This window comes from Sander lucioperca, chromosome 21 (assembly GCF_008315115.2).
Source record: "Sander lucioperca isolate FBNREF2018 chromosome 21, SLUC_FBN_1.2, whole genome shotgun sequence".
NCBI classification, from domain to species: Eukaryota; Metazoa; Chordata; class Actinopteri; order Perciformes; family Percidae; genus Sander; species Sander lucioperca.
Window position 1 is genome coordinate 8,139,600 of NC_050193.1, and position 142,831 is coordinate 8,282,430.

Here is a 142,831-nt window from a genome sequence, read left to right on the forward strand (position 1 = left end):
CACAGATGGAGGTCGACCTCGCATCATTGTAACACCAGCCACTTCTAGTCCAGACTTTGCTGGTGTGAGTTTCCAGAAGACGGTGATCGTGATGGCAAGACAGCAAGGAAAAGTGGTGGTTCGTCACGTCTACAACTTCCACCAAAGCACAGAGGAGGCCGGGGATTTCCTGGTGGATGCTGACCTGCAGCGCCGTGCATCAGAGTACCTGATTGACAGCTCCCTCTATCTGCACATTGTAATAAAACCTCTCTACCATACCCTCATTGTTGCCAGGAAGTAAATGCAGTAACCATTAGTTATCCACCCACACAATCACATGCACAAATTCCAAAGTAAACTCATATACCAGCACGTGTTTATGCGTCATGTCTGTGACATCTCCATTGTTGATTAGTTTCTGCATTTTGTTGTCTTCCAACTATTCAGCAAGGAAGTGTTTGTACAATAAAGGACTCACAATTAAAAGAAAACAACAACAAACACTTCACTGTGCTGCATTTGTTCAGGTATTCTATAGGGTAGGTATTATAGTCCAGCAGTTTGTTCCTTAAACATATATTGAATCTATGTTATGGTTAATGTTGTTTGCATATAGAAGATATAGAAGTTTTGCTTTAAAATAAAATGTTATTGTTATTCATTGTATGCATTTCACTATTCAACAGTAAAATATAGATTTTTAGTTCATGGCACTTATATTCTGTGACATATACTTATATAGGTATACTTGTTTGTTGTATACATACCAAATGTGTAACTTAAAGTGCAATCCCATTGCCAGTGTTCCTTTGTATACTGTAGTTGACTTGCAAGATAGTGAATCATTTGGTAAACTGTTTTATTTTTCTTAGTTATTGTTACCCATGCATTTTATCTTGCTTTTAAATAAACTACACCAGTATGTGATTTTCATCCTGAAACAAAAAAATATTAATAAAAGACAATAACATAAAATGTGTTGGCCCTTATTGGATTTTCAAAAATTAACTATTTTTTGAAGTAAAATGAATGAATTATCCTTCTGTAGTTAAATATGTTTTATTAGTTACAGTAATTGTTGGAAAATAATCGCGCTTTATTTACAGAAAAGCCCTCACACAATTCAAACTACACATCCCATGATGCTTAGCACGAGGTAGGAAATACGCCATTACGTCGTTGGAACCTTCAGCTGTCAAGACTTTGGCCACCCTAAAAGTGCAGGTTTTGTTAGCAAACTAACTCGAACTGTACAACCCGCGCCGACGTTATTTAAAGTTGTGCATTCATCTGCTAATCGATCTTTGAACGCGCAAGCTGGTGATTGAAGCACTAAAATTGCACGAAGACGAACCGTTTAGTTTTAATCGCTGCTAGTTTTTGCACAAGCCAGCGATCCTGAGCGGGTGTAAGGCTAGATGCAGGGAGGGAGGGAGTAAAAAAAGGCAAAAGTCTTTGTGCTTCCCTTCCCCCTCATCAAAGCAAAGGGGAAATGTCTCTGTCTAAAGGAGGTAAGTGGATTTTTCCACTCTTTTTTTCAAAACAACCGTGCATATATTTTAAATATCAAGGTGCAGTTTGCGTGGAAGAAATTAAGCTAGCTATGTTTGAGAAATGTAACCTTGCCAGGTGGAAAGCTGCATGTGTGAGAGGAGGAAAAAGAAGCTAGCCAGCATGTCTTTCCAGCTTTCTATGATTATGCTAAGTCTCTAGACATAGTGGTGTCTGAAAGTATTCTTCATAGACTAACTGATGTGTGCTAAATTTTATATATATATATACATAGATATATATATATATATTTTTAGTATTAATAATTTAGCTAAATGCTACACTCACGTCTTCCGTTTAAGTTCCCGTGTTGTGGTTTGTTAAAACACCATTTTCACGACAATAAAGGACATCTGGCAAGCTGTTATGAACCAACTTGCCCCTCAGCTGTAGATCTCCGCGCTGGGATTAGTTTCTCTTTTTCGGTAAAGTGAAGCACGTTGGGACCACAGGTGTTTGTATTTTTCGGCCTCCTGACTCACGACTGATCGATTGTGTTGAGTACTTTTGGTTTGACCAGTGTGTTAGCGCAAACATATTTGGGGCGCTGCGTCCATGTAAATGCAATTTTTTTTTTTCCTCCGGTGGTGGAAATTCCTTTATTTTTAAAACAGGCGGCGATGCCAAGGAACCATGGCGCTATCGCACACTTGGCTTCCGCCAGTCAGCGAGGCTGTGTAATCATTGTGTACTGTTGAATAAAATACACACCTTGGAAAAATCAAGGTCCTGACTTTGCGTCACACATACACACACACACGCAGAGCATGATGATGATGTCAATTTACATTTCAAGTGCACCACTTGTGCTGTTACACAATCATACTAGCGTTACCATGGTCGGGAGTACACACTGTTTTGAGAGGGCTGTGTAGATTGGCTGGGTCCTACTCAGGCAATCACAGCCTTTGGCCTACCATGGCATGTTTTGACTTGCAGCACCAATACCTAGTGCAGCCTCTCTTTGTTGACAGTTCACTGGCTGCAAGCAGATTCTCCATAGCTGCTACACAGGTTTTTTGCTGTAATTATTGTCTGCACCAAAGCAGGCCTGATGTGTCTTTGTGAAAGTGTTTTTTCTTTCTCCTTTTTTTCTGGCTACTACAAGGAGTTGTGCCTTCCGTGATCAAGGAAGGAGTGGGTCTAAGTGCATTGCAGGGCTGTTCATGGTATTGCTGAGGCATGTTTGGAGATTGGGTTCTCCATAAAAGCACTGATAGGATGGTGTGGAAGATTATGTGCTTGAGTCATCCTTTTCTGTATATGGACCCACTCTGTGGCTGAAGCTTCATGATGGTGACTCGCCACACAGCTATTGACACTTTGATCCAATGCACAATCCAGAAATTCTTGTTAACATTGCGTATGTATTACTGCACTCTTGATAGTTTCCACTGAACACCCTTTGGTTTTCGAAGAGTTACTGCATTTCCTGTAAAAGGGCACCAGTTCACTGCTACTGTCTGTAGTAGCTGATACTGATAACTCCAACACAGCAAACATATTGATTTGATTAAGACACAATGATCAATAAAATGACAAATACTTAAGCTTAATAAACCTCTACCCATGTGAGAAAAAAATGTGCAGTGTGGGGATTGTTTAAAAAAAAAAAAAGCAGAATGCAACTTGTGCTATATTTAGATATAAAACAAGGTTTCAGTGCACAAAATGTTCAATTTCATGATATACCACTGACTATGGACGAGCACTGGAAAATGGTATCTGTGTATATGTATTTTTTCCTGTGCTAGCCCAATATACTTTGACTGCAGCTGAGGTTGTATCAGGCTCAGTTCCAGGACCAGGCAGGTCTTGCAGCAGAAAGCTGTTGTGAAGTTGGCCCTCACAGGGACACCAAGCAGGCCAAGTGAAGTGACATCATATTTCCCAAAGGGTCCTGACAGTTGTTGTGTTTTAAGCAGATGTGTGCAGTCTGACTGGCTGTGAGTCATATCCCACCAAACACTCCCAGCTACAGGTTCACTGCACACACCATACACTGTTACCTGAGAGGAGCTAGTATTTCAAATCCATTTTCACAGTAAATATGTCAATTAAATCTGAGCAGTAACTCAGACTCAATTGAAACAAAGAAATGCATGTGTGTAGTACAATTTTGGTAGTTTCCTAGATATCTCGAACATCTTGGCCTGTCAGATGATGTTCTACTGCCAAGTTCGTGTGCTACACTAATTTTGGTCCATGAACAAAAGGCTCTTATTTGTCAGGTCATCGGAAGGCTTTGAGTGCTCGTACTTTATCCCACACAGAGGAAACACAAAATCTATTTTTGACTGAGCATGTGTGAGTAAATCACACTTCAGTCTCTCCCTACCACATGAGACTACCATAGTCTGTCCAGACACTGTTGGCCTATTTTAGGGCTGTAGCACAAAATGGACCTGTCTGACGTTTCAGTGGTAGGCCTTAGCATCTAAAATCTTTGCAACTTCACTTCACTTCCCTTCCAGCTTAATCTAGCAAGGAGGGGTTTACCCAATCATACTTCCTCCCCTCTGGAGTATTGTGACTCATTCAATAGCAAACACAACTGTACAGTAATAATGAGAGCTGTTGAATGTGTTCCAAAGTGAAGGTGCTTGTGCATTAAACCAGTTTCTCTGAACTGGGGTAGAATAATTGCACAGCCCAACCCGAGCCTGCCAGCAGCAGGACAAGAACAGGAAATAACCAGCCAGGTCTGAACTGTTTCTCATCATATCCCAGTGGGTTCAATTGTGGCCAAGTCCTCCAAGCACACACAGATAAAGGTCAAGAAAAGTGTTCTGTTTTTCCTGTCGACCTTGCAACAAGAGCGAACATGTTGAACACGAGTGTCCGTGTCAAGAAAAGTTGAGGTTGTTTTTCCTGTTTTGCTGCTAGTAGGCCCAGTAGCTGTGTCATTCTGGCAGGGACTCGCAGCCCCTTATGGGAAGTTCCAGAGGCTGCTGGTAAACCGTGTTTATGAATGGACTGCTGTCACTGGTTTAACACAGAAAGGTCCAAGAGCTGCACTGTTTACAGCACCATACTCCAATACATAAAAAGATGAAACTAAACTTGAGATTAAAAAAAAAAAAGAGACTAAACGGAAACCCATTGATAGTTGATTTGGTAGCAGTAAAAACAAAAAAATAAATCTTCCCCTGCACTCCCTCCCTTCTATTTGAGTCATCATACCAATGTCGATTAGTCATTCAGTCCACCTTCTCCCTATTGCAGGGCCTCAGCTTTGAGTACACCTAATCTCCAGATAGATAACTGATCATTTGCTGCAGTTTGTGTCAGAGACAACTGCAAATTGATGGTAACCATGAAAAAAACTCATGTATGTATGTATGTATGTATGTATGTATGTATGTATGCCCTTAGTTCATCTACAAAACACTGTGGTAATGGTTTTCTAATTTCTTGTCTCTAAGGGAAGAAGAAGAACCCTGGGCTGAAGCTGGCCAAAGAAGTGTTTGCACAGCCCACACCAGCAGCAGCAGCGTAAGGTTCCTTTTTACAATTGGGTAGTGACAGCAGCCATACCATCGTAAGAAGGTCTCAAAATTAGAGCTAGAATGCAAAAATGGCTTGGACAACATATCGGACCGGCATTAGCTTATTGCAGCTACAGTATATCTGTAGCAGCGTATAGGTCAGCCAATAAGAGAAATACAGTACAGAAATGCCAAAGGTGTGTTTGTGGCATTTCAGAATTGCATTTATTGGTTTTAGCATGGACTGGAGTCAATGTTTGCTTCAACGGAATCTAATAAATTGCTCTTATAAACATGCACAATTTCTCTGACCACACGCTGTTGCTCTCCCTGCAGGCCTCCTCGAGATCTTGACTCGAAAGCTTGCGTCACAATTGGAGATCAGGTAAAGTTGGCTCTGTATCCCTCTGAAAACACGCTCTTATGTTTTTGTTTTGCTTTTCTGAACACGTACATTAATGTAACTTCTGCCTCCTCTCTCCAGAACTTTGTGGTGAAGGCCGATGACTTGGAGCAGATTGAAGAGCTGGGCAGGGGAGCGTACGGGGTGGTGGACAAGATGAAACATGTGCCCAGTGGTGTAATCATGGCTGTCAAGGTGGGCTGGGAAGCTGCTACTCAGGTTACCTGATCTGTAAATGCACGATGCTTTTTTTAAAATAGTACCATGACTCATAGATGTATTCAACATATGAGCTCAACTTGTAAACATTTGGATGAGATGTATTGGATCTATGACATGTTATATTGAGGTGGGTTTAGGACACAAGACACCATTTGATTTAAGCTATATATCTGCCCGCTGATGACACTGGCAGTCCAATCTGTGATGTCTGTCTTCCCAGAGGATTCGTGCCACCGTCAACACTCTGGAGCAGAAGAGGCTTCTGATGGACTTGGACATTTCGATGAGGACAGTGGACTGCTTCTTCACTGTGACCTTCTATGGCGCCCTCTTCAGAGAGGTAAATTAAATATGACATGTATGAACTCCTACATGTGGTATGTTGAGTGTGTGATCTTATTCTTATTTTTGGGTGGTATCTTTTTATTTTTATTTTTTTTCAGGGTGACGTTTGGATCTGTATGGAGCTGATGGACACATCTCTGGATAAGTTCTACAAGAAGGTCATTGAGAAAGGCAAAAACATCCCTGAGGACATCTTGGGCAAGATCACTGTAGCAGTAAGTCCTGTCCCATATTTTACACTATAAGTGTCACTAACAGGGTTCATACGTTTTGAAAAAAACTGGAAAAGTTATGGAATTTGAAAAATGCTAATTCCAGGCCTGGAAAGGTTTTGGAAACATAAAAAGACGCAGAAAGTTTTGGAAAAGTCATGGAATTTTTTTTAACACAGCATAATAATATGTGATTAATAAATGTATTTTCACGTTGTCTTAACCTCAACGTTCTATTCGGGGTGCGATATTACGAATCTCACTATAAACCACATAAATTGTCCTTCATTTTATTGTTAAACCTCTGAGGGTAAACTTTAACACAGATTTTTATTCTTATTGTATAATGTCCACTGACATTTTCAGGAATACATAGTCATGGAAATTTGCCAAAAAGTCATGGAAAAGTATTGGTTAAATGCGTATGAACCCTGCACTAAGATCAAGTGCGTTTACATGTAGCCTACCTTAGAGGAATAGTCAAGCATTTTGGAAAAGTAGGCATATTTACTTTGTGTCTTATAGCAAAACAATTATTTGTGGTTTTACGGGGAGTTAATGTGCTGCAATTGTTTCTTGGTGAACAGCCAGACGCAGTTGCTTTCTGCAGTCTTGTCATCCCTGTGAGGTTGCCAGGCAACCAGCAGAGATGTTCATAAGTCATTTTTTGGAAGTCCAAGTCAAGTCTCAAGTCTTTGAGGGGCAAGTTCAAGTCAAGTCTTTTGCCACGAGTCCAAATCAAGTCTCAAGTCTCTGGCCATCTGATCTGTCCCTAACAATGTATTGTTAAATCTTATGATTTCAAAGCATGTCCTGTAGCTACCATCCATACAGTACAGTATCAAAATCAGCTGTAGGATAACTTTATGGGGTCAATCTGCAATCTGAAGAAACACAAATTAAGAACTGTTTCATAACTGTATTTTTCAACATTTTGGTATGGGAAATTATTTCGCTTGCCACTAATAAAATCTGCATAAAACTGACGTGTAGTGTTCTGTGGGGGAAACAGCTAAAGTAATAATAAACGTTTCTATCATGGTTTTTTTTTTCTGAAATAAAATGTGGGCACTGCAGCCAAGAGTGGATGTGAACTTGTGATGGAAAAAATATCACGTATGCTTTAATGGAACTAGCTTCATTTTGTTATATCCAGAACTTGCATTGGGTCTCCAATTTAGGACATTGTATAGTCTAATCTTCTGCTACTTAACACATCCCTCTAGCCCTCGGACCTGGTGGAATATTAACCTAAGTCTGTCACATCATATGGATACAACTATAAAGATACAATTTGCCTGTTCCCAGCATTAGCACAACACTTTGCGATGGTTAGCTTGTTACCTGTGACGATATATGCTAAATGTAACGTCTCTTTCACATTAGCAAGTGACTGACCTGGCTGGATGCGTTTTGAGATGCCTGATGAAATTCAACGTTGTTGATCCGGCATCATTTATCTTGGTGCCACACACCTCGCATGTAGCTGTTCGCTTACTGCCACTGTTTACGAAGTTATTGAAAGCAAAACTAATGACAAAAGGCACAACTCCGGGAGTACTTGGTGTCGCCATCCTCAATGCATTTTTTGATATGTGAGTGCACATAGACATAGCGCATGTGTTACGTTGCACATTATGACAAAGGGCAGGGGACATGCAGCTCGTCATACGTTTCCCCAACGTATATATGCACTAGTAAAAGAAAATAGAAATGCATGAATGAATTTAGATTTTAAAAGCAATAATTGCATGAAAACAGGTTGATGAGTCTCAAAGCTCGAGTCCGAGTCAAGTCTGAAGTCTTTTGGGTCGAGTCGCAAGTCAAGTCTTAAGTCACTGTTTGTGCGACTCGAGTCCGAGTCTCAGACTCGAGTCCCCATCTCTGGCAACCAGCGATATAGCCGAAAATGCTCTGAAGTGTTGGACAGAGCAATAAACTATTGCTCCCCAGGAAATGGTCACATTGCGCGACACCTCCCAAAACCACTAATTGTAATTTTTACATTTCTGTTGAACAAATCATTTGCCTTTTTTTCCCCTTCTTTTTTAACTTCTTGGAAATAGCTCTGTGGGCTGAGGCTGCATCCCATAGTTATTTGGTTGTGTTGCTTCATAAAATATGTGCGACTCCAGGGAAATTACCTCACCACACCCAACAATGAGCAGATAATAAAACAAATATTTAATCTCTGTGATATTTTCTAAATATTGTTTTAGTAAGGTGCATGTAAAATACTCATAACTGAGAAATCATCTACATCTAAAGTTCTTGAAAATATTTCCTAAAGAATTCAATCTTTTTCCTTCATTTTCTCTGTTCACTCCACAGATTGTCAAGGCATTAGAGCATCTGCACAGTAACCTGTCAGTGATACACAGAGGTAATCAGATCATCAGTGTATAATCAGTGTATAGTTTTTGGTTTCCTGGTGATGTTTCTCGTTGTTGGTTTGCTATGTTCTCTTTCATCATTTTTCACAACAATGTCCCTCTCCAGATGTGAAGCCCTCCAATGTTCTGATCAACACTCAGGGCCAAGTGAAAATGTGCGACTTTGGCATCAGTGGCCACCTGGTGGACTCTGTGGCTAAAACAATGGATGCAGGCTGCAAGCCCTACATGGCGGTAAGTGGGGACTGGGGAAGAGACTTCTGGTACCGGCTAGCTGAGATTTAAATAAGGATTCTATAGAAATTGACTGGTGTCTGTGGTCTTGGAGCTCCGCATTAGTTGAAGTTAAACCAGAAATCCACAGGCCAGGAGCTCCATAACCATTTTGAAATCTAGACCATAGACTGATAGTAATCAGGCCTCTACTGTCCTAACCCTTAAGCTACAATCAAACATTTCACATCAAACATTTGCCTCAAATGTATGCCCACAAAACCAGTGCGTTATTTTAAACCCTCTTGAAAAACACCCAATCACACTTATTCTCATCTTTACATGCCTCTTTAATTATTTGATTGTTCTTTTTAATTCATGTCTGACATTGAAATAGCTTCCATTAGTTTGTATTTATTATTCTAATTCCTTCTTTTTTGTCTATGTTTAGACAATACATTTTGAAATAGTTCAGCAAACCTTGTATCTAAAAAGTACAGTTTAATTATTGTTCAAATGATTTTCAGATAGTGGTGGTACTTAATCTGTTGCTAATAATTTCCATTTCAGCCTGAGCGGATCAACCCCGACCTCAACCAGAAAGGCTACAGTGTCAAGTCAGACATCTGGAGTCTTGGTATCACGATGGTGAGTCGGCTTGGATATCAGAATGTGGCTCTTCATCTCATTTGTGATACGTTTTAGGGAAATTAATCCATGTTATTGCTGCCCTTTGCACGTCCACTAGCTCTCACTGTTCTTTTATTTAGTTTAAGTGTGGATAGAAACATGGCTGAAGTGCACAATAAAAACAAATGCAGAAGTATTTCCCAGCAGTAAGAAAGTTGAACTACTTTCCATTCTGCCCACTCTCAGTTCAGGCTCTGATGAGTACCTTGTTTTTTTTTTCTTTACATTCATAATGCTCCAATAATATACAACTTCATGTTATTTTGCACTCCCAACAAAAGTATATTTTGTCACCATGATTATTATGATGTGATAATTACATTTACTAAACCAATGTCAAAGGAGATCCCATTAGAGGTAACTCATATTTCCAAACGGCACTAATGCCGAGTCATGGTGACCGTTGACAGTTTGGATACCTGTGCCATATGGAAGCCAGATCAGAAGTAGTCCATGTTGTCCTCAGTTATTATATAACATTGCTTACAGATTGAAATAATTTACATATAATAGGATATAATAGTACAAACATTCAAACATATTGTTGAACTTTTAACAGGAGAGTAAAACATTTTGTAATTGAAAAAGTCAATAGTTTGAGTTGCAGTTGATCAGTATTACTCACCTAGCTTTAGCAAGCATTGCACTGAGCTGTGACCACAATAATAACATGGCGTCATGTAATTTAGCTCAAACATGTACAGTCCTTGTTAAATCAGCTTTTCTCTGTCCTAGATTGAGCTGGCCATTTTGAAATTCCCCTACGACTCATGGGGCACCCCGTTCCAGCAGCTCAAACAGGTGGTGGACGAGCCATCTCCACAGTTGCCCGCCGACCGTTTCTCCCCAGAGTTTGTAGACTTCATCTCCCAGTGGTGAGTCTCGCGCCCGATGACAAACGTGTAGTGTTATTTCCTCAACGTTATGCTCCCCATTCACCATTCTGTAAAAACAAAAGTGGCACTGAGGCCCAGCAGGGGTCACTGTTTGCTTTTTGTTTACTAAAGGGGTGGCATCAGTACAGTAAATGTGGAGCTGATATTTTTAGGTGTTTTATATAAAGTTATAATACATTTATATTTTGGTATTTGCTGTTTTTCTTACTTTTGCATTTATCTCTTTGTTTTTACAGCTTAAGAAAGAAGCCAAATGAGCGACCAGCTTATACAGAATTAATGGTTAGTAGTTTTAAGATTATTTTTCTCTATTTACCCCAAAACAACAACAACAATAACACAAATGACAAATATTATTATGCTACTATGTCCATTGCCACTATCTACATCCCTGCTGTAATGATCAGTGTGCTCTGGTTCTTGCTTTTGTCCACAAGAGGCCAGACTTACCCAGTGAACCCACTTAGACTATGATGTGTGTATTTAAAAAAATAAATAAATAACAACATCCTTAGATTATTTTTTGCCATTTAAGAACAAATTCCCAATTGTTTTTTGCTTCTTTTGATGCAGCAACATCCGTTTTTCACCGTGCATGACTCCAAAGACACAGACGTGGCCAGTTTTGTCAAGGTCATCCTGGATGAGTGATGGGCTCCCTCCTGGCCCCAGCCCATCAGGGTAGGCGGGACCTCTCGGCAAACGAACCAATGGCCTACCTTTTTTTTTTTAAACTCACTGGAATGACAGACTCTCATGCACCCACACACAACAGGGGGATGACCCAAAGAGCCCACCAGCACTGGAGTGGGACAGTGGTGGTAATATGAACTTGTACGGTCAAAAACCAACTGGAGAGGTTTAATTCGCTCCTCAAAGCTTCCTGTGTGTGCAATTATTCAACATGACAAATATGAACTGAACCAGATTTGTGTTTTTTTTTTGTCTTGTTCTTTTTTGTTTTTGCCCCACTGCCCCTTTCTATCTCTCTCTTCAGAATGGACAGAGCCACCCATCATTTCTTTGTGACACATTGTATGAATACTTTGAATTTCATCTGCAAAACCAACAGTTAATGTTTATGTTGTTGTGTATTGAAAGCTGAATTTGCATATGAGTTTGTATGTTTTCTCATTATACAGAGTTTTGATACTGTATATCGTCGACAGGTGTGAATTTTACCGAACTAGGGCCTTATTTGTCAGTTGGCATCAGGTGATCATTTTGACCTGGTTCTGCCCTGAGGTGATTGGTCAGTGCAGGGGCTGCAGTTGTCACGGGCTGGGCCGCGGGAGGCTCCAGGGCTGAGACAAAACATGTAAGAAATGTCAAAGGTCACATTCTGGACCAGAGAGTTGCAAGTCATTTCTAGATCTCTTGGCGGCGTGAGGCAGGAATGTAAAACGTACCATATCACCTGATCCGATAGTGATCCGAGCTGACGATCTTCATGCAGTGACCCCTTTGTACTCGTCGTCTTCTTTCTTGGGTATTAATGAGTCGGCTTCAGCGCTGCCATTGTTAACTTTCTGAAAGTATTCAGGGGTTGCCTTTTAAAGCTCGCAGCTTTCTCTCTTTCTGTGTGCCATTTTGCGAATCGTTCTCATGAATTACTGCATTAATTGTGTTTTTTTTCTTTTCTTTTTGGACGTGTTCTGGCCTGCATTTTGATTTTATTTCAGCAGCATTTAAACTCATCCCTTAGCCTACAGTTTCTAATTCTGGAGTCAACATAGTCTTTTCATATGAGGCACTTATGTTTGTTTGTTTTTTCCAGAGACCTTATTATGCATTACACAGGCAGTATGTTAGGGAAATAATTTATGTGTTGAAGATGTAAATACTCTCCTTTTTTTAATGTAACATGGCACTGTCCTAACTTGGCAGTGCAGATGAGTGGTAGTTGTTGGTAGTAGTTAGTTTTAATGCAGTGTGACACGCATACACAAACACTTGTACTCACAGGGCCAGCTGACTATCGTACACCTATTTTGGACTGATGTGCTGTCAGGCTCCACTGCTCAGGTTTCTGCGCCCTCCTTCATGCGGAGACGGCCCCATTTATTATTCCCCAGGTCGTACTCTCCTTGAGTGCCGGACCGAGAGCCTGTTTTCGGTCCATGGTGGGCATCCATTATTTCTTCTCTCTGAACATACTATGCAGAGCCCCTTCACCTTGGATACTCAGAAAGAGGCCCTTGCCATGTGGCAGTTTCCCCACTCCCAAGTGTTCAGACTGTGATGGTGATTGTGATGATGACGATAGTGTTCAGTTCATGGCTAGCACTCATCGTCTCTGGTTTACACTGTAGTGCAACCTTTATCAAAAGTCAGTGAATTAGGAGTATTTATGATTGTGAAAAATAAGGGAAAGCTTGCAACATCACAAAGAAGCTGCTATTTTTTCCCCCTTTTTTGTTTTTAGTCAGCCTTCTTTGGATGGCCATTCCCTTGGTGTGTATAAGTGAGTTTTACGCGGATCACAATGAGAATGGAACACTTGCTCTACCTCTTACTCCTTCACTCTATTTGCCACCTTTTCATTGGGTGGGACTGACAAACTTGAACTGTGGAAAGACAAAAAAATAAAGGCTTTATTGTTCAGTATGTCCGTTTATAGATTTATTTTTGTGATTAATGCTGGTTTAGCAATTTAAAAAAGTAGTTCCTGTTCATGTGGGTAATGCAGAGATTACGCCATCTAAGTTTAAAGGATAAGGCTGGCTATATTCTATATTTTTCTTATTGCCATTAAAAGACCATAACCAACAATGAAATATATATATATATATATATATATATATATATATATATATATATATATATATATATATATATATATATATATATATATATATATATATATATATATATAATAAATATATAATATAATATAATAAAAATTTCTAATCTTTAACTCACAATCATTGTGACAAAAGTGTAAAAATGTGTCCGAGTCATATAAATGCAGCGTTTTAACATCTGAAAAGCCTTCAAAGTCATGAAGCCACTTCTTGAACATCTTGGATTGTATTTCATCTCACTGGTACCTGAAGCAACATACCCCCACTAACACAAATGCAGGGCTGTTTTCATTCCAAATATGCCATCCAGTCCTGTTTGAGTTACGTGTACTAAAAACTATAGCACCCAGCTGTTTTAGGAAGTTAAAGGTGCAGTAGGTAAGACTAAAGTTCTGTCATATTTGCTGAAACTGACCCTATGTTCGAGTAGAACTACATGAAGCAGGTAATTTAAAAAAAATCTGGCTCCTCTGGCACCACCTACAGCCTGTAGTGTGATTTGCAAAACTCCACAGCTCCCTGTTCAGATGCTCCAATCATGGCCGGGGGGGGTGTCTAACTGTGTGTCAATCACTGTTCATGCACACGCATTCATTCTAGGAGACCGTTTTGGGCTTTAGCAGAAAGGGGGGAGGGACTAAGAAGTTGTTGATGTTCAAATTTTTCCTGGATCTTCCCAATCCTACCTACAGCACCTTTAACAAAACCTGGTTGGGCAAGGCTCTATACAGGTATAGCCTGTGTGAAGTTTTGTTATCTAGAAATAAGAATATCACTACATTCATTTTAAGTAATTTGATCTTGTTTTTTTCATCCTGTAGCTCGACATCCTGACTTATTTGATGAAATCTTATTAAGTGCAGCCAAGCCAGCCATCAAGACAGCCCAATTTGATTGTTTGAAGCAAAATAAAGCTCATATCTAAAATATTTTCTGTTTAATTTTGAAGGGACTTATTTTGAGTGCCTGCCTTGTCCTTTTAAATTGGTCTCTTTTCTACATGCGTGTTGCTTGGTTGACCCACTTAATTCATACTTCCATGTCACTAACCGTTCCACTTAAGACTCTCATTCCTGCAACCGCCACTTTAATCGAGACGAGAGATACTCGAGCTGACTGATCCAGCTGATAAAAGGAAGCCAAGTCTTTGGGTTTCTACTCACAGCAGTCTCCAACTCTCACTTTTCTCCTGTCTTGTCAGCAAGACCATGTTTTTCATCCTCTCACATGTGATACTGTAAAGAACGTATCCTATAATGAAAGTGTAATTGAAGCAATTGAGATGGAAATGGTACACCTGGCGTCTGTACTTGAGTATGGGAAGTTAAGCCCTCTTGTTGGATGGATACATAACCTTTACCCTCTGCAGTTATATAGCATGAACTCGGTTTTCAAATCCAATTATTACAATTAATTAGCTTTTTACATCACAGTATGCCTGTTGTCAGCACCTCTTATGTAAGTACACAGAAGTGAACACACTTCTTGGCAAGTTGTGGTTCTTCAGGATATGTGATGAATAGAAAGAAGAAGCTCATTTTGATGGCTCTTTCTGAGTGCTTTTTTGCTGTGAATGTTAACAACGGAGGTTAACAAAAGCTCACATTGAGCAGACTACTCTGCTCTGAGTGTGTCTGTCAAAGACCCATGACTTCATGCCAGGATGAGAAAACTCAATGCCATAGACTGCAGGCAGTGGTCCAATGTTGTGCAGATGAGTGGTTTGCCAGCCAAACTAAAGACACTCTTTTTAGGAAAAAAGGCCTTTGATGATGAGGGATTGCATAATGCTGCTCAAAAGATCGGCGTGTGAGGGGAAAAATAGGCAACATCCAGTTGAATTATTGTCCCGGCTCATTTCAATGGGGACTGTGATGCAGAAGTGAATCACAACCTCTCTGTAATGCAAATTGGCATTTTAAGAACTCAGCAGGGTAGCAGTGAAAGTGAATGGTTGGGTAATTGTGGCTTGTTTTGTACATAATAACAAATTAATGTTCTAAATGCAAGACATTAGAAAAGTTGTGGAATGTAGCTATTTACTCAAGTACTATGCTTAAGTGTGAATTAGCGATACTTTAACTTAAGGTGCTTTTACTTTACTTAACTATTTCCATTTTATGCTACTTTATACATTCCACTCCGCACAATTCAAAGGGAAATATTGTACTTTTTACTGCAATACAATTATCTGATGGCTTACTTTACTTTAAACTCTACTTACACATTAATAATAATCCAGTGATATATAACATAATATCCACAGTAGCATTTTTTTTGCATTATGATTACTTTTGATACTTTAATACTGCTTAAGAAAACGCATGTAGTTGCAGAACATATGATACAGAACAATGAGAACTAGTTTTCTCAATACTAGTTTTCTCAATACCCTCTTCTTGAAAATAGGCAAATCTTATGGAAGATGTTAGACTTGCTATACATTTTTGAGTTCTAGTTATGTATTCCATATTTTTAACAGCCAAAAAGTGAAATCCCAGTGGACAGTCATGTATCCCAAGAGTGTAGTGCAATACCAGAAGGACAGCTGTTTCTAGTCTGTTTCCAGCTGTAAACAGGTGCATAAGAGACGGAGAGATGATACTGTGGCTAGTTATCACGCACTTTTGACGTTTAGCAGCTCCCACGATTTAGGTAGCTAGTGACGCAAGCCAGGGCTTTGCTTCTTCCTTTCTGCTCAGCCTTTCCTGTGTTTTTTTTCTTAAGCAGGTCTGATCTAACAAAGAAGTGCAAGTGATTAAATGTATGCCTATTTTTTGCTCAGTGAAGTTTGGGAACTCTGTTTGCTATTGCCCCAAGGGACCTACAGATGGACAGATGAGTGCCAGACAAGACATGTTAAGTATGTGCACTCCATTTTGGAGTTATTTCGTTAATCTTCTGCCAGATCTCACGATCTCCTGACCTGCTTGGGTCCTGGAGATGAAAATCCAGTGTGGCAGTGTTTGCACACCACCAAACATCTCATTAGAGTGCCACACAATGTTCCATACAATCATCCCAATGATGACTGTGATGCGCCAATTATAATAATCATGTATTGTGAGTTTTAAATGGACAAGTTGTGGGCGGACTTGGGACATCATCCCCCATCGACCACCAATGAATCTGTATCCCCTGCCCCTCTGTCTCTCCATTCTTTGCCAAGGAAAACGTGGCCCTCACCGTGCCCTTAGATGGCAGACCTACAAGCATTGTATAAGTTTCTCTTCTAAAGGCATTACACAGGGTGGCCTGTTGTGGAAAGTTAGAATGAGTTCCCTTTTTCTGAAGAGGGTAAAAGAGCCTTTATGGAACAAGATCTTTTTAGGCCCTGGGCTTACACTGCACAACTTTATGCAACATGCTCTACTATAGATGGGCTCCTATTGCACCGTTAAGTCTGGGAGGGGTGGAGGGAGGGAGGGAGGGGGAGTGAGTGTTGACATGGACTCGGACAGACATGACAGGTTTAGTTATTAGCCTTGAGTAGCCTCTTTACAGTCAAAAGGGTGTCTGATCTCTACACATACATGCAAACATGCACATATTGTATAACCTACACTAGATCAAATGTTATGTCAGAACTCTTTTCAGAGCATTTGTCCTTAAGCAGCCATCATGTCGTTTTTGCAAATGGGGTTAGGATAAAATATGTGTTAATAAAATCAGGCCTACTTTGTTTAAATATATACTGCACCTCAAAATGAGTATGCCTAACTTGGCTCGACAATGATCACCAAAAATGTTTAATTATATTTTTGTCATTGGAGAGCGCATCATTAACATTTGTATTTCAAATTGGATTCAGGGAGCCAGCCTTTATATAACCATGCAATTGGCAACATTTTCGTTAGGGAATGTAGAGGAAGGTGTGTTTTGTTTCCAGTGTTGGAAAGTAACTAAGTATTTACTCAAGTGCTGGACTTAAGTACAATTTTGAGGGACTGTGCTTTACTTGAGTATTTCCAATAAATGCTGCTTTTACATCTACTCCACTACATTTTGGAAGCCAATATTGTATTACATTTATTTCTTCATTAGTTACTTTGCAGATTCTGATTATTAATACACAGTATTCATCAACTAATAAATTATGACATCTTATTATGGATTAAACTGACAGTATATAACAAAATATATAAATTAGCCCCACCTTTACCAGCTGCAACATTAGTGATACATACACATTGATGCATCACCCATTGTAATCCAGTGATATTATGTATGCTTCTGAAATAGGCCAATATGCATAATGGGTACTTTTACTTTTGGTACTTTAAGAATATTTTGATGATAGTACTTTTACTTAAGTAAGACTTTGAATGCAGGACCTTTACTTGTAACAGAGTAAATTTACACTGTGGTATTGCAACTTTTACTTAAGTAAAATATCGGAGTACTTCTTCCACCTGGTTTGTTTCTACTGCAAGACATCTTGATATCACCACCATCTCGCTATTTGGTAACATTTTTATTACTGCAATAGATTCTCCAGATTCTAAATAGAAAATGTGGCTGAAATTGGAATAAAATGAAATGAATGAGATAAAAGAGGACATGGGTGTTCAGTCCCCTCAGTAATTTAGGTGATTGTTTGAAGGGTAAGTGCTGCAACCAGTTAACATAATGCACAGGTTTAAATATAAGTATGTTTTAATACAATGCTGTAATGCTGATGCTAGTGTAACTTAAAGTGTACTTCTGCAATGTTGGACGTAAACTTCCTTCTATCAAAAGCCTTCAGGGCAGCGCTGTACTCTCTGGATTCAAAGGATTCAGTGACTCGAGTCCATTAATAAAACTCTGTTGCAGAAAAGAAAATGTCTCAGAGGGTAAGATAATTACATTTTGGTGACATCTTTGGGACTAAATACTGACTCGGGAAAGGCTACTGCTGCATTCTTTTCAAGCCTCAAGGCTTCTTAGTTGGCAACGAGGATTACAGTTATGATACAGCTCATACATTGCATCAGATACGACATCATGGTGCTGTGTATCAAATATGAGGCCAAAGCTGGATTAAGCATTGGATGGAAGCAGTAAAGGGCATCTTGGATAATGAGTAGCACCTGCTTGAGAGAGATTCCTTAACCTTGGTAGCTTGAGAGGATTGTGTGCTTCAAATTGTTATCCCCAAACTCTAACTGCCTTCTCAAAGTAGTCTAAACTCACTGGAAATACAGCACTCTAGTATTACACCCTTACAATCCAATACAGCAGTTTCACTTTACTGGTTTGTGCTGAAACAATCCCTCTGTAGACGATAGTTCTTCCCTCTTGTGCTGAAGGTGATACCTGAACAGATTTGATTGTTGAGCCTGGATTAAAATCATGTCCTAACTTTAACCCCTAAGCACCGGTGGCAAAGCATCCATCACAAATCCCAATGCCGAAGCAATGCCTGAGAGGAGATATATCTGCCTTGTGTGTGTTTCATATGTGCAGACTGATGAAGCGTGTGTGTGTGTGTGAATAAGCAGATGTTGCCATATTAAAGCATATATTTGCGATCAGCGCTTCTCATAAAAAGCAGATGATAACATATTTAACCAAACGTGAGAGATGTTCTACGTACTCTTTCATGACACAGATGCAACTCTGTTAAATGGGCACACTTTCTAAAATCATTTTTCAGCTTTATTTATTGTGCCAGTTTATGGCTTCAGTAAATTAACTGACTCCCAAGATCCAAAACAGGTGTGCGTCTGGCAGCGCCTGCACTGCTTAGCATTTAACAAACCCTCCTGACTCCTGATTATGTTTAGTCAAGTGATCAAGTGATGACTCCTCATGGGAAATAAACACACTTAAGCCACAGTATGAAACATTTATAGAGACCATAAATAGGCTATATATCAGCAATAGCCAGTAAGATTGCTGCTATGAAGGATTACGTTACTACAGGTTGGACAAGGAGGATGTGTGTTGTTTACTGCATGATTCGGAAAAGTTGGACTATTTTAAAACCCGCAAAAACCAAAGAAGGTGAAATGTAATATCACTGCCAGAGAAGAAGTGCAGTGGGCCGATGTCAACAAGTGGAACAGCTGCAGCGAGGCAGGGCACCCTCTCCTGTCAAACCACAGCTGAAGGCAGAGCCCTTACCATCCAAATCTAATCAAACTCAAATAACATCATTGATGAGTATTTACTCAGTTAGTTTGTTCTCACTGGAATTTGATACACACCTGTTTTGTGCCCCATGGTTGTTTTCAGATAGATCTAAAGAAGGAGATAAGGATTTCTTTCTTTTTTTGACCTCACATCTCCCATCTGCCTGATTACATAAATGTGCTTCTGTGTTTCGATTGATGACCTCCATCATTACTGACAAGCATCTATTGATCTACCAGTTTTGTGGTGGTTGGCAGCTGGGCAAATGAGCAGAGAGACTGCTCACACCACTCAGACTACTACTCCAACTACGAAAATATTCTAAACAAAATGAACGAATGCGCAAGAGTTTTTGGAGCCTGCAGCAAGACTGTGGCCTGCACATAGACAGCTTTTTTTTAACTTTTGAACCACACTAGCGATGTGGCTCTTGGGATGGGAATGTCAGTCTGTCAGTTCACTATAGCTCAGACTGAAATATCTCAACAACTGTTAGATGGATTGCCATGAAATGTGGTAAAGACATGTTTGCCTCATGATGAAATTCAATAACCTATGTGAACCTCTAACTAGGTCTAGTGCCATCTCAGTCCAAATGTTTTAATTTGTCTGATAGCCTACTTTGGTTTGAAGGGGCACTTCACTCCAAAAGCGTACTCATATAGGCTACGGGAGTCTGACGCTCGTGACAGCGCAATATGTAAACATTGGCGTCCTCCTCAGCTGAGCTGTAACATTAGCTAACTCAGGTGAGCTACCAGTAGGGGTTAGCTACAGTTACAACTCGTCCATGAGTGGCCTACGCTTCCTTCTGCGCAGTGATACAGTTGGCGGGTGTAGTTAGGTTGAAAGAAAAATAGTTCCTACATGAAACTGCTCACAATCAGGTCTGTGGGTTCTGAAAAGAGACATTACTGTTGAGTTTTCGAGTGCCATCTAACCATTATATTTGAGAGAAGGCAGACATCTCTACGGCCGATATCTCCAACACTGGGCAACCCACACCAAAATAATCTAGACTGATTAATAGCAATACAGGTAGGAGGAAAAAATATGTTTTTTTGATTTTGGGATGAACTGTCCCTTTAAGCCAAAATACTTTAACTAAGATGATGACAATGGAAAACAACATGCTAAACAGCTGTCTAAGCTGTACGTTTTAGGGCTAGCAAATGTTAGTATGCTAATATGCTGAAACTAAAATTATGACCATGGCAAACGTTATATCTTAAACTAAAGCATATTAGCATTGTCATCTTGAGTGGTTAGCATTTAGCTCAAAGCACTACTGTGCCTATAAGGCGCCTCACAGAGCTACTAGCATGTGTACTATAGCTGTTTATCTAATTATCGTGTTATCACTTGCTAGGAGTCACCTAACAAGGAGATATGTGAGACTCTTTTAACATTCCAGTAAAATAGACTCTTACTGACCTGTTCAGTAGCCTATTTGCCTGTGTTCAGCAACTGTGATACTTTGAATTTCTACAACAAAACAAAAACCAATCAAGCAGATTCATTTAGAGATCTTCAGCAAAGGTCAAAACATACAGGTGCTCAGATTTCTGGAAATGTTTTTCAGCCAGATTATATTTTAATTGATCTGCTTTTATTGACGGCAGTTGTCATATTCAGTTGAACAAATCTCTCTCCAGGACAGATTACATTAAGTGTACACAGTAATTCTTCAGCCTCTGCACACCTGTTACTGTTGACACTGGAGTGAGGTCATCAAATAAGTGTTTTTCTTTGTTGCCATCACATTGCTCCTGGTTTCTCATGGTCAGGAGTGAAACTGGTAGCAGAAGACAGGAGAAGCACAGAGCGGTGACCCCCTAACCTGGCCAGCTCATGAGTTCAGAGCCCAGCTGGTCCAATGGAAACATGCTCGTCCCCAGTGAGAGTGAGTGTAGAGAGATGCTTCTCATCAAGGCTGCATCGCTGCAAGTCTGTGCATGTCAATGCAAAACAACCAGGACTTAAAAAGCTTCAGACCACTGGGGCTTAGTTATATACAGGCCTAAACCTCTTCTAGTCTTCTGAATGTCATGAAGCCTGATCTGATCATGAAGCTATCACTTTATAGTTCCTCTGGGGATTGTGTCTTTTTATACAGCCACCCTTACAATACTTTATGTTTGTATCATATTGTAGCAAGAGATGCTGAAAGATGCAGTCAGGTCAGATGATCTATTTTGTATTCAACAGAATGGAACAGTTTAAATCTTTTAAAGATGCCTAAGTGTGCCTAAGTTGGACTATAGAGTATCACAGTGACGGAGGCAGGTGTGCAGTATGTTGAGGATTAAGTTCCACGTTGTAGTAGTGAAAGGTCTATTTTTCCAATCAGGTGATTCACTTGCAGGAACAATGCCAACCAGCCGGTCTTGCACCAAGTCTTACAAGATCCACTGGCTAGTGATTAGTGTCCATATCCCACAACATGCCCCCATTCACCTTTTTTCGATTAGCGATGGAAAGTAATTGTCGCTCATGAATGGGATGATGTATTGTCCCTAAAATAGATTTGGCAAAGAATTTGACCTTTTCCAGATTATTTCCAAGTCTGCCAATATCTAAATGACAAACAATCCTGGCTTCTGGGAAAGGGATGATGTCGTATGCTGTGTCTCCTTTTTAAAGTAATCTTTTAAGTTGGCAAAACAGTGCAGAGCATCACATGCACAACATGCTCACAGAGCCACAGCATGGCGAGAGCATGATTTAAACTAAAACTTTGGCCTGACACTTGTGTAATTCTTCCTGTCTTGATATCAGCAGCTTGACTTTTACTCAGCAGGTCCTCGTGCTGCTCATCCGGTGTTGTAAGTGACGAGGAAAGTCAAGAGATATACACAACATTCATTACCTGAGCCCACAGTTGTAACACTGAGCCCTCTTTCTGTCACAAGGACATCCTAAAGTGGCATGCCACTCTTCTCCTGTTACCTGTTCCTATCAGTGTACATGGAAAACATTCACTGTTTTCAGTGCTCTACTAGAGTACAGATGGCTTCTATTACACTTGTGGTTCTTGTACGTTGCATTAATTAGACCACACTGGAGAACCGGTACTTTCTTTTGCATCACATCAGGAGTATGTGTTTGCTGTTCCAGAAGTGCATGTGTCAGTGTTGTAAATTACACTTCTTTAAAAATAGTTACTATATTAGGCTCTGATTTATCCGTATATTGCAGAGCCATCGCATTGCATTTAAGATGACAAGATTGATAATAATAATAATGTGGAGTGACATAAAACCGTGTGTTTGATTTTGATCGTTGCCCTTGGAGGAAAAATGGCTCATCATGTTAACCTGTGTCCATTTCTCTCTCTCTCTCTCTCTCTATCTATCTCTCTCTCTCTCTCTCTCTCTCTCTCTCTCTCTCTCAGAGGTCATCTCCTGCAGAGCTTCTGCTGTATTGTTTTCCTTGTGGCAGACCTGCTTAAGCCAAGCATAAGCCTCCTCTGTAATCTCAGGACAAGAGAGAAAATTGTGTTGTGACGTAAGGAATAATCTTCTAGTTGGGAGAAATTGCATTCTGAGCAGACTGAAGAAATTGCTGGTTATTTTTAGAATAAAGTAGCTGCTTGCTTATTAACAGTTTAAAAATAAACTTCTTTTTTTTTAAACTCTTTTTTTAATAGAATAATGCTTTTTATGTTTTCTCAATACGAGACATTTATCCTTGTCAGTGTCCTGTTCATGGGGGTTTGAAGGTCACAGATACAGCACAGGATGTGATGTTCACTGCACCACACTGGGAACATCATAGAGCCCATCCCTGCCTGTACATTTTGGGTCTCAGGTAGCTCGACACCATGGGAAACTTAGCATCAGTATCCCGCAGACGGATGGCAGAAAGGCCACTGTCGCTGTAAACAACCACCCGTGAGGGCTGAAGCTGAGGAGATAATCTCACGTACACGTAGAAATGGGAAAAGATTATATCAACCATCTGCTTCATCTGGCGGAGATTTGATTGGCTTGCCGCAGCAGAGCAGAGCAGTAGGAATGATTAGTCCTCCCTGGTGTCCCATTCCTCTGCATGCCCGGCTCAATGTCACCACTGATTGGATCCTTTAATCTTGTTCTGTGTGAATTAAATCTAAATTGGGGAGGACGATGATCACATTCACTTTGCCTTGTCCCCCGATTATGTGTGTGTGTGTGTGTGTGTGTGTGTGTGTGTGTGTGTGTTTCTGTAATTCCTACTTCCTCTCCCATAATTAACAGTTACAGTATGAGACAGCTATCCTCACTCTTGACAGGGATCTGTATCTTTGACACCATTTCTACCTGACGTTAGCAGACGTCCAGGGTGATTTAAATGCAAAAGCAGCTACCAAGCTGCATCAAACATCCATGCACACAAACCAATATTTTCTCTGCAGTAAGAATGCACAGTGTGTTAAACCCCCATGCACAAATTGACCCTAGAAACCTATATATGTTTAACAAGAAAGGACATATATGGTTAACTAGGTGGCTACAATCAAATGCAAAATTAGTATTAATGGTTATATACCAAAACGTTGGACAAAAAGAAGCACTCCGCCTGCCTGGTCAATCAAGTCAAGTCGATTGTATTTACATAAAGCCAAATCACAACAGCAGGTATCTCATGCCACTTTCCATTGAGAGCAGGGGTCTTCAATGTTATTTAAGCCAAGGACCCCTTAACTGAAAGAGAGATGGATCAGGGACCCCCTACTACATATATTGTATAGATTTAAGTTGCATATTAAACTGGGCCTTCAATAACTTGTAGGGTGGCCTAAAGCCTTTATACATACATATTTTGCATAGAATCCTAAGCTATTCAAATAGCCTAATAATTGTTGGCATGATTTTATAAATCATGTTTTTTAATGTTAAACATACATGTGGCACACATCTGTGAATGGCCTTAGTGACTACCTTGACTATAGGCCAGTAAGCAGTGGGGATTTGTATTTGCTAATAATATGTTGGATTCATGTTAAGACTTTTTAAAAACAATTTAACAATAATTTGGAGGCCCACCTGCATTGACTCTGAGGACCCCCTAGAGGTCCTGGACCCCCTGTTGAAGACCCCTGATATAGAGCAAGTCTAGACCATACTCTTTAATCTACAGACATCAGGATTTTCAGAATTTGACTGTGACCTGCAGATGAAAATCTGCTCCCAGTTAACTCTGATACAGTACATCAAATGACCACATTTAAATATTATATTGATTCATTACAAGTAAATAAAAGCAAATAAAAGCTGTCACAGTTACAGTTAAAGGGGGTAACATATATTAAGGAGCATGAAGGCTGTGCATTTCCCATGTGCTTGCCAAAATGAGCCCTAAAAATAATCAAACATCTCATACTATGATAATCCTCATCTATTTTTGGACACTGAACAAACAAGAGTTTGATTTCAAGTTACTCTCTCTCTCTCTCTCTCTCTCTCTCTCTGTCTCTCTCTTTCTTTCTCTCCTACAGAGGGATCCGCACTGGAGATGACGTCGCAGGTTACCCAGATATTGTTATAGTAACCCTGGCTGAGGGCCTTTCTTGGCTCTTTTAGCTGCTTCGTCCTGAGGGGGCTGATGTGCCACACATTCAGTGGAAACATGTCAGCTCCATTAACAAAAACAGTTTTATGACATTAAATGAGGAATTTGGTTTTTTGAACACAGAGCCAGCAGGAGAGCAGGTTATAAAAACAGGCTTGTGATCAAAAAATGAATCCCCAGTGGAAGGATGGGATTACGTAGGTAGGAAATCATCACATCAGGTGTGAATGTGTGTAACTGTATGAATGTGAAGAGCATGCATACTCAAGTGCCTAAATATATATTCTTTTAAAGATGGTAATCTTAAAAAAAAAAAAATTGATTATGTTACAGCCAACATATGGCTATTTGGCCGACATCAACAGACATACTGTAAATAAGCAATGCACTGTCTGGGATCTGTTGGTGGTCCTTAGTATAATAACATAGTGGATGGCTGGCAAGACCAGTTTGGTGGTAACCTTTGGCACTGAAGGGCTGGACACAGCTCAGAGGTATCCGTCTCTCCTCAGCTGTCCTTATAAAAATGCCCCTCTCAAGTATCCCCTGTCTTTGAAATTCTCCATCCTTGAAATTGCCCATGTTTTGGAAAGACTTTTTTATATTTCATTGTTACTTTCCAGACTTCACTCATTGAGTTTTGTTAATTTGAGGGGAGACTTGGCAAAGACCCGGGCAGGATAACGGACGGAACAATAATAAAATAACAAATCTCAGAAAGAAGTGGAAGAATGAAAGAGAAATGTTTAAGAAGGGAGAGACAGAAAAATGTTACTGAGTTTTAGTGGATTCACATTGCCTGCAGGGCCTTGTTATGATGTAGGCAGCCATTATAAATGGAAGTCAGGGAGGCTTTGTGTTTACTGTTGTGGCTCACTCACTGATGTGCCTCTATTATAGGCAGTAAAGTGCAACACCAAACAGAGCCAAGTCCTTTCAGTACAAGGTGCCGCTGGTCAAGAGCCAACAATGAGCATATAGTAGGTATCACTTTTGTTTCCTGGCTCTGGATGTAATTGTCAAGGTCAGAGGAGCCCGAGCCAGAAGGATAAAGGTCAGCGGCATGAATAGATGAGTTACAGATACAGCGGTGTGATTGCAAAACTATAAATGTATTCTACCCCAATAACAATGTGCAGAAACAACACATTCTCACTCCCAACTCGTCAACATACTGACGCTTGGTCAGGACCCATGGGCATCACGTTTTAACGCTTTGGGTATCACTTTTGCGTCGTTTTTCAACGTGCTTAGTCAGGACCCCTTGGCATCACTTTTTGGCGCTCTAGGCCGAGACCCCTTCATGTCACTTTTTGACACTCTGGGCCAGGGCCCCTTGACGTTATTTTTCAATGTACAGGTCAAATCCACTTGGGCGCCCGGATAGCTCAGTTGGTAGAGCAGGCGTGGCCCTTTGCTGCATGTCATTCCCCCCTCTCTCTCCCCTTTCGTGTCTTTAGCTGTCAAATAAGGGCCTAAGAATGCCCAAAAAATAATCTTAAAAAAAAAGGGTTAAAAAAATTTAGGGTTAGCAAAATGTATGTTTAAGTGACACACAGGACACGAAACCCGGTCTCCTGGGTGAAAATCCTGTGTTGTGTGCATCGCTATTTGAGGCTCAGGCCCACTGACCAAGCATCAGTATGTTGAAGAGTTGGGAGTTAGAACAGCTTGATGATCACTACAGGGGTTTCGCTGCCACTAACCAGGAACCCCCTTCACACAAACAGGTTCAAGCAAATGTGTCAGCTGTTGGCTGTTTAGTGAAACACATTTTGTGATCTGATACTCCAGCCCTGTTTAAAGTTGTACTGTAAAACATTATGCGTCCAAAAAAAGACCTTTTAATTAGGATTCATCACTTAATTTTAAAACTTAAAAACAAAGGGAAGTTTCACATGCAAGAAAAAAAAGCATTTTTTATTTGCCAAAACTCATCAAACACTCAAAAATGCACATGCGGTATTGGAATAGACACCAACCACATACTGTATACATGACCTTTGTGTACTAGTTGGCTGATATGTCTCATGAGATGGATAGCAACATGATCACCCTTGAAGCTGCAGTAAACGACAGGTGAGTATTAGCGTTTTGCCCCCTGCCAGTCCTCATCTGACATCATTGACTGACTGACTGGCTGGCTGCATGAGACAGCAGGTCTCCGCTGCACCGTCAGACCCATCAGAGGCTTTATGCAATTGCCTTACCTAATTTAATCCCATTGCACTCAAGGAAGATGTGTTATGGTGATTTTATATTATATATTCCTTTCATCTGCAACTTAGTCTGCACTTTGCCAATGTACGACCTAGTGTATGGCATAGTTTTGCGGGCTGCCATTCTTTAAAATCTGGGGCGAGTGAATAAAAGAATTGTGGTTGCTAATGACGGTCGCTTAGCTATTTAAAATTGGCAGGCTTGTGCGGGATGTCATGTGTCAGGCTTGTGACGATTCTCTCTCCCATCAGTGGTCTGCAGTGTTTTAACTGTACCTTTTAGTATTGGCTCAGCTCACTTGGAACCTCGACCGAGGTGGTACCAAATGCTTAAAAAAAAATGCTAAAGAAGTGACCTGACTGTATCAGATCACAGGCTTCAGGAGACCATTAATTACGACCTGGTCATGGAGAGAACATGTTGCAAGAGTTATATGCTTGTCATATCCAAGGTCAAGCACATCCCTCAGACTTGCCTTTGTTTCATCCTCTGAGAAAAGTTTGCAGGTTTGTCCCACTTCCAGATTCATTGAGGCTATAAATCATTTTGACTGAATGGTTACAGTTTGTGAACGTCATTGCTACTACAGCTTTCCTTTAATGTCAAGATTATCACGCCGCTTTCTCGTAAGTATAAAACAATGGCGAGGCAGAGTGTAACAGAGACGTCACATCAGTCAGATTGCTGGAAACAAAGTCTGTAATGATGGAATAAACCTGCTTATGCTGTAGTTCAGTCATGTACTGAAGTTTAATTACATCGTTTTAGTCCAGCTGCCTTTGATTTACTTCTACTTGATATCTTATGACCTAGATGACAGTGGGACAGGGGTATACACTCTCAATTCTGACAGATATAGTTTTCTGACCTCAGCGGCACACACAAGACATGAATTTAGGCCAAACACATACAGTTACAGCTATTTATAATGTTGCAGGCTGTGGATGTGCCCCACATAAGATTAAAGTCAGATATATTTCTGATATAAGACCCTTTCTAAATATGTTCAGGAAAGACTTTGTCCAGACTACACACACTTCCTCTTCAGTGATAAATATGCCTGTGATTTTAACACTCTCTAAAATTATGTGTATAAACTGTCTCTAAGTGACAGTCACTGAGATAAACCAGGGGTGTTTCTAAGCTTTTACAAGGGGTAACAAGAGGACACATGCTACATTACCACTGGTCATATCTTTAGGTTTTATCGGTTCATGTCGAGGTCTGGAGCATGGAATATGTCCACTTGCCTATACATGTTTTTCCATCCAGAATGCTGAAACTGTGACCTTAATATTAGCATAAAACTCTGCTTTGCTGATGAATTGATTATGTTTATATTTATCCATCTGATCTGAAGGTCAAGCTGATCAGCCTGTTGGTAATATGCCGGTTCAGAGGAATTCGCCAGAAAGACGTCATCAGCATCATCGACAGGAGCTCTCTGGTCAACAGCTGGCTGTCAATTTCTTTTACACAGTGCACCCGGCACAGACTGACCAGCTCGTTCAGTTAAACAACACCTCAGAGGCTTCAGGAGTTTAGGTGTGACGTTGCTGAGATTTTTTTTAAAGTATAGGTGGAACTAAATGCTAACTTTTTCATGTAACATACCTCACTGCAAAAAAGAAAATCTTCAGCTTTAACAATTAGGCAATGACAGACGGTGACAATTAATTGAAATTTCTTTTATTAAACAGAAAAGAGAGAGTCGGAGCTTTGTGGCAGTTTCATGGCTAATGTGGAAAAAACCCTTAGGCAGCACACACTTCCTATGTAGAACCAAATCAAATCGGCTCACTGCCTCCCTGCGGATGTGTCTGATCAATAGATCCCTCGACTACGTCTCATGCTGGCAGAATGCAGCTGCAGATGGAAACTGACTGAATTTGCTGACAGATGTGTCATATTGCAAACCCACCCACTCACCTCTGAAACAACCATATCGATCAGATATGTTGTTTAACAGTGTTTTGTGCATTAGAGGAGCTTGTGGGTGATCACACAATGCTGGTGTATTATGCAATATGTGGTTTTGAAGATAGATCACCTTTAAGTTATCATTTCTATTGAAAATCCCAAAAAAAGTGAGCATATTTGGATTTATAAACATCAGGATGGATGATGTTTGACTTTTGTTCATTTGTGGCTTTGAGGAATATGAATTCTACAGTATATACTCCTGCTAATTCTACACATTGCCACCATTCCTCAAGACACCTAGTGGTCCACAGTTTACTGAAAGAGATTGGGAGAAAAAAATGACTTCCAGTGCAGCCGACTGATATAGCATTGGGTCTCTGTGGGCTTTCACAGAACTAGAGTGAGTCAGTTTGGTGAATAATAGTAAGTGATGGTGTGAGCTCTGACAGCTAGCAGCCTGGAATTTGGGCCGCAGCTCCAAATTAGAGGAGCACAGCTAAAACAGTCGAGCCGGCCTCCAGATGTCACACATTTTGGGTCAAAATGCAAATCCTTGGAAAATTCTTGCACAGTAGACTGCGGATGCTTCGCTTAGCTTATGTAAACATAGAAGGATGGCTTATAATTGTTAATAAGTTAAAAGCTCATACGCACACAGTATCGTCCGCTGAAACTGATATGTTGTTTACAATCAATGCAACTTCATAATGTTTTTGTTATCACATTTTTATTGAAAAAGGACAAACTGTTTTCACCAATTGCAATATCAATATACAGTATTTGCATTATAATTTACAAAAGATAAAAAAAATCTGTACAGTCTCTGGTTTGTGCAGGAAGGTGGGAAGATGACCCTGGTAGAAAAATAAAGACCTAAGACAGGAGAAGTGTCAATGTGAAAACAGATCAAATGTTTAAATGTTTTTAAAAATGAGTTTAAATAATATTTACTAGAAGCAGTACAGTGTTCTGGCTTCCACTGATCCAAGCATGAATGTGTCACAATTACAGTTAAAAAAAACATTAAAGCTCAATCTTGTATAAGACTGAAGTCAAGTGTGCTACATTGTGTGACTGAAATATCAAATGAAATGAAATATCCTTTCAGAAATAACAAATTCTCTGGTGAGGAAAAAAGTGCACTAAAGCTTTGGAAAACACACTGACAGAATCATGCTTGTCTATATCTATAAATAACATCATAGCCTGCATTTGCAATCTTCAAAATGGATACTTCAAAAGACAAATAATACATTTTGGCTCGTGGGTTTCCCTCTAAACATACAATATGTAACTTAGCAGCACTTATCATCAACATTCATAACCTTGGCTCAGGGTTGAGCTTCCTGTCACGTTCTACCACTGACCATTTAGAACATGAATACCTGTAAGGAGTGGCAGTATAGTGCACAGGGAATCCCCTCTCAATGACTCTTCCTCCTGTAACATCTATTGCAGTGTGTGCCTCCACCAGAACTGAGACTTTTGTTAAGGCACACGTTGCAAAAGATGCTATACGTAGACAATGATGGGCCTGTGGAGCACAATGTACTTGTGCTCGTAATCTGTGCGAGGCAAGCCACACCAAGACCACCACACTGAAGAGGACAGTAAATATACTTCGCTAAGAGACCAGCTCATTAACAAACAGTAGCCTTTGTGCAGGTTGTTAATCTGGTCAAAATGTTTTTAGTAGTCTTTAAAACAAGATTCTTGAAGTTCAAACGACGTCAGCATTTCAAAACAAATCTCTTTTTTTAAATGTAATATAAATAAATACTTATTTTAGCCATTTACAACCTTATGGGATGTTCAGGCCTAAAATAATACCTATTATTCCCAGGATGTTCAATTCAAAATGTGCAAACTGGGAGTATGCACTTAAATAAATTAGAAGCTGTATTTTTCTAGGAAACAATATTTTTTTCAGAACCCAATTGGCTATTCTACTAAATAAGCAGGGCAGACTGCACAGTGTTTAAGTGAAGGCATCCAACTCATTTTATCTCTCTAACTCCAGAATGTCTGGATTGTCTGGATTCCCATGGTGTCTTGTGCGTGAGCGTCTGCAGAGAGAACTTCATACTCAAATAACATTTTTTCACAAACTGTCATGCATTATAAACAACAGGACCAAATGCAATAGTTTTAACATACACTGAAGTAGTTTGTAACCCTTCTTTTATCCCTGCAGTCATATTTGTGATTCTGCTGTCAAAGGCCTTGATTCTAAAGGCAAAGAATCCACATTGCATTCAGACTCTGACACCACATCTGTGTTTGTGTCCTCGAATGCACCGGCCTCAACACCCCTCACCTCCCTGTTTTCCTCCTCCTCAAACTCATCCTCCATCTCGACTTTTTCGAGAGCCACCTCATTCTCGTAGCAAAAGGAGTTCCTCGAGCTGGCTGCGCTGGATTTCTTCTCGGCTAGTTCCCTGGCACTACAGTTGGGTGTGCTGGGTACCTCATACGTGTTTTCAAAGCGAGAGTAGTCCACTTTGTAGTAGTTCTTTTCTTCAAAGAGCACCGGCTCAAAGCGGTAGCCCCAGAGGATCTCGCTGGCCACGTAGGAGCTCCGACACTGAGTGGTCATGGCTGTAGCCTCCACCATGCCCTCCAGAATCACCACGATCTCAAACTCTGACGTCTCCAACTCCTGTTTGCTCATCTCATAGAATGGGCTGTCCTCATCAATCTCATGCACAATGGTGATTGGAGACACCAGGAAGATTCTGTCAATGCCACTATCAAAGCCTACGTCAATGTCTACCTGATCTAGAGGTATGAACTCTCCCTCGGCGGTGGTGCGAGACTTGAGTAGCTGGGCCCTGACATGGGCCTCCACCAGGTGACTCTTCCTCAGGTTCCCCACACGCCACATCAGGCAAAGTTTACCATCCCTCATGGCCACTGTAGCATAATGGCTAAACACCAGGGTCTCATTCCTCTTTTTGGGCTTGGCCATCTTGGCCATGACAGCACCAATAATGAAAGCATCAATGATGCAGCCCACAATGCTTTGGAAGACAACCACAAAGACGGCAACAGGGCACTCCTCCGTCACATAGCGATAACCATAGCCAATAGTGGTTTGGGTCTCCACTGAAAACAAGAAGGCAGCGGTGAAGCTGTCTACATTGGAAACACACATCTGAGTCTCATTCTCTAAGTCTCCGTAACAGAGGGCCACTACCCAGAAGACAAAGCCAAAAAACAACCATGACAGCAGGAAGGAAAGGCAGAATACGAGCAGCATCCAGCGCCAGCGGATGTCCACGCAGGTGGTGAAGATATCTGCCAGGTACCGCTGGCCTTTCTCACTCATATTGATAAACTGCACATTGCAGTGGCCATCCTTCCTGACGAAGCGGCTCTGATGTTTGCGCTCTGTGTGCACCTTGTTGACATTGCCGTTTCCGTAGCCATTTGGAACGGCAATAGTGGCCAGCTTCATGCCGTCTTCTTCAGAGGACACAATGCTGTAACGGTGGCTTCGCACACTCCCCATTACTTCCGCCTGGGAGGGCTGGGCCAATTCTGCTTTGGAAAACAGTCTAAGTTTTTGGTAGAAGCGTTGGAGAAACAGTTTTGAATGATCCTGGGGACAAACTCAAGCAGAAAATGTGGACAACAGGATTGGATCCTGCAGGGAACAGGGGAGAGCAGGCCCGTGCTTCTGCTGGCGTGCTGTGCACTTTTGGTGAGGACAGGTCACACCTATCTGACGGCTGCTTTGGACCTCATCAGTGAAGTGGGCTGTGGAAATTACACAGAGAGAGAAAAACTGTTTTAAAGTAATTGAAAGGATCCAGAGCAAAGATCAGTGTATGTGGTTACCTGCTGTCTAAATAATGCAGAGTACACTCAAAGTTAGCGGCACTATTCTTGCATACACAGACAATATATAAACAGTGTATGCAATGCAGTCAGAAAGCACAGGGAATGCATTGTACATGCATTATAAGTAATAGATTAACCCTTGTGTTATCCTCCCGGATAAAACTCACGGAAATCAACCCTTTTTTAAGTCCCTTTTTCCGACACTCCACTCTTTTTTACAAGTTTCTGTTGCTTTTTTCAAAGCTTTTGTTTCTGTTTTCTGCACCTTTTTTTTCTTAACCACCGGATTCACCATTAACACCAACTTATTGGTTTTACACTTATTTTTGGAATTCATGACCAATAAACCTCATTTATATGAAATTATACATATTTTTTCAATTAAAAAAAGCTGAAATTATGAATTATTTTGACTAATAGTTAAAATTAGAGGAACTTATGTTGAGAGAATCACAGATTGGTATGTGTCAAACTTTAGTCAGGATACCGTTTTGAAACAATTTCATTTTTTCCCTCCAAATGCTATAAAATTGAATAAAACACCCAAAATTAAAGTAGTGAATTTATCTTTAATTATACTCGAAGAGCGTTTCTATGGAACCATCCGTGTCATTTTTAAGCAATCCGCTTGAAAGAAACCCAAATTTCTGATATAGAAACTTTGAAAACTGGTCAAATTATACCCGAGGACAACAGGAGGGTTAAACACTATTATTCAAGCACTTAGATAGCTGATAATGTGGGAAAGGATGTTTACCCTGCTTAATGTAAATATTACTGTAATTAGGCAGATCAGTCCAGGGATCTGAGTCAAATTACAGAGAAAGTTCATGGTAATCCAGTGAGCCACTGGAACAAAGTAGCAGCTCTGTGCAGATGTGTATTTAAACTTTGCACAGACAGAAGTGAGAAAGCAATGCATAAAGTTTTGTGCCATGCATTTGCACAGTACAGCACGATCACGATAATTATTACATCTAATGGTATTTAATCTCAGTAAGTGCAGTTTCAAATAACACATGCACACGCATAGCCAAAACAAATTCACAACTACAGTTTGCACCACTACATCATGGAACAAGATTCAATGAACCTTGCAGCATTTCAGAGAGGATGGGTCTCTTTCTCTGAAACCAACAGTAACCTTGCATCATATGTAATAGAGCAATGAGGACAACTAAATTAGAAAAGCTATTGACTTGGTGTGTGTGGCCTGAGAGGTCCATTAAAATGCAACACCACAGGCTACAAAAGGCCATGGTCAGCCAGACATGCTGTGCTAGTGCCAAAAATAAATCCCCAACTCCACTTTTGAAGATGTAAAGATCCATAAAGTCTAGGGGAGTATTCTAAATAAAATGTATTTCATTTAATGTTTAAAAAAACAGCACAAATGTCAAAAAGGAAACTTTTTATTGACTTGGGCCATTTTTTGTTTAATTACATTATCTAATTGTGTGTGTGTGTGTGTGTGTGTGTGTGTGTGTGTGTGTGTGTGTGTGTGTGTGTGTGTGTGTGTGTGTGTGTGTGTGTGTGTATACGTGTGTGTTAAACTGCTCTGAAAGTGATCAAGTCATGTGGGATAAGATGTGCAGGACGGGTTCCTAAATTCTTCTGCGTCATCTTTGTTTTTCTCAACTAATGATGTCACTGCTGCTGGGTCGACTAGAAATAGCAACCTGTCACGCACACTATTCGGAATATGGGGCTCCATTTGTTTACAACTCAAATGATGCCAAATCTTTATGTTGAATGGATTTCAGTGATTTTATATAATTCTGAAAATGCTGTACATTTTTTTTTACATTTTCTTAGTAGGAAAGACTTGCAGCAGGAAACTTATTATTATTATTATTATTATTATTATTATTATTATTAAGTATAATATCCAGTTTACCTTGTGAAAATGCTGGCCATTCAGTCACTTTTTTGTTTAAGTGGGGTCTCTTTTATTCTATTGCGGCAATGAATCAAGGCAAACACCAGACAGCACAAAAGCCTAAAATGTACATAGTTCAGACTACATCATTAGACAGATGTAAACATCAGAAAGAGGGCATTTGTGTAACAGTGAATACATTTTTGACACAGGTCGTAGACCCCCAGTGCGAATCAAATTCTAACTTTTGTGGTTTTGATGCACTGACACTTAGCTCATCACACACTGAGTTCCCTCTCTCCTCCTCTCATTGCAAACAGGTTCTTTGTCACTGAGCTTTTAACTGCTCAATATATACCACAGTCATTACTGCAGGTTGGTACTGGTGACAGACCACAGCTTCAAAAGGCTGCACAACCTGTGATTGTTTGCTTTGCATGTGTTTTCAATTAGAGCCAACAGCTGAGGCAGATGGAAACTGGTTACATAAAGCTGATGACACCAATCAATAACTATGGCCAATCATTCAGTATCTTTTGTTTTAAGCTTTTACAACACCTATCCTTTTTTATAGTAGAAGCCTTTAATAAGCAGTAGTCTAATTTCACATAGTTGTAATAAAGTCAGATTTATAATTTTTACTCAACAGAACAGGTTTAGTATAGTTTTATAAAATTCAGCTCATGCACAGACATCATGTGCTACAGAGTTTAGTTCAAATTAAAGATAGGGGGCCATACAGACCATCCAGTCTACATCCTGCAATCTCCAAGGGCAGAAAAAGCAGCGTAATTATGTGAATAACCTAATAATAATTATAATAATAATAATAATCCGGAATTCATTTATTATTTTTAATATTGTACAGGACTTCAGTTTTAGCATTTTGCAGTGAGACTATACAGTATATACACTATTTTGCAGAGTGTAGCTATATGTCTCACTCCACATCACTCTTGTAATAGCGTATTACACCTACCTGTTGGTCCTTGCCGTGCAAATCTGCCGTTTCCTTGTTGCAATAAGTCCCATATGCGCCACATATGCACACTGCGTCTCTTTTATTTTTGATGCTCTGTTATTATGTTCGCCTAGCTTCCCGTCTTGCTCTGCAAATTCTGCCATAACCCTCTCCAACAATACTGAAGAAGATGTTTGTCGTTGCAAAGACAGACTTTAATAACACGTGTGTCTGTCTCCGCCCCTGTGTCAGCGGCAGCCAATAGAAAGCTGCAGCGCCTGTTTGGGCTGAGCCATAGAGCCCACACGAGAGTTTACATCTGTCTGTGATAAGAGTGTTAGAGAGAGGAGTCAAACACCCTTTTCTCAAAGGGAGGTTGAAAACATTACGTTGTAACAGGGAACAAGCGTCAGTGTCACATTTAGTGCAAAGCATCTCCAGAGTCGCTGAAAAACTGCATGTGATTTGTAAAATTTGTTTTAAGTAAAATTGGAGTTTATGTCATGTGTTTGTCCTTTTCTGTCAACGAATCAAGCAAATATACTGAGAGTAGTGTGGAGTAGGGCCTACTTTTATTGTGATCTGTGACTTTTCTAAATAATCACCAGTGCTGGAGTGGTATTGAGTGCTCTCAGTGAACACAAGGTGGCGGTGTAAAGCTACAAAGAGGATAAATTCACACAAGTGCTGGCATCACATAATGTGTTTTACAAGGGAAACCTTTATTAACTGTTAGTGTATTATTATTATTATTATTCATCTAAAGCATAAAAAACGGTTACTATAACACTATAAGTCACATATAAACCTATTTACAAGATCATCTCATCACATTGTCCATCATAAGTCCACCCTACAAACAGGTTTGCTGCATCACCTCTTCAGTGACATCAGGATTCACTTTGCAAGTGTGTCCTTTTCTCTTATTTGAAGCAAAGAGAGGACCGCGGGACTGACTGCCCTCTACAGGGCGACCCCTCCTGTCAAACTGCTCTGCACTGAGTAGGGGCACCGGCACCCACGTGGTCTCGTTGAACAGAGCGTAGTCCACCTTGTAGTGCCTCTTGTCCAGTTTCAGCATGTCCTGGAAGCGCTGGCCCCAGCGGATGTCTGCTGGTGTGTAGGAGGTTCGAGTCTGGTGGAGCATACCTGTAGAGTCACCGGTGTAGGTGAAAGACACCACCAGCTCAAAGTCGTCCCCCAGCAGGTCATCAGGGCCGAGGCTGTAGAGGGGACTGCCAGGCTCCAGCTTGTGGCTAATGGTGACTGGTGTGGCGAGCATAATGTCTCGATTCTGGATGTGCAGGTCCTGGTATGACATCACAATAGACCCCAGTGGCTGTTTCACATAGCGGACTAACATGGACCTGGCAACACCCTCCAGGATGTGATTGCCCCTGAAATCCCCAAGTCGCCAAGACAGACACAGAACCCCGTCTCGCATGTTGACCACTGTACAGCTGCTAAAACCAACTGTCTGAGATCTCTTACGAGCAGATGCCATTTTAGCAACAACAATACCAATGATGATGGTGTCAAGGAGGCAGCTAAATACATCTTGAACCGTCACCAAAATAATGGCCACGATACAGTTCTCAGTCATCCCCCTGAAGCCGTAGCCAATAGTCGCCTGGGTCTCCATTGAGAACATAAAGGCTCCAGTAAAGCCACGCACATTGTCTACGCATGTTGTGTGTTTTGCATCGTCTACGTCCCCATGTACATAAGCAATGAGCCAATAACAGAGACCAAAAAAGAGCCAAGAGAGAATGTAAGAGAGGGAAAAGATAAGGAGCATCACCCTCCAGCGGATCTCCACAAGAGTGGTGAAGATGTCCATCAGGTATAGGCTCCATTGTCCAGGGGCCTTCTGGAAAACCACAGGGAAGCTGCCATCTTTCTGCATGTAGCGTAGCCGCCTGGCCTCATTTTTCCTGCCCAGTGTGTGGACTGTAGTGTAGCAGGTATCAATGATGACCTGCTCGCCCCTCTCAGTGCTCATTATGACCAGTGCTGCCTTTTAGTCTCCTGTAGGAAGACAGAGATGAGATGGAAAATGCATGTTAGGATGACAGTTGTATTACAATGGGCAGGAGGCACAGCATTTTACTCATTACATGTGACTAAAATGTAAAAAGGCTCTCAGACTTGTTTGTTGAGCTGAATCCTTCATGTTTGAGCAAGCAGCCTAGGTCACTCAGGGCTATCAGCAGCAAATAACTTGAGCTCTGGGTGTGAAAAATGGACTTCAAGAGCAGGAGTTTCTTACTGGTTGATTATTTACCACAAGTTCCATTACAGTCTGGACACTGTCCACATCAGTTTTGCTAAAAGCTCTCTACAAACACCTTAATGCATTATAACAATGTACAATCATGCAGAGAATTGGGGAGGATAAATTTCAATTAATTTAATAATTCAACTCACCATAAACTGGGCATTATAACATGCAATGTCAATACAACATATTACATCATACATTTTAATTATTTGATAGGTTTGTACAAGTTGCTTAAGTAATAAGGTACAGTAAGAGGGCTCAGAACAAACCCAGTACCAAAACCATGGTTATCATATTCGTATAAATTACAAGCAGTTGCACTCATGCTTGTTTTAGATGACTGATTCAGATTGTATAAGCTTGGTATATTGTTAATGGTGGCTAGGCCTGGTTACTGTTTGGAAGAAATAGTGATTTAGTTTGTTCGTTATTGATATTTTTGATTTTGGTTGTTTCTATGTATCTGTTCTACCATTTGTATGCAAATGATAATGATTTGTCAGTCCACCCTGTATTTGTGAGTGCTGATGAGCAACTTGAATTGTACAATGTACTGTACTGTACAATAGTGCTTCAGTTCTTTTTTACATAGCCTATATGTATTTCTCATCTATAGCCAGGAATACATTGATGTCCCTGCAAGAGTACCAGCCAGCTAAAAGTACTGTGATCTTTGTGACCTTTTGAAGCAAAATAGGTGGCAATTGATGTATCTCACAATTTTAACATTCTGTCACAACTCTTATTTGTCTTTTCATTTTAGCATCACCTGCTGATTTGCATGGATTTTTATCTAAACTGTTTCCCTGTTTTGAATAGTTTGACCTATTATGTTGGTTGTGTGTGATGCCAATTCAACCATCTAAAGGCTCTGACACACCAACCCGACGGCCGACCGTCGGCAGAAAAGGCAGTCGGACTGATCATTCGGCTCCCGTCGGTCCAAGAAGTGCCTCGGAACACACCGAAGCGACGCCAACTTGAGCGTACGTTCTGCTCGTGCGCGAGACGTAATATGTCTCCATAACAGCAGGTGGCGCTAATCTGTATTGTCGCCAAAAAAATGAAAACCGTAAATGACAAACGCGTCACGTGGGTCTGGCCTCTCCTGAATTTCAAAGCCGAACATAATGGCGTATCGTTTGGAATACAATCTCGTATTTTAAGAAAATAGTTCACCGAAACGTGTTTCTGAAAACATTTTAAGCGAGAAATAGGCCATACAGTTGCTGAATCTGTCTGTTTTTTTTTCGTCAGATTTTGAGAGGCGTTTGTCACGCTCATTCCGCTCATCATTTCTGGTAAGTGTTTTAACATAAGTGCACTGATTCGCTAGTCAAGGGCTAGCACTCCACCAGTCAGATTGGTCATTGAGTCCGACTGCCCACTGGCCGATTCAACAAGTCAAAGCGGCCCAAATTAAAGCCGACAGCGCTTCCGACTGACGACGGCACGGAACACACCAAACAGACTCGAGTCACCGACCTCGCCAGACTGTCCGACGGCCGATAATCGTGTTGGTGTGTCAGCGCCTTTAAACTAACTGTTTCTTCCTCCTTTTTGTCCTTGTCTTAGACAAAGCCTTATCCATGACAGGTTTGATAGCTGCCTAAACTGGTCTCTCTCCTCACAGCATGTGTGTACGTCACATGATGCCGTACTAAACTTTAGTGAGCTTTTTCCTAAATATGTCCCCAGATTTCAGAATGCTACACCCACTGCCTGTATAATTTTGTTGAATGCACAGCAAATTTTTCTGAACTTAATACATTTTCTATGTTGAATTGAATCATTTAATACTCATTTTATTCACTGGACCCATTAACCTAAAAGGGACTTTCTTTATGACGATTCATGTTCTTATTGGGTTTAAACAACCCTTTGGTCACAAATAATTGAAGGTCATTTAGTATTTGTAGACTTTGACACGTTTTGTTAAAGAACAATAATATAGTTTTCTCATACAAGATGTATTGACATGAGCCAGAGACACCTTATATTTTCCACATCATATTGAAGTAGGTAGATTCAAAAACATCCAAGAAGATAAAAGATTGTGCGAACTATGTGAACTAGGAGAAGTTGAGAACGAATCACATTTTCTTCTGTATTGTCCGTATTATGATAAGTTAAGAACACCGATCTAACATGAAATTTCTGTCCAAAATCCTGAAATGTTCTGGTGCACAGATGATGACCAATTGGAGTGGTTGTTTAAATTTAATATTTATAAGTTGGCGACTTTTGTTTCTAAAGCTTGGCAAAAAAGACTAGAAGGTTTATTTGTTTAGGGTATGTGGTTACTTTGGCATCTGGTCCTTTATCCTAGGTAATGGTGTCTTGTAAGCCCATATGGGCTGGGCATATTTTATTGTATGCATGACACAATAATAAAAATAAGAAATATTTATTCCACACATGAGTGCACCAGGACAAAAAGTCCTTTGATCTTGACTTTGTTCAGGTATTGATCTTAGCCCATTTGGTCATTACCATCTGACAAGATTAACTAAGGCTTTGGGTCAGAGAATGTCCCAGGGAAGAACCTCTTTTTAATCAGTTTGGCTTATCTCTTTAGTTTTTCAGTTTTGGCAAAGTCTGTTGCCTTCCAGATGTGACCCAGAACAATGATAAACAGCCTCTTGACAAAAGTCCTGAACTGACTTATTTTATAGAAGAAAAAAAAATGAACCTATGATACTTTGTTTTTGCAAGACATGTATAAACAAAATAACATATGCATGGTTGTCATGAAGTGTTTATATAATCTGTCTGTACTCCACAAGTCCAAACAAAGTTTGTCTCGATTAATTAAGCAATACCTCGCCCTCTATTTTTGTCCTCATGAGGGTGAATTATTATCCTTCAACCACCTCTAATAGCTTTCACCTCCAAATGCTTCCTCAATTGTCAAACATTAACCACAACACCTTCCTTTCAGTAACACATACAATGCACCAAAGTCAGGACATTGTTGTCACTGTAGACTTATTGTAATTCACTAATCTGACAGCTTCTTGAGTTGTCACTGATGAAAGGCACGCTATCAAGTTTAATTTTGAGCACACAATGCTTAGTCACATCACTCACTGATCAATATGTTTTTTAAGCCACCTTCATCCTTGCAAGAAGTCTGTCAGAGTTTTATCTTGAGTTTTTATTGCTTAATTGAGTCACCTCATAGCACGTAGCTGATGTTTATCTCAGAATAAATGGATTTTCAATAGTTAAGTCTAAAACATGCAAAAGTGCCAAGTGCAGTCTTTAAAACACAGTGGTTCTGTCAGTTAGATAAATGTTGATCCAAATAAGATTTCACTAGTTTAAATGGGCTCCTGTTGACTGGTAAGCAGTAATTGAACCCATAGGTCAAAGATTGTGGAAATATGCACCGTCCTGCACGAGACCTTTAGGAGCAAAACTGCAACAATAAAAACCCTTTAGTTACACTTTTTTTTTTGTGTTTCATTAAAGGTTCATAAAACAAAATAAGCAGACACAATTCAAACATTTCATCTCTGGTGTTGTAGAATTACTAATATATTTTGCATTGACTGTGATGCCACAATACTGTTGCAGCAGGTGGTGATGGTATTGTAAATAAGTAGAGGAAAATGCATAAACAAATAAGTTACCAAGTCAACATGCATTTATAAGAAGATTAATTATTGCCTCATAAGCTGCAGTGTCTTCAGTGTTTCAGACAGTTGATTTCTAAACAGAAATCACTGAGTCCATGGCGGAGGACAAGAACAGGTTACAGGACAAAAAGGGCAAGGAAAAGAGTCACTGGGTTCCATCTGCTCACCCTTCTTGTATCACAGAGTTATAGGAGTAGGGAATATTTCCAAGACTAGCCTATGTTGTTAAGTTATGGTGGTTCCAAGATGATATGTGTTTGTTAGCTAGAACTCCTGACATTGCAGGCTTTGCTATATGAGAGCACACTGGACTAATACGTTTGACTCTGAGTTCTGAATTAAATGTCATGATTTCTGTTGAATTACCCAATGTTTTCTTGTATATTTCTTTTTATACCTCTCATTGTAGCTCCAGGAGTTAGTTTGTGTTATATTTTGTTATATGAGGGTTTATGCTCATAAAAATTCCAATTGATGCAGTTGATGTACTAAAACATGTTGTCTCCCCATATTTAACATGAATTCACAAACAAAATAGGAAAAAAACGAAATATAACGAAACTAATCACTTTTTACCATGACCCTCATTTATTTCATGATGTTTCTTCAGTTAATGTCAATACTCAATAATAATAATAATTGCTGTCATATTTGTTTGTCAATGAGTTAATTTATAATGTTTAATTATTGCAACTTGTGGTTGATTATTTCCCTTCTGGCTGGCTTGACCCTGCTCATATTTTCAAGTATTGTTCTGTGGAATTGTGTACCTATTCCACTGCATTTGTAATTATTTAGTAAGTTAGTCCAGTAAAATCTATGACACTAAACTTACCACCAGAATCCTACAAGCGTTTGAAGAATAACTAATTATAATTATTACAGCAAATTTTGTTTTCTCCACTTTATTTATGTCAGAATTCTTGTTTATTACTTTGAATACGTCTTTTAAAAAAACACATATTTCAATTTATCAACTTACTTGCAAAGTAGAAACTAGAGTTTGTCAGGTGTCTCATCAGTTCTGCCGAGCATTAAATGATATGCTGCCACCTTGGAAGTAACCTCCAAGTTGAGTTGGTCGCAGAGTGTTGGGGGCCGGCCTAGCCCTGAGACAAAGTTCAATTTTGTTCTGATATCACAGCTATCCCTTCCCTCTGAAACCTTATTGGACAATCTGGAAGACTGAATGACCTGTGGAATATTTTCCTTAGGACAAAAGAATTAAATGTCCTCTAACTGTTTGCTTCTGGATGACAAAATAGAAATTGTGTAATTCCACAAAATGATAAAGGCAAACGAAATATTGATGATTTATAGGTCATTTTAAAGTCCTGTATATTTGTATATATATATATATATATATATATAAGGATTTGCTCTTTCAATTTGGTTCTGATTAGACAAGAGAAATCACAGCCGATCCACCAGGACACTTAACTTTTATTGCAGTCATAAGAGCATCCAAAGCTATTGTAAATAGGTTGACAACACCAGAAAAACCTGGCTGTTTTTAAAAATAGAACACGACCTCCCTTCACCTCTGATTCATCACATATTGGTGTGTGTGTGTGTGTGTGTGTGTGTGTGTGTGTGTGTGTGTGTGTGTGTGTGTGTGTGTGTGTGTGTGTGTGTGTGAAGACAGAGATAGAGACATTCCTCTGAGAGATAACCTGGAAATAACAGTTCATCAGTCTGTGATTTACCGCCAGCAGCTATATAACGAATGAGTGAAAGCACAGACAGAAAGATTATTGTATTACTTCCTTTACTGCAGTACATAATACAACCATAAACTGTGAAAGTCCAGGGAAGTATTATGATTTATGTATTGATTTAGTGTCCCACACTAAGACACAACATCCAACATGTCAAGAGATACAATTTACATAACAGAAAAACTAAGCTAAATATAGATTATATATATAATTGAAAATGTAACTGAATAACTGATAATATGACTTATTATCAGTACTATAAACAATACAAGCGATACAATATTTGTTTAGAAAATGAAAGTAAAAGCACCTTTGATGTCAGCAGAAAAACAACATATTAAAATAGAGGCAACATGTTGGGAGGGACAGCTTAGTTTTCTTCATAGTGGTGAGCTTTATGTGGTGAGAGGACACTGATTTGGAGATATGAACTAAGAATGCAGAGATGTGTTTAGAACCTGGGTGACAGACAAAGAGGAGAGGCTGATCACCTGAAGCAGATAATAATAATAAAACAAACATGCACCAGTTCCCCCACAAGGTGGTGCAAAGAAGGAGGTTGAGCCTGAGCAGCATGGAGAACTTTTGAAACAGTGAAGGCTGTTGTTTTTCTGACATATTTGAGACTAGAAGGTGATAACCTCAGCGGGTGACTGATAATGATCATGTCAATCAGGTGTGACAAATATGCAACATATTCAAGACAAAGCACATGTTTCTAATACAGAAAATGCATATTGACACAACTGAAAAGTAGTGCATACCATTTTACAGAGTCAATGAAAGGTTTAAAATAAAATAAATAATCCCTTTTTCATAAGGAACTTCACTTGATTGAAGACACTCCAATAGCTTCAACTGGAACCCTCTGGAGATTGTTTTTGGTCCATGTTTGCCAACTTTCTATGAATTAAAGGAACCCAAAATAAACAAAGAAATGACACAGGCACCTATACAAATTTACATGTGGTGGCCAGGTTAGCTCAGGTGGTAGAGCAGGCGCACATATATCGAGGTTTACTCCTCGACGCAGCAGCCGCGGCTTTGACTCCGACCTGCGGCCCTTTGCTGCATGTCATTCCCCCTCTCTCTCCCCTTTAATGTCATGTGTGTGTATAAGCGACTTCAAACAAGTCAGCTAAATGTAATGTAATGTAAACTTTTATTAGAGAATAACACTTGAGACAATGGCACTCTTTGTTCTGTTTTATAAATATGTTACATCTACTATGTCTATGTTACATATATATATATATATATATATATATATATATATATATATACATTTGTGTGTGTGTGTGTGTGTGTGTGTGTGTGTGTGTGTGTGTGTGTGTGGCAGTGTAATGTCACATAAATGAATGTCATTTAAATGAAGCAGAATTGCAACGTCATATAAATGAAGATTCTAATTAGCTTATATAACCTGATGAGCCATATTGTCAAAAGTAAAATAAATAATAAAATAAACTGAATTCATCATCTAGCTGTCAAAACAAAGTGTATGTACAATGGCCATTCTGTTAGAAGACACGCAGTCCCTTGATCACACAGAAACCACAGTCTTTGTCCGGCACCCATGACTGGGAGACTTTCAGGTTAACTCATGTCTCTATTATAGGGTGCTTCCGCTCACTCTCCTGTATGACAGCCACAGTCACATTGTAATGCAGAGTAGCATGCCAAGCTATATTGACAAATAGCAGCTGGAGCTGCACATGCTCGGCTGGCAGGTAAACAGACAGTGAGAGTAATTGCACTTGTGTCCTGTTTGCACAGGATCACTGAGGGATGCACTGAACATGCGATCGTATTCTCACACACTATTGTTGGTCGGTCATATTGTCTCAGTGTGCCTATGTGTTGTTGTGCTTAAACATCAGCGACAGGCCTATTTAAGTGTTGTTTCAGTCTGAAACCTTAAAAGGATGGCACATAGCTGTTAGTCAGAAATTTTGAGATTTCTTACCCACAGTCTGTGGAAAGTTATCTTCCTACTGAGCTTTCTAACAATAGGTAAGTGTAGACAGCATTGTTTTAGGAGGAAGTATGCTTGGCGAAGTATTTCTAAAAATATTCCAAGCTTTGGTGCACTCTAATATCAGGATGTGGACATGCTGACTCCACCTGCACAAAACGCAGATGTCTGACTGAAATGTTGATCAGTAAAAGACGTCTATCTCAGCTACAGTATGAAAACTGCACTCAAAAGATTTACGTGCTGCTCATTGAGTACCACACTCTGTCAGTTGTAAGTATTGTATTGTATACATTTTTTTGTGGTGCTAACTGAGAATAATTATTTGTTTCTCATCTTATAACTTGACAAATTTTATCAATTAATATTTGTCTTGTAATTGACATTTTTTGTCGGTGTTATGCCTAAGGAAATGTTAAGCTGCTGAAGGTGTGGTGAGATGAGAATGTGTTTTGATCAAGTAAAAAGTAATTTGATTTTCATTTCATAAACAGGTATTAAAAAACAAAAAACGAATGGTTATTTGATTTTTGTATTAAAATACAAAATTTGAAATTGAAATACAAGGCATGTTTTCCTTTTCCTGGTCAAAAGGGGATGAGAGATATTTAAAAAGAAGATATAGAGATGTGGAACCAGTGTACCAGTGTTGCTTTCAGCACAGGCTAAAATGACTTTAATTTAGGCTTACCGAACCCTATATATTGTTGTGGGTCAGCTGCCTTTTTTCCCCATCCTGTATGTTTGTATCTCCCTTTTCCCCTGTGTGTCTGTCTGTGCTGTTTGTCTCCACCTGCAAGTGGCAAGGGGCGTGTCAAGAGGAACTAGGTCAAGAGGCGTGGCCATTCATCCCTGCGCTCTGTTACCGGCACAGCTGATGCACATTCCATGATTCTCCCCTGCAGTATTTAGACCCGGGCTGTTCACCTCTTCAGCGCCAGATCGTTACATACACCTACGTGGTAACTTGGCTCAGAATCCCTGCTCGTGTTTTGTAGCAGCATTTGTGATTGTGTAGTATTCTGTCTAACTCCAGTTCCTCTGCTCAGATTCCGCTGGTTACCTGCTTCCTACCTGTCGTGCTTCACCGTGCTGCCTGCCTCAGACTTAACCACCAGCTTCACCTGGATTCTACTCCGGGATTTTTTCCGGATCTGCCACTCCTGACTCCCTCGAGCTTCAGTACAGTCACCGAAAGCCTCCCAGCTCAGTCTCAGCTGTTCATCTCCTGAGTATTTACACCTATTAAAATACTTTCCTGTGTCCTGCGTGTATCTCTTTGTTCTGGGTCGAAACTACAGCCTTAACATAATATATTCGGCCGAATATATATATATGGTTCGGCCGAAGCCAGGAAAAAAACGCCTTGTATTTCAATTTAAAACGAAAATCAAATAACCATTCGTTTTTTTTGTTTTTCAATGACTGTTTATGAAATGAAAATCGAATGACCAAAAGATACACTGACCTATATGGACAAAAAAGAAGATATAGAGTATGTTTTATTTTTTGAAACCGCAGACATGGATAGATCCTGACTTGGGATGGAACACATCAGTTTACCATATATATATATACACATATGATACAGTGGTCCTGCCAGTAAATAAAGTCTGGACCCCAGAACTCCATGTAAGAAATGGGTGAGTTACATAACTTATCACTAATTCAATTCATTGACTGCTTGGTCGTCATCTCACACACCTGTTGTCTCTCACCTGGGCAGAATAACAACAACTATGGAGCACACCTCCAGTGATCTGCTGGTAAACAGTAATGGCACAGTGAAGCATAATGTGATCATAAATGCAGAGGTGACCTGTGAAGTCAACCTTTTCAACTAATCCTTTGCTAGTGATGAATGCCCTGTCACGATCCAAATGTGATCCAAAGATGGTGAGCTCAGCAATTCACGAATACAAATATTTTATTCAAGTTTTAGAGCAAGTGATAATGCCCTTAATTGTATTATTTCACATACAGTACATGTAGGCCTCTATGTGTTAATCCTGAAGAATATTTTAATGTATCCTATGGTGTGGTAATGTTTTTCCTTTACAGCTATGCTTTTAAAAATGTGCTTCCTATTAGGATTGCTATTTGAATGTGTCCAGCAATGTGAAATGAGCATAAATGCACATTTACCTTAGGGTAAAAGGCATGTGAGTTGTATGTAATTGTCTATTTATTTACTGCCAAAATGTTGCATGCAGCTTTTTGCAGCATGTGAGCTTTTTTCACTTTACCATGTCAGCTGTTAAAATGAGTGAATACAGAACTACGGGAGACAATATAGGTAAGGTGGTTTAAATATTATTCAGCTATGATCATTCCTCATCAGGGAGCTGCCCAAAGTTGGATAAATTGTTTACGTTACTGCTGCCCAGTATTCTGATCGTCTTAGCTGATGTGTTCAGCTTCTCTCTGCCGCTGGAAGGCGGTGTACGCAACTCTTTCAAGGTCACTCTGGTGCTCAGCTTCACCATGTTTCTCAACATCCTCAACGATCAGCTACCCGGAGACAGCCAGTGCAGCCCCATCATCCGTCAGTCAGCTCACAAACACACTCACAGTCCAAATACTGTACATCAACAGCATCACAGTTTACTGAGTCACTAAACTGTCTTGTCTGTGCCACAGGAATCCACTTCGCTGTTTGTCTGGTCCTCATGGTATTGAGCATGCTGGTGTCCACGATGCTGGCACGGTTGGCCAAAGACAGCAGCCTCATTTTCTGCTCCAAGGGGTCAGTCCCAGAAAACTATACATGTACAGTCAATTTTCATTTCTGGTACTAATAAAACCCGCCATTACTATAAAAACAGCTAAACTGAGCTGTTCTCAATGTCATAAATTCAAATTCAAAATACAAACGTAAAGATTCAAAGATTGATGCAATTCTCAATATGTCAAAGGATCATAGTTCGTCTCTCGATGTCTGATAAAGATGTATTGGCATATTTCTGAAAATCTAACAAATAAAATAATTTCATCCTTTACTCCTAATATAATTTTGAGTCACATGGGTATATTAAACTGTTATTTAAAACTGGGATATCTGCACAAATGACAAAACCATGTTCCTTCAGCTCTCAAAAGTGGGAGATTCTGCAATATTGAATAACATCTTCAGGACTTGTATAGCAGTATGAAAATATAGATTTTTCAGGAAGTTTAATGCATGGAATAAATGCTAATTATGCTAAATGTCTACACAAATTCAAAGATATTAAATGCAAGGAAAAGACATTTGAAAAAGTGTATGGGACACCGAATCTGCTAAACACTGTTGTTCATTTGTTTCCACCTAGTGGTTGAATTATTCCCTACAGACAGACTGGTGATTTACTGCACTTGGTAAGCTTCCACAGAAATAAATCCAAGTGCAGTAGGTCACCATTCTGTCAGTACTTCTACATGTACTCTGACTTGGACTTGATCAACCAGGAGGACTTCAGCTGATCTGAATAATTCACAACTCTGTTTATCTCCACCATTAGAACAAAGCTGCTGAAATGAGAGGTGAATATATTGTTTTTTGAAAACATGTCAAGAAAATGTAATGCTTACACTTTAACATCCTATGAAACCCCAGAGGACACCCCTTTGTTATACTATCTAATTTAAAATTACAGTTCAATATACAATATGTTGACATGACAGAAAGTATGGTTATACGTTTATTGTTGTATTTATTCATTTATTTTTCTGTGAAACAATTTCACAGAGAGGTCTGTGGTAAATCACCAGTTTTTGTATAAGAAATCCATCCCAAGTAGCAATTATTTCAAAACATTTTAAACCTCCCCCATACCATACCCGACAATATCATATTTAACAAAACACAACTGCCCTGAATGTAGGGCATTGCTTGATACAAATTCCATCAGAAAGGCATTTTAACATTATTAACTCCTGCTTTAAGATGAACTAGTGCAGTGTCTGTTGAAAATGTGCCCGTTTGGTACGGGCCGATTGCTTGGCCTGTGGTATTGCTGCTTGTAGAATTCATGAAAACCAAATTGTACCCCAGAATTACTTACAGAAGGATCTCAAACCACTTCATATGCAACTTTACCTGACAGAGAACGCTGCAGATTCAGAATGTAATCACAAAATATCACAATGACAATGTGGAGTAATGTGGCAGGGTTGGCTCAGTGGGTAGAGCAGGCGCACATATAATTAGAGGTTTATGACTCGGCGCAGTGGTCCAGGGTTCGAATCCGACCTGTGACAATTTCCTGCATGTCTTCCCCCTCTTTCTCCCCTTTCTCACCTAACTGTCCTGTCGAATAAAGGTGGAAAAAACCCAAAATAATCTTTAAAAAAAGAAAATGTGGATTAATCAGACATTAATGGACTCATGGCAGTGCGCTACCCACCCGGCCCGTTGTGAGAGCTACTAAACAGCACCTATCTGCGTTAATCAACCATCAGAACCAGAGAGAGAGAGATCTTGTGTCATATGATCGTTAACGAATTTAACATTTCTCTCTGTCCAAGGCGAATTTCTCCTTAGGGAGACTAATAAAGAGACTTTGACAGTAGAGGTGTTAATTTCCATACAGGTTTAGTGGCTGACAGTTAACGGTGAAGTAGGGGATTTGATTCACGTGGGTATTTTGGCGACAGTAATGTTATTAGTTAGCAGTAGACTTAATTAACCTGGGTTGAATCTGATGAAAAGTGCTGTGTCTGCCCGGTTCAGCTCTGAGATTTTCTCGCATTGCACAGCGCTGTGAAGGAATAATCTGAAGCACCTTTTTTTCGCCAACCTTATTCCACATAACAGTCGCGATGAGGTGTATTTCACATTTTAGCTGCCAAAGCTCCGCTGCTTTCTTCGACCCTCTCTGTCTCTTGTCCTGCACTCTGCTCAGTCACCCTACAGTCACATTAGCTACCATTCATTTTCAATGGGGGTGGCCGTTTGCCAGCTGCCACGAGCAAGACGGGGCCAAAATAGACAAGAAGTCTATTTTATTCAAATGCTGAGCGATGCGACAAAGCGACTGCCAATCGAGTGAAGGCAGCGTGAGGGCAGGGTGACGTATGTCAGTGGCTCGAGTCGAAGAAAATAATTCAAGATGGCGGAAAACGCTTCAGGACATCGTATTTATGTATATATCTGATATGTTTGGCATTTTATCTCATATATTTTGTTACTTTTATTGAGAAATAACTACTTTTAAATCCAAAAACATCGTTCTTGTGACTTGACAATACCTTTGAAGTGGCTTGTAAGACTGGTTGAAGATAGCACCGGAATTTCTGTTTACTGTTGCCAAGCAACCAGGAGTAGGATAGGCACACCCAGGAGCGCCCACAAGCGAGTGCATGTCACTCTCTTTTGTAGCTAATGTGACTGTAGGGTCAGTGTGCAGTGCGAGAGGGGGAGTAGCCAGCGGCTAGGGCAAAAGCCCTATGTGTGCTTCTTTTACCGATATATATTTAACGATATCTTTTGCATTTCTAATCCAAACAACGTCAAACTTGGCATTGCACTTACTCGTACCCGTAGCAAGACACCTGTCAAATTTGAAATCCATTGGACTAACGGTTCGAGAGCTATGTGCATAACACCCACACAGACAGACAGACAGACAGACGTTCCTGCAATTTATAGACAGATAGATAGATTAAAGCCTATTAGGGACTGTGACAAAGCAATGTAAAGTAATGGTTTGATCGTGATTACATTTCACGACTACCTTACATCAGTAAAAAGTATAACTGCTCTGAAATAACGCACTGCCAAAACTACTGTATGACATTCATTCTCAAAAGCAACCATATTTTATTTTATTTTAATTATTAGAAAAGTTTTGGCACTTATTCCTGAATTCATCAGTCAATGAATTGGGAGAAACAACATACAAAATCAATTTGATCAAAATCTTGTAAAGAGTGAAATTACAAAAACCCATATATCCTCAGAAAAGACCAACAGGAAGCAAGTTAATATAAAGTGTCCATTACACTGCCGATGTGTCTTCATTCCTCCTCTTCAACTTCAAGGTTCCTCTGATTTCTTCATTGCCTTTAGTGAAAAATTAAAAAAGAAACGTTAATGCAACATGTCATTAAGACAACAATATAAGGAGGGAAGGATGAACTCTTCACATACCTGTTTAAAAAGCTGAACACCAAGATAGTTCTTTGCCATGTTTCTCAGGCTGGACTTTCCCCCAACCTTGCATCTGACATAGCCATACAGGTTGGCCCATTGTAAAACCAAGCCCATGATTACCACAGCCTGAGGGGCACAAACAGGAATGAGACATGAACTAACAAATAGCAGCTAATCAGACAGAAATAAAATTGACTTAACTTTCATAAACACTGAACTGACCAGCCATTTAATCTTGAAGGAGAAGATGGTGCTGAACACAAAAACGATCCAGAAGATGGGGCATACAATGAGTCCAAGCCAGAAGATCCGTGACTCAGCACCAGACGTTGCGTTTAGACTGTGTGTCTGTTAAGAAAAAAAAATGCAACAAGATTTTGTTTCATGCTATTCAATAAAAATCAGAAATAAAAAAATGGGTATAGTCTTTGGAAAATATGATATTTCTAAGAGAGGACAATGCAGCTGTTCTAAGTTACACTATTTGCAATTGTCCAATTGGGTCATGAAGCTACATTACATTGTAAAAAGGCTTTGCAAATGTTACACTGGCCCCTAAAAAATCACTGCAAGGTGTATTTAGCCTGTGAAATTGTAGCTGCACATATAGGAATGCAGTCAACTCTGTGTTACTTTTAACATCCCTGTATTTACTGAGATCTCTATTACTAGAGCTACTGTTGCTTGCTGCCAAGACCACATTTAGTGAAATTTAATAGAATGGACACATTATAATGGACACATTATAAGGCAGTTTATCTTACAAAGGATGTTGTTTTTTCAAATGGGTCTTCCATTTGAGAAACCTTTATTAAGAAAACTTTATTGTTTTCTATTGAGCTGATAATAGCCCTTTGGCCTGCCAGTCCTTTTAGGAATGTATCTGATAAGCATCTGCTTACCTTCCTCGACTCAAATACCCAGTGGCTCTTTCCATCTTCATCCACTTGATTCCACCACCGAAGGCCCACTAACAATCTGCCAGATACATTCTGGGGTGTAAAACAAAAACTATAAACAGCATGTAACTAAAGTTACAGTGGTTAGAAAATGAATCAGCAACAATTTGAGTGATTACAATTATATTAAAATAATCAATTCAATCAATAATTCAATAACTTGTCAAGCAAAAATGCCAAACATTCTCTTGTAACAGCTTCTTTAATGTGGTTGTAAACTGAATATAGCTGGGGTTGGGACAACACATGCTATGTGTCACCTTGGGATGTGGGAAATTATAACAGCAACTTTTTACTGTTTTTTTATAAACATTTTTTGCAGCCCTACATGAAACACAAACAAGGAATTATGTATTAAACTGAAGCATGACTAGGGCTGGGCAATATATCGATATTATATCAATATCGTGATATGAGACTAGATATCGTCTTAGATTTTAGATATCGTAATATCGTGCTATGACATAAGTGTTGTCTTTTCCTGGTTTTAAAGACTGCATTACAGTAAAGTGATGTCATTTTCTGAACTTACCAGACTGTTGTAACTGTTCTATCATTTGCCTTTACCCACTTAGTCATCGTATCCACATTACTGATGATTATTTATCACAAATCTCATTGTGTACATATTTTGTGAAAGCACCAATAGTCAACACTGCAATATCGTTGCGGTATCGCTATCGAGGTATTTGGTCAAAAATATTGTGATATTTGATTTTCTCCATATCGCCCAGCCCGACACAGGACCATTTATTCCCATAGTGGTCCTGTAGTTGAACATGCTCACCTTAACGGTCCAGAAGTCGCATGACAGCAGGAGGATGATGGTGACCATACAGGCAATGAAACGACTGCTGAAGATGTCACACAGTAAATAGACCAAGATGGCACTTGTTCGGAAGAAGAGATGGAAGAAAGAGGCCAGTGGATGTCTGAAACACAGGTTTTATTCTCCATAGTTAAAACAAAACCTTTTGGTCGGAACATGACAGTTACTTAGGAACAACAAAAGTAGCACAACTCACCTAATTTTGGACTTTCTTTGCCTGATGTCACCGTCATCTTCACCAAAAAGAGGAGCGTCTTGGGAGTCCTGAAAACATAAAAAAAAAAAAAAAAACATTAGCAGGTTAAGCTAATGCTAACCTGCCAACAATCTGTTTCAACGGCTTAGTTTGACATTTCAATCTGAAAAGTCATGCATGTTAAAGTCTAAACTATCGCTTCAGACAAGTTGCGCTATACTCAGAACAAATACTGTTTCTAAGTAATTACTAAATCAAATTTAGGATCGATCACCTGTCTCAGCATGTTGACCATGGATGTAACAGAGATGTTGACACACACGGGATGTATTTCCTGGTGACGTGGATGTAAACAAAACCGTGTGCTAAGGACCCAAAGGAAGTGTGGCTTTAAATGTGCCTGACTCAAAAGTGCCAAACATATCAATCCAGCCCATAGACTGTAAATATTAACAGTCTATGATCCAGTCCAAATAAATAGCAATGTATATAATGGTGGAAGAAATAATCAGATATTTTAAAAGTAAGTAAAAGTAGCTATACCACAGTGTGAAACTTGTAATAAAGTAAAAGTACAATAGCATCAAAATAGCCGATTAAAACGCCAAACGTAAATAGGCCTACTCATTATGCAGAATGGCCCGTTCAGAATAATGTAGGCTATATCATCTAATGGATTAAAATTATTGATGCATTAATTAGTAAGCATCACTAATGTTGCAGCTGGTAAAGGTGGGGCTAATTGGCCTACTCCCAGGTACCTTAATTTATTAATAATTTATCATCATATATTTGTTGATTTATTTTATGTATAAATAATCTGAATCTGCAAAGTAACTAACTAAAGCTGTCAAATAAATGTGAATTAAAAGGTACAACATTTGCTTCTGAAATGTAGATGAAGTATAAAGTAGCATAAAATGGAAATACTCCAGTGAAGTACAATAGGCTACCTCAAAATTGTACTACAGTACTTGAGTAAATGTACTTATTCCACCACTGACTCTAGCCTATATTGCAAGTAATTGTTTCACTGTGGATGTGTCCGTTTATTTCAAGCTTGTAAGCTTTTTCTAAAGCTTATTTTGACCATTTACTGTATATAGTGTTTGATTTATTGAATCTTTTTTTATTATTATTCTTTTTTAAAACATGGTTTTGTGTTTTGTATAAAATCCACCCAAGTGGCACTTATTTCAAAACATTTTTGAACTTTATAAACTATATAATATATAGACTAAATAAGATTAAAACAACATAAAGTAGTAGGCCTACTTTAATGTCCACAATCCAGGTTGAAATAGGCTAGTAGCCACATTAAGGTAACACATCTATTATCCCTAAAAGTCATTCTCTTACTCAATTTGGCTTGCCTTTATGTTGTGCATACAGAGTCTGAAGCATAAAACAAGTCATACAAGATTAGCTTCACAATTTTTTTTGGCTTCTGAAAATAACATACACATACATACACTTTGTTATATAAACAGGTTCTAACATAATTGTGAACTATTTGTCAGCAAACATCTACGTTGCAAATATATAGAGCATCATCTAAGCATCATCAAAACAAACAACAACAATTTATACAAAAGAGCTTTATAATGTCAAAACAGTTGGACACAGTTGTACACATTGTATCCTCCCGCAGCATTATGAGATCAGAAAAACCTCAAACAGACTGGCGACTGAATGCATGCGGTAAAAGATACCAAAAGGAAGTCCAATATTCACAATCGCAGCCCACATGTTGAAATTGTAGAATTTAGCTTCAGTGTCATAGTCAAACTGGGGACGAGCACCGAATGCCGGCATGATCCACAGCTGTCAAAGAAAGAAGAGAGAGATGAGAACAGGTTGAGTATTTGGTGAATTTTAAAACAGTGACTTTGAGAGTGTGAGGGAGAATGGCACTCACTATGATGTTGCCTAGCAGCAGAAACGCACAGACCTCCTTCAACACCCGTCTCTTCCACAACAGTTTGTGCCTGTGCTCGACCGTGTGGCCATGCAGGCTATGTGCTGTGAGTACTGGGCTGCGCTTTGAGTCCATGTTTGATCCTCCAAGGATGCTCAGCTCTTTACTTGGTGGCAGCACATATGGATTTGCAACCACAGTGGACAGGTGCACCTCGTGGAAGGGCTCCCGATGTAGACCTTCAATGATGAAAAAGTTCTGCAGGCCAAGTTGGATCACCATCAGGATAGCCCAGGTCAGGTTGAGCCTGTCCAGGTAGACTTTGGCTCCAGTTGCAGCCATGGCTACGATAGAGAAATAGCTGATGATGAACTGCCCTAGTGAGGATCCCACTAGCAGCCCAACATCCAGGCTGCGTGTTGGGTTCTTCTCTGATACATGCTCTCTGTGGTCCACCTTGTAGATGGTACAGCCAATCACAGTAGAGACAGACATCAGGGTCACTATCACTATATTAATGATAAAGTGCATCATCACTGCTTTGTCTCTGCGGTCATGATCATTATGTTCGTTATCCATTTCCATTTCATATATGATAAAGGTTGCCAGACCTGCCACCACTAAGATAACTCCTGCCACAGGACCAAGATATACATCATTCAGACGGAATTTGATGTTGGGGTGACTGCGTTCTTCTGTTACTCTGCCCACATTTTTCCACATGATGTAGGCCATGGCAGAGGCGAAGAGATTGTACTCAATGTTGAAAGGGTACAAATAGAAGTAGGCATCCTTGAAGATGCTACATGAAGTGTGGCTGCACTTGCATTTATCGGCTCCATAACCCACTGTAAGATGTAACAGGGCACAGGTCGACAGAAGTGTTATGTCATGGTATTTTACTGATTGCTATATCTGCTTTGATTGCTTTATCTGCTTCAGTTACCTTTACTGATGTACAGGCTTCGTCCAGTGAGTTTAGTGATGTTGCCTGAATATTCGGGAACTGTTGTTTGGTGAAGGGACTCCTCAGTGACCGCAGTCATCCACACAACTAGATTTGTGGAGAGACTGAGCATCAGCCCACAACTAAATAACAAGACCAGACGGAAGCAAAAGGAAATAATCATCAGAGACAAAAACAGTGTCAAAAAACTTGAATGATTTCAAATGTGTACTGAATATGAGTGCAACATTTAAAATCAGTATCCACCAAGTAATAAAAGTCTTGCATTTAATTATATTCTAGTACACTAGTATTAGTTTAGAGCTAAAACAACAAGTTGATTTCCGGTCAACAGAAAAATAACCTATTTTGAATAATAGATCATTAGTTTAAGTCCTTTAAGTTGAAAATGACAAGAACAAAAAAAAAAAACGGCTTTCAACTTTTTAATATATTATGTGAATATTTGCTGGTTTTAGTATACTGTGATAGTAATTAGAATACCGTTGGTTTTATGACTGTTAAAACAGGTCAACTTGGGCTCTGGGAAATTATGATAAACATTTTACACTATTATTTGACATTTTGTCAACCAAATGATTAATCAGCCAATCAAATAAATAATTGGTAGTTGCAGCGATATTGCAGTTAACTGTAATACAAATAATATAACAAGTGCACCTTTTCAATGACTACAAATTAAAAGAAATGTCTGATTTTAACAGTGAAACAACATCAGTAGTGTGGCAGCAACTTCAGTATAAAAATAGTCAGTTTTCTCTCAGGAGTAGCATGAAAGACAGTGGGTGATAAAAAGATGGAAAAAGGTAATCCACTAATCACCTACCGTGTAATGTTCCTTTGTATCTGCACACAGTCCTTGGCGTGGATCCACAAAAAGTATGTCTGCAAATTGATGGCACAATTATATAAATATTTTCGCAATGACAAAGACTTGAGTAAATTTCTTAATTTCTTTGTAATAGGCTTTTTTACCTGCACAACTACGAAGACAAGTTGCACCACAGGGAATGCAACCTTAACAGCAGAATCACAGTGGAGGTAACCCACATAGCTGGCTATCTTGAAAATGTCCATGATTATGCTGAGCATTCCAAATACCACAAGTCCTCCTGAAGGAGCAAGAATACAAATCATAAAACTATTGGAAAATGATCTGTAAGTGCAAAAGAAAACGTAGTTCTAAACACTATTAACTTACCCCTGTGCCATACAGGTCCAGCATGGCCATCCTTGTACATAACAGCATTTTCTTTTCTGGCCATGTAGATGACATAATAAACCATCCAGATGGAGGTGAGGAGGAGGAGGATGATGAGGAACATCTGCAGGTGAGAGCTGCTGATATTGATATTGTCAGAGGCACTGCTCGTGACCAAGGCACAGCCCAGGATCAAAATGTTTAAACAAATGATCCCAGACAGCATCCATCCCCAGTTTCGACCCCGCTCTCTGACAACTCCATTGGAAGGGATGTTCAGGTCGGGTTCACATGTGCTCTCCACTTGACTCTGTATATTGATGTTGTTGGACAGGTGATCCTCCTCTATCTCCCTGTCTTTGGCCATCATCCTGCATGGTTCACAGGGATTGCCATTGATCAAACAGTTGCACGGATAGCCAGTGTTCAGACACATCCTTCCTCTATCTAAGATCTATTCATAAATAACTAATTTACTGCATCTGGTTCCGTATGAGACATTGCAGGTTTAACAGGTACACCCACTCATTGGCTTCTTCCTTTAAAGACAGATCCCGCTCAAGCAAAACCTCCCCACAGACACAAAAGACAGAATCCACAAACATTGAAATTGATGAGCTGTGCTATTTTCTTAAGGAAGGTTATCAACACTTCCCCGTAGTGTATATCTGATAAAAGCAGAAATAACATCAGAACAGGTGAAATATAATAATGTAAAAGTAGCTCTTGTTGATGACCAAAACCAAGCTCTTATGACAATCCGACAAAGCAGTGACCTTCTAATAATGAAGAATGGGTTACAGGATACCAGTTAGCCTACCTGATGCAGTGTGATCCACAGAAGCAGTCTGAGGCGTCATGGCTTTTATATACCTTCAAAAACACAGTGGTTTACTGTACAGTCATAAACGTCAATAAATCTGTTATGTACGACACCATATTATTACCAAACACAGTGTGTTTTGCACAAAATATTCATGTAAAGTTCAAAAGATGTTTCCATGTAAAACATGTTCTCACAAATGCAAAGTACAAAAAAACAGTTTCTTTTCAGATAAACAGCTAAAAAAAGTATCTGATACGATACATTTGAAATTCCAGTCATTTGTTGTAGAAGTCTTAACAGCATGCACAAAATAAATGTTAAAGTAAGGAAACCCCAAACTACCTGTGGCATTAATGATCAAAACCATTTTTTATGATCTTTTTGCATTTATAAATACTGTAGAGGCTTTATGAGTTGTTTTGTTTGTTAAACTTGATCCCTTTTTGCTGCAGCTGACCACATGCAGCTACACCTCACAATCTAAATGTGATCTTAATCCTCTAAATAGGCATAGCATGTGTTACTCCTTTATTTTTTTAAATCAGTGCTCGCAGGGATACTTTTGGTTCTTAAATGCTATGCATGGCATAAATGTGCCTTTGTACTGTATCTTGTCTCTGCAAAACACATGAGGTGTAGTAGGCCTACATGAAAAGCCTGGCCATTATCTGTTACTATTGTTATGGAAGTATAAATTGGGTACTACGTCTGAGAACTCAAATGGCTGGTGTTGCTGGTGCCACTATGCTTATTTCAGATCAGTACTCAGGCTAATGAATGCCCTTTTCATCAGGGTGGGGCTGACTGCAGTTACTTTTTCATTGCAACACTCCATGGTAATCATGAACTCCTCCTTTGTCTGCACTCATATTTCAAATTTATTTCTATCTCAAGTTTAAAGTGAGAACAATGGTTTACTCAAAAGAACATAGACAAACAATGATACCGGAGTGACTCTGACTCTTACCCATGCGTCACAATGAGACTTTATGAAACTTGTTTATTTTCAAATGTCTGTGCCAAACGTGTCCTGCCCAGGTTTATATAACTCTACAGCTTTAGTGCAGTACATGTTTTGTCTCTTAAGTTTATTCCTCTGTGATGACTGGGGAAAAAACATATACAATGTAAATATTCTATCAGGTAGCCATGGTAATATTTATTTTGCATTTGCCATTAAAGTCTTCATTGACTGGAGAGGTGCAATACAATTCAACAGCAGAGCTGGGTGTATCCTAATAAACTTGAGTGTAGCAACATCCATTTCCCTTTGATATTTAGGGACTTGTTGTAGGCCTATATTGTCTATTTTGGGGGATTTGTTTTCTTTGTTGATCAGGGACCCCGATCTGTTAAGACCACTTCGGCCACCGGGAGCACTGTTACCCACACTGTGTGCACCATGGCGTCCCTGGATACCACCATCGCGCTCCTCCACTGATCAGGAGCGACTGGCTCTGGGGGAACTGCAGGACAAACTAGCACTTTAGCCGGTCTGCTCCCACTACATCGCCGTATGACGACGACGATGATGATGGTGATGTTGATGAACCGGAATGGAGTCGAGCAGGGTGGATTAATTCTGCACCATGAATGACAGGTACCACAAGGCGGCCCGGGACGGCTACCTGGACCTGCTGAAGGAGGCAACTCGGAAGGATCTCAACGCGCCGGATGAGGATGGCATGACACCGACGTTATGGGCTGCTTATCACGGCAACCTGGAGGCTCTGCAGCTGATCGCGGCGAGGGGGTGTGTAGAAAGCATTGGTAGCTGTATGACTTATTAGGGCGTGGGCACACTACTGTGTCCAGTTTTCAGTCATTCGTATTGGGTATTAGGAACATTTTAGAGCAAAAGTATTTTACCCTTTTTCTTTCGTATTACAAAGAATAGCCGATGCAATGTCAGATTAGACTGAATAAGGCAAACAATTACTGAGAATGACCTCATTTATTATAGATAAATAAGATAGCCTAGATATGAACATAAAGGCTTTTTTTTGCAGTTGGACCACACAAAGTTCAGCTAAGTAACAATAGGACACCACTAACAATGTAGGTCACCTTTTAAATGTTGCAGCAATTATTTGAGTTTAACATACCCAGGGGAGAGGAAAGGCCATGACATTCCAACACAATAACCTCAGGCTTCGCTCCTGGCTGAGAGAAGACCACTTTTAACTAAACAACCTGTTTTGTAATTGGCCATGTCTGAAAAATCCCCATGTTGTATTTCAAGATGAAACATATTTCTGCACATGATGTTAGCAGGTTATATCCACCATTTAGGGTTTTATTTGCATCATATATTCTACATTCTAGAGTGATTTGCAGCTCTGTGAGCTAATTTCATAACTAAAGCTTTACATTTATCACATATTTTCATAACTTCAAACTTTATGATCATCATCTAAAAGATTATTACCAGTATGTCATAGCAGGAGGTAGCTTGTCATTTTCAAAGCCACATAGGACTGTGTAAAATTTAAAACCTTTATCCCATTTAACATGTTCAAGGTCATGATGGCAGGGCCACCTCTCATGAAAGAACCTGGGATGACTCAGATATATTACAAGTACAGTTCATCGAATGCTCTGCAGTCCTGCATTCAGTGACAGTACAGCTAGAACATGTTGGCCCATAAAAAATATTTAAAGACAAATTATAACTCATTCCTAAATCAGGAACTGTTATGTAAAATGAAGCATTTCAGTACTTTATTTTGATAGTTTATTATGGAGAGGGAATATAACCTATCATTACATAATTACCAATTTAATATCATTGCAGGCAAAAGAAAAATATTTATCAAATTACCAGCAGATGACATGTGTAAAAAGGAGGCTTTGGTGGCATGGTATAAATGCTGGCATTATTTCAGCAAAGTATGCAAATGTGATTGGTTGTCATAAATTCCTCATCTTTTCTGGCTGACCTGGTTTGCTTGTCAGCCAGAAAATGGGCCCATTATGAATCTGCTTAATTGAGTAAAGTGTGTGAGAGACTTACTGTAAAAGTGAGACAACATCATGCATCAGTGTTTAGTATATTGAATGCAAAATTTCAGATTTGAGGACATTTATTTTTATAGTTTCCTGCAAGGTAGGCTTCCAGTCCTATCTGGTAAAACTAAATTCACTATTTCCCACGGAATAAGTGTAAACAAGGCTCTGGAGGCATTCGACTGCCAAGGACATAATATTCCTCTATTGATAGCAGAAAACATAAACTCATGATTGACACAAGGTACTAAAATTAAACATTAGTATCTGCCATAATGTTTCACAGAGGCAACAAACTCATGAGACCCGGGGATATAATGAAGATAAGTTTAATACTGCTTGACAATTTTATGGGAAAGATACCATGCAGAGGTATATTTGGCAAGTATATTGCACTGAGCAGCCTGCAGTAACATCAAGCTGTCATAGCAAGTGAAGATGCAAACAGCCTGTAATGTGATAAAGAACAGCGATGAGTAGGCAGACCTTACTGCTGCGGTCAGCATTTTACTAGGACAGACATAAATTATGACACCTAAAGCTATCATGTTAGATGGTCTTTACTTAAAACAGGCATATTGTATAATCTGAAAGGTGATACATATTACTTCTCAAAATAAAAATGGAACATAGCTAATTGCTGTTTATCCTTTGATAAAACAGCAGTTAGCTATGTTATATCATTTATCAGTTTTTCTCATAGCATTTCATGTTCCTTCTTCTGTTTCAGTGCCAGGTTAACAGTGTAATTCCTTTGTTTGATCATTGTTTTATTGTCTCCTTCTGGGCTATTTATCACATACTGTCCATCATGCACACTGATGACAACCATTTCCCTACATTTGAACTACATTATAGCAACCCATAACCCTAAAGCTGCTTTTTCTTTCTGATCGTTTAAACCCAATCCTGTCCAGACAAAAAAGAGCAAGAGAGCTGAAATCAGAGTGGGACTTTGCTAATCGTTGTTGGGTCCGGCATATCTGACACACATTCCCTGTGAAAACCTACAACGCAATCCATCAATAATACATTTGCACTTCTACAGTAGCTTCACGTCTATCTTATCAAATATTCAGCAGTCTGTACGTGGCTACATTGGAAGACAGGGACAAGACACAAGACAGTTCAGTAAACATGTCATTTGGTGTGACACCAACCAGATGACTCTAAACTGGAAAAATAAATGCAGAAATTTAAAGTTAAAATCGTTTTACCAATATTTAGTTGTGGTGGCCACAGACAAGCTGTATATCATTAACACATTCTCTTTTCCTTTGAACATTATTATCAGTAAGATGCTTAATGGATGACTAAAAATTAGAAATGTTCAATAAAGACAAAACAAACTTTCTGTAGATTTGCATACCAGGCTAATGATGGAAAAGAAAAGTAATACAGCTCCATACACATCTGCCCTCTACATCATCCAACCAGCTGTGATGCTGATATGTTTTGACTTGAGGAATTCAGAATGACATCAGCACCAGTCATGCACAGTGTTGCTTTTTGAGTCAAGCGCAACCTATTCGGCCTCCCCTGAAACTGGATACAGGTAGTGTAGCAGTGGTGCTGGCAAACCTGTGGTCATATTACAGACAAGGCAGCAACAGTACAGCACACCTAGAGGTAACCCTAAGGTCGGGGACAGTCGGCCAAGGGTATATGTTGCTTATAGTTTTCAGTTATGGTCCCTGCATACTGTAATAATAAATTCCTTTTAACGTATCGTTTTATTCAAACCATCCATTTTGCTAATTGGTCAAAGCCTTTAAAAAACAACTATTTGCCTACAGAAGATCTATGGCTGGTTTACTGAAAGGGCAATGTGATGTTTAGACTATAAATTATTAAGGCCCCATTAACAAACCACAGATGGCAGGTTAGTGTTAAAAACATAATCAAGAAATCACATGCTTACTCATGAATGTGTCATCTAAACAGAAGGCCAAAGAGGCATGTCGTTGTTAAATCTGGTACAAATTCAAAGTGCTGCATCTAACATCTTTCTTATGGCCCGACAGAGGAAACCCTGACAAGTGTGATATATGGGGGAACACGCCACTCCACCTGGCAGCTGCCAATGGTCACCTCAACTGCCTTTTCTTCCTGGTGTCTTTCGGTGCCAACATATGGTGCCTGGACAACGACTACCACACGCCGTTGGACATGGCCGCCACAAAGAATCACATGGATTGCGTCCGCTACTTGGACACTATCGCCACCAAGCAGACGGGCCTCAACACGAAGCTGGTTAGCAAGATGAAGGACCGGGCATTTCGCGATGCTGAGCGGCGAATCAAAGAGTGTGTGAAGATGCAGAAAAAACACCACAAACGCATGGAGCGAAGGTTTCATAGGGAGACTTCTGAGGCTTCTGCATCAGATGTCATGAGCTTTTCCAGTTACACCAGCAGCTCGCTTAGCCACAAGCTGCACAACTTTAATGCAGCCACAGTCAGTGTGCCATATTCTCAGGTCAGGAGTTTTTATTTATATATTCTGAATGTTCAGAGTATGTTTGTTTTGCATGGTTGCATAGTTCAGGTTGCCAACTAGAAAGAGTTGTCAATACCTTCCTCTTAAAGGCATACAATGTAACTTTTCCCTCTTTGGTCCCCCTACAGGTTGTCTCATTGGAACTACAGCTCGCACGGCTGTAGTTCCAATGAGACAACCTGTAGGGGGACCAAATAGGGAAAAGTTACATAGTATGCCTTTAACGGCATAACACAAGACTAAGCTAAATGCTAAAAATGGTCACAGTGACAATGCAAACAAGCTAATGCTTAACGAGTATAATTTTTAGGACCATCTTAGTTTAGCATGTTAGCATGCCAAAATATTGGAAAAATAGGAATTTTGGCCTGATTGTGTTAGAGCAAAAGCAAAGGATTTACCACAGTTATTGTACAATTTATCATTGTGGGGCCATGGATGTCTGTACAAAAAACTAAAATGTTAACCTCAAGGTGGCGCTAGAAGGAAAGTCACCGATCAACAAAGTCAGTAGGATTCATCCACTGGGGACCCTGAATGTCAGTACAATCCATCCAGTAGTTTTGGAGATATTTCAGTGGTGGACCTACTGACCGACTGACACTGCCATCCCTAGCCCACTAGCATGGCACATTGACATAAACTGAAAGCAGTGGCTATGAAAAGTATCAAAGCTAATATTAATCTATCTCAAAGCTTTTAAAATTGGTCACTAGCAATGTTGGAAAATATAATCCTTTCATTTGTAATTGTGCCTAATTGCTGTATTTATTCATATCCTGTTAGGCTACTCTCCATGCCACAAACCGAGGGAAGACAAAGATTCAGAGGAAGCTGGAGAAGAGGAAACAAGGAGATGGGACCTTTAAAATCTACGAGGATGGGAGGAAGAGTGTGCGCTCCCTCTCTGGACTTCAGCTGGGCAACGATGTTATGTTTGTCAAACAGGGGACTTACGTCAACTCAAAGGACCGTGGCCGCCGCAACATTCGTGACATGTTCCCCAGAGACAATTATGATGCCATTTCACGTGCCATGAGCGAGCCAGACCTCCACGGGACCGATGTGGACTACTCTGAGATCAGCACTGACTCGGGACATGATTCTCTGTTCAATAGACCCGGTCTGGGCACCATGGTCTTTAGGAGGAACTATGTTAGTGGGGGGATGTTCGACCTCGGTGGTCGGGATGAGGACAGTGCAGACCGGTCAGGCAATAATGTGCGTTTACGCAGTCGGCTGCAGCCATACCCGAGTGCAGATGAAGACAGCATTGGCAGTGCACGCAGCCTGCAGGAGAGGAACGTGGAGGAGCTGCCTTGGGAAGAAATCGAATTAGGGCTGGACGATGATGATGAGGCTAACACAAGCCCACTGGAGGTCTTCCTCGCCACACAGAGCATGAGTGACTTTTTCTCCATTTTCAAGAGGGAAAAGATTGACCTTGAAGCACTGTTGCTCTGCTCTGACCATGACCTTAAGAGTATCCACATCCCCTTAGGACCAAGGAAAAAGATCTTAGATGCTTGTAAGAGACGGCTGGAGACCATCGAGTACCCAGACTACATTGAGGACACAGAACTGTGAGTGATGGGATTTTCAGTGATACAGCGTAGTGAGGGAGTATTTGGGCATATCGCTGTACTCCAGCATGGATCCTCTTCAGTTACAAACAGTTTCATCTTTTGTCTTCATTCTGTCCTGCAGATTATAAAAGTTGTTGGTCCCTCCTGCTGTGTGCTCATTCAGGCTTAAAGGTCAGTGGAGCATTGTGGAGTGGATGTCACGTACGGACAGGGAGGATGTAATGATTTACCTCTCCTGGTACCTCTGTGGTAACAGAGCAGAAAGGAAACTGTTTAGATGAATAGGTCAAGCAAGAAGAGACAAGTGTGAGACTCTGTTACAGTGTCTCGTTAGCTTTAGGAGGATCACTGCAAATACCTCTGTATGTCGGTTGGTTGGAGTCCCCTGCACTGCATGGTTTAACAAACTAAAAGACAATTTGTCAGAGTGCAGTGCAGTGTTCATTGCATGCTATGTGGCATAGTTAACAGAGAACTGATTGTGGGGTCTGTGTCCCCTGAACGTTTTTGCCCCTGTGGGGTAAATCCTACCACCTCATGTGCCTGCATTGCTTGTGCCTGTGCATTTGCTTAAAAGTGTCTTTTGTCAAAGATACCATTGACATTAACTTCATTGTAACTTCATTAGTAACAGTTTCAATTACAACATTCTGAGCAACATTTTCACCCAGAGGAGCCACTCAGCTGTTTCCTTATTCACATTTCATCTCTGTACATGTTTACATACAGCGAGCCATGTCAGTCCAAGTGTGGCTCTCTGGCAAGGCAGGCCAATTGTTCATTGAGATAACTGTTCTGATTTACTGTAGTGTTTTACTGTAGTATTATACGAAAACCCAGAATATTTAGGTAATTTTATAATACACAAGTTACACATGTTGCAGTTCTATATTTTGCATGTTCAGTCCATAAACTAGGAGATTTATAAATCTTTCTATATCACTCATGTCAGTCTTTATAATATGACAGTCTTCGAACTGTTTGTATCTTGAGTAGTTTTTTTTTTTTAAATAATGTACATCTGCGCAGGAGCATATGTTGATGTTTACTACTACATCTCAACCTTTTAACATTTAGGTGGCTTTTCAATAAAAAATACTAATGTTTTTAATGCTCTCTACTGATAGATCCATACATGGTGATCTCCCTACTGCACTCTGCTTACTATAGCCTATCTGCAGAGTAGTTTAAATTAAACATATGCAGAGTAGGATGTGCCTTTGTAAAGCAGGGCCAGAGCTACCATTTAAGGACATCAAGGGCATGTCTTTATATCATATTTTTGGGGGATTTAATGATTCTAAGTGGTTCTATGATTACAAGCATATTACACATTTTCTTAGGGATGATTCTGATGTTTTTAAATATTTAGTATTTCAAATTTGTGGCCACCAGAATTACAGACAATAGATGTCAGTAAGTGTACAGAAGGCTCTAAAACATTTAGATCAATTATTTAGATCAATTACTCTTTCTTAGGGATGATTCTGATGTTTTTTAAATATTAAGTATTTCAAATTTGTGGCCACCAAAATTACTGACAGTACATGTAAATAAATGAACAGAAGGCTCTAAAACAACATTTAGATCAAAGCGTAGGGAGATAAATAAAAAAAAAAAGTAATTGAACAACTAAATGGAAAATAGAATGTGATATTTTTTTTAGACTTTTGACTCATACTCATTACTCAGAGCATTTGATATTTTCATCCATAGTGATAATCCTCACTAATGCTCACACACAAAAGACAAGCATCCTTGTTGCCTCTGTACATGACACGTCAGGAAGATTTACTGTAGATACTTGGTGTGGTCTGGATCTCCATGCCTCTTACATAACATTGTTGTCATAACCCTGTCTGACTCTCCCCCACTCTTTTACACTATACTATCCATATGCTATACTGACGATACTATACAAAGACTTTACTGATGACAGAAGCCAGACACAATAGTTTTTTTATCACCATTATTGTTGAAATAAACATTTAAACCCAACTTCGAACTGTTTGTATCTTGAGTAGTTTTTTTTTTTTTTTTAAATAATGTACATCTGCGCAGGAGCATATGTTGATGTTTACTACTACATCTCAACCTTTTAACATTTAGGTGGATTTTCAATAAAAAATGTTTTTTAATGCTCTATGCTGATAGATCCATACATGGTGATCTCCCTACTGCACTCTGCTTACTATAGCCTATCTGCAGAGTAGTTTAAATTGCCTTTGTAAAGCAGGGCCAGAGCTACCATTTAAGGACATCAAGGGCATGTCTTCATATCATATTTTGGGAATGTTGGGGGATTTAATGATTCTACATGGTTCGTGGGAAAAATTTAAAATGCCTCTGCTGGCTGAGTATGAAATATTTCCTTATGCACCCTGAGGGTCTCGGTCCTGAGGTTTATCAGGTTTAAGGTGAGGAACACTCTCAAACATGGAAACACTCAGCACTAATAATGAGGAGAATTTAAAGGAGAGTCAACACAACACAGACATAAATGAGGAACCAAGGGATCCTACCATACCGACACGCTGCTCCCACAAGATGCGTTGTGTGACTCCTGCATGGACAGCCCCAGCAAGGTCCTAAAATCCTGCCTGACCTTTCTGGTTTTTTACTGCGAGGCACATCTCAGCCAAATTTCAAAACCACCATCTGTGGATCCCCTCCACAACATAGACTGTCGGACTTGTGAGGTTCATCCACTTCCTCTTCAACGCTTCTGTCTGATGGACAGCTGCTGTGTGTGTCTGGACTGTGAGAACCAGGAGCATGAAGGGCACACGACTGTATCTGTGGGAGAGACACTTCTGCAGAAGAAACAAGAAGAAATCAGTCAGAGTGCCTCAACAGCTAAGAAAGCAATTGGAAAGCTACAGAACAACAAAGACTCAATTAAGGTTTGTAACATAGGCACATATGACACTATCACATTTATTTTGTACATTAATTTATTGCACAATGATCTGGTTTAAATATGTTTATTTTGGGGCGGCCTGTAGCTCACCCAGTAAGAGCGTTCGCCCTGTGTTGGCTGAGTCCTGCAGCGGCGTGGGTTCAAATCTGACCCACTGCCCTTTGCTGCGTGTCATCCCCCATCTCTCTCCCCCTTTCATGTCTATCCACTGTCACTACATAATAAAGGGAAAAGCCCCAAAAAATAATCTTAAAAAAAAAAAAATGTTTATTTCGCTTTCCTCTCTGGCCCTTCAGTCTTCAGTGCAGGAGGGTTGCGTTATCGTTGAACAGCAGTTTGCCAGGCTGCAGAATACCGTAGAGGAGGCCAGAAAAGGCTGCAAAGGTGCTAGGGAGAGCAGAGACAGGCCCTCAGACAGGAAGAGGGCATCCAAGCACATCTAGAGCAGAGCTGACGAAAACTTTGGCTCAAATGAACCAAACTGTCCAGGTTCAAGTTGTTGACTTCCTGCAGGTACAAAATATCTGAAATATTTAATATAATAATAAATAAGTCTTATGTGTCATATGATGTGGGATAGCACAGGATTTTCTCTGAGACAAAAAGTTTATTTTGGGCGCCGGTCTGTGTACACAGAGCAGGCATTTCATCTCGTCATTCACAGAGGTTTAGATATCAGAGAAGTTGCATGTTATTTAACAGCTTCAGGATTTCACATCATGATACATGTTACTTTTGTTCTGCTTGTTCCAGAAGTGCTCAGAGTGGAAGAAAGGAATGGCAGATGTGTGCCTGCCTAGTCCGTACCGCAGTCAACCGCATGGACCATCTAACCTCCTATGTCCAAGTAGTGACTGATGCTACCCAGGAGCTGTGTGACCTGATCCTCTCAGTTTTTCCTTGTAGGAGACAAGGAAAAACTGATGTATCTGTAAAGTTGTAAATGTATATCATATTCTGTACTTTACCTTACGTACTGGCTCCTCATGGAGAAAACTGCCTCAGACGTGCTTTCTTCAGTGTATCTTGTTATGTGCTCTTTTTAGACATTCCAGCACCACTGCCTCACAAAGCCGCTAGCGTGGCTGTAGTCTTTAAGTCTTGTTATTCAATCTTTATTTGCTTAGCTCCATTAAAAAAAAGAACTCTCTATGTATTAGTACATTCAGGACATTGTAAAATAAATCCTCATGTGTAATAATCTCTGGCAAATGATGAACTAGGTACTAAATCCTCTATGCCAACCTTCATCCCTGCCTGTTCCTGAGACGCCAGAGGATTTCTTAAAATGTAAATACACTTTTCAATATATATAATGTACTGTTTGTCGAATCGTACTGTTTCATTTGGCCTATGAATGATTAAAGGTCCCATGACATGGTGCTCTTTGGATGCTTTTATATAGGCCTCCCCTAATACTGTATCTGAAGTCTCTTTCCCGAAATTCAGCCTTGGTGCAGAATTACAGCCACTAGAGCCAGTCCCACAATGAGCTTTCCTTAGTATGTGCCATTTCTGTGTCTGTAGCTACTGAGGAGGAGAGAGGGGGGGGGGCAAGGTGGAGAGTGGGGGTGTGGCCTTGACCAACTGCCACTTTGCTCGTTTGAAAGCCATGATGTCTCTCTCTCATGGGTGGGCCAAATTCTCTGAGCGGGCAAAGCAGAGAAAGGAGAGGTAACCATCCTCCTTATGACCTCATAAGGAGAAGATTCCAGATCGGCCCATCTGAGCTTTCATTTTCTCAAAGGCAGAGCAGGATACCCAGGGCTCGGTTTACACCTATCGACATTTCTAGCCGCTGGGGGAACTCATATTAATGTTAAAAAACCTCATAAAGGGAAATTTTCATGCCATGGGACCTTTAAACAATTATTTTTCCCCTGTATTGTAGACACAAGGAGTTTGACCTTTGACCCAGACACCACCCATCATTTCTTACATATAACAGAGATCAACAGAAAGCTGACCAACACCAGCCCCTGGCAGCACAGTTACCCAGACCACCCTGGTCGCTTCCAATATTGGCATCAGGCAATGACTTCAGACAGCCTTTACCTGGGGAGGCACTACATTGAAGCAGAGCTGAGTGGGGAGGGTGCACATGTCGGAGTCACGTACAAGAGCATCGATCGTAAGGGAGAGCAAAGCACCAGCTGCATCACCTGGAACGACTTTTCCTGGTGCATGGGACGAAACAGCCGAGGTTTCTTTGCCTGGCATGTTGGTGTGGAGACACCCTTGGATGTCACTTATATTTATTTAATTAATTTATACTGTTTATTGATCCCCAGTGGGGAAATTACACTCAATTTACACTCTGTTTGTTAGAAATCACTACACACATGCTCAGGACCTATTCATGCACAAATGGAGAGATGTCAGAGTGAGTGGGGGGGGGGTACAGTGCCTTGCTCAAGGGCACCTGGCAGTGCCCAGGAGGTGAACTGGCATCTCTCCAGCTACCAATCCACACTCTGTACTTTGGTCCGTACTGGGACTTAAACCAGCGACCCTCCGGTTCCCAACCCAAGTCCCTATGGACTGAGCTACTGCCACCCCCATATATCACAAGAATTGGCGTATATGTCAACTTTTACTGAGGCTCTGTGTCTTTCTATGATGTAACCAGTCCCATGAGGTCACTCCACACGTACACAGCTGATTTCATAGAGCCCTTATATGTTACAGCCTGGCTGTCAAAGAAAGAAAATGTAGTTTCTCTGGTAATTGCAAAACGATGCAAAGAATGATCATATTGCCTTCACTGCAAGCTTGTAAAAGAAAAATGAGTGCATTATACATTTTTATTGAGGTTACATAACAAGGTCTATAAAGTTATGGTACATATAGAGGATTTTTTCACGTACATGTCATTCAAGGTTAAATGTACTACCATCTAGTTGTAACTGCAACGATGTGTTAGGAATTTACTGCAGCTTTATTGCAACTTAATTGCTCTTGAATGTGATATGAATGAGGAAAAAAAGTACAGAAATGTCTGCCAACAATTTTGAGTCTGAAATTATAAGTCCATTTGCTGAACTAGTATAAAGCTATAAGAGAATGTATTGTTTATGAAGGGTTCGTAAAATCATCAAGACAAACAAAAGTGCTTTGGAAATCATTAACATCCATAACAAGTTTACTGCAGTCAACTTCAGGCGTTAAAATCAGTTTCATTCTCGTCATAAACTGGATTCACAAAGTGCACACCCGTCTGAGTCATGGAGATCGAATTATTTGTTTCAGTTGCATACACAACAGGAATATCAGGCAGCATGTTTGGCTGGTCAAAAATGGGATTATCAAAGCCGTGGTCAAGAGGCCCACCAAGGTCTGTAACGTCGCTGCTTTTCATGAAGCTGCTCAGAGAAGGCAGTGATGATGGTGTTTGAATAACCCCCTTACGAATCAGGACGACCATGATAATGATGAGTGTAATCATAATCAAAACTCCAAACACAACTCCAGCCACCATCCCAGCACTACCACCAGTCTGATCACTGCTGCTCCCAGAGGAGGCTTGAAATTCAGCCCCAGTGATTCCCAGGTTGGGGCCATGAGAATGGGCATCCTTCACTATGTCCCTGGCCAGAACCTCTGACAGTGTTCCCTTCTCTCCATCCAAGATAAGCACCTGGATTTCAGGTGAGGTACCAGAAGGGATGACCCCCATCAGCCGCTGTGACTTGAAGACTTTAGACATGCCCAGCTGAATGGAATTGTATTGTGGCAGGACAAGAAATAGGTGATGAATTCGTTGCCTGTAAGTTTGCAGGTTGAACCCAGCGGCGTATTGGACGGTAACAATGGCACCACAAACATCACAGCAGTGTCCCACAGGGAGAAGAGGCTTCTTACAGCTCAGAGAGGCACATGTTACACTGTTACAGATCTGCTGATGGTTCACAGAATTCCCACAGTCGCAGCCAGAAGGATCCCCACACTCTTGGTTTCCAATAGAGAAGGCAGAGGATCCTTGAAACTGCAGCTGGCCTGAACGTGAGCTGAGATAATGGGAGAACTCAGATCCGCTATCAAACTTCTTCCCCAGCACAGACACAGATTTGACAGGAATGCTAGACTGACTGGAGCTGGTGTCCACCCTGAAAGAGGAGCGGGCTTTAAAAACCACATCATCATACTGGCAAGGGACACTCTCCTCGTGGACTGAGAATAAGAAATTCCCACGCTGCAGGTCATCCAGAGTTGCAGCTGCCTGCCACAGAGCTGGGTTAAACCACTGGAGAGACTCGGAATCTTTGAATTGAGTCGTGACACCCGCTCCGCAGCCCGAATCTTGTCCTCTCACAACATAAAATCCAGCTCCTGAATTCAGGATGAACTCTCCATCAACTGGCAGCTTCATCTCCTGCACAGCATGCATGGTCTCCACGAACACAGACACTTTTCTCTGGGCTGGAAACTGAACTATATCATTGCCACATGGAACATTTTCTTTGTCCCAGTTAGTCTTATTCTCATAGTTGGTGTCAGGAATCCACTGTTTGTGCAGGGCAGCCGCTGCCCCGACAAGACAGAAGAAGAGAAGCATGTCTGGTGTTTTCAGCATCCTGAATGTTTGTGACAAACTGAGAGAACATTAGGTGACCTTTGTTTCCAACCTTGTGACTAACACGTGAGTGCACACAGCTTACCAGTATAGTTGATGAGCTCTGAACCACATCAACCTCCTCAAGCAGGTGACCTGTAAAAGATTTACATTTTCAGTAACAGACCTGCTTCATGTTTTTCCTCTTTTTTTTTTTTAGTTTGAAAATCATCAGAATATGTTGCACACTTGTGAACACATTTGAATGCATTTTCTAGAGTCTAGTGGTTATTCAGATTTGGGCATTCTCCTATATTTTTTCCTTATTTCCTATTTCTTCAAATAATATATCTGCAGGGTATTATATATAGTATATTGTCAATTATCAGGCATTCACTAATTCTTTAAATTTGCAGGGAAATTATTTTCTAAAAGGACAACTTCTGGACGGTCCTCTGAGCTCCATTTGCCATTCAGTTTGCGTTGCAGTCTGCCTCAAAATACTGCTGAGGTTTTCACTGTGCAATACATCACAAAGGCTATTAAACTAGTGGTTTAAATCTCAAACTATTATTTAAGTTTTGTACAGTGACATGCAGATGCCTTTCAAGGAAGCAAGTGTAAGAATTTAGCTTTTAACTTATTCAAATTAATTTAAAATCCAATTAAGTTGCATATAAAACTGAATTCAATGTGAAATTTAACAACCATGACAGCATGAGACACTTTATCATGTAGGCTAAGTTTATTAATTATATTGGTGTTAAAGGATTTAATTTTGAATGTGTTGGTGTTTCATGATTTTAATAATGTGCTTCTTTTACTGTTGCTTATTAACAGCATCATATAGTTAGGAAACAAATGGCACTTTGTATTGGATTTTTTAAATGTCTCGTGTCAGCAGGAGCAGGGGTTTATGAAGCAGTAATTATGCTTTCTGGTACAGGTACCAGGATTATGCATATAAAAAATCAAAACATACACACCCTTATTGAACCTCAATCTCCCCTGAGGCAGTGCCTCACCTGCGCCACAGTAGCACGCTATTAGAGAGAAGTAGGCCTATGTTGTTTACATGGAATAAAAATAAAATGCGTGGGCAAACGGAAATTGCTTTAGAAGTTGCGATCGGAACTTCCATTGATAATAGACCTTTTTCACGTCAAGCATGTTGACATGTCATAGCTGGAAAAGCACAGGTGCATTCAAAACCATTATTGATGGCTGCATTTCACTTAGGAGAGGCCCTGGTATTGTGCATGCTGACTCACTGAAATAGCTTACTGGGACACTTGATGGAACTGAGCCATCGTTAAGGTTATCAATTTTAGCTGTGCTTTTCCTACTATTACAAGTCAAAATGTCTGCTGTGAAAAAGGTCCATTGTCGGAGCGTCTGTCAGTACCCGATCCGTACCGCCTGTAAGATCCGTTCTGCGCATGCGCATGATTACGTAGTAGAAAACTAAGTGTCCCTGTGCGATTTGTACCACGCATGCGTTGAAACACTTTACGACCAAACATCACAACTTTTGTATTAAATCTTTATTATACAATAGTCATACAAACAATCAAGACTTGTTGTCACTGATCCAAAACCGTGTAGCGACGTCGTTGTTGTGTTGTTTATGTTAATGTTTTAACTTTTAATACTTCGTCTTGACTAATAACCATAGACTGTATATTATTAATGCGATGAAGTGTAAACGTACATAGCTAAGTGTCCTTTCGAAGACGGGATGACAGCTCTACATGCTAACGGCAGTAAACATGTCATCTTAGCTGGCAATGTTGTTACATTCTGCCCAATTCCGGGTCACATTCCTGCTGAAACATGTCCGATTGTGTAGTGTTTGGTTCAGAAGCCTTTATCTGTGATTTTTGACGTTAGAAAGTGCTGCTTCGTTCCACTACAATCTAACGTTAGCATACTCATAGCTAACTATTGTAGCTGCGTGCTAACGCGACATAGCGGAGCATATATAGCTGGCTATATACGTCCGTATGTAGCAGGACTTTGTACCGTAAAAAAATCACCAATAAAGGCTTCTAAACCAAATACTAAACAAATACAAATAAAGTAAAGTGATCGGAATTAGGGGTGAAATGTCCAGCATTGAGCTACATAATAGTTTGCTAGGAGTTAGCTGGTCTCTCACAGAGATCTCATTTGTAGCCCTGTTTTTACCTGATACTTTCATAAAAGTACAAACACATAAAGTGAGAGGTATACACATGCTTAAACTTTATTTCAAGCATGATTAACCTGAAGCAGGACGGAGTCATGACTTAAAACACCAAAGGAAGGCTTCTAGCTCAGGCTAGCTAGCGTTAGCAAATTACCTTCAAAGTTGCAAAGAAATGATGAAACGTAAAATTTGAAGTCTTTATGTAATTTGCTACATGGTATTGTACTGGATGGCCGGACGACGCTCCGTATATCATTAACAGATACTTTAGGCAACTCCAGCAAACACCTTGTAAACTTCATCTCTGCCATCATAATGGTCTACTGTCACTGTCTAATGTTTTCTTCTGGTAACCATAGAGCTGTGCGCAAGCGTAGAACTGATCAGGCAGTGTCGTAAAACACGTCGAGTTTCGAGAACGGATCTTACAGGCGGCACGTATCGGGTACTGATAGCGTCACTGTGGGTGCGAGGCGAGACGCGAGTAACTAATCAGCTGAAACTAATTACACCTGTGTTCTTAATTGACTGCACCTTGTACGGTGCGCCATCTTTCTGTGCAATCTGACCTCCAGAGAGAGGAACGCTGGCCCACTTATGTTTTCCAGCTCTAGGTGTATTTTCTGCAATGTTCGTACGCAGTTTATCTTTGTCATGATATAAACAGGTCCAAGTATCCTTTAGACCTGCCTCTGACTTGCTTTGTGACGTACAGTCGGGAGGACAACATGAGAACTGTTGCTCAACAGATGCTTCGTACCTGCAACAAACCTCTCTAGGTAGGGCTACATTTGTAGTGATTTATTTTTATTCTAGATGATTTTAGTGTTACACAACTATGCATCGATACCGTTTACTACTGTAGGGCTTTTATTACTTCAAATACACTGTCAAAAACAGTCCTTGCAGTACCTACTTCAAGATTCAGCTCCTGGCCACTTGTTACACCAACACAATTTAATGCAATTCAATACAACAGACCTGCCACAAATTCTACATTTAGGAAGATGTTTTTGTTGACACTGTCACAGGTGTTAATTCACTTTGCCTATATGTTTATTATTAAACTAGTTTGTGAAATCTTGACATGGACAATGTACCTTTTCAGTGAAGTAAGAGACATCTTGTGTCCAGTAGTTAAACTTTTAAAATACAATTTTTTGCATATTCATAGATTCTGGATGTTTCAATGAGAGAGGGAGTGGATGCAATTTTAAGCTTAAATAAACTTAAATAGGTAATTAAACTTTAGTGGAAAAAACATCAGATGTGTGTATACTTATTCTTAAATCATGTCTGGAGGGGGATCTTCAAAGTAAAAAGACTTGAGTTTTTAAGGCCCTTATCTAGGCTTACAATATGCAGCTCAAAGTTGTTTTTTAAACACTTCATGACTTGTATCCTTTTGTAGAAAAACACCAAATGATGTTATTGAGGCCCATCCATCCAACATTGAGACAGCAGCACAGATGGACAACATCCAACATTTGCCCAGTCCTCATGCTCTCAGTGTGAGAGAGAGCGTTCGCCATGTGGAGGCGGTGGAGAGGGCCCACCATGGTGGTGGATGGCTCCTGTCTGGCATCATCTGTATCAACATCCTGATCCTGGGCTGCGCTCTGGTCAGCGGCAGTGCTTTTAACATTGTGGCCATTACTGCTGAGCACAGGCAAATCTTCCTCATCATTCTCCTCCTCCTCACTATGTTGTGGATGCTGTTTTACACAGTCTTCACCTCTCGAAAGGATCAAGCAGTTTTGTTCAAGGATAGCCATGCGGGGCCTGTGTGGCTCCGAGGTGAGTCATTTCTGGGTCTCTGTTTTAGAGAAGTGTCATTTCGAGGCTTAATCACTTAAAATGTTTATATTTCAGCTGGACTTCTGTTGTTTGGGTTTCTCAGTTTCCTCATCGACATCTTCAAGATTGCCACTTATGTGGGCTACCTTCACTGTGATGCTGCTGTTAAAGTTGCCTTCCCTGTCGTACAAGCTGTGTTTCTGTTTGTCCAGGTTGTTGCATTTTAAAAACATTAAGCTGATTGAGTTGCAAGACCATATCAGTCGTAACTTTGGAGGAGTTTTAAAAACGTAACAAAACCTTTACAAAACCTGTCTGTTTTAGACATACTTCTTGTGGATTCATGCAAAGGACTGTGTGGAGCTACACACAAATTTAACAAGGTAAATTATTTTCTTTACTCACAGGAAAGTTACCTTTTTTAATCTTGGAGGACCCTGACATTTTCACTTTTCCAGGTGTGGGCTTACTCTTACGCTTTCAACTAACCTGGTGGTGTGGATGACTGCCGTTACTGAGGAATCAGTTCACCAGACTAAGATTCCTGATCTAAATGTCAGTGTCTCACACAAGATGTACAAAGGTATTTAGGCATGGTTTGTTTTCAGCTTTAATCAGATTCATGCATGGATTCAATAAGAGGGGGGAAAAAAACTCACAACTTTCCATTTCAGCCAGCTATGAGAAGTGTACTTGCAGCCACTCGATGTGTAACACCTTCAAAGAAGCCGCCTACTATCTGTACCCCTTCAACATAGAATACAGCCTCTTTGCTTCGGCTATGACCTACGTCATGTGGAAAAACGTTGGTCGGGTTGTGGACAATCACAGCCACCACAGTGTTAAATTCCGTCCAAAGGATGTGTGTCTGGGACCTGTAACAGGAATACTCCTGGTGGTGGCAGGAGTTGTAACATTCATAGTGTACGAGGTGGACATACTAACGGAGGACAAGAAGAGAAACCAAGCTCTGCTGATTCATTTTATTATGAATATAGTGATAGTGAGCCTGATGTGCCTCTCCACTGTGATTGGCTGTATCATCTACAGGCTGGACCACAGGGAACACGTATCTGAGAAAAACCCCACTCGCAGCCTGGATGTGGGGCTGCTGGTGGGAGCCTCACTGGGGCAGTTCATCATCAGCTATTTCTCTATCGTGGCTGTGGTGGCAACGGGAGCCAAAGGGTACCTGAACGGCCTCAACCTATCCTGGGCCGTGCTGATGGTGCTCCAGCTCGGCCTGCAGAACTACTTCATCATCGAAGGCCTCCATCGGGAGCCCTTCCACGTGATGCAGGAAGCAGCTCTGCACATAAACGCTCACTCCTTTCAGGATCATGAGATGAGTGTTGTCCTGAACAACCGTAAGTCCAGCTACTTCCTGACGTCAAGCTGTGATAAGCCATGTTGGAAAAGAAGAGTACTGAAGGAAGTCTGTGCCTTTTTGCTGCTTGGTAACATCATTGTAAGTTGTATTTATGCTTATTTTCTTTTAACTATTATTGCAACAAACCAATGATTAGTATGTTTTCATTAATGTGTCCTGCTTATTACACTCAGCTGTGGATCATGCCCGCCTTCGGTGCTCGTCCCCAGTTTGATCATCCCATCGAGATACAATTCTACACATTCACAATGTGGGCGACCATTGTGAATATCGGACTTCCTTTTGGAATCTTCTACCGCATGCACTCTGTCGCCAGCCTCTTTGAGGTGTTCTTAATCTGTTAATTTGAGCATGGAGAGAATTTTATGATTTATTTTATTAAATGTTTAAATTGAACTTGTTTTATTACATTTTTTTCTATTAAAGTTAAAATTTATTACCTGTCATTAGTTGGCTGATAGATCGATGTGCTGCACATTACAGGCAATTACATTTACGATTATTTGACCATGAAATTTCATTGGTCAAACTACTTTATCAATTCAGTAATGGACAGTAACAAATTATTTTTAAATGGAGCAGACAAAAACACATCCTCTTTAAAAACAAGCAATAACTGCTTGTGACCATTTTAAGTTAAGTAAAATTAGGTGATTATTCCTTAAATTGTTAAATTGGATTGTTCTTAGAGGCCATAAGGGGTAGCCAGTAATTCACAAAAAATTGCAAAAGATTACAGGAAACTGTCTTGTAGAACATTTTTGATTATATCCTTTGCTGTTAATCACCTCATGACCTTTTTTTTATTTATTTTTTAAGATTTGTTGTGCAACCGCTTTGGACATCAAATTGGTGGTCAACCTATACAAAAAATAATTGGTAAAATAATAAATTGGACATTAGCAAAGCTGCAATTGGTTGCTCAAAACAAATTCACAGCAGTATTTGTCTCATTCCAAATGTAGGTTATATGCTGGTGTAGAAAGATTTCTGGAAAGAAGTGTCAGCTTTTAATTGTGGCAGTGTAAAGGTGCTCCATAAAAGTCTAACCTTAACTGATTGGTTGCTGGAGAGAGACATAGCGCCATCTAGTGATCATGGTGTAATGGGGGCAGCTTGCACTTTAAACATTGTGTTGGGGCCAAGCTACATACAGAGAATGGCTGTGCAATTAATATGGATGATTAATAATCGATAAATCGCTTTGACTTTTAGTTTTGGTGAGGACCCACATGTTTCAGTGTAAAGAGTGACTATTTGTGCTTAAAAACGTTTCACAGCAATTGAGATTCCTCATTGAAGCAGAGAGTTCAGTAATGCAACCAACACAGAATGTCTTAGATGCATATCAATATATATTTTCAGGATAATTTACGTAAAATACAATTTCCAACATTAAGCATTGTAAGCATAGCCAGCCAGATCCAAACTTAAACCTGGTCATATACAATCTGTAGTATTGTCTCCAAAATCCTGTAGAGTTACATTTTCACAAACTACAACAATAATAACAGTTCACTTCAAAGTATGGCAAGTACGACAAATAATGTGAAACACTGTCATCCAGGATATCTTACAAGCCTTTGGCTGCAAAATTTAACTATTTTCTCGTTCACTTCTACGCTGCCAAGAAAAGAGCCTCAGTCTTCAGGAAACACTCTAGACATTCTATGGTCTTGAGGTCTTAAATGTACAAACACAGTTGTTTATGGACAATATTGATAATTCAAACACCTCCCACCTTAATCTGAGAGATATCTCTACCTCACTTGTCTAAATGGTTCTCCTACCCAAGTCGGTGCTGTACGCATTGCGATGATTACAGTGGCAAGTTAAACACAATGAGGTTTACTGGGAAAGCAGCAGATACTGAAGGGAGGAGGAACCCTGGAGTTAAACAGTCCCATTTTTAATCTTCTGTCTACATCCTTTGAATCTCAAAAAGGCGGACATCAGTGTCATACCAGATTGGAGGGTCCACATTGCTAGAAAAACAAGAGGTTAGTGTTTAGTCAATGTGAATAAACAATTGTTTGCATAATGCTCAGCTCTTATGGCTGACTCACCGCAAATAGACAACACCCCACATGTACGTGCGAAACCACATGGCAGTGCCTGCGTTGGCCTGATACTTTCTGATGAGGATAGGGTGAGGGACTGGCAGCAGGCCCACTAATGTGCCATGCTGGAGAAACTTCAGGATCTCTGATTCATCTGTCAGACCCCTGCAGTGAAACGTGAGCACATTTTAAAAAGGTAATATTTCAAAAGATATGACTTTTACATGCTAACCAATATAGAATTGTTTACATACTTATCGATGCAGATCTTCTCCACCTGGGGAACTAGCACTTGTAGAAGTCGCATGATAGTCTGCAGAGGTAGTTTACACTTCCAGGAGTGGACCTGGGACAAAAAAAGGTAAATCCAGATAACTTACGCATTCTACCAAATATCCAACATCGGATAAGGGCAAAATAAGTTACTGACCCATTCTTGTGTGGGAGACCAAAATGATGTTGAAGACGCATTTGACAAACGTCTTCTCTCCATTTCTGATTCAGTGTAGAAAACATCCTGATAATGTGAAGAAATAGATTAACTATTACGCATATGCTTTTAAAGAAACGCATGCATACAAACATGCACTTACTTCATTTTCTCGACCTGAGTTTGACTCTGTGTCACTGGTCCCGGCGACTGCAGTTTGGTCTGAGTGGGCTGTGTGTGTGGGGTCTCCCTTTGAAACTGACACCATGGTGCCATCCTCTGACACCTGGGACTTCTCAGTCAGTTTATCAATGCCTGCAGGAAGCCATGAATTGCAGGAAACCAATCACTATTTACATAAGTCTGGTAATTTTCTTTATTTTTGTTATTGTCAACAAATCCCATTAAAAGATCAGAATCAAGAAAGAAAATTGTCTGCGTATCAAAAACCTGATATACTGTAGCTTATTCCTCTGTGCCATAGTGCTAAAACCAGTGAGCCACGTTTTTTCTTCAACAAGAATATAGGCAGTTTAGTTTATTTTAAGTTGAATTCTACACTTTTTTTGCTGCTGTAAATAGATGCTAATGCAACACATCCATGGCTGAAAATAGCCCTACCACAAATACTCTATTTATTTATTTTTTTAAATGTAAGCATATACAGTTGTGTTCAGAATAGTGTGTTTAAAAAGTGAATAATGCTCAAAATCCTTAGAATAGCTTTTAATTCCATAATATCAATGCATTGGGAACACTGCACATTCAATTCCAAATCAAAACATGACCAAAATTGATCAAGTTTGTGTTATACCTTTACAGAAAGTGAAGAAAAAGGAATATTAAGCTGTTAAAAAAATAACAGTATTTGCATTTTTCTTTACAAACTCAAACATTTACTGTATAAACTAAAGAATGTCTCAAGGGTTTGCTTTACTTTGAATCACTGCACTAATATTTAGTTGCATAACCATTATTTCTGAGAACTGCTTCACATCTGTGTTGCATGGAGTTGACCAACTTCTGGCACCTGTGAACAGGTATTCCAGCCCAGGACGATTGAACTACATTCCACAATTCCTCTGCATTACTGGGTTTTGCCTCAGAAACAGCATTTTTGATGTCACTCCACACGTTTTCTATGGGATTGAGGTCTGGGGATTGGGCTGGCCACTCCATAACATCAATCTTGTTCATCTGGAACCAAGACTTTGCTTGTTTACTGGTGTGTTTTGGGTCATTGTCTTGTTGAAAGACCCATTCCAAAGGCATTTCCTCTTCAGCATAAGGCAACATGACCTCTTCAAGTATTTTGATGTATTGAAACTGATCCATGATCCCTGGTATGCAATAAATAGGCCCAACACCACAGTATGAGAAACATTCCCATAACATGATTTTTGCACCACCATGCTTTATTGTCTTCACAGTGTACTGTGGCTTGAATTCAGTGAATGGGGGTCATCGGACAAACTATCTGCGGCCCCTAGACCCAAAACGAACAATTTTGCTCTCATCAGTCCACAGAATGTTGCGCTATTTCTCCTTTGGCCAGTCAATGTGTCCTTTGGCAAATTTCAACCTATTCATTCAACCTTTTTTTCAGCAATGGGACTTTGCGGGGGCTTCTAGCTGATAGCTTTGCTTCACATAGCCTTCTTCTGATCATAACAGTACTCACAGGTAACTTTAAGTCTTCTTTGATTTTCCTGGAGCTGATCATTGGTTGAGCCTTTGCCATTTTGGCTATTCTTCGATCCATTCGAATGGTAGTTGAGCGTTTTTTCCCACGTCGTTCAGGCTTTGGATGCCATTTCAAGGCATTTGAAATCATTTTGGCTGAGCAGCCTATACTTTTTTGCAGTTCTTTATATGTTTTCCCCTCTCCAATCAACTTTTTAATCAAAGTCTGCTGTTCCTCAGAGCAATGTCTGGAACGACCCATTTTGCTGAGTATTTCAGTGTGAAATGCACTATAACCAGCATGCACAACATTTGCTTCCTTCCTTCCTTAAATATGGGCCATAATTGACACCTGTTTCTTCACAGAATCAATCACCTCACTAACTGAACACAACACTGCTATTATTTTGAACATGCCCTTTCAATTACAGATTCAATTACACAGAATGAGCAGCATGCATGTCATGACTGTTGGGTCTGTTGGTTTTCTATGACTCTACAACACTTAGTAGTAAATTATTTGCCATGTAGAAATATCACTTCTACCAAAAAAATTGATTTATGAGGTTAGTGATGTTGGACTGCTATTATTTTGAACACAACTGTATTTGTCAGCCCTCTTAGTTAGACAATTATAGTTCTCTTCAGGTGCGTAAAGAGCCCCTATTATGCTTTTTTGGATTTGTCCCATCTTTTAGTGTGTTATATATATATTTTTGTGTATGTAAAAGATGTATAAATTACTTACTGAAAATGGCTCGCTGTTTCAAAATTCCTCAATTAATGATGTTGATTGAGAAAGTCAGCCCAGTTTTTCAAATGTGCTGCCCATTGGTGCTGCCTGAGCAAGCACAGCCCGCCCAGTGGCTTGTTTGAATTAGGTTGACCAATTACAACAGAGTGGGCCAGCTGACCAGCATGCATGTAAACCTATTCTAGGAGACCCCAAGAGTACAAATATGACACTGAAAAGGAGTATAATAGGGGCTATTTAATGTACTGTATGCTTGTGTATATGACAAACATCTACCCCAAAGTGAAGAGATAGGAGTAATTTTTATAAAATATGAAAAGTACAGTAAGTTGACCAATGAGCTGAATTTACATTTAACATCCAAATTGATTCCAAATATAAGGTCTTTTACAACATTAACAATGTTAAGTGCTGGCTAAAAGCTTACCAGAGCTGTACCCATTTTTAGATAATTGTACTGTAAATTACCAAGGTGTATTATGGTATGTGTATTGTGTGATGTGTATTTTAATGTATTTCCATATATGTAGTGTATTGTGGTTTTATGATAGTGAAAGCTGTATATTTTCATTACACTGTACATGTAAAAGCCTGACTAGGGACAAGAGTTGGAAATTTTCAATAGATTTAAACTCTCTGTGAAGCACATCAGTTTCATGCTCTGTATTGGAACTATGTAAAATTGCATCATCCCTATCAAATAAAATAACATTCAAATTCAAATAGCATACAGAGTCAGTACCTGGTATTGCGACCAGACTGGTCTTCAGTGTACCAGGCTCTGCTGGCACAGCAGGGTGAGAGCCCTCCATGGATACAGTCTCCTGTGAGCTAGTGCGGGAAATTACATCTGGAGACTTCCTCTTCCTCTGCAAAGCCTTCTGGATGGAAGCAGGATCAGACGGCAGGTTGGCCAACTGGTGGAACACATTACGTTTGCGGATGATAGCGTACACCAGGTTGCAGTTTCCTGGAGGTGAGAGAAAGAGGGACAGATTTACCAAATGAGCAAGAGTAACAAAGTTCCTTCTAATACCTTGATCTTGACAACACAAAAAAAGAGAAAGCCAATCCATATAAGCCCAGAATTCTGTTACACGTCAGCTTTCTCTTACCATCAAACTGGTACTGGATGATATTGTTGAAAGCCTCAAGAAGGAAGAACACAAGGTGATGGTTCTGGGCTACAGAGAACAGGAACCAGCTGGTAGAGAAGGCCTCCAGCAGGTGGAGCAGTTTATTGGCTGCCACCATGGACAGGCTCTTCAAATAGGGAGACACTGCAGAAAGAGAAATGTTAGGAAGATGATTGTGTACCTAAATAAAGAAAACTATAACAGGCATTTTTATTTTAATTAAGTGGCATCTTTTCTCTTATGAGATGTCAAAACTTTTAAGTAATTGATGTTGCAAATAAAATGTCTGCATTGCCAGACAGATGGCGCCAAAGCAATTCACCATTTACAACAATGGTGAGTAGGCAGTCAAACAGAGGCTGGAGACGCTGGTGGCCTGTGGTGATAATCTTGTGAAACACCTACAAACCAAACACAGTGACAGCTGTGAGCATTAACTGTATTTTAATTTGTCAGCAATAAAGAGCATCATGATGTAACATAGACACTCACCACTATAAGAAGGTCAGCATGAGTGCCTGTGAACACTGGGATGTCCATAGGCACATGGACGGAGTAGGGCTTATTCAAGCGCACGCCAAAGTTTCTCTCCCCGCTCAGCAGCAGCAAAATGAACACTCCAATGTGCATGAGTCCAACACGGGCTGCAGCCATAAAACACATCAAAAGATAAAAAACGTAAATGCATAGTAGAGGCTTGTTGGGTGCAAGAAAACTGATAACACTGGGACGTGACTCACACTGGTCAGCCCTGGCATCATTCAGGTAGAAGAGTATAGGAACCAGAATATCCAGCACATCACTACTCTTCAGAACAAAAAACAGGAACTTCTGTCGGTAGAACACAAACAAGATTTTGTTTAATAAAAGCACACACTCTTGATCAAAGAAACTCTTCATTTTAGTTCTTTGTTCTAACCTTGTTAAAGTCACAAAGCTTCCAGAAAAGAACCAACAGCTCTTGGTGGAACTGGATCTTCTTGGTAGAGTTAGGCAGGTAAGTCTGAGTCAAAGGGTTGGTCAGCAGACGAGCTAAGCCCTTCAGTACAAAGTCATAATCCTGCCATTGGAAAGACAAAAGGCATTTGATATCTTTACAGGGAAAATCTTCATGTATTTTATAGAAATGATAATTGGCATACCTCCTCTCTGTGGATCCTTGACAAATAATTCACAAACAGGTTCTCAGGGCCTGCAGACTGCACAAAGAAGAAGATGTATTTGAATGATATTAAACACATGTTTGTTTATATACTGTCTGTTTATATAAGGGTGTTTATTGTGTAAATATAATATTGTAAATTCTATTTTTTCTATTTCTTATACTTATATTTATTTTTTCTCCTATGTCTACTTATTGTGTATTTGTGTTATTCTGATGTGTGTACATTTTTCTTTTGAGCTGCTGTAGCACAGGAATTTCCCCAGTGTGGGATTAATAAAGTCTATCTTATCTTATCTTATCTTATCTTACATGCTATACAGTCATCGGGATTGATTTCTTTGAGGAGGTTTTGGTGTCGTACCTCTTGTTCCTCCATGCTGGATGGGGAGGGGGTCCGGTGGGGAACTCCTCCGTCATGCTCCAGTGTCACAATGAGGATCTGTAAAGCCTGCTCCACCAGCTGCTCCCGGTAGTCGGAGAAGAGCAGGTGGTTGTACGGGATGCCGTAGCCCACTGGATCATAGGCGCACACCACATTCAGCAGAGAGGTGAACAGCGGCAGTGCATGTCTAGGGAAAAAGACATGAAGACCATGTTGGAGAATCATGTGCAAGAATTTATCCATGCAAAACATTTTAATGAAAATTGTAATATACTCTAATTTGTAATTAACTCTCATATTTTAGTCAATACAGAAATGTTATCAAAATGCATATGCGCATAATATCTACATTTATTTAAAATAATTTGTAAGCATAAAATATAGAATCAGTAGATTGACAAAAAAAAGATATCTTAACTCAAGAAATTTCATCCACATCTCACTGACAAGTGATCTACAAGCCATCTCCATGATCACTGAGCAAACTCAACTTGTGATGAAGACCATGAAATGTGGTTGTAAGCTGAAAAAAAAACTAGTAAGTGGACCTTGGACCAGATTACTGTTTGTTTTTTTGGGTCAAACACCAACTCTTGCATACTCTGCCAAGGATACATTAATGATTAATCATTAATTTATTAATTAAGCCAATTGCATTAATGTAATCCAATAAAAGTTTTACATCAGGTGTCATTAAAAAAGTCTAATAGAAATTCACTTGACGGTTGGATGGATGCACATCATCACATGTTTGTCCATATATCTGTGGATGTGCCTACATTACCATTACCTATTTTCTACCTACCCATTACCTATTTTCTACCTACCCATTACCTATTTTCTGTGGAGCAGAAGAATGTCACCCAAGGGTTGAGGACATTGTTGTCCGATGAAGAAGGCAGGTACATGGCCTCAGAGAAGCAGGTTAGTAACAATCTCAGCAACTCTGTCCTGAAGAGGATCAGTGAAAAAATGCATACAAGGACAGAAAAGAGTAAAACACGTAAAAATCTGAGAGTAAAGCATGTTAGTGCTACAGATGGTGCCAAGGCATGCAGCTGGCTGACTTACCTATTCAGATCATGGATGTAGTTTAGAGGGGGCGACTGTGCAAAGCCCACCCCTGCCTCCCAGATGTATTCACAGCTGTCTATAGACTGCATGTTCTCTACCGAGTCCTGGATGTGGTCGCAAAAACATTCATAAATTATTTTAATTAAAGTGCAGGATTAACATTTCTCAGAATATTTGTTCAATCACATCGGAAATCATTGTCTATACTTTCTCAAACAAGTCCCCTAACCTAAATGGCGTATTAGGCTGTTTAGTACTGTATTCTAAGTGTTCTCTGATCTGTGTAGTAGAGGTATAGTTTAGTTTTGGCAACTAAATGACTTTTTCTGAAAAAGTCTCACTTTTTTTAACTTCCTTTAGGAACTGTATCTGATCGTTTTTTCCATGATCTGGTATAGCGAGGAAACTGATAGTGAAATACTGAGCAGCATAGTATATTACAGTTTACTAGGGAAGTTTAAATACCCAAAGAGCATTCACTGTAAATAAAGTTTCAGTCTGACGTGCAACATTCCTTTCTTGCTCATGAGGGATGAGCGATTCGTTCTGGTGAGACTGACAGGGTTTCATCAGTCATGATCTCTTTCTAGTCTTCATGGAAACTACAGTGACAGGTTAGTTGGGCAACGGTATACCCGGAAGAAGCAAACAGTGCTCAAAAAAATATCTTTAACGATCAAAATAGTTGTTTATTAGTAGTAAATAATAGTATTAATAGAATGTTTCCATTTTTCCAACCATTTTCCAGCTATTATCATAATGTATCAGCAATTATTCATTTTGAATGGTGATGAGATGACTACACTTGCATAAGTGACAGGACACTGGGTACTCACGGGGCCTCTCCTATGGCTGTGCACCGTGAAGTCAGGACAGAAGAGCAAGTCAGCGATAGCCAGGAGCAGCGACTCGGCCAGTGGTCGAGCTCCGTCATCATCATCCAGCTCATCTGTCTGGAAAGAATGGACATAATGTATGAGACTAGATTCAGATGATAACTATTATTCTTTAGCATTTGTTGAAATAAATTACTTAAAGGTCCCATGGCATGACATTTTCACTTTATGAGGTTTTTTAACATTAATATGCATTCCCCCAGCCTGTCTATGGTCCCCCAGTGGCTAGAAATGGCGATAGGTGTAAACCAAGCCCTGGGTATCCTGCTATACCTTTGAGAAAATGAAAGCTCAGATGGGCCGATCTGGAATCTTGCTCTGCTTTGCCCGCCCAGAGAATTTGGCCCACCCATGAGAGAGAGACATCATGGCTTTCAAATAAGCAAAGTGGCAGTTGGTCAAGGCCACACCCCCCCTCTCCACCTTGCCCCCCCCCCCTCTCCTCCTCAATAGCTACAGACACAGAAATGGCACATACTAAGGAAAGTTCATTGTGGGACTGGCTCTAGTGGCTGTAATTCTGCACCAAGACTGAATTTCGGGAAAGAGACTTCAGATACAGTATTAGGGGACCACTAAGGTCTATATAAAAGCATCCAAAGAGCACCATGTCATGGGACCTTTAAATTGTAAAATGAAAAAAGTGTCCATGGCTTGGAAGCAAAGGGCTCAGTACAGCTGATATTTCCTGCTTGCTCTACACCTGTAAAACATCTGGAATGAGGAAACCAATTTAGCTGATCAACTGAGTGAACGATATGTGTTTAAACTTCGAAGTAAGATTTCAGCAACACTGTGTGATAAAAAGTGTTAGGAGGAGTGATTAAAACACCTGTCTTCATGGTTTTTGCAAGTAGGTTTTCAATTCCTGCGCCCACTCACCCCAGCCCGCCCAGCACCGGGCACGGTCGACCAGAAGAATCCTCTCCAGTCCTGGTCCTCAAAGATGTAGGGAAGGATGCGACTCAGGATGCGTGTGCAGTTCAGGATCACCTGCTTCTCCCTCTCTGTGGGGCAACCAGACTCTGCACCCTGCACCAGCTTCTCCACGGCCTGAGGAGACAAGAAACATGATCAGGAGGTACGTGAGAGTGAGCATGTGCGGTATGGAAACCTCTGCTAAGCCAGAAATTTTAATTTCAATTTTAATAGTCCAATTTTCTACAACACTGCTTCCTATTTTCTTACTGTTGCTTTCTCAGTCGGTTAATGAGGAATTACCCAGTCAACATGCACAGTACCATAACAAGCACCTTAGTTTCTTAGACTTGTTTCATTAATCATTTAGTGAGCATACATCCACTTATAATATCATATTATTTCACCCTACCATCAACTGGACACTAATGATTTTGTTTGTGGAGAACAAAGATATCAACAAACTGCAGCATCTCATAAATTGTTCATTGAAGTACTTAATATCATTTACACTGGGAAGTACACTAATGTCTACATGATATGGGGACATATTGAAGATTTACTTTTGAAAACTACTCATTATCTAAATGTAATCAACAGCATGGAGCAGACTGGGTTTAAAAATAGGTAACAAATCACTTTGAATCAGCTTCAGGGGCTCTCGTCTCCTCTGTATTTAATTAGGCTGTAAGTACCCTGTACTGTATGTCTGTTTAGTTTCTGATAGGCGGCTTCAAACGGAAGCTGGTACCAAGAGACGGGAAGTGAAGGGAAAGGAAGGGGAGTTGACTCACTTATTCCAACATGCCTTGCTGACAGACCCCTGTGCTGGGCTCGAACAAAAAACATTCCATATTCCATGATGTTGCCTCAACGCAAGGAGTGTCCCTGTGCAATCTCATCTCATAAACAAGTTTGTATTACACAGATGCATTAACAGTTCATACAGTGTGTACCTTATAGCAGAGGGTTGCTAAATTGGAGGGGGACTCCTCTCGAACAGCTCTTATCTCTGCAGCTGGCACCAGAGCAAAAACATCCTGGACCGTGGTGGTGGTGTCTGCCCAGAACTGGTCCCAGAAGGCATCGTCTGTGGCTTCCACTGGCTGTAGAAAATATGTTTACTTTTCATTCCCATATATCTGAGCCTAATGGAGCATTTCATGGCATTGAGATTTTAAATACAATGACCTGATTGATCTTGCATTGCATTAAAATATAATGTTGCACTTTTTCATCATAACGCATACAAGGTTGTTTGGTCTTCTAGCTCATCCAAGGCCTACCTAATGGCAATGTAAACACAACCTCAATTCTAGCAGCAGTGAGAAAACATTATCTGGCACACAGGTCTAAGCACTACAGTCCACCTGCCGCATCTGCAAACGTGGTCACTGCCAATCTACGTCATCAGTTTGATTTAGCTACGCCATTGCATGTTTTATAATAAAAAAAACTAATCATGAACAGCCAGAATAAAGAAAATTATGGTATTCCGCATCGCAGAACCGACCATTATTTAATCCATGACAAATACGACATATTGGAGTAGCCTACAGTGCATGCAGCCTTTCTACACCGACATTATAAACATTTCGATTATGCTAAGTAAATGACTGTGAGTATAAAAGCGCGCATGCAATATGAGACTTGTCGCTTATTGCTACCACATCATCCGCGTTATCTCATCTCCTCGGTGATGCTCTCTGGGGCGCTCATCGACACACTGTCTCTCTATTTACTGTCTCTCTATTTAATCATTTATTCGGCTGTATGAAAGCGCATATAGGCCTACCTGTGTTTTGGTTGTCAGCTGAATCACTGCTTTCCTGAAGTTCAATTTTGAGTCGGTGCTGCCCATTGCGATTATTTCCCTTTATACTAACAGGACCGCCGCTGCTGAGGATCCCTGGTTAATCTCACCTCAGTCCTCCGCTTGAGTCATTGGCGGAGGCGTTTTTTTTTTTACTCTATTGGCTGGCTGGACCTGCTGCACTACAGGGTTTAACTTCCGGGTTGTGAAGATGTCAACCATTCTTGGATGTTTTGTTCCAGCATTTTACCTGCAGTATAGGCTATATAAGACTCTATAATTTGTTCTAATTTCTTTAGGATGGAAATTGTTCCATACTTTGGTATAAAATAGCCATAACTGTTTTATGGGGAGATGGGCTGCAGCTCACTTTCTGTTACATTGTAGATCTGTTTTTTATGAAGACACAGTTCGATATTTTCAAATAATTACATTCAGCTACAATTTATTGAATAAAACCGTTGTTGCAAACAGCGACATCTTTTGGGGAAATTAACATTGTGTCATACAGGAAACAATATTTGTCGATTGCTGTCAAATTAAGACAAATTAAATTTTTATAGCAGAAACAAATTAATAAGCGCATGGTGCTAAACTAACAATGATCAATCAAGCAGCTTTCTTATACTGCACTGCAAAACGTGCATCGCTGTTATTATATGATGCCTTTAAGTGCTGCTCGTAAGCCCCTACTTTCTTTCCGAAATTATCTTACCCGTAATCTATAAAAAAAAAAAAAGTAATGGTCTTCATCATTTCAATTACTATTATGGTCATCATGCCTATGGCGCTCGCTATCTTTTCCATCTCTGATGACACAGAAAACTCTACTCTGATTGTCCAACTACTAGCACAACATACAAATATATTTCCCGACAGCATGTAAAAGCACCATTAGCTAATAGTCTTCGCGCAGCCGCATATCCATGTAAACACAACTGCCGCGGTTGGCTGTGGTTTTAACTGTGGCTATTATAGCTAGCTAGCTAGCTAGTTTAAACTAAAATAGTTAAACTAAAAGAGGTGTAATTTTACTCGGGCTTTAGCTCTGGCTCTGAGATTGTTACAAAGAAACAAGGCTATTTTTCTGCAATATGTGCTGTGGTCTGCTAATTAGGTGCACCAGCTAAGAAGGTTAGCTAGCTAGCGGTGACGTTAGCTTGTAATCTAACGTTAGCGTTTGTGACTGTCTTTTTAACTAACCTCGCTAGCTTAACGCTAGCTCGGTCTTTATGCAAATTAATAGCCAGTTACCTTAAATTGTCTGTGTAGTTAATTATAACAGATTATTATTTTAGTGTTGCCAAAATGGTTAATAGTATCACATCAGTATTCAACATGATTGGCTAGTCAGGAAAGATTAGTTTGCTAACTCAGGTGATAGGCCATCGGTCGACAGGAAACAAGCTAACGTTAACAAGTCGTCAACCGGTCGGGTCCTCCAGTCTGCAGAACATATACAAAGGAAACTTGTCGAGATTGAGTTAGTGTCATCATATGTTGACTGAAAACAGGTAAGCGAGGCCTACAATACAAAAAATGTAACGCTAACTGATGAGATATATTGCTCGAAACAAATGTTGGAGTAACGTTACTGTGCAGCAGCCATTTAAAAATGTTGATTACCCTGGTATGTAACAAATGATCGGTGGTCACATATGCGAGCAGCAGTGTGGTGGTATATATATGGTATATAATGTTTTCTCAGTTAGCCTTTTAAAATGATATCAGATTAGTAAACATAATGTGCCTTTGTAACATTGGATGAATGGTTGCTGATAATGGGCAATGTAGATATTGCATTAAATATCAGCCACTTCTTTCTACAACAGTCGAGAACCCTTTTGCAATTATGTAGCTAAGCACATAATGTAATCTGAAAACTGCTGCCCTGATTAAAAAAAAACAATGCAACTGATCTCAGCTGGTATTCTGTCTGTAATGGAGTGGAATGGAAATTTCTAAGTGACCCCAAACTTTTGATATATATATATATATATATATATATATATATAAATAAATAAATTAATTTTGTGTGTGTTTTAAATGCCTGTATTTATGTGTTTGCACCCAAACAGGAAACGGCAGCGCAGCGGTGGTGATGAGGAGAGTGGCCACCTGGTGCCTCAAGCCAAAAGGCAGAGCAGAGCTCATCCTCTCTCTCCTGAGCCAGGCCGAGATGCGTGGGACTCTGAGGTACAAACCGCTGTCAGGGGAAATAACATAGTATTACTGAAGAAACTGTAAGCAATCTGGGCAAACAGTTGACCTTCACTAACTTTTCATAAGCAACATTTTTTGGTAGATGTCGACACGATTGACTTTGTCCAAACCAAAAAAAAGATGAATTGTTGCCTTATTAGCTGCTGGTCACAATGAGCTGACAAAGAAATGGGTAGTTATGAGATATATTAGTCAAGATTGCAACTGGATCTCAGGTGTCAAATAGTAGTAATGACAAATGGGGAGAAATAGGATTTTAAAATGGCATCTTGTACCTTAATATTATCCCATCTGTTTTAACTACTTTTTACTGTCTGATTGGGTAAAGACCTTAAAGACTTGTATCAGGAAAAATGCCCACACTCGCACGCTGACATTCATACATTACCATTTTTGCCAAATAATCTTACCTAAATATAGATTGTTTAGGAGATCACTTTCATGCCAGGTCCCACTCTCAACAGATGGATGTAATAGTAGTTTAGATTTTGAATTCATACTCAAATTACTATCTACTATTGCAAAATCCTGTGGTTGGTCTTCTTTGCTCACACCACAAGTTTGATTGAAAGTAGACTGAGACCCCCCCATTTCTAAGCCATCTCGGTAGAGAGACAGCTTTCAAACCAGCATAAACAAACTGAACAATATTGAAAAACGCTCCAGAGTTTGATTGAACTGCACCAAACCGGGTAGGCGACAAAGCACCCTTTGCCTATGTTCTATTTCGAGGCATCATGGCTAATGACTACTTTTGTCTACTTTTGGCGTGCTTTACTCCAAAGCATTTCAGTTGTAAGGCTTTTAATTTATCTAGACAAATCAACCATGGATTTTGACATTCATATCTCCAGTAGCTAGCACATAACATAATGTTGACATCTGCTTTTCAGTCCTCCAACAGTGAGAGCAGCAGCAGCAGCATCAGCAGTCCAGAACATGCGGCTGGGAGCTGTAGCAGTCAGTGTGTTGTGGGCCCCTGCAGTCCCCTCAGCTCCCCCGAACTGGCCCGCCCTACAAACCTGGTGTCCTACCTTCAGATCAACCGCATCCTGAAGCATGCCCACTTCCAGAGCCTGCAGAGCCGATGTCAACTTAGAGACACATGACGACCTAATGTCTCTCTGTCAGCCACCAGAGGACCGAGTCCCTGAGGGATGCCAGAGCACCACATGCTGATTCACTTCACTCAGCTCTTCCCATCTCCAGTTACTGTGATATCTTGCAGCTCTACATATCTGTGGATAGAGACCAGCTCCTGGTCAGGTATCTGGAAGGGGGGGGGGGCGGGGGTTCATTATTCAAATAAATCAAAAGTGATAATCATTTTAGCAATAATAACTGTGTGATCAACTTAAACATTTTTTGTGATCCACCTGATTTCTGACCAGTCTGGTTTACATGCTGCTCTCAGAGCCTTATTGTGACTGATTGATGATGGTGATGAATCCCTGTGTTTTGTCTTAAATGTTGTATGAAAACAGTGCTACTGAAGCTGCAGAAATGGCACCAAACACAATTTTAGGCCGGTCAGTGTGACTCGTTTAGTCTCATAGTAGGGTACTTGGGTTGTATAATGCTGAATCTGATGTCTGTGTAAGTACATGGACCAGTCTCAGGGAGGATTTGCACTTGTCTTGGACTGCTCATTTGCTTTCATGTTCAGACAGGGACTCCTTTACAGGGACCTGTAGAAGCCATGGTGTTACCTTGGCCAAGGAGGTTATGTTTTCTGTCCTTATTTTGTTAGTTTATAGATTATTTACATTTAAGTTAAATTTAGTGGAAAGTCAGGCGATGGAAGAAGGGTTTCGGTTTTAGCCCAGTTTGGATTTCATAATACTGCAAGATTGGAAATTTTGAACACTTGCTAATTTTCCATCAACTACTGCACATGATTGGATATATAAAAATGTGGCTCATTTATCCTATATTTAACAATTATTACAGTATGGTTATTATTCCTGATGCAGATAAGCATTTTATGAACATAGTTGATTATTAAAGTATTTTGCAGCCTTGGCAGTGGGATGGATACTGTAGGTGTTGCTATCTGGCTATCATTTTTGTTTTTATTTTTTTTCCTGATCATGGAATATACAAATTATTTCATGATCTCGACATAAGAATCCTTTGTGTTCTTGTGATCACTTAGGTTTGACGTAACATAACCCATCCAGTCTTATACTGATCATTAAATAACGCTGTAAATTGCGACATGGGGATAATCCCCTATAATCAAATGTCACTGCTAATATTTGACATCAGAATTTAACTATTATTATAAACTGATGCAATTACAACTAAAGAGAGAGTCCATGTAATATTACTAGGCCCGCCCAATGTATCGATATCGTGATATGAGACTAGATATCTTCTTAGATTTTGGATATCATAATATGGCTTAGGTTTTGTCTTTTCCTGGTTTTAAAGGCTGCATTACAGTAAAGTGATGTAATTTTCCAAATTTACAAGACTGTTCTCACAATTCTATTTTTTGCCTTTAACCTCTTGGTCATTATATTCACATTATTGATGATCATTTATCTAAAATCTAATTGTGAAGATATTTTGTGAAAGCACCAATTGTCAACCCTACAATATCGTCGCAATATCGACATTGAGGCATTTGGTCAAGAATATCCTGATATCTGATTTTCACGCACTATCACTATACCACTGGCATTCCCTTTATAGGGAGTGAGGGTGCACTTGGCGTTGTCAGCAGTTATTAAAGTTAACATAATGGACACAAAGCAATTTCAGGTAGACATTATCTTATTTGTATGGATTATAGATCATTATCTGGCATGTCTTTTCTAATCATCAGAATACAATTTGATTAATGTCAAAATTGATCATGATAACAAAGCTTACTATGTCGAGATCACGAGAGAATCATTTAGAATATTGTTTTGTTATGAGATTAGGTCAGATAAATTAAGCAGTTAAATGTGATAAAGTAACCTTAACTTCTCAATTTGTCTGACGTACACCCATAATCTAATCTCATTGTTTTATCATGATCACAAGGAGAAAACAAAACGACGGTGACACCCATAAACTCTACAACCTCCCATACTCCTTTTAGACTTTCTTGATCTTTTTTTGATTGTGTGGAGGGCTGTTTGATGTGGCATTTGAGCATGTAGGAAAATGTAGTTCTTTCTGTCGGGAGGGGGTCACAGTAAAGCCTTTAGGAACAAAAAGACATTCCTTAGGCTTTGTTTGCAATATCACTGGAGCCACTAAAATGCTGTTTTATTTGCAGACAAGCCTTTGTGCCTGTGCACTAGCATTTAATGGTTGCTGTATGTGTGTCCCTGTGCACTAACCATCCAGGTACAAGCACTCACCCTACGGCTGTGCATCTCTCCTTTTTCTTAAAGCGGGATTGGTTTTACTGCTGAAGCCTCATCCCAGGAGTAAGCTCGGCTGTTTTAGTTTTCTCAGACTAATGTGTCAGCAATGAAAGCATTTTGAAGAAGTGTTTTTTTTTTTTTTCAATGATATATTTTTTGTATTTAGTAGTGTACACGACATTAGCCTGCCATTGACTCTTTTTTTTCTTGTAAATACCCCTTCATTTCAGAAATAAAAATGTTTTTTGAACAAAGGCATTATTTACTCTTTTTTTATTAAGATACATTTAGCCTTAAAAATATATATATATATATATATATATATATATATATATCTCTATCTCTAACATGGTGAAGGATCTGGAAGGTGTGTGTACTGTATGTTCAAACAGGAATCCCCTCCATCCCCATATCCTCCCTTTTTCCTCCAAATGGCCAGTAATGAATGACTCCCCATGCATTAAGACCATCATTTAATGAGATATGACCTGTGTCTAAGCGAGGAGCAGTGAAAGGTTTCTTTAATTAGCACACTACATGTCCTTGTCTTGTCACAGACACAGTAACAGATTACATACATTAATGCACCACACGTAACCACAGTTACCTCGCCGGCCACTGTAGGTCCTCATTACTCGCCTCCTTTGATTCCCTCGCTCCACCTCTACTAAGTTAGAGATTACTTTTTTTTTTCCCCCAGGTGCATGCCTTCTCATTATCTTGAAACACGCAGTACAGCGACATATCGAGAGGGACAATTAGTGATTTGTAACTGAACCTTTCATCTTAGCACCATCTGAGGTATGTTTGTTATGATGAGCAGCCTTTTGTATCTTGAAGCACACATCACATTAGAGCCAGGCAAGTGCTGTGTAATTAAGGTGGTGAGGATGCAATTAGCAGCATCTTGGATAGATATTTTACTGGATAATATAAATTTCTGTTTGAGAAAAACGTTAGCGCATATTAAAGAAATAATTTATCCCAAAATGCAAATTCAATGAAGCCTCAATAGTGCCCTATTAGTTAATTTATATATATATATATATATGTGTGTATATATATATATATATATATATATATATATATATATATATATATATATGTATATGTGTATGTGTATATATATATATATATGTATATATGTGTATATATATATATATATGTGCATGCTCTGGTAACTTATGCTGTGGTAAAAATCAGTTTTCAACAAGGAACATACTAGATAAGATGAAAATTTGAACACTGTATAAACACTTGAATTCTCTTGCATGCACTGTTTAAAATGGCAATCTTTTTGAGGTGTAAAAACATCAACTCTTTACTAGAAAAGATAGATACATGTGAATGCATGTACTGCCACAGTTTGAGTAGACACAAAATAACGACAAGTTTTTATTTATACAGGACAAAGAGTAAAAAGCCATTGATACAAGCACTTGTTAAGCTCATGCATAGTGTATTTTCTCAACAGCAGATGTTCTGAATCCAGATGTTCATAAAAAGAGCAGTAGAGGGCAGCACATACTGAGTGTTAGCTGGACACAACTGTATTCCTTTGCAGTCTGCATCTCATAAAAGCTGGGGAATTCTACAACAGGGTCAAAACGTGTTGGTTATGTAGAAAATATTTATCTTTAATCAGTTTACACACACACACACACACACACACACACACACTGTCCTTTCTGGGCAGCACATAGATATGAAGGTTGGTGGTGATAAATGGCTCATATCAGTTGAGTGGAGAGGCAGGAGAGAGTTAAATGAACTGTCCTTGTTCTGGGGTCTATGTATGTGCATACATTGTTATATTTTTACCGTGGCCAGCGAAAAAAATCTGGGTTAGTCTTTAGTTTCCTTTTCTTTGTGTCCTCTCTGCTAAGATTCCCATCGCTCCTTAAAGGCAAAAGCATAATGAACTAGCTAATGAATCAGCTACACTCAACAAACAGACAAGCAGACAAACTGCCCCATGTTTTAGATTTATCACTGTCTGATTCACCTTCAGCTTTGAAAATAATCTCAAACAAAAAGACAAACTGGTCAGTCCTTCAAGTGTGAGTGGCTTTGGTATATTAAAATATGGAATGTTTCAGGGCTAAAGGAGCCTGAGAAAATAAAGCAATAGCGAGCTAAAGCTGATCTGTTCACCCTTGCTTCTCTTTGCCAGACTTTGGCTAAAATGTATTTGGGCAGCTGTTGCCTAGCATGAGATGGTGATTGGGTTGGCATCAAGTATACAGCTTTCCCTCGCCAGCCAACACAAACATCTGCTTTACCTCCCCACCACTATTTCGCCCAACATCAAACAACAACGCTTGCCTGCTCTGCTGCCCCCATGGCCATCCGAAGAATTAATGACCGACCAAGCAAATTAGCAGTGCCCTATTGCCCCAGCCTGGCTGGAGCAGGGAATGGAGAAAACAGTGGCCGGCAAACAAGGAGAGGGAAGGGTTAGTGGGTCAGGATGATGAAGTACTTCACAGGTCAGGAATTAAGATTCAGGTGATATTGGGATGTTTAATGCATTTATGCAAATCCTTTTTTCATCCTGCAATCGGCCTTTAGCATCACTTTTACAGCCATGTTGACAGATTAAACTGTTTTTCTTGATTTGTAATAGATGTTTTGTGTTTTCTGTGAAAGTATACACTACTGCTTTCTACGTTTGGCACTTAATCTATAGTGGCAGAGCAAGCCAGTTGACTTAAGTTGAGGACAGAGGTTGTTAAAATACAAAATGTATGGCTATAAAGGCACATCACTGAATGATGAAACAACCTGCTCTTGAGTAAAAACAAAAACAGAGGAGGATCTTTTTGCTTCTCCTCTATGAGCCAACCTACTGTACACTGCTCATGTGAGTGCTCACTCTTTCCCCAACTGTTGCTGTCAGGGTGTGGAGAGTAGGACTGGGTTATCTCACTGACTGTAGCCTAAACATGCAGCCCCAATGCAGCTGAGACAGTTGAAATTTCCCTAAGAAAAAGAAAGCAAACAGTCTAGCCACTCTATAGAGCTGTCTCCTGTTTGAATGCTTTGAACGGACTGAGCAGAAACGTAAGATAACCGACGGCATGCTTGGGTCAGTGTCTCCAGTTCCACCTTATGGCTTCCCTATTCAACTTCACACAATGCGCTCCAGAGACACTGTACAATAGACTGTTTTCATTGCACAACAATGTTACAGTGAAGGCCACGATCAGTCATAATAAATGTTCACCCCAGAAAACAGAAAGAAATGCTGTGAGCAGTTTCTCGTCCCACGTGCGTGCCACAATCGTTCCTTCTTTTATGGTTGCTAGTGAGAAGATACACACACCCTGTCTTGTATTTGGAAAATGAGATGTTAGGTGGGTTCAGTTTTGCCCTGTTCATCCGTCAACACTCACAGGCTTTCAACCCAGAGAGTGCCGGATAGAAGAAGTGCAATAGTTTAGAGTGAGTCGTGCTAAGTGGAACTGTTTAGGGTCGGCTGGGTAGAGCATGCACTCAGCGCACCACCATATAGACCGCTGTTTTCTAAATGGCCCCTATTAACTGAATGGGAAAAGGCTGCACTCAGGCCGGTGTTGTTAGCTCAGAGAGGACAGGCTACATGGCTCACACAGCCTGGTGTCGTCTCCACACGGCTGACCTGCCACACGGGCATGTTTCATCACCAGAGGACTGATATGGCGCCGCTCACAACCACCAAGGTGCAATTTGTTGCATTTGGACTATAACTGTCAGGAAGAGATATACCCTCACTTAAATAGCTGCCCATAATCTGCCCCTCTCCCTGTATTATCCTAATTGAACCCATGGGCAGCCAACACCATCAATAGCTGAGCTCATCTGCAAATTAATAAAAGATGGGCCCTCACCAAATCTATGCTTGTGATAAAGCTTGAAGCTACTTAGACACACAATAAAGGACTGAGTGTTTGTGATTGTTATTTTCAAAAGAAATGGAAGCACAATAAAATGTTCTCATTTTGTTTTTCAGCAGTGATGAGTTCTTATGGCTCCCGCGGTCCTATGTGTATTCCCAACGAGCCTCTCTTTCTCCTTCCCTTTCTCAATGGAAATGCTTAATAAAACCATCAAAAGCCATTGACCTAAACATGCTTTTGCAATCTACCCTGTAATGTGGTGATGTTAGATCAGTGGCCACAGAGCTTTGAGGTGTTTATTCTAACTGATTCAACAGGTGGTCACAGAGCACGATGTTTTGTTTTTGCCTTACTGCTGAGGATTGTGAAGCCACATATTCCTTGCTCATGACTGAGACATGCCGGCACCATCAACAAGTGCCACATCAGCACAAGTACAGGGGGGGCTTTTGGCTTTGTGTTTATTTTGACTGTCTGTACTGTACTGATGCCCAGCGTGAAGTGGGAGTCAGTGAAAGAGGTGGTCCTCATAATAAGACCTAGATCTTAATAACAGCAAATCCTGGAGGACACTAAAAAAGCAGCCAGCGGTTATTAAAGACATCTATCATGTCTGTTGGGCTAGTAGCCACTCAGTCACCATCACTTCCTCCTCCTCCTCTATTGATGATAAACATGAAACCAATGCCGTGGTGACCAAACTTTATTCTGCTTTCTCCTTCTCTTTTTCTCTCCCACACAGCTTTTTCTCATGTAGCACAAGGCCCTTTGTTTTTACACACACAAAAAACCCAAGGCAGACTTTCAAAGACTGCAACCTACTGTTCCTCCAAAAGGAGGGCCAAACCCAAAGTGGCATCACACTCTGAAGGAAGGCGGGACTCCTCCAATATCAACACAACGTACCTGGTGTAGAGTGCACCTCAAAGCTTTTGGGCTGCTCATGGGCTTATTTTACAGCGCAGTCAGTGTACACTGATGAAAAAAAATGCTTGGGACATAAAGAAAGGAATGCTGTAAAAGCTGGAAGGCCATGACAACTTGATGAGCCTTCAAGATTGACTGTGAACAACCTAGAAACATAGAGAGAAAAGGCTGACATCACAAAGCTCTGGTATATGGAGTCATGGATATATGGACAACATAGAAAAACAATCTGACTCTCCAGAGAAAACAGTGAGTAATCCTTGGACAGAGTATTGTTTGGGCATGCATATGATTGTTGAACTTCCTCGATGCCACAGTGAATGATGGTGCACACTTGTCTTTGCTGGACTAGTTACAAAGTGGGAGGTGTAAAAACATGAGTAATCATCAAACCAGAAGGGAAACAAGTTCCCATAAACATTATTCACAAAGACAAGCCTTTTCATCCACAGAGGTGTTTGAGCACAAAAAAAAAAGATTAAAAACATTTGGAGAGCGATTCTCATCTTTCCAAAAGACACAGGCTGCTTAAGGCACTATATGCTGCAAAAAGGCTGATACTATGCTGGATTTGTAAGTGGAGTTGGAATAAGTGCATTTACTCAAATACTGCGGTTGTTTAATTTTACTGGCACTGTGACTATGTTTTCACTTTGTGAGACTTTATTCCACTAGATTTCAATGGAAAATATTGCACCTTTAAAGGCACTCTACTGAATTTAAATTGTAAATGGACTGCATTTATATTGGCCTTTCTTTACAATTATCTTCTCATTCACACACACATCAATGGTGGCGGAGCTGCCATGCAAGGCTCTGGCTTGCCCATCGGGAGCAACTTGGGATTCAGTGTTTTGCTCAAAGACACACGCAGGTAGGAGGAGTCAGGGTTCGAACCACCAACCTGTTGATTAAAGGACGATCCACTCCACCTCCTGATCCCCAGCCGCCACTCTTACTTATTAGGTTCAGTTTAGTCGTCATAAGAAGTACTACTCAGTCTGTGAAAACAGTTGTATAATCGTGTTTCCTGTGGCTTTAGAGGCAGCTTTCTGAAGTTAGAAAAAATAACCCTGATGATATCAGACGCTGTTGAGTTGCATTAAAGGCACATTTTTTTGGAGCTTGGGCCATACTAGGAATTAAAGGTGATCTATTATATATCATTTACATGTTCATGCTTGTATTTTGTGTTCCTGTTTACATACTTTAATGTTCAAAAAAAACTTTATCTTTCTCATACTGCCCATGGCTGCTGCACCTGTATTCACCCTCTGTATGAGACGCTCTGTTGGAGTGCCTGTCTATTTAAGCCCCCCTCAAGAAAAAACAGAAACGTAAAAGCATAATAACCTCTCCTGTTTCAATGTTGCCTTTTTTATCTGTCTCTTCTGAATTCCCCCAACTTTCTGAAAGTGCAAATGCAAATAGCTGGAATACCAATTTAAAAAAAAATAGTTTGACATTTTTGAAAATATTTTATGCTTTCTGGTGGAGAGTTAGATGAGAAAATTGGTACCACTCATGTTTGCGTGTTAAACAGAAGGCTACAGACAGCAGCCGGTTAGCTTAGCTTAGCATCAAGACTGGAAACAGGGGGAAATGGCTAGCCTGGCTCTGTCCAATGGTGACAAAATCTGCCTACCAGCACCTCTACATCTCTGAAATTGACACTGTTTAATACGTATAAAAACCAAAGTGTAATAACAACAGTTCACTATTTTACAGGGGTTATGTGCCAGACTATTTCTGCGGTCTTAGCTGTTTACCTGGCAACTGATCACAGCCAAGAAATAGTTAATTCAACAATTCTTAAAACAGCATAGAGTAAAATGTGTATTTGACATTTTTACGTTCCGTTGCAGATTAAACAAAACTTATTATTTAGTGAGCTTTAGAGATGCTAAAGGCAGATTTTGTTACTAATGGACAGAGCCAGGCTAGCTGTTTCCCCCTGTGCTAAGCTAAGCTAAACAGCTGCTGGCTGTGGTTTCATATTTAATGGGCATTTATAAGACAGTTATGAGAGTGGTATTGATTTTCTCTTCTAACTCTCCGCCAGAGAGCAAAAAAACATTTTTTAAATGTCAAACTTTTACTTTAAGTGAACCACTTTTATCTAACAATCATATAGTTACTTTCCCTGAATGAAAATTATATGAAATGATAACAGGGTGTATTGTTGGAGTTGAGACTAGATACAGGGCTGTATGAAGTAGTTTGACCAACTACATTAAAATACTCCCTTCAGCTTTGTGCATTAATATTTTACCACTCTGAAAGGGACCATTTGTCACAAAGAAGGCTGTTACTTTTAAAACCGGAGCTGTAGATTTCAGAGCTGATACTTAAGTACATCTTCTTTTGTCATGTTGTATCTGCATTGTCACTGCAAATCTCATTTTTACGGCTGATTCAGAGACTACACACAATGCCAAAAAAAGGAACCTAACACAAATTGTTTTCACCAAGTGTGGCCTTCTTAACAGTACAGTGTCATGTATTGGTCTGTCTGCATTCTATTTAATGATTTACCCCTTCCAAACTTCAGTGGAAACATAATATTTTACATCCCTTTGAATGTTTTGTGTAGTGCAACAGAGCGTAATGTTGACTGTCATTACCGGAACGGGAGTTTTTGAAAGAGTAAACCTTGGAGTCTCCCCAGACAGCCTTGTTGAAATTTGCTGTGTTGATTAACATTGAAAAAAAGAAGTCCCTCACTGTCATTGTCACTACCCATAAAAAGTGGAGCCCAAAGGACATTAAGTGGAGGATTTATGGCTGCCATATATTTGAGTGGAGGGGCTGCTAAAACTTATGAAGTCTCTCTTGGCGCTGTAAGGTTTTGCTTTCTCTGTCTCGCTCTGTTGGTTTTTTCCCTGTTGCTTCAGAGTGCCTACAATTTCCCTCTCTTTATTTTCATTGGCATTTAAAGAGCTCTGTGCTCTGTTGAATGTACTCATTCAATAGTCAGCTTTTCAACACACACACACACACACACACACACACACACACACACACAAACACATCAGAACACAGACGCATGCACACACACAAAGAAAGCAGCCGCGAACATGCAGAGAGTAGACCCTGACTCTCCTGCTCAATGCCACAGGATGTTGGAACCCAGCAAGTTTCAAACATATACCAGGTCTGAAAGCATTTCTCCCTGTCTATGCTTGTCATTGTTGGGGGGCATTAATTGATTGGCTTGGTTTCTATTCCCTTTTGTGAAGTGGCTTTAGTCCTGTCTTTATGAAGGTTGCTGAAATCCATTCAGACCATTCTCTTTGCCTGGTGGAGCATAGCACAGCGGTGGAGCAGCCACTTTCTACACCTTTATTGGTGGAAATCGCCCTTGCACATTTTAATCTGCCATCTCCTGGAGTCTCATAACACTTTATAGCTTTATATGTCTCATCACATTTTATATTCTAGGATCATACAAAAAATGACTTTCCTCTTTTATTATTCTTACAGTCTTCGTTTTGGTTTTTCAGTCGCCATCATGCTTTTTAGTTCTTAAGATATTTCCAGTCAAATGAATGAACATATGAGCCTTGCAGGCTGTGTGTGTCAGTATAGAATAGACTCAGTCTTCAGGATATAATTGACCACACAAGATCAAAGTGTGTCTGTGCCCAACATTTTATGATCGGCTTTTTTGTTGCAGAAGTGTGACAAGATGCTGAAAGTCTATGTACACACTCCACACTATGTTCCAGTAATTAAACATTTTGCTGGTTTTCCTGCCATAAAACAGCCAACATTCACCTTGAGGCCATTAGGATCTACAATAATCCTTACAGGGTGTAATTGGAGAGGTAGGTGTAAGAATCAAATCATCAGAAATTGTGACATTACTCAATTTGACTCGTGTAAGCTGCAGCTTTCAGTGCCTGCTTTTTTAAAACACACAGTCACACAAAGTAACAGCTCATGCAGATGGTCCTTTATTCACATCTGGCAACAGCTGCAGTTGTGAGCACATCTGTTCCGTCCTAGGTGGAACAGAGAGGTTTGCTGCTGCTTTAATACTGACCTTCTCTTCAATATTTTCTATCCTACTTTAGTACCACAGCGGCCAAAATCAGCAGCGGGATTCTCCTACGTTCCCCCGAATCAGACAGAATGGCCTATCAAGCTTGCCCAAGGGGAACAAATGTCTACCCAAATCACATCGTTTACACTCTCATACACACCGTTCCCCCTCCGTCTTTGTGTTCTTGCTTCTGCAACTTCACTGACTTTCCTCCTTTGTTCTTTACATCTTTATTTGCTCTCTACTTTTCTATCTCCCTCCGTCTTATGTCCACATAATATCAAGGCAGCTGGTGATTCTCCTTAAATCGCTTTATTCTGCATACGGCAGACAGCTAGGATCAGCATCTGTGTGTGTGTGTGTGTGTGTGTGTGTGTGTGTGTGTGTGTGTGTGTGTGTGTGTGGGAGACACGCCAAGTCATCATTTCTATAGCTGCAAGGGTTTGTGGTCATTTTTGATGACATCTTGCCTTTCTGAAACAACCTCTGCATCTCAGTATAACAAATGTGTCTCTGTGATCTTTATATTACCTGTGCAGGTGGCAAAATAGATTGAAAGGATGCACAACATTTGTATTTGAAATACAGCCCAAGACACATGGCCTGTCTCTTACTCATTTAATTTCACTCTCCCATTCTTCTTTCTGCAGATCCATGAGACCTATTTCCTTTCTCCTCCATCACCTTCTACTTCTCTACATCTTACTTTTTACTTGCCCCATTTTGCAATCAATCTGCTGTTCATCGTATCTAATGAGCTCATTAGGGTGTCTTAAGCAATGGTGATTGATAATAATGGCTTAGAAATGTCCCATTGATTCACTTCTATATCAGGCCTGTGAAGTAAAGGCTCTCTGCATTAAACTCATAGGTCAACTGAACCCTCTCTCCTGTCTGTCGCCTATAACTAGTCCTTTGTTATCAACTCAACTGCCTCTCCCCCCCTCCAATTCATGATGAGTGAAACTGGTTTGTAGTTAACACATCTGCTTAAACATTTCTGTAAAGCCTCCTTAACAAAAGTGTGAAAATGCATACCGCTTACAGGATACATCAATGACTCCTTTGGAGCGTTTTTCTTTCAACAGGCTTAAATCCCGCCATATTTTACATGTTTATAGAGACTGGTGAGTGAAACTGAATGTTAACAGTAGACATCACATTATTCCAGCCAATCAAAACAAAGGAGACGTGCTACAGTTGGTCAGTTTGCTGGAAGTCTTTAATTTTTATGGCTGGGCTTCATAACAGCCATGACTGATGGAGCCATTTGACAAGAGCTACTGTTTGTAATGCAGGCAAGTTTGCGAGGCCACTGGCAATATGTCTGAAGATATACTACAGCTTTTATGTATGCCGTTTGTGTGTTTGCATTTGTATGTCTGTGTGTGTGTGTGTGTGTGTGTGTGTGTGTGTGTGTGTGTGTGTGTGTGTGTTTAAAGGAAGGAAGGAGGGAGAGAGATGGAAAAAGGAGAGGGGTAGGGGGTGCTAATGATAATTTGGGAGGGGGTGTGTGTGATAGAATTTGCACCCACTCGAATAGCGCACAGTCAGCATGCAAGCTCAATTCACTTCAATAGTTTCACATCAACCAATTTAATGGCACAATCCCGGGCCAGTGAAGTTTTTATTCCAAATCCTGTCCATAATCTAATGGCCTTTGAAAGTCTGCCACTTCCCCCTGGCTGACAGGTTGTGCATTTGGATCTAATTGAATCCATTTACATCCTGCACAAATGGAAAGCACATGGAGGCCTACCCACCTGGTTCTGATCAGCTACTGAGTTGGGAGAACCACGCTCTTCGGAGTACGCCTGATGCCAGCAGGGGATACACTACAGAGCAAAGTGAGAGGGAGAAGAAAAAGAGAGAACACCTTTTGATATTACTCTTGGCTCACTCTAACTTAATTCAGTTTGAGTTCAGTTACCTCTTCACATTTCCATTTATTCCTATCTGTCTGGCAGACTGAGGTCTTTTTCCAGTTGTGCAATATTTTACCACAAGGTGGAGTCCAGCAATACCCACTCATGCATCATTGTGTCTGCTAATGTGGACCTGCCAGCATTCATCTAGTGTACAACAGAGAGAAGACAATTTAGGCTTTAAAATGTAGAATTAGTACAGGACTTCAAGGTACAGTATGACATCTGGGCCAGATCTTTTCTGATTTAATGTTGCATTCTTGCCACCATGTATTAGTCACACAAACCATAACAACTAATACAATTATTAAATTAGTTAATTCCTTTATTAACCTTTCACATGCCCGTGAAAAGGTGGTGCATATTAGTTTGAAGGCTAATTAGCAACAAATATTGAATGTTCCAACCATTGCAGTGTATGATGAACTGCATCAACAAAAATATGAACTGGGGACTCAAGCTGAAACTAACAGCATGGACAAAAGACAGACATGTACAACATATATACAGTGATGACAATGTTGCTAATAGTTAGCATGCAAAGTAATATACACCAGCAATGTTTTTACATTAGCTTAGCACAACGACTGGGAAATGTTAAACCACAACTTGTAATTTGAATGCAACAGGCAGGATGTAATGTGGTAATAAGTGAGCTTTAGAGGTGCTGGTAGGCAGATTTTGTCACCTTTGGATGGAGCCAGGCTAGCTGTTTCCCCCTGTTTTCAGTCTTTGTGCTAAGCTAGCTAAACTAAGCTAACCAGCTGCTGGCTGTAGTTTCATATTTAGTACCAATATTATCATGTAACCCCCAGCAAGAAAATGCATTTCCCAGCACTGTTACTATTTTTAGCTTTTGCAATATTCTAATACAGTATGTCATCTTTGTGATTTGTTGAGTTGTATGTATGTGTCATGAATTCTTGCAGGTGGGTGTCCACATCATGAGTAAAGTGTTTGTGGATAATGGCATGTGGAAAGTTGTGTTTTGAGGATGTATTTGAATATGCACCAGAGAGTCCAGGCTTTGTACGTGGCCTACATTAATGTGTGTCTGCAAATATGGTTAATGGGGGCAGTGGGTAACATCATGACCTTCATCAGGTCCCCTCTCGTGGTCCGTCCCAGCCCCACCTTTCAACACATCTGGTTTGACCATCTCCACCCCAAACCCCTGCCAGCCACCCCCGCCTGCACCTCATCAATCCTGTGTGTCATCATTGCCACACTTCGGGCTATTGCCAAAGTAAGCCATGACACGAAGACGTGAAAATGATGAATAGACTTTTCCGGACAGGAAGTGGCAATGGTTGAAGAGACACCCCCAACCTTGCTCATCTTTCCGATCCATTTTTCACTTTCTTTTCGCCTGCCACGTCTCTCTGTTGTCTGTCCTTCTTGAGTCAATAGGAACCAAGCGATCATGTTCCACAAATACAGCCCTCCAAAATATGTGGTTGGATTTTTTCATTTTCTCGAAAGTTGAGCTTCGAATAACCAACTTTTTTCTGTAATAAATCCTGTTGTGTTGGTTTTAACAAATGCTGAGGAACTGAAGAAACTTTGACCGGATAAAGGGAACATTTAAATACACTTAAATCGCATTGTAATTTTTGTATTTCATCCATTTTTTGCAGTTTTGACAATCAAAAACATTGTTCTTCTATCGGTGTTTACACAATTCGATCTGTGACTACTTTAGTCCTCACATCCGCAACCACAACGAGTTGCAGTGAACCTTGGGACGTCTGTATACTGTCCATTGTTGTTTCTGCCTACCCATAACATGTCCATTCACTGCTGGACAATACTGCCCATTAACTATTATATGAGTTGCTGTAGTTTTTTTGGTTGTTGATGTGAACAGAAGTCCCACTGTGTTTCACGAGAGACATAATCAATCTCTATCGCCTTAACTACCGGTTACAACATACGCTCTGAGGCTTCTGTCCAACACATATGTATAGTCCCTGAATGCTGTGGAGTTTCTCATAATGGCTCATGACTGAGATATTCATCTTAAACGTTGGTCAGACATGGTTATTACCTTTATAAATTGTAGTAATTTTCTCTGTCATATGTCATATGATTTTAATGTTTGTGTCAGGGTGTGTGTTAAGGCTTTAGGCGCATGTTTTCTAACAGAGCCAGCCCTTAAAATCCTTCCATAGTCTTTACTCGCATTTCGACTTCATGAACTCTAGCTTCCAATATCAGACCAAAGAAACACTCCCTTGTTTAAATGCACCCTCAGGGCAAAGTGGCACTGGTAGATATTTAAGGGATTTAAGCCTCCTTTGTTTAGGGGACTGAAGCCACTCCTTCCATAGCCCCCTAAAGCACAGTATAGCAGCAAAATTACTGAGCTTTAATACAACATCCTCATCATCTATATAACTGATTTAATACACAGAAAGAGTTATTTTTCTACCAAATAAGTGATGAATAAAACATCCACTACAGTTAAATACAAGTTTTCTTGAGACCATTTGTTTTCCAAGCCTTTCAAAATAATTCTCTATGGAGATGCACAGTTTGTCTGCCATCAATTATTTCAAATAAGACAAACTACTCTTGTTAAAAACCCGCTACACACAGCAGGACAGATGTGACTATTCAATAAAAGACCTAAAACTGCAGGTTCAACACTCAACATAGAAGTTTTTTTGGTGCTCTTTTTAATTTCAGTTATCTTGAAGAGACATATAGAAACGTATTCCCCCATTTTCAGAGATTCTCTTTCATGTAATTTAATCAAATTACAAGTGGACCAGGATTACAGCCAGCCCTCCCTCATTTACTGTTACTGAGAAGAAAAACAATTAAGCTATACATGTTAGCTATCAAGGAGACAAGGCACCCATGCACAGGCACCAATGAATAAAACATACACACACACACACACACACACACACACACACACACACACACAGACACACACACACACACACACACACACACACACACACACACACACACACACACACACACACACACACACTCACTCACTCACTCACTCACTCACATACACACAAGTCTCATTTAATCCTTTATGATGCGCCTGGAATTTGTAATGATTTTAATTAGGAAAGGTGCAATAGGAGTCTACTCCGTGGCAATGCTGACACTCCAGGGTGCCCGGAGCCAATTAAAAATATGTGCTGATCAAACAGCCTGCCCTCGCCATGCACGACTATCCCCGGAGCCTCTGCTGCTGCAGAGGGACGGCCAAGCTCAGGGCCTCTTGCTCCCACTGAACAGGCTGCAGAGGAGCCAGCCGAGCTCCACCCAACACTCTCCGCCCTGAGATATGGCTTAAGGCTCAGCTTCTTCCAATAGCTGCATGCTACAGTGGGCAACCAGCGGCCAAACAGCCCCATAAGAGGAATCCTTCAGTTCACAATCAAATGTCTGTGAGAAAATGTCACACACCCATTTGATCCCCACAGAGATCCTTTTTTTTCCACAAGGGAACTGGCTCAGCCCAATTTTCCCTCGCACTCTGAGTGAGAACGCCACATTAAATTAGAATTATATGACAATTTAGAGTGACAATTAAGCCTGGTATTAATTACACTGTTCCTTTTGTTTCGAGCAATCCCTGCGATGTTGCCAGACCCAGGGGTGCCCAAAATAGATACATTTAAATGAATCTGAAAGCGACTTATATTTTCCAAATGTTAATATTCTTGAGGAATCCTTCATCTCTGTCATATCCTTTCCCCTCCTCCCTCTGTGAAGTCCCTCCTCTCTCTATCATTAGGCATCTCTGTCCCTGGTGATTAATGATACTAATGAGCATGTGCAGCCATTCACTATGCCACACATTATTCTATCCTCTGGCCTAGGCCATGTGTCATGTCCTCCTGAGAAGGGGAAAACATGGCTCCATAATCGGCCAAACAATAATATTAACTTGCAATATCTGTGTCAAAGGGGCAAGTGGTGCACTGGCACATGTACTGTACTGTCAGTATGTATATCATTATGCAGAAACATGCTTACCTTCATTTTGAACAACAACAAAGATATTACATTACTGGGGGGAAAAATCTGAATGAAAAAGAAAGGACATAGAAAAAGATATATGCATGCTCTGAAGGCACATACAAATAATAAGACAACACTTTACTGTATCTAGACCACATTTAAAGTTAGCTACGTGTTTGTTGGTAAATAATTATCAATGCATATCTCTAGTTTAATAAAATATGACAATCTACTGATATGGCTGACCTGCATAAAAGACACTAAAGTCTTTTCTCACTTTTTTCATCTCACTTTTTCTCTTTTGCTTTGTGTGGGTCTATTTGTTTGGCAAACCAGAAATCAACATTCAAAATATTGTAAAAAAATTTGTTTTTATGTGTTTATAGTGGAAATATCAGTTGTGCATAACCCTCCACTTTTTCTACCTAAAGAGTTACACTGAGGCTTTAAGATCACATGTTACTCATTGAACCATTGTGTTCCGCTGCTGTTTCTTCTTTTCTCCACTTTGGCATTGTTGCAATTATCTGGCATTGTTAAACTTTTATCTTTGGCACATGTTGAAAGCTTGTCAGGTGAGTAGAGAGAGCGATAACTGCACATTTGAAGATCCATAAAAATGCCCTCATATCTTTGGGAGTTGTATCAGCCGGGACACTGAAATACAGCTCATCACTTTTATGTTAGAACCACAATTGGCCATTGGGATGTGAAATTAATACGACAGAGGGGCCATCTGCTATAGGGGGCACAATGGCAAGCAGGAAAAATGGTTTAGCCCTTACAGAGGACATTTTTAATTGGGACGCTTCATGTGAAAAGCATATACATGTCATATAAACGGATTCGTTGGTATGATGGTTGAGCTGGATTTATGGCAGCAGGTAAAGAGACATAGAGAGAGAGAAGCTTAGAATAAAAAGTAGTGCATGAAGGCAGACAGCTGTACACTTTAGTTATTACTTTAAAACAAATGCACCACATCAGATAATTGTAAAGGAATGATTAGTTTTACTCTGATTGTTCAAAAGTTGCTTGTTATAAGAAGCCATTTTAACATGCTCTGACTTCAGTGCATGCTTGTTATTGTTGTTGTTAATGTGGATAAGCATCAACAAAGGCTTTTAACCAAGCCACACATTCTTAGTTAGGGATGTAGCCTGCTGTCCTGCAAGGCCTGAATCACTGAATCCCTATTGATCATTCATCAGTAACTGGTGGCCACGGTCTCAGCATTTGATTGGAGGATGCTTCCACTGTGCCAACCTCTGGGTTCCTTTTCTGGCCTCAAACATGTGTGGCTGTCAGGTTTTTCTACTCTGAGGTTCATGTTAGTGATTGTTAGATTTCTAGTGGTGTTCACAATACAAACGTTTGGTGGCCAAGTTACAGTTTTAGCATTGTTTGTTCAAGTTTTATAGCTGATTTACAGTTTATGCCTCTATGTCATCCCAACAGCTATATGGACATGTATTATTCTTTAATTATCTTAATTATCTTAATATCAAATAATATGACTTTGTAGGCAAATTGACAAAAAGGGAATGTAAACTGATTCACACACATTTCAGTCTCCATACTTTATTGTGAAATTTCATGAAATCTGATATCCATCATCTCATCTGCATGCAAAGGATTTTAGAAGTCTGTTACCAGTCAACTTGAAACAGGCTTTGCTGCCTTCATTTGCACCATTTGCCAACAGAATTCCTGTGGTGTTATTTATCTATCAAACTGGCAAGAGAAATCAGAATATCCTAAGAAATCCACCAAAGCATTTAGGGGGTTGTGAGAGGAAGAAGATAAAGCGAGAGTTGTGTAAAATGAAGGCAGACGGATCTGTGAATAAAAAGAGGAAGAAGACCTGGGTCTGAGATACCAGGCCTGTGTCTGGGACTCTGAACTGATCTACATGATCGCTGCCCAGTTCAGCCATGTGATGCTTATGCAATGCTCCACCACCAACCTGCAGCTGGGGGAAGAAATCAATCACACCACAAAACCCCTTTTCTTCTCTAAAACAAGAGCTTTTTTTAGTGACAGCTATCTTAATCACATGAGTCATGACCATGGGAGCATCCCCCCCAGTGTCCCCCAGCACCCCTCACTGCAGATGTTGGGTAACAACATGGCTGATGAGTTTAATAATGGAGGCACAATGTTGCTCTTGTGTGTTGTTGGGCCTTCAACAGTGTGAGACATCCATGATCACAAGACTTAGTTAAGGAACATTATGACTTAATGGGAGACAGTCTGGGGCAATGATCAATAAGGCTATATGAACGGACAGACAACTAAAGCTGTTTATTAATTTATCTTACATTTATTTATTGTATATTATATTATCAGTGCAGTGGTATTTGAATGCCAAATCAAAAACATGCTGATGTACACATATTTATACAGGCAACTACAAATGGGTTAATTTGGTACATTTAGATCTGTGAGTGTTGGTGAATCAATAGTATTCAATAGTTGCAATAATTAAGTTTTAGTTCATGAGTTCACTTTTGAAATGTTTTTGTCCATTGCTATTAGTGTGGAATTGCACTTAGCAGCCTCCAACTGGTGATGAACTTTTGCAAATGTTGTCAATTCCATTGTGGGCCTGCAGGGCTGCAGGGCCCTTCTGTAATCCCCACTGAGGTAATGAGGGGGTTAAATATGATGTCATGTTCCCTGGTGAACTTAAAGGTAAAGAAGGGCAAAGGTGCCAGAGGATGTCACAGGGTTGTGGGCTAGTGCAGATTACTAGATCTTCCATTTACTATATAGACAAATACAATGCATACTTCAGTACCAAAATGTGTGTGTGTGTGTGTGTGTGTGTGTGTGTGTGTGTGTGTGAGCATCCAGGATCCATGATATGATTGGGTATTAGTCGATATATCAATTAAGCAGCTGAAATTAATCACATTGGTTTATTTGTATGCATAACGTATACCATTTTGCAACAGCTTGTATTTTGAGAATAGTCTTGAGAATATAAATAACATTTTCTTTATGTTTATCATGGATCTATGGCCATAAACGAAGTAGAGATGTGTGTGTGTGTGTGTGTGTGTGTGTGTGTGTGTGTGTGTGTGTGTGTGTGTTTGTGTGTGTGTGTGTGTGTGTGTGTGTGTGTGTGTGTGTGTGTGAACTGCTTGAATTGTAGTGGCATATGGCATAGTCTCGCTTGCCAGATCATCCACACGCTGCGGAGCGGCTACTCCACACAGCATTGCGGGATGGGAGAAAAACATGCTGTGGTTTATTGGCAATTCTTTAAACCAATCACAATCGTCTTGGGCAGTGCTAATCGCCGGACAGGAGCCGCAGCATAATAGTCGTGCGTGAGAAAACTCAGATTGGACAGATAGCTAGCTGTCTCAATTTACCCTGCAGAGATGTGAGGAGCAGTTAACCATAGTCCTCATAAATCCACCGGAGTTTAAAATTCCAACACAAAGAAAGCGGAAGCAAACGGAAATCGGCGAAAATATATGCATCCGGCGGATTTTCCAGCAGCACCGGAGCAATCCCGAGAGTGGAACGTCAAGGATAGAGACTACATATGGCATAACCAGAAGCCTATTGCAGGTTGGCGCTGTTACATCTATCTGTCTTCCATTCAAGGAGAGAACCCCGATCTTCACCTCACAAATAAAACTGTTAATTTTATTTTTAGATAATTCTCGCCGAGTTGTAACTCTCACTAAAGGGCAGCTAAACCAGGTAATTCACATATACTTCCGCTGACTGAAAACAAAAGATCATTTAAAGCATGAAGAGAAGACTGTGTGTGGATACTGCTCATAGTACAATGGAGCACCAAAGAAAAAATAATAAAAAACATATCCAGTATAGGCCAAGCATCTAATTTTGATAAATAAGTATATTTTAACCAATTCAAACACCAAAACAGCCTATAAAATAAAATAAAAAGACCCTTTTGACTCAGTGTTGGAATTTTAAACTCCGGTGGATTTATAAGGACTATGGTTAACTGCTCCTCACATCTCTGCAGGGTAAATTGAGACAGCTAGCTATCTGTCCAATCTGAGTTTTCTCTTGCATGACTATTATGCTGCGGCTCCTGTCCGGCGCTTAGCACTGCCCAAAATGATTGTGATTGGTTTAAAGAAATGCCAATAAACCACAGCACGTTTTTCTCCCATCCCGCAATGCTGTGTGGAGTAGCCAGACCATTCTGCGTGTGGATGGTCTGGCAAGCGAGGCTATGCCATATGCCACTACAATTGAAGCAGTTCTTATGTAGCAGCACCCCCCACCCCACACACACACACACACACACACACACACACACACACATCTCTACCTCGTTTATGGACATCCATCTATGATAAACATAAAATAAAATTATATTTATATTCTCAAGACTATTCTCAAAATACAATCTGTTGCAAAATGGTATAATTTATGCATACAAATAAACCAATATGATTTATGTCAGCTGCTTAATTGATATATCGACTAATATCCAATCAGATCATGGATCCTGGATGCTGACACACACACACACACACACACACACACACACACACACAGATCAAAGGCTATCTGTTGTCAACTCACTCCACATTATTTCGGTTTCATGACTTACTGACCAAACTAAACGCATAAAAACCAAATCCAAGTCCCGCATTCACTTTGGATGATTCAATTCATTGTTAAATATCAAGTTCTTGCAGTGAGATTTTCAGCATTTAAGTAGCTAAATAATTAAGAAAAATATATATATTTTACTGTAAGATGCCCATACAACTTTAATCTCGAGGTAAAGCATTTTTTTCTTCTTCAAACTTGACCTATAAAACAAATATTTTCCAAACATTAAATGTTCCAGATGATCATGCTTAAAGTATTTTATGTGCATGTGGAAATAAAAGCGTATAGACAATCAGTTTGTCTATCCTCAGTATCCAAGGGCCCTTTTTCCGCCTGTAGACGTGGGTGGGAGGGACACACTGTCAATCATCAACGCTTCATTGATCGAGGACAATCCTCGTCGTAAAACTGGTCTTTTTCTTAAGAAATCACTCACTTCGCATTAATTATCACTCTGCCTGTTTGTGTGTGTGTGTGTGTGTGTGTGTGTGTGTGTGTGTGTGCGTGCGTGCGTGTGAAACGTATTACCGTGCATGCTCATGCAGCTGACCACCTCTTTGACTATTTCACATTGCATGCGCTCACTCGAGAGGAGCCCATGATGAGATGAAATTCCAACACCTTCTGCTAAAATATAAGTTAGTAAGCAAAGCAGCCGACCATTTGTAGCCTACAACCTCACACAGCAGGGCGGTGCACAAAATAGTGTAAACTGTGGCAAATTATATTATGGTCACACTGAGTGGACACAAAAAACTCTTAAATTCAGCTAGACGTCAATGTGTGCAAGTGAAGAGAATTTCAGAAATATTTTGTATTTTAATTAATGTAGGTCTAAGTTAGGTGAATGTAGAATACCAGGCTATACAATTATAACATTGAGCCAGTTTGAGTTTGTTTGTTTTTTGCTCAAAAAATATTAAATAAAATGGAAAAATTAAAGAATTGTATTTTCCTGTGATTTGACAGTTGCATGACACATAGGCCTATATATAGGCTACCCACAAAAAAAAATGCAGTTGATAAAATAGCGTATGTTAGGCTACTACTTTAATGCACAGTTGTGTTGAATACTAACCAAAATGAAAAGTACATGAAGACAATTATCTTCTTTAATATTATTATAAAGCAAACATTAACTTGAAAATGTAGGCCTATTGCATAGCCTATCAGAAAGTGCCAACTATTTATTTAAGCAAAAATCAGGGAACCTCCCAGAGGTATAGGCTATTTTCAGAAAACCCGTGGCAGAATCAAATATAGGCTACACAAACAATGTCAAAGATTCTGGCTGCACCACATTTATGATCGTCTCTACATCGTCTTCATATCCACTAGCATTTTACACCCTAATCTGAATTTACCGACTAAAGCCAGACCACAACTATTACAAACAGCATGCGATTATCCGATTAACTCAAAGTCAATTTTTATTTCAAACAAAATACTCTGTTTATTTTTTTGTTTTTTTACCGCGCTAACCCCACTATACGACAAACCTCATTCAGCCACACTTTAAAATGGTGAAAGACTCCATGCAGATTTTCTCCATTAAAGCGGACTTCGGTAGGGCGATCCACAACCGGAGCTCTTTCTCTCTCTCTTCTCACCCTCACGTGCAGCCTATAACCAAAATTGTTTCGAGGCTCGTTTGACTTGTTTTCATAACTTTTCATAATGATTAGCATCGCTGGTCCGCATTTATCCGAAAACTAACCTCGATTATTTTAAATATCCAACATATAATTTCCCCCTCTCTGCAGTATTCCCTTTGATTCACGCTTGACTCATATGGCTTCAGGGCCAATGGGGGTCCGCCTTTGGGGTGCCTTGAAACTGCCTCTTCTTATCCCCTTTCATCATCTAACCCGGGACGCCTTGAAACCGCAGGGCCAGTTATTGCCTTTTTTTCTTCTTCTTTTTTTCAGACAGCCCAATGCGGACTGGCCAACAGCCAATCAGAGTCTTGTTTACACTCTGTGACTGACAATGCTCTGGCGCAGCGCCAGCCAATCAGACGCTCACATACAGGGAGGGATTCATTTGTAAACATTTAGCATAATGTAATAACCAAAGTCCATTAGTAATAACGCTAGGGAAATAGTGGAATTACTGTCTTGTCTGCATGATTCAGTGAAGAGTTTCAGAAATTGGCTTTAAAAGCACTTGCCAAAAAGCCTCTAGTGACTCTAAAGAAGAAAATAATATAGACAGTGAATGTTTGATGTTCAAAAATGCCCTGAATTGTTAGCTAAATGTTTTTTAAAGGGTGTTTTCAGTGACAGCTGAAAAATAGGCCTACAAAACATAAAATATAATTTATTCAGCTGTATTTATATTTGGAAAACTTCAAAACTGGTGTGTTTTTAAACATTACTGAATAAATGTATTTTAAATGTTTCACTTGTATCATTATTTTTCAGACATGACATACCTAGATCCCCAGGTCACATGGGAAGGAATGTGAACATATTTTATCCACTTTAAAAGGTGATATAAATCTTTTTGATTTAGATATCAAACCCATTTAAGTTAAATCGGGGTATTCTTGATAGCACACATACATGGACCTGCACCTCTAAAATGTATTTAAGTTTTACATTAACTTGACACTTTTTCCTTTTTCTACTGTAAATCTTTGAGATGCATTCAGGCTTAAAGCTCTTGGTAATTAGCAGGGTAATGTAAATATTTTTCAATAAAATATGTTTGGAGCATTATCCAAGTGGCTAATGTAAGTTGCATGCATTAATTGAATTGCAATTCTGACTATTTCTCTAAATTATCTGCAGGCTGTAGACCTTTATGCCTCCTATGCATTTTAAGCTTTGCTCAGGCTGCACTGAGCCCTATTCTAAGTGATTTAGACCATCCCGTGCTTTAAATCTGGCGCTTTTCTCTCTGTTTAGCATTGCCAGTCACCACACCATTGGCCTGACCTGCCGGCCAATCAGAACCTTCCGTATTTCCGGGCGGACGGCAGGAGCTAATTAACATGCAGGTATCCGACCAATGGGAGGGCGTGTTTACCCTGCCCCGAAACGCGAGGTACGCAGTTGCACCGGGAGAGAAACCGCTGCTCGGAGATCCGAGCCGCGATCCAGCCAGGCCGGAAGACTAGTCCCACTGCTTCCATAGACTGAATCAGCAGGCTACTGCACAGCCTCAGATGGAAATATTGTAGGATTTCACTCTAGCCACATGGTTTATTTCAAATTTTGATTTTAAATGGGCGTCGCAATTGGCCTTGCTCCTTCCCTCCCTGTGTTTTGTGATTTTTTAATTTATTGTTATGCAAGGATTTAACATACCAGTAAGTAGTAATTTTATATACTTGATTTTTTTTAATTGAATACAAATATTGTAAGGCCTGTTAACTCGTAGTAAGATGACAGAGGCTGTATTTTAGTCCAAAATGCTATATGTGACATTCTGTTCATTATACACAGTGCAGTGCTATAATTTACAAAATAACAAAACAGGATGTGTGAGGTATATCCTATGTGGAATAAATCGATGATTTAATGCATTCAGCTGACAAAAAATAAATTACCTTGAATTGTTACTATTAGGCCTATAATTAATTATTGTAATCGTTAGGTTACTAATATTATTTACAATAATATTAATAACAATGTTATAGTTTATATTTTGGCGTTAGGGGCATTTTTGTAATTAGGATAGATAAAATATTTAATTATTGATCGACTAGCCTACTTATTTGCATGTTGTTTTGTTTTTAATTAGCCTATCCTTAGAAACGTGCCATGCTTTGTATTTTTTGCAATTGGCCAAGATTTAAGAAGATTTAATACATTGTTGAAAAATGTAGGCTATATTTTTCTGTAAATTGTCGGTGGGGTGTCGATTAGGGTTTTAGTCAGGTTGCAACACACTCCAAGCAGATCATTTGCATTGGGAGGACAGGAGACGTGTTTCTACCCGACCCGGTCGAGGTGCACTCCCTGCCGGCCAGCTCAGTCATGGAGGGCCGCCTGTCTCGCAGCGCGATCCGACCTCTACAGCGTAATTTGATTTATTATCTGCGTTTCTGCTTTCGATTGGATTCTGTAAATGCAATTGACAGCTGCTTAATGAATTGCATTAGAAGCGTCGATCATTTGAACAGTTAAAAAATTACAGCGTATATTTGGTGAACGGGATTCGCACATTGTAGGCTGGAATGAAAGGAAACAACCGTGTGTGTTTACGCTACTGCAATTAAATTCCTACGAATGTACATTTCGAACATTTACAAAGCAGCAGTCTCTTCACAGCCTCGTAAATGTTAAATCATTTTATTCTGAGGTTGTTAGTAGACATGGGCTACATAGTGGGATGAATGCAACAGCATGGCGAGGGGGAAGGTAATGGCTGACTGCAAAGCGCTTTCTCAGTATGGAGACAAAGGCAGTCCTGCTGACGGGCGGCCATTCACCTTAGATCTCTACACAGTCCTGTATGCAACAGCAAGGCTTCGTAAACGTTTCACATTAAGGATGCACACACATTAGCTCAGGGAAGCCTCCGTGGATAACATTTTGTCCCAGGGAGCTCCGTATGGAAGGATTTTATTGTTGTTGATGTGGCACTGAATTGTAGGCTCGGCTGTAACTAGTTACATGGGGAGATAATAGTGCTGAGTAAAATAGCATATATCATTACAATATGACATTCTTACACATTGTAGAATTTCTTTTTTTTTGTAATTTAATTTATGGTGAAATTATGCTTTTATTTAGCTGGGGCCCCTTTTGCCACCCCTCTGAGAAACCCTGTAGGGACCCCAAATTGAGAATATTTAATATAAAACCACACATATCCTCCTGTATTGAGGACATTCAGTTAGGCTATTATTTATTTGTTTACTCATTTGGACCTATACAATTAAGCTGCCTTAGGTTTGCTTGCTTTGTTTTAATTACTCACAGCTATTAATGAGGGTCAACAAAATGGGCTGTCACGTTTAGATGATTGTTGTAAAAACGTAGCCTATATTTTAGCAGTGAAATTACATTTTATTTTAATTCATGCAAAATGGGTTTGCTTCCCATTTCGACTATAGCCTATAATGCTATTTTTGTAGCATGGCAGAGGATAGCCTATAATGTATTTACAACTCCATTTGATTAGGCTACCTGACCTGAAATAGGTCAAGGCAGATGAAGACCGTGAGAGTGCAGTTATTCGCGCGCGCGCGCGCGTGCACACACACACACACACACACACACACACACACACACACACACACACACACACACACACACACACACACACAAAGAGAGAGAGATAGAGTCCATGTCTTTCAGGAGCTGATACATCTCTTATGCGGTATTTTAATTGTATTCTTATATTAAGTAGGTCTCTTATGATTTGTTTCGAAACTTTATAAACTGACAGTGCAGGTTCCTTCTTGTGCACATTGGTCGATGTATGGTGCATTTTTTTTTCAATTGACAGTTTTATGATAAACTAGGATATTTTGTAGTTTGCAGAAGGTGCAAAATATAATACATCTGATTGATTTATGCCAGTTGATATAGAAAACCACTGTAGACTATGTGAAAACAGTGTGAGGTGCAATGAGAACTGGATGGAGCTATGGAGGCAGAAAAACGCCTGTATCAATCCGAGACAATAGGACGAGCAGGAGAAGGCAGGCAGCGTTGTTCACCTTGAGATGTAGGCTGAGTAGGCTTCCATTATTTCAACCCACTCAAACAGGACAACAGACTTTCTCCTTTAACACAACTATAGGGCTTTTTTTTTTAGATTGTTGCAGCAATCACAATTTCATAAAACACATTTTAATATGCTTAGCCGTGATTTTTGGAGAGAGTGACAGCTGGCGACTGCTGACGTGGTATAGGCTAAGCTAGGCCTAATTGTTAAAATAGAATATGAACATTATTAAATAGAATAGCCTATATAGAAACCTTAAATGTGTCTATATACTCGTTGTGCCTGTGTCTGTGGAATATGAAGTGCTCTCCTCCATATGATGCATATATCCAGGCTGATCAATAGAGCTGAATGTGAGCATGGCTCAGTGGGCTTTTGGACGCCTCGCTGGCCGTTTCTATCAGCGGTAACTTATTTTACACCATGAGTTTTAGGTTTGAATGGGTCATTTCAGCTATGCCTATATGCAAAGTATGCCCTGATATGACAGAAAGGTATTACAGCGAAATTAACAGGGGCGATAATGATTTGTTTTCTTTTACGTTTTTACCGCACTGTCAGTATTTTTGCATCGTGTAATCTTATCTAAGTCTTAACGGGGCTTTCCATTTTTCTTGATAATGAAAATTGCTTTGGATTTCTCCTTTGACAGAAAAGATGATCGGGGGCTGCGTTATTGGCTGGGGAAGCCTGCGATCGACTGAATGCAACACATAGATCTGAAGGAAAGGATTATTATATGGGTTGCATTTGATTTTTCTGACCTGCCCTATCCGGATTTCGGATTACTCAATATTCTTCGGAATGGAAGGACGGGATTTCGCTGCTCCGGCGCACCTCCTATCAGAGCGGGGCGCCCTGGTGCACCGAGCCGCCTCTCGGATCGCTCCCTCGGGCCACGGCTCTGTACAGCACGGCGGTCACTTCACGCCGGGGAAATACTACCCCTCGCACATACCAATGGCTCCCCACTCAGGTTAGTCAAACACGTACGGAGGTTTTTTGTCATACAAGAATGCAGCTACTAAAGTGTTTGTTCCCTTCAATATTTATCTTATCTGAAAGCTGGCTGTTGTTTCAAATGCTCTTCTCATAATGTTGCGCTATAAAGCATGTGCATTTGTCAGCGTGAGTGATAGGCTATGGCCTGCATGTGTGGCCTACAAAGCTGATTATTTTTGCACAAAAAATAATAATAATGAAAGACGGGGCTTTCTGTTTTAAATAAATGGTTGCTCAGGTGTGGCTGTTGACAGAGTTTCCCTATTCAAATATCAGCTAATAAATCAGGTGAAATTTGATTTACACTAGGCCTATGAAAAGGAATTTTGATTAAGCTGAATCAACATTTATAGCCTTAATATCTCGAAGGTAATAAAGCCATCTTAGTTAAACAAATAGCCATTTGATAAGATAGTTAAATGCCATGGTATTTAAAAATGGCATTAGGGATCTGTTTTAGTTTGTACGTATGAAGTTGGACAGAGCACACTGGCACTGGTTTCCCACTGGCTTATGGGGCTGAATCTGAAATGAGATTTTGTCACTTCACGTTAAATTGACAAGTGTCACACCAGCTCAAAAAAAAAAAAACCCTAGGCCATATCCAGCGCCATATAAGCAAGCAAAGGAAGAACAGGTCTGCATGGGTTTACAATGTATGGCGGTTGCAGGAAGAAGTGCCATAGTAGAAAATCCTCCTCCTATATTGGGCTTCAAAGTGTTGGGGTGCAAATGTGTTCACAGTGCATTTATCAGGTTTAACAAGTGACTTGGGTATCTTACATACCCAAATGTGAACCTTTACAAACATTTGTGTCCAGATAGAACAGTCAGAATTCATAACTGCTGAACAGAAGAGTATATAACAGCTGATGCATTTTTTAAATATGGGTGTGGACATAATGTAGGCCTATTAGATTTAAATAAATATATAACAATCTTGCACATCATTGTAATGGACTGAATCACAATATACTGTTGTAGCTTTTCATTTCATCCACCCATGTAAAACAAAAGAGATTTAAATAAGTCACAATAGTGGCATATTGATTGCATCAAACAGTTACACTTCTGAAACAATGTGCTTTGAAAATATGTTAGTGTTAAAGTTGATGTAATGTATATCAGCTAAAATTATAACGGGGCTAAGTGTAGGTGGTTGTTGTAGGTGGTTAAATACAGCATCAAAGTAACCTATGACAATGTTTTTTGTATTCTGCCTTTTATTTTATTTGTTTATTTGTTTATTCATGCTTGTTAAATGGTTCTACTGTATAGGCAGTATACTGGTAGGTTAAAGATTCTAAATTAATTTGCAAAATCATGCTAAACACAAGGTATAATTAGTCATTCAGGAGAATTCATAGGCGCTGTTCACCATTCATCTCTCACCATTCTTGTTTGCTTTTGGCAGTACGCGCACACACACACACACACACACACACACACACACACACACACACACACATTGCCTGCGCCCGTATGTTTTTTTTTCTTTTTTCGTATGGCTGTTTTGTTGAGAGCATGAAGGGTAATGCTGGCTACAGGGTACAGGTGCTCCCCCAACCAGATTTGATGTTTCTTTTGTAGTATTGTGCTGCACCAACACGAAGAACTACCCTCCAAATGTCATCACTGTTCAATGAGAAGCACAGGTGGTTTATTGTTCTCCCCAGCCTCCTCAGTAACACATGGGCGTGACTGGAGAGAAGTCTATCTAATATCCTTGAAGATCTGGAGAATGACTTAATTCTTTACATTTCAGGTATTTTATTGCATTAACATGGAGAATAATTTTAGTTCAAATATCTAAATCCCTTCTGGGCACTATAAGAATTATTTTGTTATTGTGCTCTGCTGATGTACAATCTTTGATTTATTTTCTTAATAATATTTGAAAATGTCAAGCATGTCATAATGCAAATAGGTGGATGAGACATGGAGCATAATTCACAATTATTCATGGAATATATTTTTAAGATGGCAATTCATCAAAACGGCACACAATGCAAACTTATAATCTGGTTGACACAAGAAAAAAACCCCACAATTTTACCTTTTTATATGTCCAGATAATATATAATACAATCAAAAACATGTTAATGTTAATGAACTAGTTAGTTTACCCAAACTGAATACAGGCCAGTCACACTATGTAAGAGCAGTAAAATGCTCTTTGGTTGTCTGACCAAACTGCTCCCAGACTGTTGTTTGTCTTGACAGGGCAGGTCATTAGTGTCCCTTCAAGTGTCCCGTATGCTAGCAACATTAGCACAACCTAGCATGTTGTTTGCGGATTGTGTTGGATCCCTTCAGTTTTCTCTGCACTTTCCCCCTGGGGACTAACTTCCACACTGGTTCACATGAATACTTTACAAAGAGCATGAATATTTCAGGGTTGATGTAAAAATGCATTCAGAGGCAGGTTTCTGATGTGGCTCCTTGAAAGGGCTCCTCTGACTTGCAGAGGTATTTACTGTAAGCGCTCCCTTCACCCTCGCTGCTGAAAAGAGTGATGGCAGTTGCAACACCCTCCCTTGGCATTGTTCTTTTCCAGGTTATAGAATTTCAACATATTTTGGGAGGAAATCTCTTTTCTTTTTTCCGTGCACACTTGTGAGTTTGGTTGCAATCAAGCAACAACAAATGCACGCTCCTACCATCTTGCCCACTGAAGCACGTTAACTTAGAACCGGTAGGCATTTGCCTCTGTCCATCTTCACCTGCTACAAGCCAGTCATTTGTAATGCATGTCAGGTGGTCGATTTTACAGTTTGCACTTGCACTGTGTTCTGGGAATGTGACATTGGAGCAACTTCTCTTTGTGTGCTTGCTGATGCAGTGGGACAAAGACCTGTAAACTCATCTAATGCAGTTTAATTCAGCCAGTCCATTTACAAGGACTTTGAAATAGTAATGTTATCTCCTGCTGGCTCCGGCGCAGAGTTCGAGACTGTCTTCACTTGGCTGTGAGGCCTGGATTCAGATGTTGGATAGTGTCAAAGCAGGAGACACAGTGAAGCTGTCTTTACTGCTGGCATTTATGGCTGGGGGCTCATCTTTCAGCCATATTGTTCTGATCAGTGTGCTCTAGCTGAGGTGTGGCTGTGTGGGAGCAGCAGGGGTTTTAGAGGCTGTCCATGGCTGAGCTCTGCTCTAAACACCCCATGTAATCAAAGGTCATATTTGTGTCATCTCGCTCACTCGGCCTCCCCTTCCTTTACATCTCCCCGGTCTCCCTTTCCATAAGCTGTCCTCTCTTTCCTCCCCTTCATTTCTCAGTCTCCTTTCTTTCCAGCAGGAAGACCCTTGTGTCTGGGAAGCGGTGGTCTTCCTGCCACCTCTGTTTTAGCCACCCTCCCCTGCCCTGGGCCATTGTTGCAGACCCCAGCTTTGTGTGTGTTTTATGGCTGCTGTTACAGATAAAAAAACAGTCCCTTCCACCCCCTTTATTGTTTTCTGGTAGGATGTCCCTGTCATTCCCTTGGTTTTTATGTCCTAGCTGGATATCCGAGCAGCTTCCCCCTTCAAAGGTTAGCTATGCTGTCTGCCTTCTCCCATTTTTTTTTCAAAGGGGAATAAATAACTTTACTGAGACTTTTATTGAACGTCTCATTGCTGGAATATCCCATGAGTCTGTGGTTGTTGAGAAGATGCTTCAAAGACAAACACAGGTGTTTGGTGGGGTTAGCAAAAGGCTGGTTACAACCAGAGTCTTTAAAAGAATAAACCTCAGTAAGTGGGTTGTTTGTGGCAAGGGAGGCTGCTTCTTCTTCTTGGCCTTGTAGCTCTTGTGTTGTGAGCACTCATAGTTCATACCTTGCTTCCCTTTGGCTTTACTTACCCCCCACCTCATTCTTGTTAACCCCAGACAAGAGTGGTGGCTGTAGTGTGTTGCATGCTCAGCGTAATTATTTAGCAGCACAGCACCCAGCCCCACTTAAAGCCAGGGCTTTTGTTTCTAGATCTAACAATTTTGGAGGTGGAGGTGAGTCTTCCTAGAGTGAAAAGAAAACTCATATTCTAAATAACCTAGGTTAAATATTACATTTAAAAAGGCTATTTGTATCTAGGAGCCACTGTAGTGAAAGTAAATTGAGAAAACGTGGGTCTTTGGCCAAGTTCCTTTTGACTGGGGCCTCGCCTGCTCCCTCTCTCTTTTGCTCCGGCTCTGCGAAACAGAGTGAGAACCTGGGCCTGTTCTCAGGCTCGTTTGTGGATTGTTGTGAGATGACACAGTTCAGACGCAATGTCACAGGAGTCTACCTGAATGGTTGAGGTGTTGCTTGGCATCCTACACCTGGCTGAAATAGCACCTTGCCCAGTGCCGCCGCCATCTGTCACCTTCCTCTGACACCCCCGCTGAAAGCCCAAATGACTTGCAAGGGCAGTCAATTGCTTTAAAAGGGTAGGTCCCTTGCATCTTTTCAAATACCTTTGGTTACCAGGGTAAAATGCGCTCACCGTGTTTCGAGTGGTTAGAGGCATCAACATTTTTTTTGTCACTATTAGATCATACCGGCTGTCCAATAACCAGTCTTCAAAAAAAGAGTAACAGCATCTGGTTTCATTACACTAAGGTAACTTAAGTGACAGATTGGATATAAGATAAGCTATTTAATCAGTTTCCTTTCTTTGCATTTTTTTTAGCTCATCAGCAAAACTGTCCAAAGAAAATGAAGGCTTAGGTTGAGTGGGGCGATAAAAGCAGGGCTCTGGCTTTGCAAGAGGAATTTGGCTAGTGAGTGGCCATGCTTCCTCAGAGACGGGCTCTTCAAACAGACCGCCACCCACACTACACCGTGTGGCATGGTGCCACAGAGCCCTCGCCTCGAGCATGGGGCGTGTACACAGGACAAACACAAAGAAGACCCACGGGTGAGAGTGACGGGCAGGGTAATACCTTCCTGTATCGGATTTCAGGGCATTGGATTTCAAAACCTTCCCATCTATTTTTACACTCAACACGAGGAAGTGAGAAGTTGCATTAAGAATCCAATGAGGCTATGAAAGTCTTTTGTCTTCCCATGACGAACACACACACACACACACACACACACACACACACACACACACACACACACACACACTTAATAATAATAAAAAAAGAAGAAAAAAAAGCTGGACTGAAAATGTATTGTTGCAAGATTGAATAGTCAACCACTGCTGTTTTGTTTGTGATTTGGATCTCTCTCTCTCTCTCTCTCTCTCTCTCTCTCTCTCTCTCTCTCTCTCTCTCTCTCTCTCTCTCTCTCTCTCTCTCTCTCTCTCTCTGCTTTGCTCTTTTTCTCGTTCTTTTAATTCCCCCCCTCGTTCTCCCTCCCTCTCCCAGTATCAGGCTGCCTCTCATCGGGCAGCCCCAGGCCCACCTCAGCGCATGGCCGTATTGCGTATGTGACAGCTGTTAGACATTATTAACGGCTCAAGCAGAAAATCCAGATTACTTGTTTTTTAATTTCAATTTTATTATTGTAATCGTTCAGTGAAAAGAACAAAAAAGGGCCGTTGCTCTATTGTTGTTAGCAGATTTGTGGTCAGTGACAATACTTTATGAGCGTGTGTGTGGTTATGTTTGGGTGGGTTGTTTTTTTTGTGTGTGTGTGTGCTGTGTTCTACACCCCCCCACTAGAGCCAAGGCACCCTGTGGTTGGCTGTGAGGCCCAGACAGGTGCATTGTTAACCCTCTAACGTCTGTGTCTGTCCCTTCTGTATCTGCCACTAGTGCTACTAGCATGATTTAATGCTCGTGATGCAGCTTGTATAGCGGTCCTACTTCGCTCTTTCTCTGCACATAAGATGAGTTTTGAAAATCACACTTTCTCATCTCTCAAACGCCAGTTTAGCGTACAGCCCGGGTCTATGAAATTCTACAAAAGAACGGGCTGAAGTTTCTGTTGTAACATGTTGTTAATATATGGGATTAATTTTGAAATCATCTCAACTCAGCAGTTGTTTCTGTACAGCATTTTGTTTCTGTTGCTGTGTTTATATTTATATATAAATAAATGTCATATGTTCTGTAGTCTCGCATTGCCAGACCTATCTCCACAGCACTGTGGAGTAAGGTCTGGCTACACTACACATACATTCTTGGATAGGAGAAAAAATGCTCTGGGTTGATGGCATTCCTTCAACCAATCAAAATCCTCTAGGGCGGCACTAAACTCTGGCCGCAGCGATGGTGGCTCTGGAAAATAGTCACAGGAAGGAACTTGTTTTGGTGGAACATTTAAACTCCGATAAAAGAAAACGGCACATACAATATTAAATGAAGTCACACAATACAGTAACGTGATCTATTTAACTTAACTGGATACATAGTTAAATGTAATTTGCTCTAACCAGTGTAGCACTGTGCACTGTAATCCATAGCTATTCCCACCAATCGGTCCCAAAGCGTCCTAGTTAAATAGTAAACACATTCTTTGTAAATCTTTACAATCCCCGAAAGAACCAAGCAGGCCTGCCTTATTGCACGATCCAAATTTTCTTCAAAACTTGCCATTTTCAGCATGTAGCTTGCTAACTCGTAGTTTGTTGTTGTTTCCCGAAGCGAAGGGATTTTGAGAACGGCAACACAGAGAGCGGAAAGTGAGACACATGATGTTAGGCAATTATCCTGGAAATGTACTTCTTTTGATCCAGACTATATGTTCTGTATACTAGACTTCCTCATTTCAAATAGCAGACTATGATCCATTAATGAAGATGGTATGCAATGGAGGGGCAGGACTGAGTGCAGATGAACTCAAATAATGGCCCACGATTCGGCGACTGTCAGCAGGAATAGCGGGCGGTGGTGACACACAGTACCAAACAATGAGGTGTGCTGCTAAATATATGCAGAGATTTGCCATTAAATATACATGCAGTATGCCTCTCAAGGATGTGTCAGCCCTCTTGTGAGAAAACAAAGATTAGCATCAGGAATTCCATTTTAATAAGTCTCTTGGGACCATCCAACCAGCTGTCTAGTCTTCAATCCAAAGGGAACTTGTTGCTCTCTCGCTTTCTCATTTATTCGTTCTCTCTCTTGCATGGATTTCCTGTGCTCCTTCTGACATTGATTAGAACAAAAATCCTTCCCTCCCCTTCTGTTTTATTTGCCAAATCACTTGTTTTATGTATACATGTTCTCTCTTTGATGATCCATGTCCATATCCTGTCTGCTCCTCCCTGCAGTCCCCCCACCTCCCTTCTTCTCTTGTACATTCATTGTCTCCCATGTTTTTTTTTAGAGTGGGTCTGCCTCTGCCTCACACTACAGTTTTTCTGGCCCCTCTGCCTGGTGTGACCACTAGGCTACACTGCCTCCTCTCTCTGATACAGTATGTGTCCTGAGGATCTGGGGCAAATGACTGGCTCCTCAGCAACAGATGTGTGTTTGTCTGCTGGTGCTGCGTGCATTAGCTTTCTCTGCTTGCCATGCATGGCCACTGACCTACCCTCTGGTGAATGTGGGGGAGGGGACTGAGAGTTTGTGTGTGCACGAGAAAGAGACAGACCGACAGAGAGAAAGAGAGGACAGCGACAGCACGACTAGATGCACACTTGTCACATGCTGTCATACACTTACTGGTGCATTGCAGGCAGACACACGCAAAGGCACGCACACACAAACACTGGCACGTCATATACACACTCACACATCTTGCCTCCCAGGAGGCCGTGGGGCCAGTGGGACAGAGCAAGCATGAGAGTCTGGTTGGTCTGTTTACATCTAATTATAGAAACAGGACTATTTCTGCAACCACTGCTCCAGCTTTTTTTATATTCTTACAAGAGAGAGCGAGAGAGAGAGAGAGAAGTCAGAGCGAGGGGAAAAAAAAAAAAAAAAAGCTCTGACAGCCTTTTCTCACAATGGTGAACGGTTATCTCATCCCCTTAGCGCTGCTACAGTCTGCAGGCTCTCAGTACAGTACACCATGAGACAGAGGGGGAGGGGGAGAGTGTCTTGTATCGTATTCTCTCATCCTCATGTAACATGAATGTGCAAATTTACGAGAATCGAGCAACGGCAAAGGAGGCAATGCATTTTCCCCCATTAGCCTCGCTGATACATTCAGTTCACAATAAGAAAAGAAAAAAAAGAGAATAATTTCTTCACCCCTGCCCCGCGGGCTCTCGTTTCGACCCGGCGTTCCATCACGACAGTCAAAACAAAAAGAAGAAAGAGTTGATGTTAAGGATTAGCGTTGTATAAAATTTATTTAGTATTAAAGAGACAGGGCCAGTGCAATAGTTAATCCTTAAGCTTTGTGGCTGATATCCAGCTGAGTGGCTGTTGTTAGCCAGGGGGGCCTGGAGCGGGGTAGCTGTCAGACCTGTTGGCCCGCCTGGGGTTGCCAGGTGAGAGCCAGAGCAGGGCAGGGTTGGGCCTGTGGGTCTGGGCCAGGCAGGTTGCAGTCTCTTCCAGGTGCTTTCATAAAGAGCCCCCGAGGCCAAATGCACAGCCCGCTGGATGCAACCTGAGCCAGGTGCTCCCCATCCCCCACCCAAATACGGTACATAAACCACTACATAATGGAAATGTGTGCTTGCATATACCCCACTGCCACCACTCATTCCACCCTCTTTATTCTGAGACATGGCAGGTAAATTAATTGGCCGTGAGTATGTAACGTATATGCCGAGATAACGGTGCGCTGTCTGGCCAAGGCGTAGCGTAACGGCCGTAATGATGGCTCCATTGTGTTGATGTTGAGGGGGTAGTTAGCGGCACCGCCAGCAGGGCCCTTGCTGGAGGGCTGGATAGTCTCTGATTAATAGTGGGGAATGCTTTGAAGTGACACCCAAGTGCACCAGCTCACAGGCTAATAGCAATACCATCAGTATAGGCAGTGCTCCCTTTTCCTCAGTCTGCATTAGCTAACGGTTCCCCAGCACTATCTGACCACCCTCCCTTCACACGCCTGCCTCATCTACAGAGAGCCTTTAAGAGCTCTCAGGTTTTTATTTTTGCAATTGTTTCATGATTTCACTGTCATTTCTCTTTGTCATGTTTGGTAAAATAGGAGATTTTTTTTCCCTTGAAGGTGGCGGAGAGGGAAGGCAGGGAGGAGGTCTTTAGTCACAGAGCTCCACAGCATAGGTGAACTGTGGCACAGCCTAAAGACTCATGGGATTGATGTGGCACAAGAGGGACATGGCTGGGGACTATTCCCAGGATCCATTTTGATCTCCCATACTGACAGATGAGCTACAGCTGACAGATGTGCTACAGCTGTCAGGGGTGTGTGTGTGTGTGTGTGTGTGTGTGTGTGTGTGTGTGTGTGTGTGTGTGTGTGTGTGTGTGTGTGTGTTTGTGTTTGTGTTTAAGAAGCAGAGGCAGGGTTGGGTCTGTCAGCTGTTGGAGTAAAGTAAACTATTAGTGGTGGGAGAAGGCAGTGTTTCCAGTGAAGAATTAGAACCACTTCTAATTGCAGTGAGGTTGGGCTATGATTACATGCTGGCTAATGCACTGACAGACCTCTCACTTGGCTGGCTCTCAGAACGCTGCTGAAATGGCTGAATGCCTTTTGGTTCTACAGCATAATGGGAGGGTGTGTGGATGCGCGTATGTGTTTGCTATGTGTGGGTGGCTGCCTATGTGTATCTGTGATTAAACTTGCTTTTAAGACTGATTTCCTGTGCTTTTTGCATGTTTTTGTGCATTATGCATTTTGCTTTAATACGTGTGTGGGTTTGTGTGTTTAGTGTGATAACTGTGCTCTGCTTGTTTTTTGAGTGCCTGTCGGTATTTGTAGCAGAGGCAACTTTTCTTGCCAAATCAAAACTCAGCTGGTGCAACTGTCTCTGAACAGTACAGAAGTGTGTTTTTGTGTACACATGTGTTGTATTTGTGTGTGTGCTCGTATGCCCACAGGAAAGAGCAATCAAAGGAGTTGTGTGGTGGAGAGATTGTATAAAAGGAGCGAGAGAGGAAACAGAGTGGCAGGCAGCTGAGAGGGCAGCATGTGGGGGTGATTGCACATGGGGGACTGATGCAGGTGCCTAATTCTACCTCAGCCCTGGGCGTTTTATATTGCATCCATCTTGCTGTTCTCCACGTCTGCACGGGGCTGTTGGGGCGATGTAGTAAATTCCACTGCTTCAATTACCACATTGATTAGCCGATATATCTGTGACGGTAATCAGAATAATAACGCACAGATGGATTTATACAGCATTATACTGTAAATCTGTTGCATAAGTAATCAGGTAAGAATTTTAAGAAGCTGTATTCATTTTTCACCTCATGATTTTAATTACCTGTTTTTTGCTCGTGGAACAGCTTGTTCTCAGGTGTGCAGACTCCCCCGTTTGCGAGAAGCTGCGGTTTATTGTTTTTTGCCAGTGAGTGCTTTAAATCACATCGCTTTCCCAGCATATGGAATGACAGTTATGGGAGTGTTTCTGCCATTTCTTCATCAGGTCCTTAGGCCTGACATGTAGTGTTTATCTCTTTTAACCAGACAGAAGGAATACAGACATTGTGGTTTCTGTGTGGGGTCAGGAGGTCACAGAGAGAGATTTTTCAACACTGTAACAGGAATTTTGTTGTTTGCATCTCTGCTGATTACTTCCTGGGTTAGTCATGGGTCATGGATAGGCTGAAGGAACTTGTTGTGGTGGAACATTTGCACCCCGCAAACAGTGTGTCATTGTGTATTTTGTCGATAGCAAATCCCCACTAATCAGTCCCAAAACGTCCCAGTTAGATAGTAAATGCTGTAAACATATTCTTTGTAAGTCTTACAAAGAATATGTACAACCATTCCCGGAAAGAACCAAGCAGGCCTGCCTTGTTGCACGATCCAAATGTTCTTAAAAACTTGCCATTTTCAGCGTGTAGCTTGCAAGCACAAAGGTTGTTGTTTGCCGAAACAAACGGAGCATTGGCAAGGAGAGGGACGTCTGCTGCCAGATGTTCCGGCGATTATCCAGTAAATGAACTGTCATCGATCCGGACTACTAGAGAACTACAGGACAAATAGTCATGCAGTGGGGCTTTTGGAGGTCAGCAGTAGACTGTGGTTGCTAAGGGATCATAAATGGAGTTGGTTGCGCACATGTGGATTTGTGTGCGGTTGTTAGGAAACAAAACAGGACATGCATTCAGTTTATTTTGGTGATGTGGAAGCTCTGTACCTTCCCAGCTAATGTGTGACAGACCAGTGAAGTATGAGGAGAGAAGTGGTCATCCTTGGTAACAGGGCATTTACCAGACCAAAGTCGTCTGCACACATGGAAACTGGATGGATCAATACCATTGGCATGGAGGTGGAGTAAACTATGCAGCAGTGTGGGAAGAAGAGAATGGTCGGGCATACTGGAACATGTGATGGTGCTGCAGATGTCTGTTATTTTAGAGAAAGCTATGAGGTCCGCAATGTATTAACACAATATTTTGTTTAATGTGTGTGTGCTTGTGTGTAAATGTGTGTATGCCCATTTGACAGATCTCCTTTCAGAAAGTGGAGCTGCTTTGACGATCAATACTGACACACTGTCTGCACAAGTACACAACACACACACACACACACACACGCTCACTGTCTCATCTGTCAGTTTACAGAGTTTTCTCCCGCTCTGTGGCTTCTCTTTCCAGCCAAGCAGATGGTGAACATTCAGAATGAAAGCAGATCCTAAGTCATTTTGGATCTCCATCAATTCGGCAGTCTCTGGGACCATCCTGCACAGGGCTCAAGTTTCTTAGCAGTGACTGAGCCTTCTCTGATCTCCAACCAGGGCGTCGTCGCCGCCTTCTCTCCCTCCACAGTGCCCATATGCCCAATCTAACAGCAGTGCTTTTTAACTCACATTCAACAACGGTCCACATTCACTCGAACAAACACTGGCGCTGAAAAAGAGCTGCTGACAGTTGTTCCCATTGCTCACTCTTTTTGCTCCCCACCAACTCGGCAGATACCTCCAAACCCAGCGGGATGTCTCTGCGCTCTGCTCTTCCACATCCTCGCCCAGTGTGTTGCACCCTACTGTGTGCATATAGCAATTGCTCTGAAGAGCTCATTTCCCTCGTCTGTCTGTCCCGCTTACCTGTAGCAGCAGCTGTATCACCCAAACATCCACCCGGTGTGTTTTTATGTGACAGAATAAGCAGGATTTATTTCAGCACATGTGCTTGGACCTTTTAACAGGACTGGTTTGAATGCAGGCCGCTTTGAAGCCTGCACTATTTCTAACTGTAAGTGATTTTATGAGACGTGTTTCTGTGCCAGTCAGGCAGGCCGCTGCGCCTCAACCAGATTGGTGGAGAGCAGTGGGAATGTGATTCCAGCACACACCATTTGGGAGAAAGTGTGCGTTCTTGTGTATGTGATTATGCACATATGTTTGTGTAGGTGTGTGTTTGCGTGCATGTAAAGGGAGAGGGGTGGTTAGCGCTGGCTGTGAAAGGGGAAAAAAAGTTAGGCTTTTTGAGGGAGGCCTCATACTGGCTCTGCCCGCGTCTACTGATTTATGAGCTTGTGAAGGAAATCTCTCATTTGTCACTTTTCATCTCTTTCCTCCACGTCATCCTTTTTTTTCTCTTTCACTCTCTCTCATTGGAATTCAGCTTTTACCCAAATCTTCCGCTGCTTCCAAAGAAAGGAGAGGAACGGAGGAAGAGAAAAGAAAAGGGAAGCAGCCAGGAGGGAGATGCTTTTTTTAACGTATCAGGTTAAAACCATGTTGACCAAAAGGCTTGTCATAGTGGATATGTTTTAGTAAATAATTATAGGTGTTGACATGTCAGCGTAATGTATGTATATGTTTGTGGTAGGGATGCGTGTCATTAGGCGATGTATACTTTCTGCCTGTAAATTATTCAAAGCACCTGTTATGGTGCTGTTACAGCTTCACTGTGGTTTGAGCATTATTGTAGAAACAACATGGGTCTGAATTTTGTGTGCAACACTGTGTATGTGGAGAACAATTCTCGCCACAGGGACACACATGTTTGCTGCTAATACTTGCTAGCCAGTGCATCACTGCACAGGGGCCACAGTCAGGTCAACTGCAGTCTGGAGCACGTGTGTGTGTGTGTGTGTGTGTGTGTGTGTGTGTGTGTGTGTGTGTGTGTGTGTGTGTGTGTACACTCATGTGTTTATGTGCCAGTGTGCACCTTACTCACTCAGGTGCTAGCTATAAATCTGCCTCACCCTTTCCTGGCCCGCTGTGGACACCGCAGGAGCGGTTTGGGGTTTCACCCTTTTTTCAAAGTGGGGGAGGAGAGGGAGGGAGACGGTAAAGGGTTAGAGGGGAAGAGAGATAAATGAGGGAGGGGGCTTAATGAGAGCCCTGGCTCACATGATTATGGTACTGGCTGATAGAAATCAGGATCTTTCTCAAAGAAGTCAATTAACCCCCTCCCCCTTCCATAATTATGCATGGATTGCTCCACTGACTCTTTACTGATGGGGATGCTCAGCTCAATATGCAGACTCATGCTGCCTGCGTCTACAAGGGCTTGTGTGTATTGTAAAAAAGCATTCATTAACCTTTTTTTTCAGAATCTGCTAGCAGTCGGGTTTAAACTCAGGGTTTTTCAAAGCCATTAGTTATCCCCAACCCCCTCATCTTTCTTCTCACCTGACAAGCTGAGAAAGCCAGTACCGGGCAGAGCCGGAAGGGGGCTCCACCCCAAGAGGCATCTGGTCATTAGTGCATTAGAGGCTAGATGATTGCTGAACTCTGTGGTCTGAGTAAATAAGCAGTGTTGTAGAATGTCAACACGACCAGGCGGCTCCTTCACAGCACCCACTGTTGACATAACTGCTCTCTTATCTGAGTGCAAAGCCTATAGCCCCACAATAGAACACGGTGCCAGAACAAATACAGTAAGGAGACATAAAACACACACACACACACACACACACACACACACACACACACTCTGGCTGTGAAGGAATGTGTCGCATGGCACTACAAGTCAAAGCTGCTGTGGATGCAGTATGGCACAAAACAATGCATAACTGATAAAGCAAGGCTTTACAGCAGTAGTGTAATTAAGTTGTGGTCCTGGCGTGCTGTTCATGCTGCCAGACTGCCTGGTGTTCATGTGAGCTCATGAAAATAATGGGGTGTTTAGGATTTTAGTAATCTGGGTGAAGGACTTGGACTCTGCTCGCGCTGCTCAATCTGGCAGAGAATGAAGGCCAGCCTGAGAGTCATAAGACAAGCTCTGCCGTCGGGCTTAAGTGAACGAGCAGTTTGTGAAAGTTGCGTCTGCAGTTATCACTCTTGTGAGTGTGTGTCAAGCTGAGCAGAAAGAAAGCAAGAGGAGAGAGAGGGTACAGAGAGAAAGATGACTGCGGTTTGCTTTTCAAACCCTTGTTTAAGTACCTGTGTCACATTTGCTTTTTTTCTGTGTCAAAACATTTCAGTAGGGCCTCTTCCCCTCATTGCCTCACGTCACCCTAATAACTCTTCTTTATTCTCCTTCCCTGTCTCTCCAAGTCCCCCTCCGCCTCCCCCTCACTATCCATTATGGCCTCTGCCAGGTCTAGACTGAGCTTGGCTCACACTGGCATTGTGATAACCTGCTGAAAGCTGTTGCTCTGCCGTAGATATGAGGACACCCAGCTGAGGTTTCTTTGCGCTACCTCTCACTTATGCTTCCTCCCTTAAATCCACCACCATGACTCGCTGTCTTCCTTGCACAGATTACCCAAATCATTTCACTGGTCAGGCCCGCCACATATGTTTTTTGGCCCAATGCACAGGTGCTGACATGTTTTATGGCCAGCAGAGCTAAGCGTATATTAAAGAAAAATAAGAAAAGCCAACATGTGCAATCATAGGCACACTGTTCAAAGTCGGTTTAATGGTTACTCTGGGATGTAGGGTTTTTATTTGAGACCCAAAACACTGCCAGTAGTGCTATTGAGCAAAATATATGATTTTAATTTCCATCCTGCTAACATGTATACAGTATATAGTGGTGTTTTTGTGTCTGCCTTTTCAGTGAGTGTGTATTTGTGTGTGTGTGTGTACAGTATGAGGATGTGCAATGGCAAACAAAACGAGCAGCTGCATCACATCTGTTAACTTCGATCAGATGCTTGCCTGTAAGCCCACAAGGCCTCCCTCCTCCTCTGTGCCGTTTCTGAATGCGACCTGCAGAGTGAGGAAGGGAGGGGGGTGACATTTGACCGTCTGGCCCGCCCACCTGTCCAGCGGACTAGATGTGATCACCGCAAAAGAGATAGACGACTACAATGGCAGCTGTGCAGCCAACCAACCAGACAGACAAGCCATGAGCAGTTGATCAAGATGATATCCCTCCCCTCTGTCTCTCTGCTTTGACCTTGGATTGTGCCTTTCCTACTCCTAGCCGTTAAAGCCTACATCAAGCTAACCAGCTGGAGAAGGGAGATGAGATGCTTTTTATCGCTGCCCTGCTCTATGTTACACTTCATCTGCTCATGTTCGGGTGAGGATGACCTTCTCTCCTCTGTACATCTGTACAGATTGCAGGAAATGCTCCTAATTTTACTCATCTCTGCTCAAGAGTGTTGCTGCAGATGTTGAGCAGGCCCCAGCAGCAGCATATCATGGATGACCAGTGTTAGCAGTCGGGAGACATAACTCAACTTTAAAGCCTAGTTTGTCAGATGCATTTCATAAAAGAATTTACTGTGTGATTTGGCTGACCTTGTACGCACTTGAAAGTGTAGGCTGCTACAGTGGGAAAGAAGGTGGTTATCTGTACGGGCCAAATGGAGTATTGTCCTTCCGGCAAAGAAGCTTTGCAACAACAGAAGTCAAGGAGACGCACGCATATTATACAGTGTGTTCTTTACAAGGAAATACTGTATATTGTTTGGCCTTGGCTACCCAGGTGCCTTCCCTCCCCTTGTCTGTAGGTTATCAGAACAAAAATGCTTGCATTTGTCTTGGCCAACGCTACAAGAATTTAACATTTCTCCTTTTTTCCCCTTGTGGACCAGCAGCAAATTATATTCTGGGCTGCAGAAAGACCTTGGGCTGGCTGGCTGGTGCGGCGGCTCTCGGCTCCGTTATCTGCGCTGTTCTGTCTCTGCTCCTCTGACAGGCTACATCAGAAGGAGAGAAGCCAGAGCAGGGAACTGCCTTCTGTTTCTCTCACACACATCACTTCAGAACATTATCATATTATAGGCCAATCCAAGAGAACTCAGAAAACAGCGACGACGCATTCGCTTCAATCCCCTTGTGCTGCTCTCCACGACCTAAAGGAGGCGCCGGGCCACAGATGGAAGAGGGTGGGAGAGAGGATGGGAGGACAAGACTGAACAGGACATTCCAGCGAGCCCTGGTTGCCAGTTGAATGTTGGGACGCTGATTTAATTTATGGGCGGTTCTGACAGAGGGAGGGGTGAACCTGTGACTCCCCATAAAACAAGACGTTCATTACCCTCCCAGGCCTCAGGAAAACTGAGGACTAACAAGAGCAGAGAAACAGAGCGCAAGACTGGGATGAAGGAGTGGGAGGAAAAGCGGTTTTTAAAAACTCCAAAAAATCAAGAGAAAGTGTTTCCATTTTGAAGCACGCGGATGACGCCAACTGAGGGAAGAGAGCGAGGTGATGAGGGAGGACAGAAATATGGAGCTGAGCAGCAGAGGGAAGGAGGGAGAGTGATGGAGAGATGATTGAGAGGGTGTGAGGACGGAAAGGGAAAACCGAGAAGGGGAATGAGTGATGGGGCTCGAAGGAGCAAAGGGAGAAGAGGGGATGAAAGTGAAAAAGGGAAGACAACAGGCAAAATCTGCCCCAATGAGTCGAGCTGCCTGCAGATTTATGTGGTGTTGTGGGTATCATTATACATCAACCAAAGGAGATGGGGAGACTCGAGCAATGGGACGCCTATGGGGTTGTGTGTGTGTTTATCTGTGTATGTACTGCACCACACTTTTATTCCCCATCCTTACGCTGCTCATGTCTCCGCCAAAGCAAACTGACTTCTGAGTTCGACAGAACACACTAGCCTGTGGTGAGGTAACATCCACCCACATCCACACTCCTTTTTTCCTAAGCCTATCTATCTAGCACTGCTGGTTGAGAAGAGAGGTTTAGACCACCCAGGACTAAGTAGTCAAAGAGCTGCTTTGATGTGGCACAAGCATATGTGCAGTGCATGGGTACAATCTCTGCTAAAACACACTCGCAAAACACCGTTTTACTGCCTCCTGTGCGGCATCATTACTCCTCGTCACTGGAGCGGTGGGATGCTAGAAAAGAAAAAGAAAAAGGGAAAGATAGAGAGGCAGCCACCTCCTGTGCCAGGCAGTGCCAGGCTGAAACACTGGAGCCGTATGGTCACCCTGAGGGAGGGGAAACCTGCCCAGTCTAACCACATCTCAATTAACCAATTATGTTCAAAAGTTAACGGGGGACTAATTAGAGAGAATAGTGCTGAGCACTTGTTTTAATCTGCCTTTTTCCCCCTACCAAGCATGTCTGTGTCCGTGACCTGGTTGGCTGATCTTTGGCTGCGTTGGCTAAAACATGGCATGCAAGCCGCCGTTAGTCACCCATCCATCCCCTTGGCCAGAACATAAAACCAATGGATTTAGACAGATCAGTCATCAGCTGTAAAACAAACCAGATCCAGAGCATTCCATGTGATGTTTCCAGTGAAACAGGAGAACCATGAAAATCCCATTTTTGGATGTGGAGATTGAGAGACCTGTGAGAGAACGTTCAAAAGTGGAAGACAGTTTTTAGTCATCTAACATGGCCATCTCCTGTTCGCCCCCCTCGTATTTGGTCCTGCAGATGGGTTTTAATGGATGCCAAATGGGAGGTTTAGTGCCTCGCTATTAGCCTGTTGGAGTCTCTTTTTAACACCATCGTATTAAATGTATTTAGGACTTGAGGCTATAGCGAGCTCTTCTCGTTGACAATATGCCTCGGGCAGAGAGTGTTTGTAACTTACCACTAAAAGTACAAATTGTATCCCTGTGTTCAAGAAGAGGAGGGGGGATGCTATATTGGCTGCTACCAGCAATAAAAGATATGTGGGCTGTATGACACAATTGTAGTGTGGTTGCTTTGAGCCCCGGAGCCATATGCAGTGTGTTTGGAATCAATCTGACAGCTAGAGAGAGAGAGAGAGGTGAGAAATCCCTCTTTGACTCTGCTTGTTTTCTAGCTGGGATATCTTTGTGCTCTGTTTTTTGGGGGGGCTTTATTTGAAGGCTGTGACAATTTAAGTTCCTGCATGGTTGATTAGCTGTGTGTGTGTGTGTGTGTGTGTGTGTGTGTGTGTGTGTGAAATAAGTCTTGGATGTCAGGATGCAGTTTGAGGGGTGAAGGACTCCCCTGTTGTATGTAAGGCCCTGGAGGATTCCTCCCTCCTTCCTCTTCCTCCCTCCTTCTTCACCCCCCTCCCACACACTCATCTCTTCCTCTGTGAGATCCACAATGCTGGGAAGAAATGTGTCATTAACAGGGGAGACCAAAATAATGTTTATGGGCTCAAGCAGCACTGAAATCATTTTCCATATCAGTGCAACTGCATGGGCCCTCTGGGGGAGTAAATCTGATTTTCTCCTCCCTGTGCCAATGGGAAACATCATGGGAAAGAAAACAGATTGGATTGTTAGAGAGATGGCCTGACGCAGCTGTGGGCGGCTTTTTTTGTGCGTGTGTGTGTGTGTGTGTGTGTGTGTGTATCATGAGAGAGGAAGACAGAGACAACTAGAGAGGGGAAGAGAAAGAAAGAAACCAAAATACAAATGTGGATGTTTAGTGTGCGTCTTTGGATGAGAGAATGAGATAGATGAGCCCCACTATGTTAATCACAATTTCATGCCTCAGGAATAAAGAGCCGGAACACAGCAAACGGCCCTGAAATGCCCTCATGTAACAATGGGTCAGTTAACAAGCACACTCACCAAAGTTTGGACAGATAACAAATGGTTCTCCTTGAGAAGTGTGTAGCTGCCCTGTATACAAAGATCAAAGTGCTTCTGGCCCTGTGAGTGCCTAGCAAAATGTCAGAACATTATTGGCCATTCCATAAGATACACTTGCATTTCAAGACACACAAAACAATTGCTTTATTATGTAGCATGGAGGGGGATTTAATAAAGTAAAATGCTGATTGAAATAACAAGGTGGTGCTTGGAGAGAAAACACTCTTGGCCTGGTGTAATATGCACTTCCTGTTACATCATGGACATTTAAGTTCTCAGAGAAAGGTAGAATAGAGGTAGATAGAATGAGAGAAATTGAAAGCAGAGTTTGGTGTTTTTGTGTTGTGACATAGCTTTTCTTGTGTTTGCTATTAAATCTGTGTTGTGGGAGTAGGGAATGTCAGTGTGCATGTGTGGGTGGGTGTAAAAGGAAGGTAATGGGCCTTGAGCTGATTTGCCCTGGCCTGGTCCTGCTGCTGTTTCAAATCTGTCCTCCCACCTCCTGTGTCCCAGCCTGGAATGTCTGCTTGTTCTGCACAGATGAGGCCAGTGACTCAGCACACTACTGCGCTACGTCCACACGGATCACAGCGAGCACACCTAAACACAGGTCCAAGTTACGAGCCCAAACCTAACAGACCCTACCTACCTTAGCCTTTTGTCTAAGCATTCATTTACCAGCTACTCTTTGTCCAGTTTCCTTTTGAGACAGGCCATCAGTGGCATTAAACCTGATCAACATGGCCTGCCATTTGCTATACCCTTAACCTCCTTACCCATACCCCAGCTTATTTTTCCGCAGTAGCCTTCAACCCTCAGCCAGCTCTTACTTTGAGAATCAGAGCTCTTATTGTCTCTTCTACCGGTGCCTTGTGTCCAGCTCTTTATTTACTGTGCCCATAAAACACCTTCAGCAGGAACTCTTCCAGACATTGCTATCTCTTTCCGTCTGCCCTGCCCCCCTCCACACCACTGTTGCGAAAGGAGTGATTGGATTATAGGTGGAGCCCCTTTTTGACAATGATTTTCCTCTCTGAAAAGGAGGCTTTATGAATTATTAATTGCAGTTAAATTGAGGTGGAATACCGCTTGAGAGGGCTAAAGGTAGTGGCACACATGTGATACCACCTGCTTTTTCAGACTTCTGTACAAATAGTGAAGGAGGGTGAGAAATAGAATATATGGAGAGAAACATATATTGGATGTGTGCAGGTTCTTTGACATCGCTCAACCCCTACTAGAACAAAATATTCCCCAGAGACGCTTTCTCCTGTTTTCTCTGTAGCATCACGGCCTGTGTGGATCCAGTGTTGTTTTCAGACGAGCCAGTCGGACTAATTTGTTTAGGATTAGAATCTCTTATCTTATCATGTCAACTTGTATATTGTATAAACAGCTGGGTGAAGTGGGCGGTGTGCTTTGGCTGACCTCCCCGAGCCAATTGTATTTGCATAGTACTGAAAGAAAATTCCATTTTACCCCGTCATCACTTCAATCGCAAGCAAGTGGCTGACCACGAAGCCACTCTGCAAACACAGGCTGTCAACTTTCAGTGAGACGACCACCATACGCACACACAATCACACACACAGAGGCTCACATATGCTCAGCAACACTCCCACACACTCTCTGCTGCTCTTTCACTCTCAAAGTTTCTCACAGTTCCTCGCACCCTTATCTACACTTCTAGTCTAAACTCTCGCCCCTTACCAC

At 40.7% G+C, this 142,831-nt stretch overlaps 12 protein-coding genes and 1 pseudogene across 22 annotated transcripts in view; 7 read left to right on the top strand and 6 right to left on the bottom strand.

The window, feature by feature from the left end:
* btbd17b (BTB (POZ) domain containing 17b) overlaps window positions 1-483 on the top strand; it is a 3,584-nt gene extending 3,101 nt beyond the window's left edge. The window contains exon 3 of the mRNA XM_031312929.2: window positions 1-483. This exon is cut by the window's left edge and continues 792 nt beyond it. Within this exon, the coding sequence (XP_031168789.1) occupies window positions 1-283 (283 nt within the window). The 3' untranslated portion in view covers window positions 284-483.
* Window positions 484-1,145: 662 nt separating this feature from the next.
* LOC116059565 (dual specificity mitogen-activated protein kinase kinase 6-like) lies at window positions 1,146-13,002 on the top strand. Its single transcript, XM_031312740.2, has 12 exons — window positions 1,146-1,493; window positions 4,959-5,028; window positions 5,358-5,406; window positions 5,506-5,619; window positions 5,867-5,986; window positions 6,090-6,206; window positions 8,535-8,586; window positions 8,703-8,830; window positions 9,380-9,457; window positions 10,235-10,374; window positions 10,632-10,677; window positions 10,969-13,002. Exons 1-12 carry the CDS (start codon window positions 1,475-1,477, stop codon window positions 11,044-11,046), a joined length of 1,011 nt encoding a protein of 336 aa, XP_031168600.1. The 5' UTR covers window positions 1,146-1,474; the 3' UTR covers window positions 11,047-13,002.
* Window positions 13,003-29,722: 16,720 nt separating this feature from the next.
* LOC116059506 (inward rectifier potassium channel 2-like) lies at window positions 29,723-32,575 on the bottom strand. The gene is made up of 2 exons (XM_031312634.2): window positions 29,964-32,575; window positions 29,723-29,885 (listed from the first exon to the last, which is right to left on the bottom strand). The coding sequence occupies exon 1, from the start codon at window positions 32,521-32,523 to the stop codon at window positions 31,207-31,209; it is 1,317 nt and encodes a 438-aa protein (XP_031168494.1). The 5' UTR covers window positions 32,524-32,575; the 3' UTR covers window positions 29,723-29,885; window positions 29,964-31,206.
* A 3,449-nt stretch (window positions 32,576-36,024) lies between these two features.
* On the bottom strand, window positions 36,025-42,694 carry LOC116059507 (inward rectifier potassium channel 16-like). Its single transcript, XM_031312635.2, has 2 exons — window positions 42,600-42,694; window positions 36,025-37,723 (listed from the first exon to the last, which is right to left on the bottom strand). The coding sequence occupies exon 2, from the start codon at window positions 37,695-37,697 to the stop codon at window positions 36,549-36,551; it is 1,149 nt and encodes a 382-aa protein (XP_031168495.1). The 5' UTR covers window positions 37,698-37,723; window positions 42,600-42,694; the 3' UTR covers window positions 36,025-36,548.
* Window positions 42,695-50,946: 8,252 nt separating this feature from the next.
* zgc:112148 (uncharacterized protein LOC550424 homolog) lies at window positions 50,947-53,827 on the bottom strand. Its single transcript, XM_031312636.2, has 7 exons — window positions 53,702-53,827; window positions 53,428-53,495; window positions 53,190-53,334; window positions 52,346-52,435; window positions 51,666-51,791; window positions 51,441-51,569; window positions 50,947-51,353 (listed from the first exon to the last, which is right to left on the bottom strand). The coding sequence occupies exons 1-7, from the start codon at window positions 53,720-53,722 to the stop codon at window positions 51,327-51,329; spliced, it is 606 nt and encodes a 201-aa protein (XP_031168496.1). The 5' UTR covers window positions 53,723-53,827; the 3' UTR covers window positions 50,947-51,326.
* Window positions 53,828-54,996: 1,169 nt separating this feature from the next.
* LOC116059505 (proton channel OTOP2-like) lies at window positions 54,997-58,349 on the bottom strand. 2 transcript variants are annotated; one of them, XM_031312633.1, is made up of 7 exons: window positions 58,322-58,349; window positions 57,514-57,884; window positions 57,288-57,424; window positions 57,139-57,197; window positions 56,292-56,434; window positions 55,346-56,193; window positions 54,997-55,251 (listed from the first exon to the last, which is right to left on the bottom strand). In XM_031312633.1, exons 2-7 carry the CDS (start codon window positions 57,881-57,883, stop codon window positions 55,081-55,083), a joined length of 1,728 nt encoding a protein of 575 aa, XP_031168493.1. In that variant the 5' UTR covers window position 57,884; window positions 58,322-58,349; the 3' UTR covers window positions 54,997-55,080. The 2 variants fall into 2 exon arrangements, with proteins under 2 accessions (XP_031168493.1, XP_031168492.1); XM_031312632.2 differs by lacking the exon at window positions 58,322-58,349 and having other exon boundaries at window positions 57,514-57,998.
* Window positions 58,350-59,634: 1,285 nt separating this feature from the next.
* Window positions 59,635-66,520, top strand: ush1ga (Usher syndrome 1Ga (autosomal recessive)). 2 transcript variants are annotated; one of them, XM_035996677.1, is made up of 4 exons: window positions 59,635-60,092; window positions 63,370-63,823; window positions 64,631-65,427; window positions 65,552-66,520. In XM_035996677.1, exons 1-4 carry the CDS (start codon window positions 59,929-59,931, stop codon window positions 65,556-65,558), a joined length of 1,422 nt encoding a protein of 473 aa, XP_035852570.1. In that variant the 5' UTR covers window positions 59,635-59,928; the 3' UTR covers window positions 65,559-66,520. The 2 variants fall into 2 exon arrangements, with proteins under 2 accessions (XP_035852570.1, XP_031168829.1); XM_031312969.2 differs by having other exon boundaries at window positions 59,636-60,092; window positions 64,631-66,520.
* Window positions 66,521-67,771: 1,251 nt separating this feature from the next.
* Window positions 67,772-90,807, bottom strand: hid1a (HID1 domain containing a). 2 transcript variants are annotated; one of them, XR_004107333.2, is made up of 21 exons: window positions 90,571-90,807; window positions 89,732-89,881; window positions 88,740-88,910; window positions 87,798-87,914; window positions 86,959-87,065; window positions 86,722-86,838; window positions 85,867-86,074; window positions 85,483-85,539; window positions 85,260-85,400; window positions 85,081-85,171; window positions 84,833-84,984; window positions 84,663-84,741; window positions 84,320-84,484; window positions 83,947-84,174; window positions 80,931-81,082; window positions 80,768-80,854; window positions 80,592-80,683; window positions 80,344-80,502; window positions 79,855-80,262; window positions 75,858-75,861; window positions 67,772-67,783 (listed from the first exon to the last, which is right to left on the bottom strand). XR_004107333.2 is itself a non-coding variant. In XM_031312760.2 (19 exons), the coding sequence occupies exons 1-19, from the start codon at window positions 90,634-90,636 to the stop codon at window positions 80,199-80,201; spliced, it is 2,403 nt and encodes an 800-aa protein (XP_031168620.1). In that variant the 5' UTR covers window positions 90,637-90,807; the 3' UTR covers window positions 79,613-80,198. The 2 variants fall into 2 exon arrangements, 1 of the variants encoding a protein (XP_031168620.1); XM_031312760.2 differs by lacking the exons at window positions 67,772-67,783; window positions 75,858-75,861 and having other exon boundaries at window positions 79,613-80,262.
* LOC116059587 lies at window positions 67,839-71,225 on the top strand (annotated as a pseudogene).
* Window positions 71,141-73,027, bottom strand: amn (amnion associated transmembrane protein). Its single transcript, XM_031312763.2, has one exon. It carries the CDS (start codon window positions 72,921-72,923, stop codon window positions 71,508-71,510), a length of 1,416 nt encoding a protein of 471 aa, XP_031168623.1. The 5' UTR covers window positions 72,924-73,027; the 3' UTR covers window positions 71,141-71,507.
* Window positions 75,539-78,673, top strand: otop2 (otopetrin 2). The gene is made up of 7 exons (XM_031312761.2): window positions 75,539-75,869; window positions 76,502-76,887; window positions 76,963-77,099; window positions 77,212-77,270; window positions 77,346-77,470; window positions 77,562-78,355; window positions 78,451-78,673. Exons 2-7 carry the CDS (start codon window positions 76,560-76,562, stop codon window positions 78,619-78,621), a joined length of 1,614 nt encoding a protein of 537 aa, XP_031168621.1. The 5' UTR covers window positions 75,539-75,869; window positions 76,502-76,559; the 3' UTR covers window positions 78,622-78,673.
* A 708-nt stretch (window positions 90,808-91,515) lies between the features above and the next one.
* LOC118494136 (protein FAM104A) lies at window positions 91,516-96,400 on the top strand. The gene is made up of 3 exons (XM_035996678.1): window positions 91,516-92,102; window positions 92,667-92,784; window positions 93,705-96,400. Exons 1-3 carry the CDS (start codon window positions 92,086-92,088, stop codon window positions 93,918-93,920), a joined length of 351 nt encoding a protein of 116 aa, XP_035852571.1. The 5' UTR covers window positions 91,516-92,085; the 3' UTR covers window positions 93,921-96,400.
* A 22,201-nt stretch (window positions 96,401-118,601) lies between these two features.
* The window catches only part of LOC116059345 (BAH and coiled-coil domain-containing protein 1), a 63,921-nt gene continuing 39,691 nt past the window's right edge, over window positions 118,602-142,831 (top strand). For all 8 annotated transcript variants that reach the window (XM_031312362.2, XM_035996621.1, XM_035996618.1 and 5 more), the window contains exons 1-2: window positions 118,602-118,862; window positions 121,884-122,207. In XM_031312362.2, coding sequence (XP_031168222.2) covers window positions 122,036-122,207 — 172 coding nt within the window. In that variant the 5' untranslated portion in view covers window positions 118,602-118,862; window positions 121,884-122,035. The remainder of the gene's footprint in view (window positions 118,863-121,883; window positions 122,208-142,831) is intronic.

What these genes read in the sequence shown, in the direction of transcription:
- LOC116059565 (XM_031312740.2), top strand. An exon ending in CCCACACCAGCAGCAGCAGC is followed by an intron (nt 5,029 to 5,357) that starts GTAAGGTTCCTT and finishes CTCTCCCTGCAG; the next exon opens with GCCTCCTCGAGATCTTGACT. An exon ending in GTGTAATCATGGCTGTCAAG is followed by an intron (nt 5,620 to 5,866) that starts GTGGGCTGGGAA and finishes CTGTCTTCCCAG; the next exon opens with AGGATTCGTGCCACCGTCAA.
- LOC116059506 (XM_031312634.2), bottom strand. Translation starts at nt 32,523, where the DNA reads ATGGGGAGTGTGCGAAGCCACCGTTACAGCATTGTGTCCTCTGAAGAA.
- LOC116059507 (XM_031312635.2), bottom strand. Translation starts at nt 37,697, where the DNA reads ATGAGCACTGAGAGGGGCGAGCAGGTCATCATTGATACCTGCTACACT.
- zgc:112148 (XM_031312636.2), bottom strand. Translation starts at nt 53,722, where the DNA reads ATGGTCAACATGCTGAGACAG. An exon ending in TGGTCAACATGCTGAGACAG is followed by an intron (nt 53,496 to 53,701) that starts GTGATCGATCCT and finishes TTATGTTTTCAG; the next exon opens with GACTCCCAAGACGCTCCTCT. An exon ending in CCTTCAAGATTAAATGGCTG is followed by an intron (nt 51,570 to 51,665) that starts GTCAGTTCAGTG and finishes TGTGCCCCTCAG; the next exon opens with GCTGTGGTAATCATGGGCTT.
- LOC116059505 (XM_031312632.2), bottom strand. Translation starts at nt 57,949, where the DNA reads ATGTGTCTGAACACTGGCTATCCGTGCAACTGTTTGATCAATGGCAAT. An exon ending in TGGACCTGTATGGCACAGGG is followed by an intron (nt 57,425 to 57,513) that starts GTAAGTTAATAG and finishes TTGCTCCTTCAG; the next exon opens with GAGGACTTGTGGTATTTGGA. An exon ending in AAGCCTGTACATCAGTAAAG is followed by an intron (nt 56,194 to 56,291) that starts GTAACTGAAGCA and finishes TACATCTTACAG; the next exon opens with TGGGTTATGGAGCCGATAAA.
- ush1ga (XM_035996677.1), top strand. Translation starts at nt 59,929, where the DNA reads ATGAATGACAGGTACCACAAGGCGGCCCGGGACGGCTACCTGGACCTG. An exon ending in CAGCTGATCGCGGCGAGGGG is followed by an intron (nt 60,093 to 63,369) that starts GTGTGTAGAAAG and finishes ATGGCCCGACAG; the next exon opens with AGGAAACCCTGACAAGTGTG. An exon ending in TCAGTGTGCCATATTCTCAG is followed by an intron (nt 63,824 to 64,630) that starts GTCAGGAGTTTT and finishes ATATCCTGTTAG; the next exon opens with GCTACTCTCCATGCCACAAA.
- amn (XM_031312763.2), bottom strand. Translation starts at nt 72,923, where the DNA reads ATGCTGAAAACACCAGACATGCTTCTCTTCTTCTGTCTTGTCGGGGCA.
- otop2 (XM_031312761.2), top strand. Translation starts at nt 76,560, where the DNA reads ATGGACAACATCCAACATTTGCCCAGTCCTCATGCTCTCAGTGTGAGA. An exon ending in GGGGCCTGTGTGGCTCCGAG is followed by an intron (nt 76,888 to 76,962) that starts GTGAGTCATTTC and finishes TTTATATTTCAG; the next exon opens with CTGGACTTCTGTTGTTTGGG. An exon ending in TGCTGCTTGGTAACATCATT is followed by an intron (nt 78,356 to 78,450) that starts GTAAGTTGTATT and finishes TATTACACTCAG; the next exon opens with CTGTGGATCATGCCCGCCTT.
- hid1a (XM_031312760.2), bottom strand. Translation starts at nt 90,636, where the DNA reads ATGGGCAGCACCGACTCAAAATTGAACTTCAGGAAAGCAGTGATTCAG. An exon ending in CCAGCATGGAGGAACAAGAG is followed by an intron (nt 85,540 to 85,866) that starts GTACGACACCAA and finishes TTCTTTGTGCAG; the next exon opens with TCTGCAGGCCCTGAGAACCT. An exon ending in ACTCACCATTGTTGTAAATG is followed by an intron (nt 84,485 to 84,662) that starts GTGAATTGCTTT and finishes CTCTTTCTGCAG; the next exon opens with TGTCTCCCTATTTGAAGAGC.
- LOC118494136 (XM_035996678.1), top strand. An exon ending in GAGATGCGTGGGACTCTGAG is followed by an intron (nt 92,785 to 93,704) that starts GTACAAACCGCT and finishes TCTGCTTTTCAG; the next exon opens with TCCTCCAACAGTGAGAGCAG.